The sequence below is a fragment of the Pteronotus mesoamericanus genome, unplaced genomic scaffold, assembly GCF_021234165.1.
Source record: "Pteronotus mesoamericanus isolate MK-2021 breed Mesoamerican mustached bat unplaced genomic scaffold, CSHL_Meso_final scaffold_651, whole genome shotgun sequence".
In the NCBI taxonomy this organism is placed as follows: Eukaryota; Metazoa; Chordata; class Mammalia; order Chiroptera; family Mormoopidae; genus Pteronotus; species Pteronotus mesoamericanus.
Genome location: NW_026555325.1, coordinates 26,893,427 through 27,029,433, shown reverse-complemented (window position 1 = coordinate 27,029,433; position 136,007 = coordinate 26,893,427). Strand labels below are relative to the sequence as shown.

The window sequence follows — 136,007 nt, the reverse complement described above, 5'->3', positions numbered from 1 at the left end:
GATGACAGGTTACCTGAAGGAGAAAAAAAATGACCATTTTTCAATTAGAGTAAAACAGCATAAAGAGGCATAGGTACATGCAACAGACTGCAGATCTCAGAAAGGAAAGGGGGTGGGAAGGGCTGGATAAAAGAAGATGAAGAGTTAGCCAAAGAACATATATGCGTAGTCCATGGACACAGACAATAGTGTGGTGAAGGCCAGGGGAGGCAGGAGGGGGCTAGGTGGAGGGGAGGAAGGGTTGCGGGAGTGGAGGACATCTGTAATAGTGTCAACAGTGAAAAAAAAACCAGCACAAAATTGGGAATCTATTTCCTGTACTTTAAAATCTCTTTTTGTGGTTCTTGTACTTACAAAAATTCCTTTCAGATTTTGGCAATAGCTTAAGCTTCAGTTTCATACTGTGATTGAATTGTTAGCATTCCTCTTTCTCTGTGTCGCATAGGTACTGAGAAGTTGTGAGAGGCATCAGTGAGGAGTAGCTAGAGAAATTTCAAATGAGAACCCACTAGAATATCTTTAGTTCACCCAAGACATTATGCCTTATATTTTTCAAGAGTTTCTTAAATATAAAATACTTTTGATTTAACTCTCTTCATGATTTCCTATTTGTCTTTGTTGTTCAACAGGATAACAATGCATATTGCTTTTAATCTTGGCGTCGCTGCATGCATAGTGAGTCTTTGAATATGGTGAGCGAGATAATTTACATATCAACCTAAACAGCATCAAAGATTCATGAAAAACTTTGAGTGTTGCACAGGCAGTTATCAGACATAGCAGGGCTGCTTCAGACTTTGACACCTCTGCTGAGTCACCTGTGTCCTAATTGGGTTATCTGAAAATCATAATGGTGGTATTTGACTCTCCTGCTGTTTTTAATAGGACAGTCACACCGAAATAACTACTTTCTACATGAACATATATTTTTCTCCAAACAGTTAAGCTTGACCCAACAGTGTCAAGGCAATACGAACAAGGCCATCATAAGCAGACGGCAGGAGTCTATTTTGCATGGGCAGGAGGTGATCTAACAGCACATTTCCATCTCTGACATTACAAATAAAACATTTGCATTAGTAACATTATACCTGCAGATTCTAAAACAAATTCAATTTAAAATTTCATCATAATTGCAGGTACTGTTCTATGAACTACTACAATTTCCTTTATCTACAATTCAGCCTAAATGCTTCTTGTAAAATATTGTAATTTTTTCTAATTCAGCAGCACCCATAGCACTGCCATCCTAATGATCCTCTGATTGAAATCGCCTCTTCTTAGGAATTAGTTTCCATTACCTAACTGTGAGTATCAAAATGTATTATTTAAAGATTTTTACTTCCTCACAACATTCTCATGTGCAAACCCCTAGTGAAACTGAACAGCATTTTAACCAGCTTTTCGTTTCAGGAACATGAAGTTTTCATCAGTTGAGTTCCAGGTACTTCAACCAGAAATATGACACAAATCACAAAAATAAGTCCATAATAAAACCTTTAACTCTCTTTTCTCTTAATTAAATTGACTAGTGTGTAAGTAAATATTTTTTAATATCACCACCCAAGGATATGTTTATTGATTTTAGAGACAGGAAGACAGAGAGAGAGTGAAAGAGAGAGAGAGAAACATTGATGTGAGAGAAACATCCATCTGTTGCCTCCCATACACACCCCAGCCAGGGCTTAAACCCACAACCTTTTAGTATATAAGACAATGCTCCAACCAACCGAGCCGCGAGGCCAGGGCTGTAAGTAATTTTTTTTAAATTAAGGAACAGCACAGAGAAAAGCTTGTAAGTTAATTGTGGTCAGTAGAGTTATATTCTTCCTAATAAGTACATGGAAGAAAAAATTCAAAAATTTTTTAATATAATTACTGGTACATACCTATTGCCAGTAAAAGTATTATCGACATCATAAATTCAGAAATTTTGTAGTGACACTTTAGAAAACTGACAAATTTCATAAGCTTACCACTACACTGAACAGCCTAGGAGAATGAATAAATGCATTTTTTAGCAGTATAGTCAATGCAAATAACTGAGGTTAATTCAAAGACTTGTTTGTAACATTTCTTTGACTGTTTGTTTGATGTGTAAGGTGAGTGTACTGTCTACAAAATCTGAAAAGTAACGGAAAAATGAAAACTAAGATCATTGCAGGGAATCATTAACATACTTAAACTAAGAATGATAAAGAGTAAGAGTACATAAAAAGTTCTAATTATAATAATGAATTTATATTAATCATATATTTTACTTCATTTTTTTGTACCTATAGGCCTCTGGCTCCCCTAGCACCCCAACACAAAGCTGGGTCCCCCAATTCAATGTCTACAACTGGCCAGGGGTAACTATGCACAGTGTAGACTGTGGCGCTGGCCGAGGGCCTTCAACCACTGAGCACCAAGCTTGAGCTCCCTCCACTAGGGCAGCCACAGTAGTGGGGCTGGGCAAGTGGGGCAGGAGTGGGATCCCACGGTGGGAAGGAAGGTGGCCTGTGCTGTCACGTGACTCCGCAGTCAGAGCCCGGCCCAACCCCTCCCCATGACCTTCTGTATCCTCAGTCTAGTTCCTGTCAACTTTCTGCTTGAGAAGAAAACACCAGTGAATACTCATTAACACGAGGTGGGAAGAGAGAATAATCATTTTTTCTTTATGAAAACACCATTTCTTAAAAATACCTAATGTGAAATCTTCAAAGATTTTAAGAGGTCTACATTTACCATCTTAATTCACTGCCATCAACAACTCTAAAATTATTTTACACTTCCTGTCAAAACAAATGATTGCTGCACTGTAGATCCCCATGTCCCGGTGTTACTTTGACTCTCTGCGCGGGAGTTCCTCAGCTAGGGTGCAGCAAATGGGCAATGTTCCGAGGCGGTAGGATCTGGATGTGCTCCCTCATGGCCTACAGATGGGGCCCAACAGCCAGGACTGCCATCCTGGTGACCTCTGGCTGCAAACACCCTCCTCAGGCTAAATTTGCTGTATAAATCTTATTTTCTACGTGTACAACATTTTGAAAAGATTAGAAGCACTACTTTAATAATTATTAAGATGTTTGGACTACAGGGTCCACTTCCAAGTGATCCCCAAGCAGGTTTAAAATGCATATGCCAATGTATTTTCCATTTCCTTTTTAAATATTGATCCACAGTAATGTACCTGCCAACACAAATGCCCAACCAGATCTTTTTATATTCAACCTAAAATCTCCCAGGATTTCTTTTCACATACAAGATAAATTGAAACTCCTTATCATAGCCCAAAAGGCCCTTTGTGACACTTTTCCTACAACTCTGTGCAGGTGTCTCCCAGCAAGTCCCAGCATTTACTCATAGCTTGACTCATATTGAACCTCTAACATTTTCTAAACATACCAAGTTCCTTTTGTCTTTGCCGCTTCATTTGCCCAAATTTCCTGCTTCCTCTGCTGACTTGGCATATTCCTATATATTATTTAAGATTCAATGCAAAGGTTTTCTTGGCAACAACCATCCAAGAAGCCCACCACACAGAGTTCCTTTTACTTCTTATCTTTATTTTCCTGAGAAAATAAAGCCCAGGTTCACCCTCTATAAGGTCCAGAAAATCATGTGAAGACTTTTACTGTTCCATGAACAACACCCTTTAAAGGTATCAATTTATAACTCTGCTTTTGCATTAGATGGTAAGCTCTTTATTGCCCTGGACGATGTCTAACTCATCTTTATTCTCAAAGTACATGGCAAATAATGAAGTAGTGGTGTGGGGTTTTTTGTTTGTTTGGTTTGGTTTTTTAATGTGCAAGCAGGGTTTATTAGTGATATGTTCTCATGGAAGAGAACAGATCTTGTTGAGGTTGGGGGATGGGGAGAAGACATGGGTTCAGGACAAAGCCGGGTAAGGGGAGCCAAAGGCCAGGGTGGCAAGCCCGAGCGTGGCCAGAGCCCAGGTTGCCTGAGGCCGCGTGGCCAGAGAGCCAAGAGCACCAAGCGAGGGAGTCTTTTGTTCTAAAGACCTATATAGTTGGCAGGATAGCAGTGAAGAAGTTATGTAATGACAGGTAAAGGTGGTGTTTTGTGGGGGCGTGAATACCCAGAGGTGTTAATGGGCTTCTTCCTTTGGGCTCTGCAAGTCCTTTCCTCCCTTTCAGGCCTTGGGATGAAAACACTTCCCAAGTGTTTTCTTGGGAAAGTGTAAAATGCTTTCTTTCCCAGGTAGTGGAGACAACACAAAGAATTTCAAGGGCTTCCCGCCTTCCTTCCTTTATTTCCACTCTGGCCAAGCATTCTACTGTAACATTTCCCCTTCAAGTAATAGGAACCCAAGTTTTCGGGAACTTTGGGCTCAGGACAGCTGGGTTAGTGTGTGAGACATGTCTTTCTCCTCCTTCCTGCCCTGGTTTGCTATCTCTCCTACCTAACATTCCCCTTCAAGCATTCAGAACCCAAATTTTTAGGGTTTGGGGCCACAACCATTCTGGCTGCTTCCTGCTATAAAAGGGATGTTGAGAGTTCTTTGGGTTCCACCTGTTTGCTAACTATGGTTCGGAGGCAGTGGAGGGAAGTGTCAGTCCATCAGCCCATGATAGATTTCAGAGCCTGAGGTCTCAGGCACTGATAGTGATTGCCATATCCTAAAGCCAACAACTTTGACAAGAACATTAGTGGAATGGAGGACTTGGGATCTTGTCTGATAAGGGTTAAATCCAATGGGAACAAAAAATTTCCTTTCTGGGGAGAAGGCTCAGCATACTGACAGGCTGGTAGAAAAGACTGTTAGAGATAAGGGAAAGACAATTATATTAAGACTCAGTTGTTATGTTACTTCTCTGTAACAGGTTTTTGTTTCTTGAAGAGGAATTTGAGGTCCTTGATGGGTTCACAAGCGTAGGTCTCAGGTTGTGGTTCCAGTCAGTCCAGCTGATGGCCCATCATGAGCCTTTCAGTGTCGAGACATGGGGCACTGATGAAGCACCAATTCAGTTAGTTATTCCTTAGAGTCCTATAAATCCATGTCATGTTTTAAAGCTATGATTTGAAAATTTACTTTTAGAATAGGTCAGAGGATATAATGTTTTGCAAATGCATTTATAAAACAATATCCTTAAATGAAGAAATACTTAAATGGTAGAGTTATAGATTAGAATGTAATGCAATTAACAAAGGAATTTGCTTTTTGAAACATTTTGAATCGCTTAATTTGTTGGCCACAGACCCTCTGCAATGTACACAATCCTTCAAAATTGCATTTCCACGCCTTATGCCTTCTATTATCAAAACCATATATTTCTTCCAAATTAATTTGAACTGTTAATTCTTAGACACCTTCTTTTCCAATGATAGACAAATCCTAAGAATCCGGCATTCTTTAGGTCGACTTTTATGAATGCCTTTGATGGCCTTTAGAAACACAGGTTCCTCTACTGGCAAACATGACATAATTTCACTTCAGTTGAAGGAAACCTCTTCTGAGTGGAGGGGGCAGGCTCCCTGAGACTTTGGAGGAAAGAGTGAGTGAAATAATGCCTGTCCCAGAGACAACTCAAAGGAAGAGTGACGTTTCTGTTGGTGCGCTTTCCTACTACTTCCATTTTAGTGCAAGTTAGGGAGGAAAGGGATCCGGAGAAGGAAGTAAGGACAGAGTAGGTGGCCCTTTTCTCTAATAAAGAGGTTACTGTCCTACATGCCACATCCATGTTCACCCTGAGCTCCAGTCCAGTGATGGTGACCTCTTGAGGTGGGCAGACTGAGGTAGGCAGCTTCAGCCCTGAGTTTACATTTGCAATGCAGCGGCACCCTCAGGCCCAGGGTCCCCTTGCAGGGACAGGCAGCTGTCCAATGGCCCAAAGCCTTACATTTGAAGCAGGTGTTTGAGGTGGGTTATTTCGATTAGGACACTCCTTTGCCTAATGCCCTTTTTACTTGGCACACATAACACTTAGCTTTTGGAGCAGGATGTGCAGGGCCTGTTGGGTGTGACTATGAATGTCCTACAAGCACAGCTTAAACTTGGACATGCCTAGTTTCCTTCCATTCTTCCTTCTCCTGAGCCCTGGCCTCCCGCTCCCAGTGGTGGGGAACTTAGAAGGTAGCTGAGGACTTGGGGCTCTGAGGCCTGCTAGATTCCTCCTGAGAGATGGGTGGGGAACTTACAAGGGGGTCATCTAGAATGTCATTGGTAGACCCTGTAATAGATGTTTCCTTTGATCTAGAACAAAAATATGGAGCATGAGATAACATAAAAAAGCTTACACATAGGGAAGCTCTGACCACCTGCCTAGCTTCCAACAGAATAGATGTCATTGGAGGATGGTGTTATAACTGTTACTCCAAATTTTGGGTCATATTTCCCTATCTCTTAACTTGTACTGAGGCCAGGTTGTATTACACAAGAAAATTAGCTTCTTTTTCTTGAGATTTTCACTGTCAAACTTATCCCAGTTCCTAAGAATGCATCCCAGCGGGGATCCTGGGGGGATAGAAGGCATATTTCTCATTTGGCCCATGACATACTGCATAACAGCTGGAGACAAAGGGTGAGATCTGAGTCAGGATCCCAGGTTTCGACAGCAATTCTGTTACCAGGAGAGACCTGCTTCTTCTTGCCTATGTCTTAAAAAATTACAGATCAGCAAATCTGTTAGTGTGCAAGCAGGGCTTATTAACGATATGTTCTCATAGAGGAGAAGGGGCCTTGTTGAGGTTGGTGAGAGAGGCATAGGTTCAGGGCAAAGCAGGGTAAGAGCAGCCAAAGGCCAGAGTGGCAAGCGTGAGTGTGGCCAGGTGGCCTGAGGCTGAGTGGTCAGAGAGCCAAGAGCGCTACGCCAATTTTTACTTGAATTTGTTTAGTACTCCTCTCCTGGCAATGAACAGTTCCACCACTGCCCACTGCTTCCTCTTTTTGAACATTTGGATCTACTGTTTTCTTTCATTTCTCTTATTTCATGGTCACAGGATTTGGCTTTTGTGTATGTGACTCACAAGGTCTTTCCTAAGATATAAATATTACCTTCTTGAGGCCTTTCCTAAGATTTAAATACTGGGAAATTAGAGGTCTTCCCTTTCTGTTTAAACTAGAAAGCTATGGCCCAGGAAGCTACTGGAAATCACTGAAAAGACTGGAAACACTATTTTAATCATCATTAAGGTGTTTTGACTGCAGGGTCCACTTCCAGGTGATGTCGCATCATAAGAGAAGCAGAACTGAGAGAGAGAGAGAGGAAAGACAGCCTGGTGTCATCGAACACCTGCTCTGGGTTTGTTCAGCTCTATCCTGAACAAGACCTTTTTTGTTTAAGCTGGTTCTATCTGGAGTTCTATCATGACCAAAAAAATGTTAACCTATGAGAAGAAAATCAACAATCATAAGTTGGATGACAGATAAATGAAGAGGGCCAGGAGAGAAAGGAAAGAAAAACCAAAAGTTAAATGGAAATCAGAAAGTCCTCTCAAGCTCACTAATCTTAAGCATTCAAAATTTTTGAACTTCTAATTATAATTATTAATGTTGGGTGGCAATCATGTGTCAAACCTCCAGGGTGAAAACTAAAAATAATAGTAGTAATAATTATAAATTTCTGGAATAAACAAAGATCTATGTAAATCATATAATAACAATTAGAAAAGAATTGAAAAACTCCTGGTTTTATGCTAAAATTTCTCTATTGTGAACTCAGAAGTCTTCCAGAATGTTTTTTAAAAGATTGATGTTATGTGGTTATGTTAATTTGGCCACTGGCTTTCAAAATTCTGTAACATTATTATGAAAAGAGAATAAAAGCAAAGTGCAAATTTTGCTCTCTAAATTGACCAACAATTTAAAATATTGAAAGGTTAATACAAAGGTTCTTAGAGTTTAATGGATATTTTGCAGTTCTGAGGAAGATAATTATTTTATATTGATTTTTGAAATTTTAGAGTCTAGCAAAACCATGTGCAAGTTTTTCAGATACACACAAATAGCACTGACCTGTCTACATTTCCTTTGAAAAATTATATTATTTAAATATTTGCCCTTTCAATTGACAACTCATTATATTTTATCATTATGTAATATACACTAAGAGCAATGCGCTAGGTGCTGGCTAGAAGCTGCAGATCCAAAGTAATTTTTCAAATGGAAATTAGTTCTGCAGTCTAGCAGACAGGGAAATACTATCACAAAACGGTGCCTGGCTGAATCTCATTAAATCAATTTGGAAAGGCATATGGATGGAAAGGTAAACATAAATCAATAAGATTTTTAAAAAGTATTATTGCTTTGCAACAATAACAAAAAGAGAAGCTGTAGTATCTAGTTGCTCAGTAACAGGATTTTAAATAGGAGTTATTTGTCTTCCTTATAGGATAAGGCAATTTTGAGGATTAGAACATAATACTGTTTGCATATGGTCCAATTTATGCAAACGGCATTTTTCTCAACAAGCCCTACTCCATCTTTAAAGAGGGAGATGAGCTTTCATCAGAGGTGCTATTGCCTAGCAACAAGATGCTAAGAAGGAGAGTCAGTCCTTTCCAGAAAGAGCTCCCTCTCTCTCTCCCCACCACACTGCAGTGACCTCCAGCACAGGCGGATGCCCTTGAAAGAAACACCTTAACAACCTGAAAGCTACAGGAAAAAGAGTTCTGCTAAGATCACTGCAAGATCTAAGCTTTTTCTTTTTCTTTCTTTCTTTCTTTTTTTAAAAAATAAGACAACACAGTGCACACCCCTTTGTGCTCAGCACCACACAAAGCATATTCACTAACACGTTTTTAGTTCTTTTAAGCCCGCGGCTTTCATCAGTGTTGAGTCATTATGATTAACTACCCGACCAGCTACAGGCCTCTGTCTATCCAGTCTTACCTGAATGTTAAACATTGGTTGAAAAAAAATTGATCACAATCATATTTTCTATGTTTTCAAATGTATACTCCCCACCCTGCAGTAGGCAGGGTAGCAAACCCTCTTTTAACCTTTTCACAGTCTGAATAGTTCTTCACTCCTTTCTTACCAGTCACTCTAATGTCCTTGATAAAAAACTGTACTTATTTATTATTTACTTTTTTTAATTGGACCCCTACTAAGTGCATGGTGTTAGATCCTGGAGATAAAATTAGGGACAAGGCATAGCTCCCCTAGGAGCTTACAGGCCTCCATGGGAGTAAATAGGAAAGGCACTTAATGGCCAAGAAAATCAAGAAGCAATGGGTCAGGCTGCCTAGAGGTGATGCCTCCCCCATGAGACCCTCAGAGCTGGCAGAAATTCGTGTGTCAGAAGGATAAGAGTCACTATAAAGTGAGGTGGAATGGAGATGAGGAAAAAGACATCTATATGCCAGAGAGAACAAAGGCATCCTCAAGGGACAGGAAGCCTGGCACCTGGGGAATATGTCACCCTCCATCCCTTTAGTACAGTATTTATCACAAGTTTTCAGTTATGAGTCAAACTGACTCAAAAACTCTTTACTGCAACCTGGAATACAGCCAAAGGCACATCACAAATATAATTCAAAAGCTGTTGCATTGCTTTCAAACAACATTTAGTAAAAGATGCTTCCATCTACATCCAAACAGGTGACAGGCCTTGGGCTGTGCTCAAAATAATTATTCTTAAGTGTATAGGAAAATATTTAGAAAGTAAATCTTTTGTCAAATTGTAACTGCCCCCCAAAATTAGGCAATGCATTCTGAGCAAACCAGATAGAACCTTTGAGAATGTCTGTATTCACACGTACAGTACTTACCTATTCTTAATGCAGATCTCATTTTTCTTTTAAAGAAGTAGAGTAAGTACATCAGTTGACTAGGATTGTTTAAAAAGATAAAAACGTGTGATCTAATTTTCCAAGGGGTGTTTCTGAAAACACTCCGCCCAAAATTAGAGCTTCAGGCTTCTGTGCGTCTCGGGGCCGGGCAGTGCAGTCTGCCTCTCCGCTGCCCTCCTGTGAGTTAACGGAGCGTAGCAGCGCAGAAAATCCTGTCTAAGAACAAACCTGCCGCGTCCTTGGCGTGGAACTGTGAGAAGGGAGGGCTGATGTAACCAGCACAAGGCTTTCTCACAGATTCCAGGAATGCGGATTTGTTGTGACTCAATCACTGTGCAGATGGGTTTCTATTGAATAATATTTTCAGGGCTTATTTCAAAGAGAGGAGAGTTTTTCCAACATCCACAGAGAGCTCAAAATATACATTTATATAATTGGAAGGATGAAGAAACAAGATGCAATTGGCTAATTAAAAGCTCCAACTTGTACAATTACAGAACAATTAATGCCAAGAACTAAGCCTTACTGAGTTTTTTTCCCCCGCACCTTACATTTTTTTGGCCAATGGAATGATACACATCAGGGACTTTATCTAACCTTATTTTACTAAAGTTAAATATATTTATTTCTTTACAATTAAGCTATTTTGATGTTATATTACATACAGAATGTGAAAGGAAATTTCTATTTTAAGCTAACTGTTCCTGTGTGCTCTTCAAATATGCCAATCTTTTCTTCTTTATTCTGTGCCTTAGAGATTGTATTCTCATAGCTTCACATATCATACTTTTGCAGAGGTTCTCAAATGGTTCTCTAGCTTCTCTTGTACATGAGACATTAATCTTTGACTGTCTTCCATAGTCTCAAAATAAAAGGATAATTGCTACTGTCCCCAAGCCTGCTTCCATCTTGATTTTTCTATATTCTTGGGGAGTTTCATCACTTTTCCAGGCTTCATATTAAATTTTATTTTTAAATCCTCATTCTCTTTTCCTTTGAATTTATTCTCCAAGCAGGTGATGCTGGGAACCCTGCCACGGGCTTGCTTAAAATAAGTTGGCGATGTCTCGTGAAAAGTAGATGCTTAATAAAGTAGATGTTTTAGAGAATGAATAATTCAATGGATGGATGGATGGATGAATGGACAGATGGATGGGAAAAGATAAATATAGATCATAATTTTGAAAAAAAAGCTAAGAGGGTAAGTATATTATAAGAAGGACACAGAATTCAATTCAAGACAGGGATAAAAAAGGGATAGGCTTCCGTAACGAAATGGTTTTTAAGGTTACGTTTATAAGAAATCAGGTAAAAAAAAAAAAAAAAAAAGAAGAGGAAAGCATTTCAGGCAGAGAAAACCCTGAGGCAAGGAGGAGCTTGACGTCTTCATGAAACTGCAACACAGGCAGGGGGAGAGAGGAGGGCCAGAGGATGAAGAAGCAGAGTGAAGTGCTCCTCAAACTTTTTGTCCCTCCCCTTTGCCATATGTATAATTTTTTTTTGTTTTATTTCTAATTGAACTTGAATGCCTATAAATAGGAAATATAGGTACAGATGCATGCCTTTTTTTTTTTAGAGATTTTTATTTATTTTTAGAGAGAGGGAAAGAGAAGGCAAAAGAGAGGGAAACATCAACATAAGAGAGAAATATCAATCAACTGCCTCTCAAATGCAACCGGCCATGGACCGAACCCACACCCCAGGCTTATGTCCTGACAGAGAATCAATCTGGTAACATTTCACTTTGCAGGACACCCATCCCACTGAGCCACATGGGTCAGGGCATGCCCTGAAATCTTAGAGGCAGGCGGACCATAACATACATTCACGTCCACTGCCTGTTCCCCATTGGTATTTAAGATTGAAATTGTGTCTTAGAGTCCATATGATGAGAGATTTTATCCTTTGATCAAAAAGAAAAAACTAGGAAGATTTTTTTTAATTTTTAAAATTAAATTTATTGGGGTGACATTGGTTAATAAGATTATATAGACTACACGTGCACATTTCTATGATACATGATCTGTATATTGCTTTGTGTGCCCACCACCCAAAGTCAATGAGGGAAGTAACACATTCTGATTTGAGTTTATAAAATACTCTAAAACCTTTTCATAACACAGTAAACATGGTCCAGAGATTTTCACTGTTATTAATGTGGGCTGTGAGGTGGGGGGGGGTGGTGGCGTTTTTTTGTTGTTTGTCTTTTTGTGTTTAGGTTAGTGTAGTGACTTGGATGAGCCTCCTAAGACCACAGGCTGTCATAGGGAGACTGAAAGAGCTGTCTGATTTCCTTCAAGCCAGGGTCTGGGTCCCAGCCTCACTTCTGCACCATCTCAGGGCACTTGTCCACTTCCGATTCAATATTGGGGAGGTGATTCTGAGTGTTATTGCTAAGACAATAGTGGCAAAATCAGAACTCTCTTGTTTTGCTGATGCTATCTAGGGAAATTGAGAGTAAAATTGGCCTGGGGGGGGGACTATGGAGGGATGGAATTTCCTCATCTACTGCCTAAGATAGGAGTTCCTGAATTTCTTCATGGGTCTTGCCTTCTCCCCTTTGCATCCCTCCAACAAAAGAGAACTTTACCCCACCTCTGTTTGAGAATGGGAGCAGGATGGAGAATAGCAACCAATCACAAATCATATTATACTCAAATTCTCTTAATTACTGGTGGTTATCAAGGTTTCACAGTAACAGTCCAGCTGCTATTTAGAAAATGGATTGTGGGTGAAAGAGAGGTTGCTTAGTTAGCAGATTATTAGTGAGCACGTGCAATAGCTTAAATGAGAGGTGAAGGTTTCTTAACTAAAATGGCAGCAACAGAAATGGAGGCAAGGGGGCAGATTTAAGGCATTCAGGAAGCAGAATCGGCTTGATCCAGATTGCTTGGGTGCAGGCAGTAGAGAAAAATGTCAAGAAAAATCTGTGACCACTCAGGTATGGAGTATGATGGCTTAGTTCACTAAATATTTGGGAGAAAGAAATTTTTCAAGAAAAAGATCATGGGCCAGGAGTTAATAAAATCAAATGCTATAGATTGAGGTCATTTAAGAGTGACTGGAAAGAGAACTTATGTTAAATAAAGCCTCATTTCGCCTCCAAATACAGTGGAGAATGTTTATTTTACCTTTTCACTGAAACCACAAAATGAAGCATTGTTAAATGTTAGCCGCTGAAACATTCCATGTAACAAAATCACCTGAAGCTCAGAGGCCTCTCATATCCATGGAGCCAAGTGTCTTAATCTGGAATCAATGAAATCAGCATCCAAACAGCTTGAAGGAATTGTTTAACCCCTTGAAATTTCAATAAATGTGTGTGCATGTGTTCTTTCAGGTACAGGTTCAATAAATGTCATCAGTGTTTAAAGGGGTCTGTAAAGATAAATTTACAGGGGTCCATAGGATAAATTTCAACAAAGCAAAATGTTAGACATTTAGCTAAAGTGAATTTCCATTCTTATTCCAGTGAAAACATCCCAGTTACACTATGATCAAATCACTGCATCTTCTAATGCTTCACATTTTTACTTCCTAAAACGGGGCTAATGGTGGTTCCCTTATGCCCCACATTGTTCAGGGCTGCACTTGGAGGCACATTGTGAGAGTAAATACCGCGCCCCCCCCAACTCTTCCCTCTCTGAGCTGAACCTAACTGTAAGCCAAACTGCAAAGCTGCTCCACACAGCCTGTCCTCAGATGGGGATAGGAGAGGGGAGGACGGAGCATGGACCTGGGCGGGGAGGGGCGCAAGGTTCTGTGGGTAAAGGGAAGCTTCTGGCACCTGTCCTCGGATGTGAAGCTCTCTAAGTTAAACGTACTAAAACACGGTCTTTACATTTGCTCTTTCACCTCCTTCAAGTTCTTGCTAAAAGGTCACCTTTTTGGTAAGTCCTTTCCTTATCACCCTAGTTGAAGTAGAATTTACCGCACACCGGCCCCTGACTCCTCGCGCCTCTTCTGGGCCTGGAGTTGGGGGTGGCACTGTCACCGTGAGACGGGCTGTACGCTTGACTTGCTATTTTTTCTATTGTCAGCTTCTCCCCCACTAGACCATAAACTGCAAGAGAACCGAAAATATTTTGTTTCCTGAAACTTTGCCATATCCACGATATTGCATCAGCAATGTCTGGTACCCAACTGGTGCTCTACATGTACTTATTACATAAATAAGGAAAGTGTAAATAAACCTTGGAAAAAATATTCCTATACTGTGTTTTTAAAATGAAAACTGGCTTATTAATTAAAACTAGTGACTTTTTTTTCACTGCATGTTTCCCTTGGTAGTTTTCATTACGTGAATTTTATTTCCGAAACCTCTCTTCTTCCAGATTTCACTTTCTTTCTCCAGTCAGCTCAAATATCCTTTTCTGTTTAGTCTTTCCTGTTTGTCATAGTAACTGCTCTCTGATGATTTTCACAGCACATTATCTGTATCCCTAGTAGCAGAACACTCGGCCCATATGTATCAGTTATTCGTGTGCCTCTCTTAGCTGCTGCGCTGCATCCCAAGCACTCTGATGCAGGGTTTAGGAGTTCTGCAACGTGCACATTCGACAGCACTGAGCACCTGTAATGTGCTGTTGAAGAGCATCAGCCCTGGGGTCACGGGGCCCGTGTTCAACTCTTGCCCTCTCACTGGCTCTGAAACACTGACATTTAAGGTCTCTAAGCTACATCATGGGGATGCTGCAAGGGTTAAAAGAGATGGAACATTTAACCCATTAGCCAAGAAATGTTCAGTAAAGTATGTCTATTATTAGCCTAGTGAGTGTTCAGTGTTTGTTAAATAAATAAATGGCTACACTAAGATATGGAAGAGTGGAACCGGCACAAAGTGTAATCTTTCCATGCCCTTCATCTGAACTAGGAGAGCAATCAGTGCTAAGAATATAAGCTCTCTAGACAGGGTGTTGAGGGTCAAATCCATCCTTACTACCTGTGTGACCTTGGCCAGATATTTAACTTGTTTACCTTTGAGTGTTCTCATCTAACCCATAGTGAACTGGGCCTGGATGTAGTAAATGATCAATATCACTAATTATTATAGACACTAAAAGCCAAAGTTTTTAAAAATGTTTTCTTTTCATCTGACAGACTGTTAGACATTCACAAATTTTAGAAATTTAGTTTGCATGCTAATAAATAAAGAGCTATAATTCATCTTTTTAGAGTTTCTCATTGCCAAGGTCTTTTTAAGATAGGGCTAAACCATAGTAGACATTTAGGGGAAAAAATATTTCAAAACAAGCAATATTCCAAAGAGGTAAAATATAACTTCAAAAGTCCTTTCATGTGTTTGTAAAAAGTAATCTTCAAAGCAGCTGTTATTAAAACTTTCTACTTTCTGTCATCCAGCAGTGTTGTTTCACAATCGTTAATAATTAATCATAGGTCTCTGATTCATTCTTGTACACTCTAAAAATAGGATACATGAATAGGATTAGATCCTTAGCAACAGAATATCGAGTATTCTATCAGCCTAACCTGAGTCCTATTTGCATTCTGCAAACAGATCTGTCTCAGGATTGCTAAATTGGAAGGCATTTCATGGCAAACCCAGACAACATGCTTTTCCTACTGGCAATTTCAAACTCATCTCACTGAAAGACTCAACATGTGTTCTGCTCTCCATTTGTCTGGGGTGAGAGAAGAACAGAGCTTGTGTTCCATTTTGAGCCCCTGAACACCAAGACTATCAGATATGGAGCCAACCCAATCAGCACCCGCCTGGCCAGCTGCCTGATGGGGGTTTCTGAAACCCACCACACGACAGATATTTGAATGAGCTCTGATAAGAAAAGAAGATACTTGTAGCATCTAATCTTTTTTAATTTAATTTGTTCAATAAGCAGTGCAAGGCATTATTCTGTACACTTTACAAATATAAATTAACTTAAGCTTTGCAAGAACCCCATGGGAAAACTAATGCAAAGGTTAAGTATGCCTCCGAGAGGATCAGGGATTGAAACCCAGGCAGCTTGGGTTCTGAATCTGAGAGCCTAACCCTTAGGCAATCCCACAAACCGGTAAACCACAAATCAGGTTAACAGATTTCTATATGGCTCTTAACTTAACAGGACAAATGTGGGGGTGGGTTTTGGGTGTTGTTTATTGTGAGTGTTTAGTGTTCCTTAGCTCAGTATTCAAGATACTTTACTCATCAAGTGAGATCCTATGTATGGAGTTCACTGATATGAAATAACAATTTCCTCAGGAAAAAAAATTAGAGAAATTATCCCCAAACTACCCTATTAAAAAGGCAACTGGCTCTTATGATAGTTTCACAAGAGAATTCTACCAAACCCTCAAAGACCAGAAAACTCTAATTATGCTTAATTATTCTAGAACATGGAAAAAGAAATAACACTTCCAGACTTTTTAAAAATAAAGCCAGTAGAACATTATTAATGAAACCTCATAAAGCTGATACTAGAAAACCACAGGTAATTAGTCCTCACTCTACAAACATTAAGAGATGGTGCATCCCCAAGGCTTGGAGAGGGACAGGCATGGAAAGCCCTGAGGTCAGCGGCCCACAGGCACTAGGCCGCAAGACAGCCCAGCCGGATTTTCTAGAAATGCCTGAGCCCAAGTTTGAGCTGCTGCAGGCACAGGGCCTGGCACTGCATCCTCCATGGGAAAAGGAGGGAGAAGCTTTTATTTCAGTCTCCTACGGCCAGGCTGAGCTGCTTCCTGCCCCTGGCCCAAGCTGCCTTTTCGCATGAGTTCAAACATCCCCTTTCGTCAGGCCCTCAACTCAGGGGTTCTCACAAGTTCCTCGTTTTACTCTCTGTGTCCTTTTTGAGTGGACTTGGGAGGTAGGAGGTAAGGAAGAAGTCAGCAGTCCTGCTAGATCTACCTCTTGGGCAGAAATAGAAGCTCTGAAGGAAAAGGAAATTTGAATGGTTTGACGAAAACTCAACATTCTTAAAAGGGAGTGGTGGAGAATAAAATTAGAAAGTTATTTCAGAGTTAGAAAGGGTGACAAATGACTTAACTTTGGCCAATATGACTGCAACCTACCCAATTCAGAATTGATAGTTCCCTGGATTTTTTTCTAGCAAAGGAAGATTTTTATGAAAAGAGTACTATAGACAGGTCAGTCTAGTGATAATCATTTAGGAGGCTATTGCAATATCCTAGAGACCACTTCTACTCATGATGTGGGCCTCGGGCCAACATCACCTGGGAACATGGTGAAATGCAAACTCCCGGGTCTCACCCCAGACCTATGGAGTCAGAATTTGCATTTTAATAAAATCTCAAGGGGGATTTATTGTACATAAAAGTATGAGAGGCAATGCCCCCAAGGCATCGTAAAATAGCACATGGGGGGGACGGAGAGGATGGCCGCAAGACAAATTGTACTTCAAAGAAATGGTAAGGATCAGAGAAGTCAATGAGGTTTCAAGACCGGGTGACTGAGAGTTTGTGAAAACTGGCCCTAGAGCAAATCCGTAATGAGTTTGACTCTAGTTAATGGCTTACAGCTGGATTACTGCTTATTTTCAAAAGAATTTAAATTGTAAAATCATAGTAATATTTCAATTTGGAAAAAAATCAATAGAAATCCTGCTATTATTACTTTAACACTTGAAGATTTACATGGGTTATGTTTTAAATGAAGTTATTCATCAGATTTTTCATTTTCTTTCTTACAACGTGGTAAATTTAGAGTCTTCCCCCAAAGTTCCCGTTGTCACTAACCTGGGCATTTCTCCAAGCCCAAAGATAGTAGTGAAAATTATAGGCTCTTCCTACATACTTTCCTTTTTTAAGCAACTAGATCTGTGTTCCATATTAGCAAGCCTCAATCTTTCCTTATTTGCAGAGGTTTTATTTTCAACACGAGCATCCCCTTGGTCCTTATTAAAACAGAAAGCCTTCAAAAAAGGTTAAACTCATTAGTGTGCAATTAAGGGTGTTGGTTTATGTAGTTTATGTAATTTATTACTGAATATAGTTGAAGCTTTATAAATATAATGATAGAATTATAAAAATGTGAAAGCATCTTAAACAGTCATGTGTTGAAAAAGCTAATTGTTAATATAGAGTATTGTCAATTTGATTAATATGATATAAATAATAATACAGAAACAGAAAGTATAATCATTATGAAAGGTCAGTCCCTCTCTGTAACATAAATTGTACCAACACTACTCGCAGGTTTTACACTGATGCTGAAGTTAAAATTAAGAAAATTCAGTTATCTTGGTAATATTGTGGCTCACTCACAAAAACAAAAAACTTATCTACAGACATGTTGATTAATTAAAAATATGATTACAAACTGCACAGTAATAGAAAAAAATTGGTTTTTAGAAGTATCTCAGCATATTTTAAAAATACCTTCAGAAGACAGAGATTTTTCTTACAACCTAATAGTTATTAAATTAATATTTCAGTAATTACATATTTTTCCCTCTGGTTTTTTAATCTCATTTTAAATTTTTTATTCTTCCTTGTTGAAATTCCCCTATTATTTCCACACTCAACTTAAGCCTCCGGTGTCTGTATCTGTTTTTTCTCATTCTGTATTCATGACCTACAATACTCTCTGATTAAAAACTATTTGCAACATTTCCAGTTCCAAAAACTCAGAAATAGGTGCATTCAAGAACTCTCCTGATCTCTGTGATTTTTCTACATAATTAATTTTCATAGCTAAACAATACAAGATACAGAATCTTTCCCTCCTGAGGAGCTGATGTGCACAAATACTTCATCCCTTGCTCATAAATTGTTCTCAAAACTGTTTATGTGAACATTCCTTCAGGATATATTGCTGCGGGGAATTATGAAGACTCTATATAGAATAATCTCACTTTCCCTTATGCTGATTGTTCAAACTTTAAATTGCTTTTCTGACTCTGTTAATGTCTTTACCTCAAAAATTATTTGCTTTATGATATTAAGGAGATGACAATATCAATTCAACCATATGTTATCATAACTGCATTAGTGACACAGAATGACAGAAACTATTTAGGAAATGGTTATGAAATCTCTGCTAAACAATTGTTACTGGAATAGCCCTTGATCCCAGATTGTGCAAAATATTTAATATCACCTTATCAAAATCTCAGAGATTTCAGAAGTTTTCATTGGTCAAAACAAAAAAATAAATAAATGAGACAGCATTTCCTGTGCAGGGGTCCTGGGACCAGCCTATAGAATAATTAATTTTCAATTAAACAAAATGTTCTTAAAATCAAACTGGGTGAAGAGGAAAAGAGATGCAAAGTGTACATTTATGCTGACATATATTATGGTCTTGGAAAATGGGTCAATATAAGAGGGTCATTTTTGTATGGTTAATGATGTAGATTTTTCATAAATAAATAACTTTTAATGTCTCAGTGGAATGGGTCTAGAAGAAATTCATTTTCACTCTCTACTGTTACCACAGATGAAGTATTAATCTCTGCAACTCTGTGCATGTAATGATATAGGCATGGATTTACCCCCATATTTGAACAACCTAAAACTTTCCCTGTAGGTTTAATTTTCTTGGTTCTTCATTTTAAAGATTTTATTTCAGTAAAGAAAATTATGGCAGTATGAATTGTCTTTATTTGGGTGGTTCTTATTCATTTTTTTCCTACAAAATTGCTTTGTGAAAATTGCCTGGTGCTTAGAGCTTCCTGAGGGGAAATGAACATGCCCCTTTCTAATTCAGCTCCACATGCTTCTTTGGGGCAGAAATAAAATTTGAAAAAACTGTAGTCTAGCAAATGAGATATTCCTACCCATATTTTTAAGTACACTAAAATAATTAAATTCAAATAAATCAAATTTTAAAATCTTAATGATGAAATAGTCTATTACTTAAACTATTCCGTATAACAGAAGAGGAAAGTTTCACCAATTAATTTTATGATGATACAGTAACCCAAATTTTAAAATCCATATAAAATAGTTTTAAATGGGTATATCAATGTCATCTATGCATATGGGCAAAAAATTATAAATTAAATAATAATTTTACTTCACTTTGTTTACTTCATTTTGTTCACCCTGTTTAAAAATAAATAAAATCTTTGAAAAAATTAAAATTAAAAAACTGGCTTTTAATTCAGTACTACTCAATTAAAAACCCATGTGAAAAAACACAAATTTAGGGTCTTGATTAACACAATATAATTTTTAAATTGCCGGTGAATCAAATATTTCAATATAATGCAATAAAAATACCAGAAGAAAGCCCTTGGTAAACATCTTCATAAGCAAGAGAGAAAATCAACCATCTCTCTCTCCCTCTCTCTCTCTCTCTCTCTCTCTCTCTCTCTCACACACACACACACAACACACACACACACACATATGTATTTGGTTATATGTACTGTCAACAGTACTTTAGTTTATGTAGATAAATTAAAGGTTGGAAAAAATTATTTACAGTATATATAATAGCCAAAAGTTTCAAAAGTTGATGAGAATTAAACAATGGACAAAGAGAAAAGTTATAAAATCGTAGCAGAGGACACCAATCACTTGAGAAGATGTCAATAGTGATATATTTTTTAAGATTTTATTTATTTATTTTTAGAGAGGGAAAGGGAAGGAGAAAGAGAGGGAGAGAAACATCCATGTGTGGTTGCCTCTCGAGTGCCCCTTACTGGGGACCTGGCCTGTAACCCAGGCATGTGCCCTGACTGGCTTGCAGTCCAGTGCTCAATCCACTGAGCCACATCAGCCAGGGCTGGAATATTTTTTATTGTGGTAAAAAAACATATAACATGAAATCTATTTTATTAACATTTTAAGTGTACAGTAATACAATATTGTTAACTTTATGCAAATTCTTGTATAGAAGATCTGTAGAACTTTTTCATCTCACATGAGTGAAACTATGCCTATTGAACTGCAACTTCCAGTTATCCCTCAATAGAATTATGTTTTTGTCCTTTAATGTTAACAAAATTTAAAAATTCAAACTTAATTAAAATGGCATACTTTTTCAGCTTTCATATTGGTGAAAAAACAACAAACAAACAAAAAACCAGTAACCCCAAAGGTGGCAAGGGTGCAGGGAAACACACTCTTTCACATCCACACTAGGAGTCTCAGTTACTGCAAACATTTTAGGAAGATATCAAAAATTATCTATTAAAATTAAAGTTTCACATACCTTTGACCCAATAACCTCATTTTCTAAAATGTTTCTGACATGCCAGATAAAATCAAAAGCATCAATATGCAGTATTATTTCTATAATGATGTTTACTGAATTTTACTGATGTTTATTATTTATAGTGATAAAGATAAAAACCAAAGTTATCTAGCTGACTATAAGCAAGGGAACATCTCTGAATATTGTGTTTTTTATCTTTTTTTCAGTAAAGTAACTTACATACATTTATATGTTTATATATGTTTGTGTGTGCCAAGAAAGATGGTGAAGGATATATAGCACACAATAGGTTGATTACCTCAAGGGAGGGGAGACTGGAGTCACTGGAGTAGAAAGAGAATATAAGTTTTTCCTGCATTTATCTTGGTAATTTATCTTTTACTTGTTAAAAGGAACATGCAGCACAGACCCATGTAAATATACGACCAGAAGAGACTTTAAATATTTCTTGTCCATTCATTTTATTTTACAAACATGTAAGTTAAACCCAATGTCGAGATGTTCAAGGTGATGAAGCCATGGCTCAAAATTAGTTTTTTTGATGCTAGATCAGCACTCTTCCAATTCAAAATTTAAAATCAAATTCTGAAAATGTGTTGCAGCTAATAACTGTATAGTAAACCCTTTCATGGGCCCATTAATTAGTACAAATGATTGTCTTTTGATCTTGGTGATTTACACACACACACACACACACACACATTTTCCCTAGAAGTTCTGGCTAGCATGTAATGTGTTTAAATTCCACAAAGTTAATTTTTAAATCAATACCTCTTTAAACAAATGAAACTATCTTTGTTATCAAAAGGGAAAAGACATGACATTCAAAGTATTTGACAATAGATATAACACAGCCCTGAACAATCAGCCTTCACACACCACAGGTCAAAACAGATACTAGCCATCCAGGTGTAAACACAGTTGGAAATAGAGAATACATATCTATCAACAACTGAATCTAGAAACGAACTATTCAAACAAGAAGAACAGAGACAGAATCATGAATACAGAGAGCATTTTGATGTTTGCCAGATGGGAGAGGGGAGGTGGAGAATGGGTGAAGAGGTGAGGGGATTAAGAAGTACAAATAGGTAGTTACAGAATAGCCATGGGGATGCAAAGTACAGTATAGGAAATGGAGCAGCCAAAGAACTTATACCCATGACCCATGGACATGAACAATGGTGGGAGATTGCATGAGGGAGTCAGGGTTAACTGTACTAACATAATCAATGAAATACAGTTTAAAAAAAGAAACAGAAATATAAGCTCTTTCTAAAGCTTAACTGTGATGACATATTATAATCTTTGGAAGGATTTAAATGTTTTACATGAAAGTTTTATAGTCGACTAAATAAATCCAATTTCCTACTACTGTACTATTTTTGATAACATTTGGGTTGTTACTGAGAACGCAGCTGCTAATGGAAATGACTTTACAATATTTATTTGACATAAACAATATTAACAGTTGAATTTAACCAATTTACATAATTAACTCACATACAGAACAAGAAGTATATATGTTCACTCCACAAATATTGAGTGAAAGGCTCCTTCTTCCCAGGTACTCCCCTAGTTGCTGGGCAGGCTACAAAACAGCCTTGATTCTCGCTGCCATGGAGTTCATGATCTCTGAGCAAGACAGACATCCATCAAGTAAACAAACAGGTAAGTGTACAGTTACACACTCTGGACAGTATGCTATGAAATAGAATAATGAGGGGAGGGTTTCCCTCTGCAGATTAGGTAGTCAGGAATGGCCTCTCTCAGAAAATGATATTGTTCCTATTAAGGTTTATAAGTCAGCCTTATGAAAGTAGGGGACAGGTTATTTAGCCAAGGCAAGTAGTCTGTTTTTTATTTAGGAGGCTGGATTGTTGTTTTGTTTTTTTTAAATAAATAGCAATGCCTAAATAGTACTTCATTTGTGCTCAGTAGAGTTCATTTATTGAATCTAACCAGTGGATTCTGCATGTATTCCATCTGTCACAGCAAAGGGCTGTGTGTTGAATTATGGTACAATGAGGCACTTTAAGAAACAAAATATTTTGAAATTAAGCTCCACATATTTATTGGCTACTAACACACCAATTATAAAAGACTTAAAGCATGCCTAATTACATGGAATGATCGCCACCTGGGAAGAGCTGTGAGGGGCCAGAGGGGTCTGAATCAGAATGAATGAAGATCCTGTACCATTTGAAAAGAATTGCCCAGATATTCTCTCCTCCAGGGTGCATATACTTCCTCCTCTCCACTATTAAGAATAGCTGTGGTGTTTTATGATCAACTCAGTTCAACAAAGAGAAAATTTACTGTACACCTATTGTATGCTGAGCACTGTGCTTGGCCCTATGGGATCCCGAAGCACGTTCATTCTCAGCTCACTACATGCCACATTCTTCCCCTATGGGTCTTCTGAATCTGGCATTCTAGTTGCGCAGTTCAAGTCTTACTATCTTCTCAGACCTACTAGTCACTGAGCTCTCTTGGCCACATCCTCTTCTTAAATCTATCTTCTCCCTTGGCATCCATGACAAGAATTTAGGAAATTTTGCTTCTGTGGCTCACCATCCTTTCCTTGCCCCATCAATGGTTTTCTTTGAAGGTTTGTAATTGGTCACTTAATGTGAGCTATCTCATACCCAGCTGGAGCCCACCCCATTAAGCACAGAGGGGTCCCAAACTCTGTATCTCTGGCTCAGATGTCCCTCCATGCTCCACATTCTGACCTTCTATTCCTTCCTCACATCTTCACTTGAATGTCTCACAGATAGTTCATGATAAACCCAGACTCTTTCACCTTGCCTTGGATCTATTCTTCTTCCTGTATTTTCTTTAGTCATAATGGCTCCTCTAACCATTCAAGAAGCTGGGAGAAATCCTAGTCTCTTTCCTCCTTCTCACTTTCTATATCCAATTGATCACTAGATCCTGACAGTTTTGCTTTCTTATTATTTCTACATGCTTCTTTTCCTTTCCTTGGTTAGGTTCTTAAGTATTGCATCAAAAAATTCTATAGTAATTTTTTTAACTAGTCCCTGCCTCCTTTTTTACTCTCTCTAATCACAAGCAATTCAATGTATCTTCCATAATTCCACCAAATGGATTTTTTTAGAATATCAAATTACAGTGTCAAATTAAATGTATATAGTGTTTAATGACAATATTAATAGGTTTTAAAAGTCAGGAAAAAGAAAAATATATCTATTTTCTTCACCAAAGACTCCCTCAGAAAGGATTAGGTTTCTAAAAAATGTCACCAAAATGTCCCTTGTGAACTCTGCAGAAATTTTCACCAAGAAATTCCCATCATTAGGATTGGCTTTTTCCAAGGGCAAAGGAAGTAGAGAAGAGAAGAGTAACTTACAGGAAATTATACAGATATGTTTCAGGGACTGCTCTCTGCATTTGTGCCTCACTTAGGGTCCTGATGAAGTGAACTGGAACACTGATACAGAGAGTCAAGAATAGGCTCTAGGAATGGAAATCAAGGGTCTACGTACACAATTATAGGACCCCAAAGACTCCCTTCAGGTAATTTACCATCTGACTTTGTAGCTGGTATCACATCTCACTTCACTTGATTTGGGACGCTTTTGTTGAGCATCTCCTCTGTGCAACGTCTTGAATACTATGATGTAAAAGAGAAATAAAAAATATAGTCTATGTCCTTGAGCTCACAATTTAATTGAGGAGGTAACACATACAAGGCAAACACACATGAAAATATAGTAAGAGACAAATGGTAACAAAAAGTAGACAAATGTTGTAAGAATAACAGAAGAAGAAGCTGGAATAGGTGGGGGCCACAGGCAATTCATGGCGAAAGGAAAATGGAGCCACTTCAGTGTCATTGCCCAGATGTGCACACATTTCTGTGTGCAGAATGCTTGAAGGTGAGTGGAGGTATAAATTTGAAAAAAAAGGGTGAAAATAAACCAGAAATATAGTGCATCCAAAACATAATTAAAAAGCAAATCATCACTAGGAACTCTGTAATTAAGAATTTAAATTTTAAATGTCCTAGTAACTTCTCAAACATGGTATCTAACAGCTTGGTCAAATTATTTGGTTCTCTACCTAAGGATTGTTAGTAAGACTCATGTAGAACCATTTCTTCTTCTCTTGGAAGATCAATGAGAAGATGGCGGGTTTCACTGCAAATATCTGAAGATTTCTACACAACAAAGCCCTCCAGGTACAACTCAGCGTTTTGTAGGCATCTGACATCAAATCTTAAAAAGCAGTAAACTGCTGCCCTCTCGTGGCCAATGTACAATATTGATGAAAATTTAGCATTGTCCCTGCATGTTAGCCAACAGTTTTCATGGCCTCAGCAGAGAGCTCGCTGTATTCAGGTTTCACTTAAACAGGTTTGCAATTTAAAGGACAAGAGCACCTTGACATAATGCAAGTGGACGCCTCAAGAAATAAAATTCTGAATCAGCCAGATTAAAGTGTTTCAAAATGAGACTTAGTGCTCTAATTACCACTGACTGTATAAATGCAGATTTTTCCTCCAAGAAATGTACAGTTTGAGTTAAAATCTAGTAATCTTGATTCCTGCCCAATCCTTACCAGCTGGAGAAAGTACAATCATTTAGACTAACTTTTCAATTGAAAATTTATCAGACCCTACCTTTTCTTACCCCTAGCCCAGCGATTTTCAACCTCTTTCATCTCATGGCACACATAAACGAATAACTAAAATTCTGCAGCACACCAAAAAAAATATATTACATTTTTTACCTATCTGACCAAAAAACAAAATAGATATAATTTTGATTCATTCACACCAGACAGCTATTGTGTTGGCTGTTATCATTTTTTATTTGGCAATTTAAGGGGGAAAAAAAGTCAGTGTCCCTGACGAAATAGTCAGGTGTTGCACTTTTTAAAAATACTTGTGGCACTCTGATTGAAACTACTGCTAGCCACATGTGTCCTTTTCTTGCTCTGAATTCCAATAACAGTTGATTCTATATTTGTTCAGGTCTTGTTTCCTGTGTTGCCCCTAAGATGGAGATGGTACGTGGGGCGTGCCTACTAAATGTCTGAATGAATGGGAATTGAATGATGAATGGGCAGATGTATATGTGACAGGTGGTAAAACAATCAGTCTTATTTAAGCAGAGAAAAAAATACTACTCATTGCACAAATAAAAATACAGTTGGCCCTGCACAATACAGGGGTTCAGAGCACTGACCCCCAGCACACAGTTGAAAATCTGCATATAACTTTTGACTTACCAAAAACTTAACTACAAATAGCCGATTGTTGACCAGAAGCCTTACTGATGGCATAAACAGTTGATTAACACATATTTTGTATGCTGCATGTATTATACAGGGTGGGGCAAAAGTAGGCTTCCAGTTGTTCACATGGAAAATAATACAATAATTAGTAAATAGTAATACAAGAATAAACTCTGTGTTACACAAGGACGCAGAACTATAAACCTACTTTTACCCCACCCTATACATTATTCTTACAATAAAGTTAGCTAGAGAAAAGAAAATGTTATTAAGGAAATCATAAGGAAAAGTACATTTACAATACTGTACATATTTATTGAAGAACACTTCCACATAAGTGGACCCCACAATTCAAAGCTGTATTTTTCAAGGGTGAGCTGTATCCCCAGGGCTCATGGCACTGGCTCAGGACGCATGGAGCACAAGTATTAAAGAATATGAGTAGGGCAGGAAGCGCTCCAACTCAAGCCTGGGAGCCCTACTGTGCTCTGTTGATCCTAGGAATGAACACGCTGGTTCTGCCTGCTCCTTGCGGGCCCTATAAGGCTAATAGTGGTGTTTGGGCACAAAAGAAGGGAGAAGTAAACTTGAGAAGTTTGAAGCTGGTTTCTCACCCACTACCCTCAGGAAATGCTCTGCAGTAGAAATGCTCCTCAGAACTAAATGTGCAGGTCAAGCGCTTCCTTGGAGCTTGGTAGAAATGTCACACACAATGGCTCCTGGAGGCACCACAGAATCAGATCGACTCCTGAGTTTCCAGTTCAGGTGCTCTGTGAATGCTGGCTGGGAACGGTTAGTGACGTAGAGGGTGAGGCATAATGACATGTAACAATATTAGACTATAACCTGATTCAGACTCTTTAAATGACCCCATCTTGCCCTTTAAAGAACAATGGTTCTGCTTGGGCACTGCAACAACTAGATGACAGGTCTCCCTTTCGGCCAGAATTCCATTTCCCTGGAAAACAGGACATGTTGTGAGAAGTAGATATAAGAGGCAAAAATAAACAAACTAAAGAAAAGTGGCCTACACACACACAACATATTCCAAACAAGCAGCACACAGACACACACAGACACACACAGACACACATGTGCAGTTCTAATTGCCAAACTCTCCTCTGAAGGATGTTTGAGGCCAGTGTCATTGTCTTACCATATACTAATTCTTTGACCTCCCTTTGCCATAATACTCAAAGCTCTTTCTTTAAACTACTCCAGTGGTCTCCTTTGTAAACAACAAGTTTTTTCCTGTTCTTATTCTCTTTGGCCTCCCTTCAACAAATGACATTTGTGATATTCTTGCTTACCCATTCCTAAGACAATCTGTTTCTGATTTTCCTCCCTAGGCAATTATTAGTTAGTAGGAATACAAGGCACTTTCATTTTTTTTAAATACAGCATTTTGCTATGTTTTAAATTTATACTGTTACTAAATTAAAAGTCCACTGCACTCTCACAAAATATAGTGCATGATGTCACTTGGAGATCATGTCAAAAATCCTAACTTGAACCTATGCGTGTCTGTGGAAGCCCACTGTGGCAGGTCAGTGACGGGCTTCTCCGTCCTCTCTAACTGGTCTCCATATTTCCTTCATTAACTCCTCTCCCTCTTCTTGCTGCAAATCTGTCCTCAATCCCAATAGCTTTCCACTTACTTTCCCTTGGCCTACTGATCCTGCCTTCTGGCGCAAATTACCATGTTATACTAATGACTACCCAGCTGATTCCCAAAACTAAGCTCTTGCTCAAGCCTGGATTTCAATTCTTCATCTGCCTCCAGGACATCAAAACCTTGCCATCTGCCAGCTGAACACATCATCCTTCCTCTGAGTAACAAACTAGCTTTCCTATTTCTTCTGCATCCAATCTAATTTCAGCAGAAGCCAAGGGTTCCATACAGGGTGACCTGTAGAGAAAAGGGTACCAATCCTATCTGAGGATGTCATGATATTGTGTTTTGTAGAAGATAAGAAGAAACAAATGCCTTGTAAAGTCCATATCTCTTAGTGTATTATTAATGTAGATTAAATACACAGTTCCCTACAAAGACACAGAATTGCTGAAGAAACTTGGCCTACAGAGTTCCTAAGATCTAAGGAATGTTTAATAACACAAGTATCAATGCATCTCTTTGCTCCTTTAGTACATTGACAGCAACTTTTACTTGGGATCAGAGTAGATGCCTAAAACATTGTAGCAAAATAATCCTTTCAGCCTTGACTGATGTGGCTCAGTGGGTTGGGCATTGTCCCACAAATTGAAAGGTTACTGGTTCAATTCCTGGTCAAGGTGCTTGAGTTGTGGGCCAGGTCCCAATTGGGGGTGTGTGAGAGACAACCAATGGATGTTTCTCTTGCATGTTGATATATCCCTTCCTCTCTCCCTCCCTTCCCCTCTTTCTCCCTCCTTTCCCCTCTCTCTAAAATTAAATAAATAAAAAACTTAAAAATGTTTTTTAAAAGATTATCCTTTTATCATCTAGAGCAGATGTAGACTTTGCTCACTTCTTCCCCACATTCATCCATATAATACTGAACTACTGCTATGTTTAAGCAGAAACACATGAGAGTGTATACCCCATAACTAAGGCCCCTGCTTAATCTCAGTGGTGTAACTTGAAGGGAAACCCAGTCACTGGGCATCATTAAATGGGGACAAAAAAGCTGCTCTAATAAGGTCAACCATGAATCTATTCTGATTTCAGTTCTGTGTCACCAACAGTTCTGAAACCCAAAAGCAAAGGTTACATGGCCAGCCCTACTTCCGTCAGAGCAGCCCGGTCTTCATGCGTCCTCAAACACATCCAAGACTGGCGGCAGCAGTCCCCCTAAATACAACCTACTTGTCATTGTCATTTCCCCTTCAAGTCATTGCATTCCCCCAGTAGGCATTCCATTTATGAAGTCCCTGCGTCATTCCTGAATCTCTTTCCTCACTCCCAGTGGTTTTTTCCAGACTTAAAACTATTCACTGAGACTTGAGTGCCTTCCTGTTCAGGATATGTATAGTTAAACTCTGGACCAAAGAATGGTTTCAGGAATCCTGAAAATCTGCTGAAGTTCTTACCAAAGTCATAATCTCGTAGGCATGATGACCATATATTTCATAGCTAAAAACTTGATGCTCCTACACCGTAAGATCACTGTCCTGGGAGGAGACACTCCAACCAATACGTGTTTTTATTTAATTACACCTGCAACTCACAATTTCAGAAGAGACTTTTAGATTCTGGCTCACTTGTAGACAATCATGGTTTATGCTCTCTTGTGATAGTTATTTATCTTTAGCATATCTCATTCAGAAAAATGTTCCCAACCCACATTTGAAACTGGCTCTGTCATAGTAGCATTATTTGCAATACTTAAAGGTGGAAGCAACCCAAATATCCAGCAATGAATAAACAGAGGAACAGAATGTTGTACATACATACAATAGAATATTATTCAGCCTTAAAACAGTTAAGGAAATTTTGACACATTATAACATAATGAATCCTGAGAACAGTATGCTAAGTGAAATTCACCAATCGTGAAAAGACAAATATTTTATGATTACATTGATATGAATTGTCTACAGAAGTCCTTACAGAGACAGAAGTAGAGTTGTTGCTAGGGGCAGGAGGGTGGGATGACTGGGAGGTAATTCTCAAAGGGTATAGAGTTTCTGTTTTGCAAGATGAAAAGAGTTCTGCAGATGAATGATGGTGATGTTTGCAAAACAACACAAATGTACCTAATATCACTTAACTGTACACTTAAAAATGGTTAAGATGGTAAATTTTTTTGTTATGTTTATTTTATCACAACAAAACAGGGTAAAAAAAATTACTCTGATACCATGTCACTCCTCCTAGGACAAGTATGTATCCTTCCTTCCCAATGTAATGTATGCTCGTGATAATACAAAATACGCATCCTCTCAAGCATGCTGTCTACCTGCATACCTCCTGGATCTTATTTTAAATACAATCATTCCAGTGGTAGGTGATGCTTAAGTTAATTCCAAGTGGCACAGATTGAAATCTGGTTTACTAAACCTTCTGATAACAAAAGGCAAGTAACAGAGTCCTACATAAAATAGCCGGTGATCACTTGCCCACCTGGTGTTTATATTTACTCACCTCATTGACTAGCCATCTGTCTTTTGTCTAGTGAACCTCAGTTTCATTAAGCCACCTAGCAGCAAATATGACCACAGCCAACTCTGATCATAAGGTGTTCCAGTTTCAACAAGGCAGTTTAAAATTGTGTGGAGCAGTCTGAGTCCAGCCCTGTGATTTTTTATGCCACTACACTATATTGATTTGATGAAACATAAAAACACTTTTAAAAATATAATTTATATTATCAGCAATATATTAATATAAATTAAATTATTTTACAAAGATTTGAGAGTTACTAAATTTATGTGAGGAGAAAACTCCAAAATCATTAAGATTAGCTTCGTAAGTGCAAAAATGTGTGTATCAAATTTAGAAAGTGAATAGTGTTCTTTAGAAACAAAGAACACTAAAATGAATCCTTTAAAAAGCGGGGGAAGGTGGAGTAACTTACAAAGTAAACTTGAGAAATTCCTACAGAACTAAGGGACAAGAAACTGTAGTTGAAGATAACAAAGAAGTTAAGAGACTTGCTAATATATAAACTGTGGTACCTCCAAACTTTGGAATTCTACTTAGCAATAAAAACAAATGAACTATTGATACCTGCACCAACTTACATGGATCTCAAGGGCCTTATGATAAATAAAATAAGCCAATCTCAAAAGACAAAATTACAGCAGTTGAGAGCAGATTGTTAGTTGCCAGGGTCTAGGGAAGGTAAGAAATAAAAGGTGTGGCAATAATGGAGGAAGATCTTTGTGAAGATGGAATAGTTTTAGATCCTGATAATGGTGGTGATTACGCAAATCTATGCATGTAATAAAATGGCATAGAACTACACACACACTGTCAAATTCCTGGTTTAATATTATATTGCAATTATATAAGGTACAGTCACTTAGATGAAGCATACAGAAGATTTCTCTGTACTATTTTAGCAATATACAATGAATCTGTATTATTTTAAAGTAAAAAGTTTTTTTAAAGTCATGCTCATTAAATTGAAAAAATCTAATATACATACAGAGAAGGAAGAAGGAGAAGAAAGTAATAATCAAGAAGAATGGAAATCAAAGAAACACTTGAGTTTCTATTTTAAAAGGGCCAGTCAAAATCAATGTAATACAATCCACAGTTACAAATATTTTTGAAATTTATGGTTTTCAAGGATAAGAAAAAGTCTTACAAGCAGAAACTACAAACAATAGGCAAAGGAAAAAAATCAAGTTAACATTACAGGTTCTTTTTATAATACTAAATTTTAGTAGTGACTAGAGCAATTTCTATGCAAATACTTTTTGAAATTTGAAATTACTTCAAAACATTATTTAAAATGCACATTCCTGGACCTCTTTTCCATAGATTCTCAGGAAGGTGGCCCAAGAATCCTTATTTGAGTAAGACAGTTCTATTGCATTTTGCAGAAAAATTATTTATAATAATAAAATCTGAAGCTAGTCAAAGTTTTAAGTGAGAAGAAATTAGAAAGTTCCAGAATCCATTAATTCTTCTTGGAAAAAAATACGTTTGATACTTGAAAAACTACTACAGCTAACTAAAAGAATAAATAAAAATTATAAAATCTCAGGCATGATATAGTATTTAAAAATTGGTAATGTGTACCATACTCATTAATATATAATCAGTTTTTAGCAGTTGTTACATAATTAATCTATATCAAAAATATTTCCTGGAAAGGAAAATACAATATAATAATTATTAATAATATAATAATTATTAATGTCAAATAATTTGATTCAAAGAAATTATTTCATACATGTTGGGAAGGAGGAAAAAGGGGGAGAGTAGAAGTGTTATGAGTCTCATGTAAAACATATACGGCATAAATTATAATAATATTATCTTCATGTCATTGGTTTAAAATTAAATATATGTATATTAATTTGTGTATATATAAAGTTATACATGTATATAATATGTATAAAATAAATGTATATAATATATGTATATATAACTATATATTAAACACTGTGAAACAAAAATGGGACAAATGTACAATCTACAAATATTTGTATGAAAAAGAAACTAATAAGAAAAAGATAATTTTCAATGACATATAATGTACAAGGGAGAAGAAAACAATAGTATAAAACATAAATTATAAAATAAAATGACAATATAAGAGGATACATTACTTGTCATAATAAATATAAATGCAGCATCAGATTGGATCCAAAAGTATAATTACAAGAAGCATACATATAAACAAATTGACAAACAAATGTTGTAAATAAAGGAGTTCAGAAAATTTCTCCAGACAAAAAGAATATTAAAAAGGGGAGCACAGAGGTATAAATACTGGAATCAAACTATCATGTTTTATGGCAAAAGTGAAATGACATAAAATGGTTATTATATATCTACAATACTAACTTTACAAAGTTACAAAGTTTATGTAACTTTATAATGCACAGTGAAAATGTAAGAGCCCTGGCTGGTGTGGTTCAGTGGATTGAGTATTCACCTGGGAACCAAAGGGTCACTGGTTCAATTCCCAGTCATGGCACATGCTGGCTTGCTGGCCAGGTCCCCAGTAGGAGGCGCACAAGAGGTAATCACACATTGATATTTCCCTCTCTCCCTCCTTTCCCCTCTCTAAAATAAATAACACCTTAAAAAATATATATATAACAATTGTAGACAATTCATATAGCATAGAAATACATAAAATATAAACTATTTGGAAAGAAAGAAAAAATGTAGTTAAAATTTAACATAGTTCTTTAATAAATATATCAAAGAGATGAAACAGAATTTCAGGAAGAATTATAAGAAGAATTATCAGATACTCGTAAGCATGATTAAATCTTATACAGAAAAAAAAACACTTTTATACAATATCCACGGAATAAATATTAAAATTGACTATAGCAGTTTTAATAAAGTAACATTTTTACTTGTCTACCTTATGGATATATTTTTCCATATCCATTGCATGGTCCCAATACTTTCCTATCCTCAGCCATGAAGACAGCACTTAGCCCTGATTTAGTCACTATCTAATAAGACTCTTAGACACCTCATACAAATAAAACCTATACCAGCCTCTCTACACATTTTACCTGACAGTCCCCAGGCTAATAAGTGCCTCAAAATAAGTCCCTATCCTAATTCTGCGAACCTGTGAGTGTTACCTTATATGGCAAAACGGACTATGCAGATGCAATAAAGTATTTTGAGATGAGGAGAGTTTCCTGAATTATCCAGTTGGGCCCTAACTGCCACCACAAGTGTTCCTATAAGGGAGACAGAAAGAAGTTTCACTGCAGAAGAGAAGACATGGTGACCGCAAAGGCAGAGGTTGAAGTGGCGTGGTCACAAGCCAATGAAAGCAAACAGCCACCAGAAGCTACAAGACCAAGGAAAAGCGTCTTCCCTGAAGGCTCCAGAGGGAGTGCGTCACTGTTGACACCTTGAGTCAGCCCAGTAACCATTGATTTCAGGTTTCCAGCTTCCAGAATTGTGAGGGAATACACTTCTGTTGTGTTAGGCCAGTAAGTGTGTGTTTTAAGCCACCCACCACAGGAGATGAATACACTGACATTGCCAGAGGGTATCTGCTTACCCCTCTCAGGGACTCTCAGAGTATCAGCAGCAATACCATTATTTTCCTAACCACCAGCCTCCAAGAATTTCTCCCCATCGTATATCAGTATCCAAAATGGGGAAGATGCAGGAGACAGACCGCATTTTTATTCCACCTCCTTCCTTAGTGAACAAATTCAAAAAAAGAATATATCCACAAGAGAAGTATACTACATATCATTTTAAAGTAAAATCACCTGTGTTTGTATTCTTGTCCTCTTCTGCTGAAACTGCTAGAAGTGAATTAAATCTCTTAGCAACCTAAAGGCAATGGAGATAAAAGAAATGTGAGAAAAGCACACCACTATACCAAATTTTTTTTTTTTTAAATTTCTCTCTTATCCTTCTTTTACCAAAACTTTGGGTTTCTAATTCATTTATCACTATACTTTTATTTTAAATTAATACTGTTGGTGGAAAAGTGACAGATCTTGCTGATGTAGAGGCTATAGTAAAGCCATTTGTTCTGAGAACCAAGATATGCACAGGTTAATGCACTGCTTCACTGAAGATTTCTCCCACCTTGATTTGCATGGACCTTAACTTTCTGAAAAATTCAACTTGGAACCTTCAATAAAAAAGTGGATCCTGTATTTCTTTCAATATTTAAAAAGAACATAAAACAAATATTTCTTTTGATGTCAATATCCATTGTAACAATTAGCTTGAATTTGCTCAATGAATGTATCCATGTTTGTATTTCTCTTCCTTAATTGTTCAAAGCACTTTAACGCCCCAGAGTAAAGAAGAAGTAAACACTGTGGATTAGTCATACCTAACCAGGCAAACAGAAACCATCCCCAGTGTTCACAGTAGAAGGAATGGGAACCATTGTGGGTCTACAGAAAGTGTAAACACTGAGAGTTAAACAGATGGCTGTAAATTAACCCTGGACATTGGCAATAGCAGGGAATCCCATCATCCTTCAGCTGGAGGGACAATGGGAAAACATGCAATGGCTGGAACCCAGAGGCCAGGATGACCCCATGGAAACTGGAAACTGCAGTGTGTCTGGATGCAATGGAGACTGGAGTCACAGAGGAGAAAGAACCACTAGAGAAGCAATCTTAAGCTGAAAGGGAAAGGGGGTGTCATGATGTGACCCTCCCCCCAAACCTCCTCACCCTGCCCTTCAGTGTCCCACCCTGGCTTGCCCCTGCCCTGCCTTGACTGAATCCTGCCAGAAGTCAACTAACACTGGAGCCTGGAACAGTCAACCTGCAGGGGACCATCTGCGCCTTCACAGGGAGGAGCAGAGCAAGGCAACTGCGAAGAATGGAGCTGAGGGTGGGCGGGCCCAGGGCTAGCACACCCTCTGATCAAATGATTTTATAGTGTTAGATCATGTAAAATATCATTTAACTCAACCCTTGCACTTTATAGAGAGGAAATGAGGTCCAGAGAGATTAAAACCATTGACCTAAATTCACATACCTAGCAAGCTTTTAGGCTCCAGCATGCAGTTTGGTTTTATTAAGATCTACTCTTTATTGTGAAACTGTTTCTGTTTAATTTAAAGCCACATTATGAAGAGCTTAGTAGCTGGGCCCATTTCATATTTGTGCCCAGTATGTGATTCAGCACCTGGAGCCTAGAAAACATTCAAGAAAATATTTATTGAACTAACTGAAAGAGAAAACATAGCCCATCAACTGAATTAACGTAACTTTAAGTAACTTCCAATGAAATATGAGTTACTAAGCAAGTTAAACAAAGAAGACTGCCAGAACCAAGTCTCTTAAATGTTTTAAAAGGAAGCACACATTTTCATTGGCCTGTGATGGTTTAAGCTCTCTACCATTCAAAACATGGGAGAAGATATAATTAAAGAAGATATAATCCTCTTTTAACTACCATACTGACCTTTCAGTTGAAATAATAGATAAACAAGGATGTCGGCAAGAAAAAACTGTTTTGGATGTACAGAACAGGGATATTCAAATTAAAAACTCATAAATATTTATGTCACCATGTGTGGGAGGCGTTGCCTAGAGTGTTTTCTCCACAGTCATGACTATAGAGCAGAAAAGGAAACTTGGGAAAAAATATACCCAAAGAAGGATATTTAAATAGCATTGTGGGCAGCTGGGGGAGTGATGACTAATACTGCTGCTGGTAGTGGTTTAGAAACAAAAGAGATCTGCTAGAGATCATCTGTTTTCTTCTGCTTCCATCCTTTAAAGCGAGTGCTGGAGCCCTGACTGATGTGGCTCAGTTTGTTGGGCATCACTCTGCAAAAAACAGGTCTCTGGTTCAATTCCTGGTCAGGGCACATACCGGGGTTCCAGGTTCGGTCCCAGATCAGGGTGCCTATCAGCGGCAACTGATCAGTGTTTCTTTCTTTCTCTCTCCCTCCCCTCTGTAGTGGGAGAAAGGGAGAGAAGGAGGGGAGGAACCAAGGCGGGTAAACATTAGAGAGAACGCAAGCTGAAAACCCATTTCTTGCCTCTCACCAAACAGTAATATACATATTTAAAAGTTTCTTTCTGACAAACCACCTTAAGTGGAATCAATGAAACTCCTATACCACTTAACATTTGAACATATCCATATTGATAAAGAAAGTGAATTAATTCATTGTGCATTAAATGAATGTAATAACACGCAATAAACCTCAAAACGCTATAGCTCAAAATTTAGAAGAAAAGAAAGTATCATTTAAATTAAAGTGAAGAGAAAGTGAAAGATAAACAGAAAATGGCTAAATAAATAGAAAGGATTTGCTTTGAAATTCCAATTATTGAGGGATTTTTTTTTTTCAGGAAGCTTCCTAAGGATCAGGAGAGAAGCTCTGACCCTCTAATCATTCATTAGTTTCCCAGCCTCTGGCTGCTACCACTGTTTAGGGGTGAGTGGAAAAAGTATCCAACAAAGAAATAGGAAGGAGAAAAAGAGGGAGGGTGGTGGGAAGAAGGAATGGAGGGGTAGAAATTGTTCTGTTTTAACAAAAACATTCAAGGTAAGATCCCATTAGAATGTTCTGAGAGAAGGCACACTAGGCACAGGTGTGAGAATGTAATGGTAGGTTTGAACCCTCTATGAAGAATCTAAGAAAAATACTAAATTCTTTCAAAACTTAGACTTAATCTTCTAGGTGGCTGAAATAAAATTTTAAGAAGCTTATATGTTAAGTAAGTTTGTTTTTAATAATTTATGGTAGGGGGTTTATGTCAAGAAAATATGTATAATGGGGTTAATATTAGACCTCAGAGTGAAGTATAGGAGATGAGTAACTTAGGCAATTTCAGCTACATCGGGGTTTTCCATTTCTTCTCCTACAAAGAATATAATTTTATTACTCTGTATACAGGTAAATAAGCTAGGGGAAAAAATCAGGAGAAGAAATTCAAAATTTGCATTATATAGGATAAATTCAATTGAAAAAGGCATTTCATATTTCATTTGGGTGCCAGCTAAAAGATAATTCCATTTCTTAGAAGAAAGGTAGCATCAAAATTTTAAAAATTTAAAGTCTGCATTAGAAAGACATATCACCTATGCAGTATTTTTGCCAAAAATATTTTGTCTAAATATAACAAGAAGAGATTATCAGAAAAAGCCAAATTAAGACAATCTGTAAAAGGAATAACCTGGACTCTTTATTAATATAAAAAACATAAAATAAAATAAATTAAAAAGGCGGTGAAACTGTTGCACCCAAATGGTAGAACTGCACTTCCTGGCCCTGGCATGCTAGGTGGGGTAAGGTGACTAGCCCTAGACAATAAGTGATGAGTAGAAATGACAAGACCCTTCTGCACAAAAATATTTCATTGAAAAATCCACCACAGTTCTCCCCTTTGTCTCCAGCAGAAGAGAACAGCAATTTTGTAGGGTAGCTGCCCTATTGGACAAGTTCCTGATAATCACCAGGGACAGAATCTCCTACCTACCCATGAGGGTTGGTTTGAGCAAGGGTGTGCCATTTAATATGAGAAAAGAAAGGACATTTGTTGTTTGAGCACTGAGATTTAGGAATTTTTGCTACCAGAAAATAACCTAGCCTATCTTGACTAATTAAATTTAGGAGTATACATGTGAAGAGTGTGTGGTTCAATAGCTTGGCTCCTCATACAGGATGGGAATGGCTGCACTAGAGCAGTACTTATGGTGCTTAAAGATTTAACACAAAATCCCTGGTTTAAATCAACTCCTGAGTTCATTGTTTACTAAAGACATTTTCAGATACCTAATAATTGTATTTTTGGCTTTCTGTAAACAAGATATTCCCATTGTTCATTGCAGAGTTACACTAACATTGGATAGAGCATTCTTCACTTATCTTTTTGGTTTCTGAACAACTGGAAGAAGAAAGGTTTACTAGAACACATGAATATAGTATCTTGAAAGAAAAAGAAAAGGTCCTATTTAAAGGCATTAGTCCATTTGTCAATCAGATGAAGATTAACTGTTCATTAGACCTTAATCTTAGGGAGTCCAAGAACTAGAAGTTAATAGACAACATGTGACTAAAGAATAAATTAGTTTAGCTTTATTTCAACAGTTGTCACTATGAACTGTGTAATTTTAACCAGGTCTTTCAAATGCTTTGAATTTTTTTCATATGTGGATAAAATTACTTCAGGCTAAGCAGACCTAAAAGATGGATCAAACTCTTATCAATTCTTTAAAGTGCAGAATGCCATGCTACTTGGATTTTTTATACCCTCACCTTGTTTCAACAAGGATTTAAAATAGATTTCATATTATTATTTTATTAACACATTAAAAATCCTCTAGCTAACCCATGAGGATTATAGAGTTTTCCTCTTTCATACATCTCAGAGTATTAAAGCCTATTGTAGAATTTATTCACCCATGAATTTTGTACAAACTGAAGTGAAAATCTCTTCTAGAACCTCATAATACTTAGCATACAAAAAAAGAAAGAAGGTCATATTTAAAGTGTCCTAATGCCCTGCTCCAGACACTAAAATTATTATATTTACTCAAATATAAAGTAATCAATCTCTGTAAATTAAGGATGATGACTTGATTACATATATTTTAGATTTATAGAGTATGCATAAATTAATACTATCTCCTTCACCAAGTAGTAGAAAACATTCAATATAACATTATTGTTTCAGTCTTCCAATGTGTATGTATATAATCTAAAATACCAAAACAACACTGACCTTATAGTACAATTAAATATAAAAGGTGATTAATTTAAGCAAAATATATTTTAACAGACTAATTTTAACTATTTAAAACTATTTGAAAATCATTCTTTTTAACACAATTTTATAGGGTATTACTAACTAAAAACCACCTATACTATATGGGTTTTCAGAGGTCTTAATAAATACTAAATTTATTATAAAATACTAATAAATTAAATATAAAATTAAATTTTTAATAAAATTAAATATAAATATAGATTAAATACTAAATTAATAAAGTCTTGTGGATTTCCCAATTGTTAAAAGTCTCCTTTCCTAAGATATTTTGTAAATGTTTGCAGTTGTGTATTGGACAGAGCATGAGTTTTGTAATTAGCCAAGCCTGAGTTTATGAATGATGGTGTTTAGGACATGCTACCCCCAAATATGGTACCTTGGCATACTAAATATCTTAAACTGAAGGAGTCTGAGAAAACTACAGAAGCAGAAAGGTCACTCAGACCTCTCCTACCCTCTCGCCTTCCTCTCATAAAACTCCCATGTGAAAAGAACCCTGCCTATACCAGGTGGAAGGAAGACATTTTTATCACCAGAGTTGGGCAATTCAGGGCAGAGACATCTGTACAAACAAATATTGTAAAATTAACCCTTATCTTCCTAGTTGCTTCTTCACCATTTTCTACCTCTAACTCAAACCCTTGTGTCTTGTCAGTTCTTTACAAATTTATTGTTTCTTTTTCTAAAAGTAATAAAAAGTCTTCCAGCTGCGGTCACTTTGTCGGGTCTTCATTCTTTTGTGAAGGTTCCCACGTCCATGTAAAAATTCAATAAAATCTCTATGTGTTTCTCCTGTTAATCTGTCTTTGTTGGTTTTATTTTCAGACCCAGCCAGAAACCCTAAGACTGTTGAAAAAAACTTTTTCCTCCCCTATACCACCTTAACTAAGTACATGCTATATAATCTCGGATAGTTTATCTACTTAAACCGAAGAGCTTCATCACCAACCTTTCTAAGTTGGAGGTATTAGTAACTACCTTCTGGAAATATTATAAACCATGAATGAGGCTATTCAACTACATTCAATATCTTAACAGCCCACATTGTGAAAACTATTCATAATGACATAGTAAAGTTATATAAGTAAAGTGCCTACCAGAAATCAGTATCTGTCAATTATCTGTAATTCCCCCTTTTCTCAACCCAAATTTGTAATAAATGTAAAGAGAAACAAGAATATTTCAAGAAATTTTCTTTAACTAATATAAAATGAGTTAATTGAGGACTCATCCATTTATTTCAGTCTACACTTTGTATCACAACTATTTTTGTGACTAAGGATACCAAAATTAGACATTATTTTTATCTTTAAATTTCATGTCAGTTGTTAAGAGCTATGATTAAACTACTAAAGTATCTTGGATGAATAATGAACATTGGCTAGAAATTAAACAGATTATCACATAGTCTCTCTGGTGTTTTGCGAGGCCACATCTTGTTGTACACTATAATTCAATGAAAAATAGTATACACAAAACAAGTACCTAAGAATAAGAAAAATTTGGACTTAAAAAAGCTGTCAATGTAATGTGCCATGGTAGAGATGAATAGTAATTAATATGTGCCTTAAGGGCTAAATAAGGCTTTTTGCCCCCTCCTTTTTTTTCTGTTAAAGAATATTACAAAGGAAGTGGGGTTTTTTTTTTTTTGCAAACAATTCAATCAAAATGGCCAAATCAATGATGCTTACAAAAGTTTCCCGTTCTTGATATATGAGCGTTATTATAATGTTCTCTTTCCTGTATTTCTTTGCCTAAATAGAATTTTGCTTCAGGCAACTTTTTATCTGAACTTCTCTGTGTGTAGAAACCAGGGACTATTATTGAATTGTTTCTCTCTGGCAACTTGATCTTAACAAAGCACTGAAATAGTCCTGATGCCTGGGGTGTGCGAGGAGCGCCCGCTTATCAGCCAGCTGCACACAGGACCCGGGCAGTTCATCCCAGCCACAGCACTTCCTTTTCAATCGATTCACATCTGAATCGTTTATAAAATAGTTGATTAAAAATAATGTTAGAAAAAAACATAACACCTTATAAGTCTCCCAAAATAAACACTGGCTAAAGGATTAATTTTTTTTAAGCAAGTTATCTGAAATTTGGCATACATTTTCACAAAGGGAAATACATCCTGAGTGATGACTAGGTTTTTGTCATAGAGCTAAAGTAGAAATAACTGGAAAAACAGTACTTGAATAAAAACATAAATTCAATAGAATGGTATAGGAAAATCAATATTTTAAATTTATCTTGATTTAAATGTAAAGATAATTGACAAGAATAAAAAATGTGGTTTCTCAAAATAAATGAACAAACAAAAAGACTCATAGCTACAGAGAACAAACTGATCATTGCTATAGGGACGGGAAGTTGGAGGCTGGGTGAAAAGGGTGAAGGGATTAAGAAGTACAAACTGGTAGTTACAAAATTAGTCATGGGGATGTAAAGCATAGCATAGGGAATATTGGAAATATCAGGGGCTCACTTTTAAAAAGTATATGATTGTCTAACCACTATGATGTACAACTGAAACTAATATAAAATGATATGAAATGTCAACTGTAATTGAAAATTGAAATTAAAACAAGAAAATATGGTTTCTAATCTCTATTCTGCCACTACTTACCTATGTGACTTTGTACAATTTACCTAGAGACCATATTTGGAATATGGAAGAGAATGTACAATCTCTTTTAAATTCTTGAGAATTAGCTTCAGCATTCTCCTTTGGTAACTTGCCCAGTAATCATAAACACCATGAAATGATTTAAACTTAAATCCTTTGATGAGCTGCATTTTCTATATTCAATTTGTATTAAGTTCAACATTTATTGGGGGTCTTTTGTATTTTGGGTACTATATTTAGACAAAATATTTTAAAAGATACTTCTTTTAAAATAAAATGTTTTAAAAGATAAAAGAAGCTGTATGAAGCTCAAATCATGTCATCTGTAAAATGCAAATTAAAATAAAAATATCACTATATATCCATTAGATTGTCCAATATTTTTAACATTTCAATGATGTATTAGGGAGGATGTGAAACAACTGGAACACTCATATATTAATGATGGAAGAGTAAAATGGTGCAGTGCTTTATGAAACGAAACATATATTTACCATACTACCCAAAAATACTACTGAGTGTTCACTAAGAAAACAATTGTTCACACAAAAACTTGTACATGAATACTCATAGTAGCTTTATGCATAATAGCTGAAAACTGAAAACAAATATACAAGTGATAAATTGTTCTGTATCAATTTTTTTTAATCTTCACCTGAGGATATATTTATTGATTTTTTTTAGAGAGAGCGAGAAATAGTGATGTGGGAGAGAAACATGGATCAGTTGCTTCTTGCTCATGCCCTGATCAGAAATCAAACTGGCTACCTAAGTATGTGACCTGACCAGGAATGGAACTCACAATGATTTGGTATATGGGGCGACATTCCAGCCAACTTAGCCAACTGGTCAGGGTGGTATCAATTAAAATGAAATATTATTCAGTAGCAAAACTGAATGAAATAACATAGATAAATATCAAAATCATTATCCTAAGTTAATGAACACATTAGACACAAATGAAAACATACTGTTTGATTTCAATCCCAAGGCATTTCATAGCAAGGATAGCTAATCTATAATGATAGAAAGCAGATTAGTGGTTGCCTGGGCTCAGGGCTAGAGGAGGATTGACCGAGAAAGGAACTTGTTGGGATGATGGGAATATTCTATATCCTGTTTGGCAAGATGATTACAAGGATGTATATCTTCTTTGAAGGTTATAGAGCATACACTTCAAATGTGGACTGCCAGGAACTTTTGAGGGAGTAAACAACTTTAGGGGTAAAATGACTGGAATTTGAAATGATAGACTACCCGTGATGTCAGAGTATTCTAAACCCATGAAATCAACTCACAAGAGGAAAACAAAGCTTTATTTTTTAAGTCCAGAGAAGAGAAACTTGTTAACAATGACCATGGTCATGTATGGTGAAAAATAAGCCTTCATAGGAGCCTTTCCCAGACTGTCAAATGCCAGAGCTACCAATTTCTGAGTCTGGCAAAATGAGGAGGCAAATAGGTCAAGGAAGAGAGAAGCAGCCGACGAGTGAATTTCCACTGCCTCCCAGACCATAGCTGCCCACCTGCTTCCCTGGAAAACTGTAATTACTAACTCGAGATCCTCAAAATCCCTTACCTGTTATGGGTGCTGTGGAAATACCATTCAGTAACAAGAGAACGTTTTCCCACTGAATAAATTTTAAGAAGAGAAGTGAGAAACAAAAATAAAGTTGGGTTTTAATTACAGTGTGTTTGATATGCCCATACAACTTTCAGACAAACAAGGTAACACTACCGACCAGTCCTAGTTCCACAGTCTCCTCGTTGCTGGTTCCAGTCAGATTGCCTACAAAATCTTGAAGGTCCCACCCACCTCATGACTCAATTTGTTAAAATGTGGATGCTGGTGTTCCTTTATTTGAAGAATGGAAAGGGATAGAGGTAGATATTAGACATTAGAATAGCGAGGAGTGGTAAAAAGAGCACATAGAAACTATGCAAGTTAGAAGATAGGTAGCAGTTAATCTGTTGTGTGAAGAAGAGTTAGCCTTTTCTTGTTCCACTGTGCACAGTGTAAAGGGTCCAAGTTCTGCTCAGAAACAGTAAAGACTTAACACCGCTATATCCAGAATGGAATCTAGTCTCTGGGAAGAAAGGGAAAGGAAGAATAGATTGAGAAAACTAGTGGAGGCAAAAAAGTAAAAAAATAAATAAATAAAAATAAATTTTAAAAAGCAGGGGTGGGGGAAGAAAGGAAATAAAAAATAGGGATTACCAGATCTGAGAGGGATTCTATTTGGGCTGCCTGTTGACACAATGAGAAAAGTTTTTAAGTGTTCCACCATTCTCTGGACCTCAAATGCAACTTTTCAGAGGTACCCGTGTAGCAAAATCGACTACACAGAAATCTAGATCTGAGCTCCCCACAACATGGATCCCAGGACCTGAGCTTTTTATTTCTTTAAGGACTATATCACTAGATCTTGCAAAATAAACTATGAGTCATTTTGCTACTAAAGACCATGTTTCTATGACTGTGAATATTTTTATCATCACAGAAGGAGGTAAGTTGCCTCTCTTGAATCTTACTGGCAGACACTTCACACAAATAAAGACATCAGTACCCTACCAGAAAAGTGACTGGAGATCATTTGAACCAACCCAGAAAACTTTACAAATGGGTTTTGGAATAATAATGTCAGATTTTCCTGTCTTTTCTATTTTATTGTACTTATTTTTTATTTTTAAATATATATTCTGTTGATTATGCTATTACAGTTGTCCCTTTTTTCTCTCCCCTTTATTCCCCTCCACCCTGCATCCCCCTCCCACCAGCATCCCCTCTCCCTTAGTTCATGTCCATGGGTCATACATACAAGTTCTTTGGCTTCTCCATTTCCTGAACTATTCTTAACCCCCCTCTGTTTATTTTGTGCCTACTGATTATGCTTCTTATTCCTTGTAACTTTTCCCCCTATTCTCCCTTTCCCCCTCCCCCTTGATAACCCTCCATGTGATCTCCATCTCTGTGATTCTGTTCCTGTTCTAGTTGTTTGCTTGGTTTTTTGTTTTTGTTGTTTTAGGTTCAGTTGTTGACACTTGTGAGCTTGTTGTCCTTTTATTGTTCATAGTTTTGGATCTTCTTTTTCTTAGATCTAAGTCTCTTTCACATTTCATATAATAAGGGCTTGGTGATGATGAACTCCTTTAACTTTACCTTATCTGGGAAGCACTTTATCTGCCCTTCCATTCTAAATGAGAGCTTTGCTGGATAGAGTAATCTTAGATGTAGGTCCTTGCCTTTGTTGACTTTGAATCCTTCTTTCCAGCCCCTTCTTGCCTGCAAGGTTTCTTTGGAGAAATCAGTTGATGGTCTCAATGGAACTGCATTGCAGACAACTGTCTCTTTTTCTCTTGCTTCTTTTAAGATTCTCTCCTTGTCTTTAGTCTTGGGTAACCTAATTATGATGTGTTTTGTTGTGTGCTTCTTTGGGTCCAAATTCTTTGGGCCTCTCTGAGCTTCCTGGATCTCTTGGAAGTCTATTTCCTTCACCAGATTGGGGAACTTCTCCTTCATTATTTTTCCTAATAAGTTTTCAATTTCTTGCTCTTCCTCTTCTCCATCTGGCACCCCTATGATTCAGATGTTGGAATGTTTAAAATTGTTCCAGAGGTTCCTAAGCCTTTTCTCATTTTTTTGAATTCTTGTTTCTTCATTCTGTTCTGGTTGACTGTTTACCTCTTCCTTCAGCTCCAAATCATTTATTTGAGTCCAGTTTCCTTCCCTTCACTGTTGGTTCCCTATATATTTTTCTCTATTTCACTTTGCTTAACCTTCACTTTTTTCTCCATTTTGCAACCATACTCAACCATTTCTGTGAGCATGCTGATTACCAGTGTTTTGAACTGTGCATCTGATAGGCTGGCTATCTGTTCATCACTTAGTTCTTTTTTTGCAGCTTTGATCTGTTCTTTTATTTGGGCCATATTTCTTTGTCCCAGTGCACCTGTTATGTTGAAAGGGGAAGAGCCTTAGGTATTCGCCAGGGCAGGACAACCCATGTTGCTGTGTTGTGACACTGTGTGGGGGAGGGGTCTGAGAGGGAACAACGATGCTTGCTCGGCTCTCAGCTGTCTTTCAGTCACTTTTCCAGCCACCCACAAGCAAATTGGGCCCTTCTGGTGCTGATTCCTGGGTGGGCGGGCTTGTGTACATTCTAGGACCCTGTGAGTTTCTCCAATGTACTCTCTTGTGAGGCTGGGAGTTTCTTCTGCTGCCACATCCCCCACAGGTTTTTACCTCCAGAGATTTTGAGACTTTCTTTCCCCACACTGGAACCCTGGATTCCAAGGTCTGTCTTGCTTCCCAGATGTTCCTCCTGGTTTATCTGCACACAAATGTGGGGCCACTTGGTCCACCAGGTGCTACCTTGCGAAGAGTCCTCTCAGCCCTGGTTGCCCTTCTCCACCCCTCCTACCGGTCTGGATAATGTTTCTTCTTTAGCTCCTTGGTTGTTGGACTTCCATACAGTTTGATTTTCTGTTTTGTTTTCAAATTTGTAGTTGTCCTTCTTTTTGTTGTTCAGGGAGGCAAAATATATCTACCTATGCCTCCATATTGGCCAGAAGTCCTCCATTTTATTTTTTAACATTATTTTTAGTCCTACCTTTACCAAGGGGAAATATTTTGAGAATAGATAATAAAAGAGACTTACATAATACAAGTATATATAGTCATATGACACATTGAAAATTATTTTGAAAGAAATTTCTAAAAGGAAGCTATTTCTTCTAACTAGGGTAAACAAAAATGTATTTTAAAATGTTTTCTTTTTTTTCCTTCTAGTTGAATGAGTGAAGAGTTGTAGTGCTCTAATAGCAACTAGCTATTTAAGTTAAAAGGGAAGACTTTATACATAATTTTTTTTACCACACTCTGCCTTTTTAGTTTGGGGGGGGTGTGTGTGTGCATGTGCGCGTGCGTGTGACTGTGTGCATGCGTGTGTGTGTGTGTGTGTGTGTGTGTCTGTGTGTGTGTGTGTTTGGGATAAGATATGCATTAAACTTATGAGATTACTCTTAGGTTTCTCCCAAGGGAAAATTTTACAGGCTTTTTAGTAGGACATACTACATACCAAAATGTTCTCTGATTTTTACAATTCAACTTGAAAACGCACACACACAGTCTTCTTACGGCTTACTTTGGTTGTTGCTACTATTCCACATTCTATGGTTCCTTCTCTTCAGATAATTTTCATTTTACTTGTAGTATGTTTCACATTATTTAGTTACCATTTCTTTTTCTGCCTTTGTAGTGGGAACACATAAGGCCAGGCCAACATAAGGGCTTTACTGTCCTGTGCTTCCCACCACAGCAGGTCAGGTCCCTGTGAAGCAAGGTCATGGGAATGCAGCTGCGTGCCTGCCTTGCTCTTTCTCTAGCCCTTAGGGAGCTCCTTTTGGACATTACATTGAAGAAGGTAGTAATATTTAGAACTAATATACATGGATTCTGATTATTCTTGCCCATACTATTTTAAAACTTCTTTTTATACTCAGACTGAGTTCTTGACTGTCAATGTGGCAAGAGGCCAAAACTGTATACACTAACTTTTTCTAGAACACATCTTAGATATAGAATCTCATGTTGAGCAAATAGGTTGAAAGAGCTGTAAGAAAGCAACATGGCTGAGAAAGAGAAAATTAAAACAAAATTAACAAACTAAAAACAAATGTCTTTTAAAAAAAGAAAAAGATCAAGTAAAAAAATGCTTTACTGAATTCTTGTTTTTACTTCATTTTCCCACAAGTCTTTCTACATGGAGGAATCGGACACTAATAAGAATAAAGCCACTAATTACAACATGTTATTTTTAGCTTTGTGAAATACTAATAGTGAGATTATATATATATAATTTATCGGTACCGAGGGTTTTTTTATTTGTTTGTTTTATGGTTCTCCTGCCATGAATTCATAGGGAATGGGCTCCAACAGCTCAGGCTCCTATTCATTGGTCCTCAGACAGTGAGCCTCTTTGGGTGGAGCAGGCTTGTGCTTCAGGTGAACCCAGGTACCTTTCTCTTTGGCTTCCTTCTTTTTTTGAGCATTTTCCTTCACACATTTCAGGAAGTTCTCTTGGCTCTTAAAGTGCTTAATATGCTCAATATGTACATTCTCTTGATGAGAATCTTGCCCTTAACTTGCTTGTTCACAACAATGCCCACTGCATGCTGGGTGATACTGTAGTCTCTTCCAGTTTTGCCGTGGTAACATTTGTGGAGCATTTCATTTTGAACAGTGCCCATTCTCTTGATGTCTACAATATCACCTTTCTTTTATTTTTTACCTTTTTTTAAAATTGTTGCCTCCATTTTCCCTCCACCACTCTTCCCTGCCCCACCCACCCCCTCCTCCGACCCTCAATCCTACCCACCTTTGGCTTTGTCCATGGGTCCTTTATACATGATCCTTGATGACGCTTTCTCTTCTCCCCCCATTATCCCTCTCTCACCTCCCCTCTGGTTACTGTTAATTTGTTCTTTATTTCATTGTCTCTGGTTATATTTTGCTTGTTTGCTTGATTGTTGATTAGGTTACACTTATAGGTGAAATAATATGGTATTTATCTTACCACCTGGCTTATTTTACTTAAGCATAATGCTCTCTATGTCCATCCATGCTGTCTCGAAGGGAAGGAGTTCCTTCTTTCATTCTGTTGCGTAGTATTCCATTGTGTAAATATAACAGTTTTTTGATCCACTCATTTACTGATGGGCACTGAGGTTGCTTCCAGCACTTGGCTATTGTAAATTGTGCTGCTATGAACATTGGGGTCTGTAGGTTCTTTTGAACTAGTGTTTCAGGATTCTGGGGATAAAATACCAGCAGTGATTTTGATCCAGAATTGCCATATCAAAAGGCAGTTCCATTTTTAGATTTTTGAGGAAATTCCATATGGTTTTCCACAGTGGCTACACCAGTCGGCATTCCCACCAAAAGTGAACTAGGGTTCCCTTTCCTCCACAATCTCGCCAGCACTTTTCTGTTGATTTGGTTATGATAGCCATTCTGACTGGTGTGAAGTGGTATCTCATTGTAGTTTTTAATCTACATATCTCTGATGGCCAGGGATAGTGAGCATCCTTTCATATGCTTCTGGGCCTTCTGTATGTCTTCCTTGGAGAAGTTTCTGTTCAAGTCCCTTGTCCATTTTTTAATTAGATTGTTTGTCTTCCTGGTGTGTAGTCATGTAAGTTCTTTATATATTTTGGAGGTCAAACCCTTGTCCGAGGTATCATTTGTAAATGTATTTTCCCATACAGTTGGTTCTCTTTTCATTTTGCTGATATTTTCTTTAGCCATGCAGAAGCTTTTTATTTGATGAGGTCCCATTTGTTATTCTTTCCTTTATATCCCTTGCTCTAGGGGATATATTGGTGAAAATATTGTTGCATGGAATATCTGAGATTTGCCTGCCTATGTTCTCCTCTAGGACTTTTATGGTGTTACAACTTATGTTTTAAGTCTTTTAACCATTCTGAGTTTATTTTTGTGTATTGTATAAGTTGGTGGTCATGTTTCATTTTTTGGCACGTAGCTGTCCAGATCTCCCAACACTATTTGCTGAAGAGGCTATTTTTACTCCATTTTATGCTTCTGCCCTGTTTTTTGAATATTAATTGGCCATAGAGATATGGATTTATTTCTGGGCTCTCTATTCTGTTCCATTGATCTACATGTCTGTTCTTAGGCCAGTGTTAGACTGTTTTAATTACAGTGGCCTTGTAATACAATTTCATTCCAGGAATTGTGACCTCTTCTACTTTGTTCTTCTTTCTCAAAATTGCTGAGGCTATTTGGGGTCATTTATAGTTCCATATAAGTGTCTGAAATGTTTGTTCTATATCTGTGAAATATGTCATTGGTATTTTAATAAGGATTGCATTGAATCTATAAATTGCTTTGGATAGTATGTACATTTTGATGATGTTAATTCTTCCAATCCATGAACACAGTATATGCTTCCATTTATTTGTGTCTTCCTTAATCTCTTTCTTCAGTGTTGCGTAGTATTCTGAGTACAGGTCTTTTACCTCCTTAGTTAGGTTATTCCTAGGCACTTTATATTTCTTACTGATATAGCAAATGGGGTTTTTTCCCTGATTCCTGATTCCAATATTTTGTTGTTGGTGTACAAAAATGCCTTCGATTTCTGAACATTGAGTTTGTATCTATTGTTTTGCTAAATTCACTTATTAGGTTGAGTAGTTTTTTGACGAAGTCTGTAGGGTTTCCCATAGGGTTGCACACTATCATGTTATCTGCAAACAATGACAGTTTTACTTCCTCCTTTCCAATTTGAATATCTTTTATTTCTTTTTCTTGTCTGATTGCTATAGCTAGGACTTCCCATACTATGTTAAATAGAAGTGGTGAAAGCGGACATCCTTGTCTTGCTCCTGATCATAGTGGGAAAGCTCTTAGTTTTTGCCCATTAAGTATGATGTTGGCTGTAAGTTTCTCATATATGTCCGTTATTGTGTTGAGGTATGCTTCCTCTACTCCCACTTTTCTGAGTGTTTTTATCATAAAAAAGTGCTACACCCTATCAAATGCTTTTTCTGCATCTATTGATATGATCTCATTTTTGTCTTTCCTTTTATGTGATGTATTATGTTTATTGATTTGCAAATATTGTACCATCCTTGCATCCCTGGGATGAATCCCACTTGAACATGGTGAATAATCTTTTTAATGTATTATTGAATCAGATTTGCCAATATTTTGTTGAGGATTTTAACATCTATGTTCATCAGCAATATTGGCCTGTAGTTTCCTTTCTTTGTTGAGTCTTTATCTGGTTTTGGGATTAGGATGATGCTGGCCTCATAAAAAGAGTTTGGGAGTCCTCCTTCTTCTTTGATTTTTTTGGAATAGTCTGAGAAGGACAGGGGTTAGTTCTTCCTTAAATGTTTTGTAAAATTCTCCTGTGAAACCATCTGGTTGCTTTTGTATGTCGGGGTTTTTTGACTACTGCTTCAATATCACCTTTCTTACAGATTTGCATATGTGTGGCCAAAGGAACAACTTCATGTTTTCTAAAAGGCCTAAAGGACAAAGCAGGTGCTTCTCTTTTTTCCCTTTGTTAGTCATTTTGGTGAATTACTGGAAGATGGTAGTTCCAACTAAGGAATGTGCTTCATATTTTTAAAAAACATTTTACATTTTTGCAAATCAAGTATCTTTTCTATTTTTTTAGCTGATATACCCATGATACCTCTCCAGTTAACAGGAAGAGTGTATGTAGTAAAAAGCAGTATTAAAACTTTAAAATAATTAGAAATGATAAAATTAACTGGAATCTACTTTTATCAATTTCCAATACCCCTTTCTCTTTCTTATTTTATTTACTCCAATAATACATGTGTCTGCCTTATTACCCATATTAGAAATTTCTATAATCTCTCCTTATCTTACTTTCAATGACTAAGGTCCAACTTTGATCCTACCTAGCATCATGGGATTCAGAAATTCCAAATTCTAGAGGAAACTTAAAACTACTTATTGTTTCTATTTATACTGGTCATGATTGAGGTCACTACCCAAGCCCACCTTTACTTCAAACTGTTTTCCTCCATCTTATTACCCAGGGCTTGTCAGGTAAACCATAGTAGCTCATCCAATGGCTTAGCCATTGACTGGATGAGAGGTGGGAGCCTAACCTAAGGAGAGCTCATTCCTAGGTTGACAGCCACCCAAGAGGATGTGTGGTTCAAAAGACTGTGCTCAATGGCAGTGATGATATTTCGCTGAGCATGTCAAACTCACTTCCTCTAGAATTTTCTTAGGAGAATTGAGTGACTATCTGGTCAGTTGAAAGAACAGATTGATCTACAGAGAGAAGGCAAAATTCCACAAAGGAAAGATAAGCTAGTCATAAGAGACAAAGAGCAAATATCCAGGGCTATCTGGAACCCTTCCAAGTTTTCTAGTCCTAGATCCAGTGTAGAAATATTTCTAACAACTACCTCTCCTTATTTCTAAGGAGCTCAAGGGAGTTTCTCTCACTAGCAAGCAATGAACACCCGACTCCCTTCCTATCCTTCATCATCCCCAATAACACTATAAAACAACATCCCTGACCAGTGGTCATGCCTATGTTAAAATATCTCCAGTAGGAATTTACCACTGAAAGTATCCCAGTATATCTCTAGGTAATTAGATTACAAAGTCATTTCTTATATTGAGTAAACCCATAATCCTCTGAGCCTTATATTCTTCAGCTAAAGATTCATGACACTTTCATCATTCTGATTCATCTCTTCTGAAAATGTCCTAGTTTATCTGTAAATTTTCCAAATTGTGGTTTCTGAAGCTGAAAATAATAGTCTATGCATGTGTGGTGTGACCAATTCAGATGGCCTGGACTCATGTTCCTTGTTCTGTATAAAATCTTGCAAGTACCGTTGTCTAAGACTGCAGTATGCTTTTTTCAATGACATTATTGGATCATTTTAAATGTATTATTAACTAAAAGCATTAATTTGTTTTGAAATGAGTTTTAGATAAACCACATGTTCCCACTTTGTACTAATATAGCTGTTTTTTAGATCCTAGATTGGGATGTTAAGTTTACAAATTAAATTTTGTCTTTAATGGACTAAATTTTATCAGTTTCCAGTCTTCTATCAAATGTCCCTGACCACTCATCCCAGGCTTTTATGATCAGTTGATCCTATGAACTACTCTAGTAGATAACTATTTCACACATTTGGTACATTACTTATAATACCCAATCAAGTTATTCATCTTTTAATGAAGGTTGACTCCAAAGCTAATATATTTTCAGAAACAATAAGAGTTCTATACACAAAATCTTTACTTGTAACTAGTAATGTTCAAAACATTTTTTTTTAAATGTGAGCATACCCAGTGGATCATACAGCTTTTCTGGTCAGTATTTATAAGCGTCCAGATATGTGACTGGTGTGGGGCCACGCAATGGAGCTTAGTGTGTTTTCCCTTTTCTTATAGATGATGAATACATAATACTCTGAAACAGGAGTGGATAATTGTTACCTTCAATTGCTCATACTTTGGGTATTTTTGGAACCTACTAAACATTTGTAAATCAGACAGAGCCTGTCACAAATGATTCAAAGTGTCATTTGGCTTGAGTCTCGGTGTTTGATGAGTCTCACATTTAGACCTTAACTCTAAATGAAGTTATACATACAGCTACATATATACATTAAAGAGATTAAATTTTGTACCTCATAATCAACTTTAAACACTAAAACATCATCTCACTTTTATATATTAGGAATAAATATATTTTGATATAACATATAATTATCATATGAATAACAGGCTGATATTATGCTGTGTTTTGGAATTAAAAGCAGAGCATTAATTTGTTAAATAAAAACATTTAAAACTGTGTCACAACTCTGGGTTATCCTTTCCTATAATTTCCTTATTTTTTTCCAATGTTCTGGTTGCATTAATAAGTGGAGATGGGCCAGGCCATTCTCAGTTTCTCAGACGCCCTAGCGTCAAATGAGCATCATGATCTCATTATTGAAATGTTCTCCTGATGCTCCTTATTTCTGGCCACATTAAATTCATTCTCTCTTAACAACCAGACTTTTACTAATTGATTTCTCTTGAGATTGTTTCTTCTGTTTGGTACACTTTTAATGAGCAGCAGTAATTATATGAGTCACTATACTAGGTTCAGTGAAGAAATAAAATCATCATCAACAACAAAAACAATATAAATGTGATCCTTTCCATTCTCACACAGTCCACAATTACATTAGCACAAAGGAAAGGACTGGGTGTTATATTTTAGAAGTAAACAAAACTACCTGAGACCAGAAACAGAGACAGAGTCAGATTAAGAGATTTAAGAGAAGTTTGCCAGCCCCATATTTCTACATTTTGGCAATCCAGGCTCTAGTCACAATGTTTCTTTTGGTCCCTCTTCCTGATTTTAACCCTACTTGCCATTCTTTGTGACAGAGTATTTCTGTCACACATTATGCATGAGAAGGCAATGTTCTGGCTGGGAGAGGACACTCACTCATAGATGTCAGTTGCTGCAAGTTCTTGAGGTGACATAGCCTACAATACTAACAGGCTGAGCCTCTGATCCTCCTAACCAGCCTGATGGGGTGTTGGGGATCCCTGTGTCCTGAGCAGATTCCCCCCAGGGGTGGCCACAAATAGAGGAAAATAAAATAAGTTGTTCCAGACGCTTCTCAGGCTGCCAAGAAAAGAGGACGGTAATTCCTTCCAGTGGAGAATGCCCCAAGCCCTTCTCTTAAAGTGGCTTTTATTGAGAACGATATGGGCAGGGGTATATAGCATGCGTGCAAAGCTCATCAATCAATGTCAAAAGGCTATGATTGAAGGAACACAGAGATTTGCCTCAGGTGAGGGTCTGGTAGACAGAGTGGTGCTCATATGGCCCTGAAATGTGGGAAAACGATCACATTCTATGCTCGACCCCAAACATCAGTACTCATTAATTTGAGGGCATTCTTAGCAACATAAGTTTCATAGGATTTAATGCATTCTTTTTCCAGGCCTAATTGTCCCTGGGAACCACCTGATCCGGTTTAGGGCTATACCTGCCTTTAGTATTGTTTCACTGACCCAGACAGGCGGTGGTCAGAGCAGCCAAGAGATAAGGAGACTTCTTTCAGATAGAATGAGGACTTCGGCCATGACAAAGCTAAGGGGTGAGGGTCTTTTGACCCTTCTTCATGTCCCCCAAGTCCTTCCCTGATGACCCCCATTCAACTGTGCCTGTCTTGGGTTGCTCCTGCCATCTAGGGGGCCTTACCCATTATTCACTAACCAGCCATCCTCTGGGGCCAAGCAGGGTGATGAGGGAGGCAGGGGCTCTGCCCCTGCCAGGGGGACAGGTTTTTGTCTCCTCAGTGGCTCATTTTCCCAAGGCCTCCTTGCTTAGCCCCAGGCTTGCAGCCCTCTCACCTGTTGGTGAGGCTGCAGAGGCTGAAACCAGGTGGGACAGTTCCCAACACCAGCCTGACTGAGAGGTACCAAATTTCCTTTGCCCCAGTTCAACTGATACAGGATTGAAATATTGCAAATGAGGCTTTATTAAAATAACAAAAAGAGAAAGATCAAAGTAGGTAAATCAGCCCTTATTTATCCTAGTGTAACCTTCATAGATTCCCTTGACTAAAAGGTATGAGAGGACATATAGCATCCAATTTCATTTCTTCCACTCTCACTGTACACATGCTTAGGTATATTTACTGAGTGATGAAAACTGGTGCCATCTGAGGACAAATCTCAGCTTGCTTGCCCAATATCTTTCATTATGCTTTTCCATATGTAGTGGGTATGAAGTGGCTAATATATAAAGCCACTCACCCCCAGCTACTGGAGCTTGGGAGATGGTTCTGCTCTTACAAAGTGAGCAGCAAACACGTAGATCAAATTGGGGTTTTGATTCCTAGTAGAAACACTTCTTTACATAGAGACTTAAAATTGCTTTCTCTATGACATGTGCAGAAAGTAGTCAGTAGAGCAAAAGATGCTGAGCATATACTCAGGGCAGGGTCAGAGTGTCAGTTTGGCTGAGTTGGTACTCAGGTTAATGATCAAAGACTAACAGTAATTCTCTGGGATAAGTGATGCAGACCCTGAAACAAGACATGGACATCAGTGCCAACTGGACACCTAAGGATCTAAGAAAAAAACCAACATGGGACCCAGAGAAGGAGGCCCATATTATGTCAACAGAGAGACTATTTCCCTGGCCATATTTGCTAAGATTTGTTTTTGGTTTTGTTTTTACCAGTTCACTAATGGGGAAAAACTAAAAATAGCAGAATCTAATCACATATAGTTTATTATATATGCATTTAATAAGAAACTGTGTATATTTATTAATACAAAGTTTAATTAAGTACAATGAATCTTATTATTTCCATAAGGAGCTCAGTTAAAGAACCTATTTAGGGTCTGTTATTTAAAAATATCTGGATTGGATGAATCTTTTTAATTATTAGAATCATAGTATTGGAACCCATAAGATGTATTAATAAAGGTTAGATTTGATGACAGAAAACCCCAAATAATAGTAGTTTAAACAAGAGGAAAGTTTATTTCCTTTTCATTGACCGAACAATTCAGATCTAGCATATCCACCAGAAATTCAGGTGCCTTCTATCCTGTTACTCAGATATCTTCAATATGAAGTTCCCAACAGGTGGTTGGTCGAGGATATAGCCCAGCTTCAGCCATCATATTTCTACACTCTGCTAGCAGGAAGGAGAAAAAGAGAGGTAAAGATATTAACTTCTTCTTTAAGGATATACATTCCACCTACATCCTCTTGGTCAGAACTTAACCATAACCAATAAACAAGAAATATACGCATGTTATTCCCCTTTTTTAGGTGGCCATGGTCCAGACAAAAATCAGAGGCTTTATCATGATGGAAGAAAGGAAAATAGCTGTTTAGAGCCAAATAGCATACAGTAGCTAAAAATTCCTCTACTTTATACAATTTTGGCCTAATGACATATTTTTCTATTTGGATATAGCAGCAAATATTTACTGAGAACTTATTATGTCCTAAGCAATTAACCAGATTCTTTTAAAGTAGTATTATGGATTGAATTGTAGGCCTCAAATAAAATATGTTGAAGCTCTAACCTCTGTATCTTAGAATGTGACTTTATTTAGAAATTGGGTCTTTGCAGGTATTCTCAAGTTAAGATGAAATCATTAGAGTCGGCCTGATCCCAATATGATTAGTGTCCTTAAAAAACGGGGAAGTTGTACACAGACACAGACATGCATAGCAGGAAGAGTATGTGAAAAGACAAAGAAAATGGCATGTGAAGTTGGAATATTGGAGTAATGCATCTACAAGCCAAGAAACATCAAGATTGTTAGCAAACCACCAGAAGCTAGAAAAGGCAAGAAAATATTTTCACCTATACATTTCATGAAGAGTATGGCCCTGATGATACCTTATTTCAGACTTCTGGCTTCCAAAACTGTAAAAATAAATTTCTGCTCTTTTAAATCAACCAGTTTATAGCAGTTTGTTACAGCAGCTATAGGAAACTAATACAAATAGATCATTTCATTTACTTTACACAACTACTGCTGTGAAATAGGCACTATTATTCTTCCCTTTTAATAAATAAAGAAATTAGGGCTCAAAAAGTTTAGCTATTTGCCAAGATCTTTTAGCCTGAATCAAACCCAAGTTGCTTTTTTTTGGTATTTTTGTTGTTGTTGTTGTCTTTAATTCCAGAGCTTTTAAAATGGTGGCAGTGTAGGTGGATCTTGTGCTCGCTTCCTCCCAGAACCAAACTGAAAATTAAACTAAATTGGAAAAAAACACCCTGAATGACTGACTGAAGACTGGCTGAAGAGATTTATAACCAAGAGGCTGCAAAAGAAGCCACGCTGAGACTGCACCTGCACAGCAGCATGCATGTGTGATCTCACAGTGAGCCAGCCTGAGGGTCGATCCCACACCTAACTGGGCAACAGCAGTCGAGACTCGGTTACAATTGGAGGGCTCACAAAACCCAAACAAGGGATATTCCTAGAGCATCCAGCTCAGGAGAACAAGGAGACTGCACCACTGAGTCCCACAGGACAACCACTGCATAAAGCCACCCACGAATACTGGGAGTCATGATAAATCTATCTAGTAAATAAAAACAAACACAAAGAGATAGCCAATATGAGGAGACAAAGAAATGCGTCCCAAATGAAAGAACAGGAAAAACCTCTAGAAAAAGAGCTAAGTGAAAGAGAGGCAAGCAGTTTGTTAGATGCAGAGTTCAAAGAAATGGTTATAAGGATGCTCAAGAAACATAGTGAGAACTACAACAGCATGAAAAAGGACATCAAGTACATGAAAAAGGACTATTTGGAAATGAAGAATAGCATATCTTATATTAAGAATACACTGGGAAAAATAAAAAGTAGGTTAGATGAAGCAGCAATTTGGAAGACAGGTAGGAGGAAACACCCAATCAGAGCAACAAAAAGAAAAAAGACTTTAAAAGAATAAGGATAGTTAAGGAAACTTTGGGACAATATGAAATGTAACAATGTCTGCATCATATGGTGCCAGAAAGAGAAGTGAGCAAGGGATAGAGAACATGTTTGAAGAAATAATGGCATAAAATTTTCTTAACTTGGTGAAGGAAAAAGTCACAGAAGTTCAGGAAGCATAGAGAGTCCCAATCAAGATGAACCCAAAGACCCAAAGAGAGCCACACCAAGACACATCATAAGTAAAATGTCAAAAGTTAAAGAAAAAGAGACAATCTTATAGGCAGTAAGAGAGAGGCAGTTGATTACCTACAAGGGAGTTCTCATAAGGCTGTCAGCTGATTTCTCAACAGAAACACTTCAGGACAGAAGAGATTGGCATGAAGTATTCAAACTAATAAAAAGCAAGGACATGAAACCAAGACTACTCTATCCAGGAAGGCTATCATTTAAAATTGAACATAAAGTGAAGAGTTTCCCAGACCAAAAAAAAAAAGAAAAAAGCTAAAGATGCTCATTACCACCAAACTAGTATTGAAAGAAATGTTAAAGGAACTGCTTAAAATACAGAGAGAGAAGAACATAAGCATACCAAAAAAATGCCAATAAATAAGTACCTATCAATAATCACCTTAAATGTAAATGAGTTAAATGATCCAATCAAAAGACATAACTGAATGGATAAGAAAACATGACAAATACATAAGCAGTCTACAGGAGATCCACCTCAGAACAAAAGATTCACACAGGCTGAAAGTGAAGGGATGGAAAAAAATATTCTATGCAAAAGGAAACAACAACAACAAAAAAGCTGAGGTAGCAATATTATATCTGACAAAATAGACGTCAAAACAAAGGCCATAATGAGGGAAAAAGAAGATCACTACGTGATACTAAAGGGCTCTACTTAACAAGATATAGCCCCAGTGAACATATATGCACCCAATATAGGATCACCAAAACAGAAAAAATCTTGGTGGACTTAAGGGAGAGACTGGCAGCAGTGCAATCATAGCAGAGTATTTTAACACCCCACGGTCATCAATGGATAGAGCATCCAGACAAAAATCCACATGAAACAGTGAATTTAAATGAAACACTAGATAGGATGCATTTAGTCAATATTTACAGAACATTTCATCCCAAAGCAACACAGTATACATTCTTCTCAAGTGTACATGGAAAATTCTCAAAGACAAACACATATTAGGACACAAAATAAGTCTTAACAAATTCAAGAAGATTGAAACAATATCAAATATCTTCTCTAGAATCACAATGACATAATACTGGAAATCAACTACAACAAAAAACTCAAACACATGAAGGCTAAATGCATGCTATTAAAAAATGAATGGGTTACCAATGAGATCAAGGAAGAAATTAAAAATTACATGGAAATAAATGAGAATGAAACAACCCAAAATCTATGGGACACAGAGAAAGCAGTCCTGAGAGGGACTTCATATCATTACAGGTCCATCTCAAGAGGCAAGAAAAATCTCAAACAAACAATCTAACCCTACACCTAAATGAATTAGAAAGGGAACAAAAAACAAAGCCATGAGTAAGTAAGAGGAAGGAAATAACAAAGATCAGAGTGGAAATAAATAACATAGAGACTAAAAAATATATTATATGAAGTCTATAAAACCAAAAGCTGGTTCTTTGAAAAGATAAACAAAAATGATGAACCTTTAACCAGAATCATCAAGAAAAAAAGACAGAGGAGACAAATAAATAAAATCAGAAATGAAAGAGAAGTAACAATTGATATCACAAGAATACAAAAGATTGAAAGGAAACATTATGAATGACCATATGCCAGCAAATTGTACAACCTGGATAAAATGGTCAAATTCCTTGAAAAATACAATCTTCTAAGACTCAGTAGAAAGAATCAGAAAACCTGAAAAAACCAAAAACAGCTAATGAAATTGAGCAGTAATCAATAAACTCCAAGAAAAAAAAAAAAAAAAAATCCTGGAACAGATGGCTTCATAGGTGAATTTTACCAATTATTCAAAGAACTAATACCTCTCCTCCTTAAACTAATTCAAAAAATTCAAGAGGAGGGAAAACTCCCAAGCTCTTTTTATGAGGCCAGCAGTATTCTGATTCCAAAAGCAGATGAAAACCGTATAATGAAAAAAAATTATAGGCCAATATCCCCAATAAATATAGATGCTAAAATCCTGAACAAAATATTAGCAAATCAGGTCCAGCAATACATTAAAAAGATCATACACTAAGATCAATCTGTATTTATTCTAAGGATGTGAGGTTGCTGCAATTTTCATAAATCAGTAAATGTGATGTATCACATAAACAAAATAAAAGATAAAAATTACATGATTATATCAATCGATGCAGAAAAAGCATTTGACAAAATCCAGCATTCATTTATGACAAAAACTCTCAGCAGAGTAGGAATAGAGGGGCCATACCTCAACATAATAAAGTCTATATATGAAAAACCTACAGCCAACATCATCTTCAATGGGCAAAAACTAAAAGCATTTACCTTAAAAATCAGGAAAAAGAGAGGGATGTCTGCTTTCACCACTCTTATTCAACATGGTACTGGAAGTCTTAGCTGTAATGATCAGACAAGAAGAAATAAAAGACATCCAGACTGGAAAGGAGAAAGTAAAACTCATTATTTGCAGATGATGACATGATAGTGTACACAGAAAACTTTATAGATTCTACTAGAAAACTATTAGATATAATAAATGAATTCAGCAAAGTAGCAGGATACAAACAGAAATCAATGAAGTTTTAATACACCAATAATGAACTATCAGAAAGGTAAGCTAAGAAAACATTCTCAATTACTATTACAACCACATCAAAATAAATAAATAAATAAGATTCCTAGAAATAAATTTAAACAAGTAGGCAAAAGACAAGTACTCAGAAAATTATAAGACACTGAAGAAAGAAATGGAAGAAGATACAAACAAATGGAATCATATACCACATTCATGGATTGGAAGAATTAACATAACTAAAATGTCCATATTATCCAAGCAATCTATAGACCCAAGGCAATTTTTATTAAAATACCAATAACATATTTCATAGATCTAGAATAAATATTATAAAACTTTATATGAAACCAAAAATATCCTGAATAGCCTCAGCAATTCGGAGAAAGAACAAAATTGGAGAAAACATGCTACCTGATCAATGGAACAGAACAGAGAGCCTAGAAATCAACTCATGTCTTATGATAAATTTATATTTGACGAAGCAGGTAAGAGCATACAACTTAATAAAGATAGTCTCTTCAGTGAATGGTATTGGAAAAATTGAACAGGCACACGCAAAAAAATGAAACTAGACCACCAACTTACACCATATTCAAGAAAGAATAAATCCATAATGAATAAAAGACTGAAATTTAAGTCACAAAACCGTAACAATCTTAAGAAGACAACATAGGCAGAAAAATCTCAGACATCTCTTTTTTTTTAAAGTGTATGTAAATATGTGAAGGTATCAGAAAGATTTATTAGACTTCTATACACATATTAAAGCAGCAAAGTTGATTACTGGATTTTCTCCCTTTTTCATAAAAACAATACAAATCTAATAGCTGCATACTAAAAAACTCAAATAATGTATTTTTCTTAATGTATTTAATAAAATTCTTTTTTTTCTTATAGCAATATTTTTGCAGATACATCTCTTGGGGCAAAGGAAATGAAAAGCTAAACAAGTAAGACTACATCACACTAAAAAGCTTCTGAACAAAAGGAACTGTCAACAAACTGAAAAGGGAGCCCACAGTATCGGAGGACATATTTGCTAATGATACATGTGATAAGGGGTTAATTTCTAAAATATAAATAATTTATACAACTCAACACTAAGAAGACAAACAATCCAATTAAAAAATGGGCAAAGGATCTAAATAGATACTTCCCCAAAGAGGACATGCAGAGGGCCCATAGACATATGAAAAAAAGCTCAAGATCACTAATCATCAGAGAGACGCAAATTAAAACCACAACGAGATATTATCTCACACCTGCCAGAATGGCTACTGTCAATATATCAAGAAACAAGTGCTGGTGAGGATATGGAGAAAGGGGACCCTCATGCACTGTAGGTGGGAATGCAGACTGGTGCATCCACTGTAAAAAAACAGTATGGAATTTCCTCAAAAAATTAAAAATGGAACTAGCCTTTGACCCAGCATCCTATTTCTGGGAATATATCCTAAGAATCCTGAAACACCTATTCGAAAGAATATATGCACCCCTATGTTCACAGTCGTGTTATTGACAATAGCCAAGGTCTGGAAATAGCCCAAGTGCCCATTAGTAGATAAGTAGATAAAAAAGTTATGGTACATTTACACAATGGAATACTATATGGCCCTAAAAAAGAAGGAAATCTGGACTTCCAGTCAAGATGGAAGCATAGGTAAACACAGATGGCCTCCACGAACAACCACATCAAAATTACAACTTAACTATACAACAACCATAGCTAAGAACCTACAGATACAGAGTTGAATGGAAGTCTAACAACTCCAGAATTACAGAAACATCCATCCAGACTGGTAGGAAAGGCAGAGATGCAGAATGGGCTGGTCCCACATCCATGTGTGGTAAATAAAAATTGGGGAGGAATCTCTCAGGAGCGAGAAGTCTCAGCCCCACACTGTGACCCCAGCCCAGGGTTCCAGTGCCAGGAAGATAAGCCCCCATAACCTCTGGCTGCAAAAACAATCAGAGATTAAGTCAGTAAAAGACATTTCTGGAGTCTTAAGCAGTTCCTCTTAAAGAAACCACATGAGGGCTTACCCAGATCCACTCTGTCTGAACCAGCACCAGGGTAGCAGCTTGAAAGCACCAGTGACATACAGGGAGGATGAAATGTGTGGCATCAAGGTGGGAGTTAGGGGACAGCTTTCTCTCAGACAGAAAGGCAGGCAGGGCCATTGTACCTTTTCTGAACCCTCCCTAAACAGAGCCACAGAGATGGCAGGCAGATGCCATGTCTGAGACTCCATCAACTTGGCTAATACTGTTTTCCCTGCTCTGGAGAGTTCCTGGGGCTCTGTCCCTTCCAAAGTACACCCACCCAAGCTGTTAACAGTGGCTTTTCCACATGAATAGCTGGTCTTGGCTCTTGGTTTGGAACCTCCTAAATCCTCTCAAACAAACAACAGCTGGCTTCAGAGAGCCCTCAGCCCCCATACCTCTTTTTAAGTGGCCCCAGGACCAGCACTAGGAGCAGCTAGCTTTGAATCACAGTTTGGCTTCACCTGGGAATCTCCAAGCCCAGCACAAGTAGCACCCACCTGCAGATTGCTTTATAGTTCATGCAGAGTAGTCCCAAGCAGACCAGATGAGGGGCTGACCTTGGCCTGCACCACCTGGGATACCACAGAGCCTGCATACCCAGTGGACAGCTCCAGACCATGTCAGAGCACCACCACCCTGCCCCTATATAGCTGATCCTCTGCGGATGGCAGAGGTTGGTGGTTAGTGGATACAACCAGTTTTTGCAGCTGACTGGCCCTCCCATTGATCTGCCAACAGCAATCAAGTCTCAACTACAAGAAGAAGGTGTATGCAGCCCATATGAAGGGCTCACCTTGGGTACCCAACTTGGGTTATAGGGGAGGCTGTGCTGCTGGACTCTGCAGGACACCTACCCATTAGGTTATCCTACCAAGACAGGGGGTCATAGCTGTTCTACCTAATATGTAGAAACAAACACAGAGAGGCTGCCAAAATGAAGAGACAAAGAAATGTCGCCCCAATGAAAGAACGGATCAAAACTCTAGAAAAAGGTAAACAAAATGGAGATAAGGAATCTGCCAGATGCAGAGTTCAAAACACTGGCTATAAGGATGCTCAAAGAATTTAGTGAGGACCTCAACAGCATTAAAAAGATCTAATCAGAAATGAAGGATACTCTAATTGAAATAAAGAACAATTTATAGGGAAACAACAGTAGAGTGGATGAAGCCTAGAATCAAATCAATGATTTGGAACATAAGGAAGCAAAAGATAAACAATCAGAACACCAAGAAGAAAAAAGAATCCAAAAAAGCAAATCAACCTCAAAGAGAAACTTCAAAAACTTGCAAACTCATGGAGACTGAACAGTACACTATTAAACAATGAATCGGTCAATAATGAGATAAGAGAAGAAATCAAAAAATTTCTGGAAACAAATGAAAATTAACAGACAACTGTCCAAAACCTATGGGACACAGCAAAGGCGGTCCTGAGGGGGAAGTTCATAGCAATACAGGCTTACCTAAAAAAGATAGAAACATTTCAAATAAAAGACCTAACACTACAACTTCAAGAACTGGAGAAACAACAACAAATAAATCCCAGAGCAAGTAGAAGGAAGGAAATAGTCAAGATTAGAGCAGAACTGAATGACATAGAGACAAAAAGAACAATTCAGAGGATCACCCAATCCAGAAGCTGGTTCTTTGAAAAGATTCATAAAGTTGACAAGCCTTTAAGCAGACTCATCAAGAATAAAAGGGAGAGGACCCAAATTAATCATATCAGAAACGAAAGAGGAGAAATAACAACTGATACCACAGAAATACAAAGGATCATCAGAAACTATTTTGAACAATTATATGCCAAGAAATGTGAAAATCTTGATGAAATGGACAAATTTTTAGAAAAGTATAATCTTCCAACACTGAAGGAGGAAGAAACAGAAAGCTTGAACAGACCGATAACAGTTGGGGAAATTGAAGCAGTAATCAAGAAACTCCCGGCACACAAAAGCCCAGGGCCGGACGGTTTCCCAGGAGAATTTTACAAAACATTTAAGGAAGAGCTAACCCCTGTCCTTCTCAGACTATTCCAAAAAATCCAAGAGGAGGGAAGACTCCCAGACTCCTTCTATGAGGCCAGCATCACCCTGATCCCAAAACCAGATAAAGACCCTACAAAGAAAGAAAACTACAGGCCAATTTCGCTGATGAACATAGATGCTAAAATCCTCAACAAAATATTGGCAAACCGCATCCAGCAATACATTCAAAAGATTATCCACCACGATCAAGTGGGATTCATCCCAGGGATGCAGGGATGGTTCAATATATGCAAATCAGTAAACGTGATACACCACATAAATAAAAGAAAAGACAAAAACCACATGATCATCTCGATAGACGCAGAAAAAGCATTTGATAAGGTACAGCACCCATTTATGATCAAAACACTCAGCAAAATGGGAATCAATGGGGCATTCCTCAACGTAATAAAGGCCATATATGAAAAACCTACAGCCAATATCATACTCAATGGGCAAAAACTGAGAGCTTTCCCACTAAGATCGGGAACACGACAAGGATGTCCGCTCTCACCGCTTCTTTTCAACATCGTATTGGAAGTCCTAGCCACAGCGGTCAGACAAGAGAAAGAGATAAAAGGCATCCAAATAGGAAAGGAGGAAGTAAAACTATCATTGTTTGCAGATGACATGATAGTGTACATAGAGAACCCTGTAGACTCTACCAAAAAACTCCTCAACCTAATAAGTGAATTTGGCAAAACAGCAGGATACAAAGTCAACATTCAGAAATCAAAGGCGTTTTTGTACACCAGCAATGCAATAGAAGAAGAAGAAATCAGAAAAAATATACCATTCGATATAGCACGAAAAAAGATAAAGTACCTAGGGATAAATTTAACCAAAGACACAAAAGATCTGTATGCAGAAAACTATAGAACATTGAAAAAAGAAATTAAGGAAGACACAAATAAATGGAAGCATATACCGTGCTCATGGATTGGAAGAATTAATATCCTCAAAATGTCCATACTACCCAAAGCAATTTATAGATTCAACGCAATCCCTATTAAGATACCAATGACGTATTTCACAGAAATAGAACAGACATTTCAAAAACTTATATGGAACCATAAACGACCTCGAATAGCCGCAGCAATTTTGAGAAAGAAACACAAAGTAGGAGGGATCACAATACCGGACATCAAACTCTACTACAAAGCCACCATACTCAAAACAATCTGGTACTGGCACAAGAACAGACCCATAGACCAGTGGAGCAGAATAGAAAGCCCAGAAATAAGCCCAGGTCTCTATGGACATCTAATATTCGACAAAGGGGGCAGAAGCATAAAATGGAGCAATAACAGCCTCTTCAACAAATGGTGTTGGGAGAGCTGGACGGCTACATGCAAAAAATTGAAATTGGATCATCAGCTGACACCATACACAAAAATAAACTCAAGATGGATAAAAGACTTAAATATAAGTCGCAACACCATCAAAGTCCTAGAGGAGAACATTGGCAGGAAACTCTCAGATATCCCACGCAGCAATTTTTTCACTGATATGTCTCCTAAAGTAAGGGACATAAAGGAAGGAATAAACAAATGGGACCTCATAAAAATAAGAAGCTTCTGCACGGCGAAAGAAAACATCAGCAAAATGAAAAGGGAGCCAACCCTATGGGAAAATATATTTGCTAATGATACATCAGATAGAGGTTTGATCTCCAAGATATATAAAGAACTCACTCAACTCTACTCCAAGAAGACAAATGATCCAATCAAAAAATGGGCAAAGGACCTGGGCAGATGCTTTTCTAAGCAGGAGATACAGAGGGCCCAGAGGCATTTGAAAGGATGCTCAGCATCACTAGCCATCAGAGAAATGCAGATCAAAACCACCATGAGGTACCACCTCACACCGGTCAGAATGGCCATCATAAACAGATCAACAAACAACAGGTGCTGGCGAGGCTGTGGAGAAAAGGGAACCCTAGTCCACTGTTGGTGGGAATGCAGACTGGTGCAGCCACTATGGAAAGCAGTGTGGAATTTCCTCAGAAAGCTGAAAATGGAACTGCCTTTTGATCCAGCGATTCCCCTGCTGGGACTATACCCTGAGAACACCAAAACGCCAATTCAAAAGAACCTATGCACCCCAATGTTCATAGCAGCACAATTTACAATAGCCAAGTGTTGGAAGCAACCTAAATGCCCATTAGTAGATGATTGGATCAAAAAGTTATGGTACATATACACAATGGAATACTACGCAGCAGAAAGAAAGAAAGAAGTACTAAACTTTGCGACAGCATGGATGGAACTGGAGAGCATCATGCTAAGCGAAATAAGCCAGGGGGCGAAAGACAAATACCATATGATCTCACCTATAAGCGGAACCTAACCAACAATGCAAAGGTGCAGGGAAAATATGACCAGCAACACTGAAAGGAAAAGAAATCAACAGAGACAAGAGGGAAGGGGGGGGCAGGGAAAGGGAAGGGAAGGGGAAAGTCAAGGAACATATAGCAAGGACTCATGGACAAAACCAAAGGGGAAGAGCTGAGGGAGGGAAGGTGGGAGGGGGCAAGGGAAAGAGGTGGGGGGGAGGCAGAGACAAATGTATTTAAAAAGTAAATAAATTTTAAAAAATAATAATAAAAAAAAAAGAATCCAAAAAAGCAATGATAAAAGGACCCATGGACAAAGCCAAAGTGGGTAGGGACAGAGGGTGGGAGGTGGAGGTGGATGGGCAGGGAAAAGTGGTGGTGGGAAAATGGAGACAACTGTACTTGGAAAAAAGTTTTTTTTAAAAAAAGGATAGTGTAAGGAGCTGCTAGGACAACTTCAGGTGTCCCAGCACTTGCATCATAAGGATGCCAAAAGAAGAAGAGAAATAGGAAGAAATTGAAAATCTATTTGAGAAAATAATGAGAGAAAACTTCTTTAATTAGGTGAAGGAAATAGGCATGCAAATTCAGGAAACATCGAGAGTCCCAAAGAAGATGGATGCAAAGAGGCCCACTTCAAGACACATCATAATGAAAATGCCAAAGGTTAAAAATAAAGAGAATCTTAAAAGCAGCAAGAGAAAAGCCGTTAGTTACCTATAGGGGAGTTCCCATAAGACTGTCAGCTGATTTCTCAAAAGAAACTTCACAGGTTAGAAGGGATTGGCAAGAAATATTCAAAGCCATGAAAAGCAAGGACCTATAGCCAAGATTGCTCTACACAGCAAAGCTATCATTTAGAATTGCAGGGCAGAAAAAGAGCTTCCCAGACAAGAAAAAACTAAGGGGGTTCATCATCACCAAACCATTATTATATGAAATGTTAAAGGGACATACTTAAGAAAAAGGTCAATACTGTGAATAATAACATGGCAATAAATACATATCTATAAACAATTGAATCTAAAAAACAAACTAAACAAACAAAAACAGAGGCAGAATCATAGATATGGGGAGAGTTTTGATGGTTGCCAGACAGGAGGGTTGTGTGGAGAAACGGGTGAAAAGTTGAGAGGATTAAGAAGTACACATAGGTAGTTACAGAATAGCCATGGCAATGTAAAGTACAGTATAGAAAATGGAGTATCCAAGGAGTTTATACCCATGACCCACTGACATGAACAATGATGAGGGTATTGCCTGAGGGAGTGAGGGGGTGCTGGGTTGAGGGGAGTGAAGGGGGAAGAATCAGGACAACTATAATAGCGTAATCAATAAAATATAATTTAAAAAAAGAAGGAAATCTTGCCTTTTGTGACAGTGTGCATGGACCTGGACATTATTATGCTAAGTTAAATAAAGCCAGTTAGAGAAAGACAATTACCATATGCTCTCACATGTGGAATCTAATTAACTGAATAATCTAAACAAACTGATGAACAAAATAGAAATAAAGGCATGGATACCTGGTACAAACTGACAGCTGTCAGAGGAGAGGGGGAAGGGGACAGGATAAAAGAAGGTGAAGGTATTAGCCAAAGAATATATATATTTATTTATAAAAAATATATATATATGTGCATGTGTGTGTGTGTGTGTGTGTGTATGTGTGTGTATGAGACCCATGGACACAGACAACAGTGTGGTGATGGCTGGAAGGGGGAGGGGTGGTGGGCGAAGGAAGTAAATGCGGACATCTGTAATAGTATCAATAATAAAAATAAAGAAAAAAAATTAAATAAAAACTAATTTTTTTAGAGAAACAACCAAAAATCCATATTTTTAGTTCTCTATTCCTTGAACACTACTAGAGAAAGCTGTGAAGTACTATGCAGGTATTAGGCAGGACTATTATCCCCTATGAGCCTTTGTGCTTAATATTGTAACCTACCATCCAAGCTGAAACACTTTTGAGAATGAAAAAGATGTTATTCATAATTACATTGGGACAAGAAGCCTAACCAGGACTGTCTGGGACAAACCAGGGCTCACTGTGACATCACTTTGAATTCACTCTTCAGTGGTGCACTCCCTCTGACTTCCATCCAGAAATGGCATTATAATGGCTTTAGATAATTCTAATAGTTACAGTTAGAAAATGACAAAAATACCTTAACTATGAAATAATGATAACATAGTACCACAAGAATAAGATATTCTTTGATAATGAGTAACATATTGATCAAAGAAGATAGTTATAAGAATGACTTTGTAAGATAATTAATGCAAAAAAAAGAGGAAAGAATACATTTTGATTATTTAGCCAAAATTATCTGAGTAGTCCTTCCAGACCTCTAAAGACTGAGGACGCCTACATCTGGAAAGTTGAGGCATGCTACTAAGGCTCTACTTGTTGCAGCAGCCAAGCCAATAACCTAATACTACAGAGAATATCAATCTTCCATTTTTACAAAAACAAAGGTATACCCTCTTCAGACTCCTTTCTAAGGTTGATGAAAACCCTTTCCCAGGGATGTGGATTGAAAATTTTTACTTCTATTTTCATCCAAACTTGAACCTTAATAATGTCTAAATGGAGTCAGGTTAGCCATTAGGAAGAGCTTTATAAATTCAGACTTCTGCCAAGAGAGAGCCTTCTCAGGTTATTTATAAGAGAGCTGGATGCTATTAGAGGTCAGGTAGCTTAGACAGTAACCAGATAATGAAGAAAAGTAATAATCCTACATGAGCATAATGTATTATATTACACAGATTGTATAATCTGTAAAAAGTTCAGATTAAGGCTCCCCACATTCCTGAAAGTCTGGCTCCCGTGGCCTTTATCTGGGGCTAAGACAGACTCAATAAAACTGCTTATGTGCATGTAATATGCATTTATCCTCTACCTTAATCACTGTATAATCTGAGTAAACTTTAAAGTCCTAAAATGTTAACTGTGTTTATCTCAGCGTGGGTGAGCTGCCAGTGATTCTATGTGTCCTATTCTTTCTTCCTTATGTTTTCTCATTGAGACTTATTGTACTTTTGAAATTACATTAAACAAATAATACTTTTGAAACTATAAAGAAGGTTGTTAAAGTAGATCATTAAAATATGTATTAAAAACTTCTAGTTTCTGGGCCAGCATACAAGAAGCTGGGACCAGAAGATGGAATACTGCATTCCAACCAAAAAACAAGTAAAAAGCTAAACATTTATGGCTACAAATGATGAATTAAAATATAAAGCACAGATGGAAAAGATACATACCAGTTTCATGAATTGGATGACTCAGGATGAAGGGGAAAGAATGGGGACAAGCAAAGGGTTTTTTATTGTGACATTAAATGTTTATTTTTGCAATTTAAAGAAAATATGATAAAATGTGAACATTTGTTAATTTGATGGTTGAGAGTATACGGTGTTCTATAATTCTCTTTAGTTTTTTCGTGTTCTTAAAATGTTTCATAATTTGAAATAAATGTCTATGAACGAGAGCCTCTTTAATTATTTTGCAGTGTATCATGCACACCCATGGCTTTGTGAGCATTATACATGGGATTTATTATACCTATGGTATGTAATCATTAATCCCGTGTATAATGCTCATCCTTATTTTTCCCTCAAAAATTTGGGCAAAAGATGCGCACTATACATGGCAAAATATGTATTTGATAAGTACCAATATTACATTACCACTCTTACTGTCCCTGAAACTGTTCTCTACGTATTCTTTCTGTGACTGACTATCCTTTGGGTCTTTTTCCTCCTCCATAATATAAAAGGGTGAATAAAAGGTCATTTACTATTCTTTCTAGCTCAGATATTCTAGGTGCCTTCCCTTTCTCACCACCCTACACCTCGACGACCCTCCTTTAAGGTCACTCGTTGAATCTGTTATCAATCCGTCTTCCTTTCCCCTCTTTAAGTCTCCTTTTCTGAAAAGTCACAGGTAACATTTGACCAAAGCATGCTGAGTGATCTAGTTTGCTACAACTCTAGAAAAGTTGTTTGTTTTCCATTTAATATAGAACCCCTGCGTTTTCCTGTGCCCTTTTTGCCATAGAAAAGGTGTAGGGAGGAGGTGATAGAAAAGGTACTCCATGGCGCGCGGGGGGAGGGGAGCGGGGCGGGGGGCGGGGGACGAGGGGGCGGAGAGGGCCGCTACTGCTTTCTTATCTGGGCATCTGTCTCCAGCCGTGGAGCAGCTAACTTGGGGATGGACTAAATTAAGGCCATCGTAACTGTGCAACCTGGAAAGGCACCGTGGGCAGAACAAACTATACTTTGAAGCTGGAGCTGGGGTGGGAGTGGGGAGAGAGGGCTGCCCAGATCAAGAACATCTTGCATTTTCGCAGGAGGAGGAAGGTCCATTTGGCTGGGCAAGTCCTGGGGAAAACGTCCCGGGCTGAAGAAGCCAAGTGAGCTCCGAACTGCAACCCGCACGGCCCCCGGAGGTGAGGGGGTGGGGCCAGGGGCGCCGGAGGAACCGCTCGGGCCAGCTTTCCTGCTGCTCCGACCCGGCTGTGCGAGGTTTTGGAGGAGGAAGGGCTGTTTAGAGTGAGGTATCCAACACCGTGAACCTTCCACCGGCTGAGGACCCGGGTGCAGCCATGGGCTACCAGGGGCAGCAGCCCGTCATCCCTACACAGGTAAAACTGGAGACTGGGGCAGGTTCCGAAGCCAAGGTACCTCAAAGCTCCATTCACCCTAAAGCAGAGGTAGGCTTATCTTCACTTGTGGTCCTGGTTAGCTCCATCGAAAGTTTTCTGGAAGAAGTTTTGCCTTGATCTGACTTCTTTTTTTTTTTCTTTTTCCTTGCCAGGCACTTTTCAGTGTAACCCCTTTCATTTCACAAAATCACATCGTTGACTCCCTAACATATCCTGTACTCTGGGATTCCACATGGCATCCGCGAACTTGGTGCAACTTTAATTTGGACGTTTTAGGATGAAGCTTGTTTGCAAAGCTCTGTTGAGCTACTAGCTATTATTGTTACTCTTTATTATTATCATCATTTCTTATTATTGTGATTGACCTTATCATTACTGATACCATGTTAGTCTACTATATTGCATATTTAAAATTTTTTTTGAACTAGTAAAAATTTGTTTGTTTATTATTGGCCATTTTGTATATTTAACTAGAGCGATCTAGATGACAAAGAGATCCTCGTTTCCGAACATAAGCACAAAGGGAAAACTTGTCGTCAGTCTGCTGCTGTTTTTAATGTTGTCAACTCTATTATAGGATCTGGTATAATAGGTAAGTGTTGCTTTGTTGTTGTCTTAAAATTTTAAGTGAAAAGGCCAAATTTAAGACTCTTATTTTTAGTGTCCATTGATTTTTTTTTTAGAGTAAGGATCTTAAATGATAAAATTGGTAACTGCCTTCCATAGCGTTTCATCCTTCCTCTGTAACAATGGGCATCACATCAGTCCTTTTTTTGCTGAAGATGGAGTTGTGATCCACACTCTTTGCACAGTTGAGAGCATCTCCCTCTTGTGTTAGGTTAGGCAGAACTTCATATGGGCGATGCTGAATTTTTTTTTATAGGCTGCATGGACAATTGATAATGTTATCTAATTTACTTTTCCCTCTTCCAGAAGTGTCCATCTTACCTGAGTCACCTTTCTATAACCTTCTAGATGGGTAAAACCTCCAGATATTTGGAAATATTGGAGGTACAAAAGTTTAATGTGAAAACATAACAGTCCTGTGAAAAATTAAATCCATACAATAGTACCTTACCAGTCGATACAGTGTTAACTTTAAAGTACAAACATTAATTTATATTAATTTTAAATATCATTTAATCAACAAATAGAAATTGGTTAAATAAAAACACATATAATTTTTTAAAGAAAGGAGCCAAATCATAATCAAAAGATATGAGCAGCTCATATTTTCCCAATTTGAAACAAGGGGAAAATTATGACAAAATTAAGTGCATTGCATTATAGTTATAAAGGTATCAACAGAGACAAGAAGGAAGGAGGGAGGGGGGTGGGGAAAAGGAAGGGAAGGGGAAAGTCAAGGAACATATAGCAAGGACTCATGGACAAAACCAAAGGGGAAGAGCTGAGGGAGGGAAGGAGGGAGGGGGCAAGGGAAAGTGGTGGGGGGGAGGCAGAGACAAATGTATTTGAAAAAATAAATTAAAATAAAATTTAAAAAAAAGAAAAATGAAAAACAAACAAATAAAAAAGGAAATATTGAAAAATAAATAAATAAATAAAGGTAGTTATTTTTTCCATACTTTTTTTGTTATTTGAAAACATACAATTTAAGAAAAAGTAGGGACAAAACAGAATTGTGCACTAGTCATTGAGAATATTATTTTTGCCCGTGGCATTTTGACATTTTAGTCACAGTTATCATTGAATATTTATCTGAACCGAGCTGATGATTTTTTTGTTTGTTTTACTTGTTTCCATATATATATATTATTTTTTCAAATGGTATATCAAGTGGCGGTCCCTGAAGCAAAGCAGTAAAAAGTAAGGTCAAAGACTTGTTTGAAATTTTGCCTCCACGTACCACAGAGATGTGGGCAGCTCTACTTGGCAGAATTTCAGACATAATTCCTGATTTAAACTCCTTAAACTGATCCATGTCAGCAACATTTAAAGTACCTCTTTATTATGCTCAGATGATTTTTTCTTTATTTTTGGAGAAAGAGGAGGGGGGAGAGAGAGAGAGAGAGAAACAAACAAACATTGATTTGTTTATCCACTTGTTTATGCATTCATTGGTTGCTTCTCGTAGGTGCCCCGACCAGGGATCGAACCCACAACCTTGGCATGTCAGGACAATGCTCTAACCAACTGAGCTACCTGGCCAGGGCCAATTTTTCAGAGAGTAAAATTCTGGGTGGAAATATTTTCAAGTATTTTATTTTACATAATCTAAAATTTTCATTTCCAAAAAAAATCCATAAGAAAATATTCCATATTATCCCCTTCAGCTTTATAAAAAATTTTGCCTTCTAATTTTTCTCTCCTTTTCCTACATGGTTGCCCATTTTGACTCCTCATATTTCATTATCCTTCTGAGCTCTTTTATCCTCTCTGCTTTCCCAGAGAGCAAGGGAAGAAAGCTTTGGGTCATTACTCTCCATATTCTAGGTCATATGATCCCCTCACCCTGACGTGAACATTATTTGTATGAACTAGCATCTATTTTTTATATTCTGCTTTCTTATTCATATTCCATCACCTCATAAACTTACTCTCCATATATGTCCTTAGAACATTTTATTCTGAAATACGTATTAATATGCTAACATTTAATTTTATAGTCATAAGCATTGTTTATAATTATGTCATATAAATATCTCAGTGTACTTAGCCTATCATATACAGGAATTGGGAAAATAAACTTCTGTATTTCTATATGTTTTATTAATGTGATGGGTGGGGCATTTTATGTTTTTCCAGGATTACCTTATTCAATGAAGCAAGCTGGCTTCCCTCTTGGAATATTGCTTTTATTCTGGGTTTCTTATGTTACAGGTAAAATACTATATAATTGCTAATTCCTGCAATTTAAATTACACAAGGACTATTTTACACACACACATAGAGTAATTGAATTTACTAATTATACTGGATCAAGGAATCCTAAAGAATTTAGACATTTATGTCTGAGAAAATTTACTTTTCTTTCTAATCTTCTGAACAGATTAGAAAAGCATTATACACTGTATTACCAAGCCTAAATCCTTTTCATGTGCCCTTTCATTTTATGCAGAAAGTAGTAGGCGGGGAAGTCATTTTAAATGCTGATTAAAGCTAAGACAGCTGTGGTCTGAAAGTGTAGTAGTTAGGACTTCCTTCCCCACAGGGACCACGGGCAGGTGCACATGAATGACAAACCTTCTCCAGCTCTTTGGGCAGGTGTTCCCACCTTGCCTTTGCCTGCTCAGGTTTCCTGCCTGCCCCTGTCTTTAAGTGCAGCAATAAGGTGCTTCTAGACTACTTCTCTTCTGCTTCCCCCTTTTCCTGTAATGTGTTCATTCACACTCACGTTTTGCCATTCGCCGTTCTAAGTGCAGACTATACAACTCATAATCATGTCCTCTTCCTTTTGTCCTTATCTCTGCCTTGTCATCCCTCCCACTCACCTCATGACAAACGCAGGGTCTTTCCTCTACCTTGGGGTGACTGGAATAGGCAGCAAGACACTGCCTGCTGTGGTTGATGCTGTGGTGGCCGCCACGTGTAGTCACCTAGGTGCCTTTCTACCAGGTAATGCAAAACAACTTAGCTGTCCCCTTCTCCAGAGTGTTGACCTGGACCTCAGTGGTACTGCCTTCCTGTGAGGTTATAACCCCCCTGCTGCCATTTTCCCAGAGCCTTCAGCCAATGACTGCTTGATATAGAAACTTGCCTCCAACAGAGACCAACCTGTGGTGCAGTTGCAGCTCTGGAGTGCCGCCGCTGCAGGGCTGAGCGGCAACTGGTCTCCACATGGGACCCATCCCTGCTGAGGGGTTCCCCTGCCCCATCCTCTCACACCCCTTCTCCTGGGAGCACTCCCTCAAATCCCTTGCCTAAGAATCTGTGTCTAAGCTCTGCTTCTGGGGACCCTACCAACATGCTAGTTCTCATAAACTCTCAGGCTTCCAAGTCCAGCCAGTAACTGTTCTTTTTCTCAGGCTGAAGAAAAGCGAGAGCAAAGCATGTAGAAGATAAATCAGAACTGCAAAAGTACTGGGCTCCCTTCCCCTGCTTTCTTCTCTCCACCCAAAACCTAAGCTGCTTTTAGTTTCTACAGCTCTTAAGTAAATTTGTAATTTAGTAATGTGGGATCTATAATTTTGTGCTTATTTAGGGTCATTGGTGTTTGAAAATTGAATTCTGTTCATAAAAGCATTTATCACACTAAAAAATCCTATTCAAGGATTGACCCTTGTCCTTTCTAATTTCCTGCTTCCCAGTCAATCAGCACTGACAAATAATTAATTTCCACCCAAACATAATAACCATGGCTTATTAAAGTGCATTGTAAATATGTGTGCACATTAAAATAATTAAAATGTGTATCTCTTAAGACTTCAGTACCTGAGGAGAATGAACAATTTGCTAAAGCCAAATCATATTAAACACAAATAAATCATACCATGAATAACTTTCTCAACTGATACTATATAAAAACCTATAGCAATTAATGTGAGCAGCCATTTGCAAAGTCATATATTGTAAAACTATTAAACAGTGGAAATTACTTAGTCTTATGAATTTAGTTATATGATCAAAATCCTTGAATTACTGGTAAATAAAAGAAAACCACACAAAAGGAAAAAATTGTATAGATTATGATTAATTTTGTTTTTAAATAGGTCTTTAAGAGCAAAATGTACAAGCAGGCTATGATACTTTTTCTTTAAATTGACACTGTAATTACACAGTGATCTGTCTCTAGTGTTAATTCTTTTGTCTTTTTAAGGCCTCTAATGAGGCATGACCAGTTCATTGGGTGGTTTTTCCAAGTTCTGTTTCCATGTTCATGAAATGTTGAGAAACAAAAAAAGAATTATAAATACTTATAACAAATAGTTTTATTTTAAATTGCTTTAAGATTTTTTAATTTGTTGATTAGAGTAAAATAATTTTTATTGTCTAAACATACAGAATGATTTAAAAGAAAATTTTCATGTTGAATTACATAAGCTCATTCATAGATTACCTAAAGTTTGCATATAATATATTTAAAGTGAGATCAAAATGTTATAGTGATTGATATTTGATATTCCTAAATCTTTTAAGGTAACATATTTATAGCCTCTCTTTTACAAGCAGATGAAATCATTTACATTCATCATTGACTAAATTTTTAGCAAATTGTTAACTTCAACCCATACATTTTGAACTTTTATGAAACAGCATTCTCATTCCAAGCATACAGTTCTTTACCAAAAATTTACAACAGCTGTGAAATTGATTACCTCCTCTCTGTTACTCAGGTTTTCATTGATTCTTTCTTTGGCTAATAAGTGTTTTACTACATTTATCATCTGTCCACTTTTAGAGCAGTCCTCCATATTGCTGCAAGAGTTATCATTATAAAACCTTGGCCCAATCACTGCCGCTCCCCCAATCAAAGCATTCCAAGACCCCATAATGACAACAGGAAAAAATTATTGTTCTCAGGAGGCCATGGGCTCTCCGCGGTCGCGGCGCTGCTGCTGGCGCATCTGTTGGTGCTAGTCGAACTTGAGATGCAGGGCTCCCACCCTTACCCAACCAGTCCTGAAGACAGAATGAGAGGGGCTTCCTATCTCCAGGTCCTGCTGCTGCTGCTGCTGGTGCTGCCGGGTTACTACACCTGGTTCCGCCTTGCTCCACACTCTCTCAGCGCTTGTGCAGGGAATGCTGCTCCCCTCTACCCCGGACTACTGAGGGCGAGGCCAGCGACCTGCTGCTGCTGCAGCTGCCCTGCCGGTTTCCTCCACCGCCATCGGGTACACCGTGCTGGGTCACTGGCTGGGGCATCCTCTTCCCAGAGTGATTTTGGGGGACCCCTGACCTGCTTGAAGTCTGATGGTGAGCTGGGGCAAGGTCCGTGCCCTGCCCTACAGGCCAGGTGTACATACCAAAGAAGCCATTTACAGCCGCTGGAGTCAGGCTTGCCTTGGCCTCTGATGTGATGACAATGATCTGCAGTCAGATGCTGGGGTCCCTCAGCTACTTGGTCCCTCTGGAAACCTGCACATCCCCCACCCTGGCCACTTCTGACTAGAGGCTCAGAGGCCTGATAAAGCTAAGGGGCCATCCGTCCATCCATCTGTCCAACCCCTGCCTTCTTTGGGCTTTTCAAAACGAGCTGTCAGCACTGCTCCAGGAGCCTCCCATGTGCGGGGGGTCTCACACCCCTGCCATTCTTTCTGCTCATTTATCCTCCTTGGCTCCAGCCAGGTCTGGGCCTGGGCATTCACAGGCAAGTGACATTCCCAGTCTGGGCTGTATGCCCCTCTTTTCCTGGCGGAAGCCAGGGAGATTTGAAGTGTAGAGGCATTCAGCTCCAAGGAGATGGTTCTCCATTTCTAGCTTTGAAGATAGTGGAGGAGGGAGGAGTGGGAGAGTGTCGTGTGGAAAAGAACTGCAAACAGCCTCCGGGAGCTGAGGGCAGCCTTGGTTGACAGCCTTCAGGAAAAAGGAAACCTCAGTACTATGACCACATGGAACTGAATCCGGACAACGCCTGACCTAGCATGGAGGCGAATTCTTCCCCCAGCCTCCAATGAGAGCCCACCAGGCCAAGTCCTTGATTTTAGCCTGGTGAGACCCTAGGAGGAAAACCCACCTGAGCCCACCCAGATTTCTGGGCCACAGAGCTGTGATTTAATAAATTTGTGTTGTTTACAGCTGCAAAAAAAAAAAATTATCGTGCTCAAATCCCTTCATAATGTAGTCACAGTTTGAATCTTCAGTCTCATCTCCAACTACACAAACCTCTCTTTCACCCTGTCACCAACACTGCTATGTGTGAATCTTATGTTTTAGCTATTCTGGACTATTTCATCCCTCACACATAGCATATGCTTCCGCACTACCTTCCCTTGCACAGCCCCCTGCTTGACATTCTTCTTTTTTTGTTTCCTTTTTCTCTACCTGGTGAAATCCTGCTCATCCTTCAAGGCACTACTCAACTTTTCTGTGAAGCTTTCCTAGTTTTAAAGAAGTAGATTTAATTGCTATGCCCCGTGTGCTTGCAGAATATTTTAAAATATGTTTATTGGGTCATTTATCATATTAAATTTGAATCCTGCTGTATATTGATCACTGATTGATTTCAGCAATATTTATTGACACTGCTGCCATTGTAGCAATGAAGAGCATTATTCCTGCCTGTGTGAAGCTCACTGCTTAGTGTCAGGCAGACAAAAATACAGCGTTACAATACTTCACTAAAAATACCGTAATAAAAATATATGCATGATGATAGGGACATTGGCATTTAACACAGCCTCAAAGGAGCAGACATGTTTTGAAGAGGAGATACCTCCACTAAGTGTTTATAAAAATATGCAAGTGAGTAAAGAAAATGGAAGGTTACTTTAAGGAGATGGAAATGTAGAAATACAAAAGGGAACTGTATAATTACTCAGCCTGGTTAAAGTGTAGGGTTGATGTTTGTACTTAAGTAGAGGGAGAGGCTGGTCGAGAGGTTTGCAGGGGGAGTTATGAAGGTTCCCATGAATGGCTCTATCGTCACCATAATTTTCTGAGGACTGCCTGGATGCTGAGCACAAAGCCACCACTATACTTAATCCTTCTGACTCCAGGAAGTAGGTATTCATGTTCTCCTTTAATGAGGGAGGAAACTGAACCTTCAGTGGATTGAAATGACTTCTCCAAGGTCTACAGTTACTTGCAACAGAGTTGAGGTTTTGGTTAAGTACATGGATTCTGGGACCAGACTAATCAGGGTCCAAATCCTGACTGCTCCATTGCTAGCCCTGTGAAGTTTGGCAATCTACTTAGCCTTCTGTGCCTCACTTTTCTCATTTATTAAGTGAGGGCTACCTAGGATAGTTGTAAAGACTAAACAAGTTAATATATGTAAAGCATTTTTTAAAAGGCCTGGCACTCAGTAGGTTATTGTAAAAGTATTTGGTAGTATTTTTGTGGTTGTAATATAATAAAACTTCAGCTAAGTCAAGTCCTTCACTCAAGGTCACACAGATAATAAATAATGTTTTCTGCCTCATGAAAAGGAGTTGATTTTTACTAGATGGCATTAGAGGATCCCCTGGAGTATTTTAAGCAAAAGACATGATCAGATTTATGATATGGTCAGACACATCTGAGGGGAAATGTTGAGAAAGTCTTAGCAGATGCCAAAAATGTTCTGGTAGAGAGTGAGATTGGTGGATGAGGAAAGTATTTGGAGGTTACTGCAGTAACCCAGATGGTATATGATAAAGGCCTAAACATTAAAATAAAGCAGACTAGAGATTAGAAATGAAGGGATACAGTTGAATAATTTGTGATGCAGTAATGGACTTGGTGGCCAAAGGAACACAAAAGAAAATGAATAATGAGAAGTCTAGGCAATTCTCAAATTTCTGTTGATACTGTTTACTGATTGGAGAAATATGGATGAAGAAGCAAGTTCCAAAACAAATATGTAAATTAAAATGTGGATATTTTAAAACTGAGATGTCTCTGAGATCTCCAAGGTGAAATATTTATTAAGCAGCTAGATACAGAAATCTGGGGTTTTTGAGTCTGGGCTAGAGATACAAATTTGGGGGTTACTAACATCTACAGGAAAGTTGAAACCATGGACATGAGTGAGATCACAGTAGGCCATCTTGAACAGTGAGAAAAAGTCTAAGAATCCAAAATAAAAGAAAACTGATATAAAACTGAGTATAAATGGCCAAACAAGGTAAGAAGAAATCTAAGAAAAAGTGATGTAAGAAAGGCCAGGGGAGAATTGTTGAAAAAGAGGGGAATGGCGAACAGAAAAAAAATTGTCACTGAAAGAGCAAATAAAATTAAGACTTAGGCCATGTCAATTGGACTTACCAACTTGGAGTTTATTGAAGAACCTTAAAGAAGTTTCAATGTGTGGGAAGGAATCGGGATGGAAATCATACTGGAATTATTTGTATTTTCATCTTTGTCTTTTAACACATTTCCAAATTACTTAAAGGACAAAAAATAACAAAATCACCTGTGGTGAAACCATGAGCAAGAGAAGAGTGAAAGAATCACACCCTGTACATAGCTGTGCACCTAATACAACTGCATTGTTTTTCACTAGGTTAAATGTTACTCACTAGGTTCACTGAGGTAAATGAAGAAAAACAAAGAAAGATATTAACTTTTAATTATATAACACCTATCTGTGTATATCTTCAATTTCAACTTAAAATTGAAACTTAAATCTCTAAAGTGTAAATTAAAAATTCTTACAGCAAGCTCTTAGCCATAACTATAAAATAGAGGTACTAGTTGTACTTTGTTAGAAAGCAAATGATCTGAGTCTCCTAAGTCTATTTTTTATGCATACTTACAGCATTTTTCATTTTCAGTCTTCACATGCTGAATGCCTATGAAATACTTGATTACCTACATTCTGTTGCTTGGCCATTGAGCCACATCCTATTAATGGTTGTTGCATTGGTTAGGTTAGGAAGTAAAATGAAATACTGATGCTCGACTATCGTCTGCGTATCTTCTTCTGTCCAGTTCATCACATGGATGTGTTAAGTATACTTGCATCTTGATTGAAAAATATATAATTGAAAACAGTACCATTTCATGAAAAGTAATGTTTTATGGGAAGGAAGTAAGCCTTGCCATGCTAATTTTCTGTAGCATTAAATTAAACTCTTTAAAAACGTTTTCCTTTTTATGTAAGTCAAAACATGAAAAATGTTTATATTAAGTGTAATCTAACATTTGTTTAATTGTTATTTCTGCCACAGACTTTTCCCTTGTTTTATTGATAAAAGGAGGGGCTCTCTCTGGAACAGACACGTACCAGTCTTTAGTCAATAAGACCTTTGGCTTTCCAGGGTACCTTCTCCTCTCTGTTCTACAATTTTTGTATCCATTTATAGGTAAGATGAATGTGAAGATGCAAAATGTACTTATTTGCAAAAACATACTGCTATTTCTGAATACAATAATTTTAATAGTTATTGCATAGTTATTAAAGAGTACCAGTAGTTGAAATATATTCCAAGTTAAGTGTTTGCTTCTTTACTTATTTTTCTTTTATTCCCTGGTCTTTTTAGTTGGTTTTCTGAATATTTCACTGGAATGAAATGAGTGATTTTCATTAGTCTGATGTTTGTTCTTCCTTAGTTTGATGAAAAATAGAAATATCTGGGAATAAAAGTGAATGAGAGAAACAATAGATCTCTTCAAAGCTGAAATACATTTTTTGAATACAGTTTGAAATACATTTGTAGAAGCCATATACAAAGCTGACATGCTGTTTAAAGTTTGTACCATAATGATGAAAATGTCACGTAGCAGTTCTTAAATAAATAAAGTGTTAAGATTCAACAGTGGACCAATTGTCTTCAGTTTTTAAACCAGTAATACAGAAGTTATTGCTTAAACCACTAGTTTCTTATGTCTCTACCAAAGGCTAAGAATGTATTTCCCCAAAATCTTATTTTTCAAATGAGGCAATATTTTAGGGCCTTCACAATATTCTGTTGTTATTCCTCACATTGAGCAATATATACATTCCTTAAAAAGTATTTAGAAACTGAATTTTAATGACAAATACATCACATTTTAAGTGACTACCAAACCTCATATTATTTAAAGATGCTTGGAAAGAATCAATTTGTAGTGAAAATCTTTTTAAATATGAATTGATATTATCCCATAAATCTGTTGTATAGTTATTTTTAAAGTTGTACATATTGGTAATTAAAATATATTTAAAAGTAGAAAGATTATGCCAATATTTGGGAGGTAGTAATTGATTATTTTCAAAATATTTGAGATAAAAATTGTTGGTGACTGTATTATTTTAATTATGTATTTAGCTATGATAAGTTACAACATAATAACTGGAGATACTTTGAGCAAAGTTTTCCAAAGAATCCCAGGGGGTAAGTAAATATATTTCTTACATATAGTTTTTCATATTTAACATGGTTTATAATAACTTATAAGTAAAATATTTGCAAGTTCAAGAGTAGGATGACTTCAAATATTTGGCTATATCTATGATTTGTTCTGATCCTAAAGTATTAGTCTACTTTTATATATAGTTTAAATATTATTTATAAAAATATGATTACTATTATTGCTGTACTTAGTAATATTATACTATATTTAGTAAAATAGTAAGAATTAATATTATGATAAATATTAGTACTATACTTAGAATATATTTGAAATATCTTATGCTATGTATCACCAACTCTGTTAGTAACTCATGTACTATTTTTACTATACTCTTTCTTAGATAATAAGCAATTCTATTAATATGTAACTTAACATAGTAAAATTAACCCATATTCGATAGTCTTGTGAATTTTGACAAATGCATATAGTCATATAACCACAGCCACAATAAAAGTGCAGAATAATTCCATAACATGCAGATTTTCCCTATTCTCCATACACAAACCCTCCCTTATCTCTAGCCTCTGGCAACCACGGGTCTAATTTCTCTGACTAGTTTTGCTTTTCCCAGAATGCCAAATCAGTGGCATTATATAGCACGTAGCCTTTCCAGTGTGGCTTCTTTCACCTAGCATAGTGCATTTTAATTTCATCTATGACTTTGGGTATATAGTAGTGTGTTCTTTAAATAAATAAATAAATAATTTCTGGGGAATGTTCCGTTGCGTGGATGAACTGGACAACAGTTTATCTGTCACACTGTTGAGGGACCTTTGGGCTGTTTCCCGTTTGGGGTGATTATGAAAAAGCAGCTATGAACATTCTCGAGCAGACCTTTTTATTACCATGTGCCACAACCCCCTTCCCATTTCACCATATTATGGCTACTTGAATAATTCAGTCTTTGTGCTTTGAAGAGCTTCTCTAACAACCCACAAAAACCCCATTTTATTGGCACCTAACTCTATGGTTGTTATTGTAGTTGAAATTGATACAAAAATGCCTTTCCTCTTGGTGCTTGAATCACTCATTCTAAAAGACATACACAGTAAAGGAAAGCAAAACCTAGAACTAAAAATTGCACTTCTTCCTCTCAAGGGGTTAGAAAATCAGGGCTATTAGACCATTGAGCCACAAAACCAATGCTTGCTTGCTCTGTGTCTTTGAAAAAGTTAATGCCCTCTCTGTGTTCTAGTCTATTCATTTCTAAATTATGAATTAGAGTGTCAGCTGCTTTATATAATTTTATGCAAAGCCAAAGAGATAATACAGACAGTGCCTAGCATATGGTAGGTTTACCTAACATTGTTAGCTATTATTATTGTTACCCTGAACTGTTTGCAGCTTCTGTCCTAGTCCTCAGCCTTCAAATCTTGATTTCATAAACTTAGATCATGTGAGTGGTTAGAATGCTATCTAAAAATGGGAGGAATATAATACCATATAAACAATGTCATCTAAATTATGTAAATTTTCTCTGTACAAATAAATAAGGAAAACATTTGAAAATACATTCACTATAAACTATGGTTATCTTTTAATTGAGAGACCCATGGAATTTTGTTTCCTCTGTTATTTTCCAAAGGAACATATATTTTAAATTTTTATCAACTTTATTTTCATATTTAAGAAGTAATACATATTTATTAGGAAAATATTAGAAAACAGATAAGCAAAATGGAGAAAGTAAAACATACGCATGATCTTTTCCTCTTGGGAAAACCAAGTAGGAACAATCCTTCCAATATTCCCTTCATTTTTTCCTTCCTTCCTTTTCAATGTATACTATCAGAGTCTTAAGAATACATGTAACTTCAAATAGTTATATGAATAACATAACACTACACATGGAATAGAGATCTATTCTATTTGCTTAAATGGCATTTTAGTATTCTCCTGTAGATTATCTATTGTACAGTTATTTTAATTTTAATTTTATTTAATTACTTAAATTCTCCCTGATAGAAACATTTTGATCATTAATTTTTATTGATTTTTAATTTTACAAATAATTTATAAATATATGCACTTCATGAAAATAATTTATCATAGATAAAGCTTAAGATCCTTTTGAAACCCCCTTCCTGGTTACTGATTTTATAATCATCAGAAATGACTTTTAAAATATAGGTCGTATAGCAAAGAACACTTTTATTCTTATCACAGTTTCTTTCTATTGTCGAATGTCATATTTGTAATGTGTGATTGTTTGTATGTCTTGTAAAGATTGATATGATGCCAAAGTATTTTTAGAAGTAGGTAAAATCCTTAGTAAACTTGCTTTTTTTTGTCCTGAAATATATCACCAATGTCTTAGATTGACAACTGAGCAATTGCTTATACTTTTCCCAGATAACTGAAGTCTAAGTTCATGATACCAGTCAAAGTAATGAAAAATGTTGGTATTAGAAATAGTATGTTTAGATGACTTTGATATATTTGAAATATTGCAATGCTCAATTTTCCCTACTATTGTTTAAACATTTAAATGCTTACATGGGTACATTTTTGTTAGACTATCAATAGAGGTAATAGATCTTATCATTGGATCATTAATGAAAAACATCCTTTTCACAAGTGCAGATCCTCTGTTATTAGGCTCCTACATGCTCTTCATAGCAATCTATTTTAGTGTTTTTCTAGGCCTTAGAAATTGCCCAGTGAAGAACATATATTTTCTACCAAACACATAATAAGGGAAGAGATTTGAAAGGGTAGATAGAGACAGATATACAGATAATTTAATTCAAATTATGTTTACCAGGAATATGTAAGTAGTTGCATTCAGGGTTTGGGGAACTCTAAATTTCCCATTTTATTTTAATTCTCAAATTTATGGTGATTGTTTAGTTATGGCTGAGTTAAATACTCATGATTAATTATTCCATTCCTGTGTATACATGTGTATGTGTGTAAAATTCATGCCATTTTGAAATTCCTATCTTAGAATTTTCTTTTCAGTTAGTTTATTAACCATATAAGAAATTAATTTCACTTTTCAGAGTAACAGCTTCTTTTTTATTTTTTTAAATCATAGTCAGTTATTTAACAGGTTTGGTTTCTACAGACTTTAAACTTCACAGAATTAAATGCACAAAGACTAGATACCACTAAGAATATTTCAAAAATATAACCACATGATCTCTGTAGGAATTCAGTGTGGGCTAAAAACTTTAAACAATAGTGTCTTCATTGGATAGATAGAGATCTATTAAAGCAAATACTGTGATAAGCAAAGCTTTAAAATATATATAAATCTTTGTAACTATGTTTTAATTTTACTTTTTTTAAAAATTTGATGATAGTCTCTCTCTGCCTCTCCCCCGCCCCCATCTCTGTCTGTCTCTCTATTATTTAGTGGTTGTGACAGCCAACAGTCTAGAACATTGTATACCAGGTTTCAGCAGCTTCCTTATGACTTTTCCTCCATCCAATGAATTGCTTCTCTCTACTTCAGAAAAAATACTTCTTTCTCAACAAAAGGATAGAAATATAGCGAATATTTTTACTTAAATCTTTATTTTTGAAATTTTGTTAAAGTTTTACTGTTTAAGTTTCTCTGAAATACAGAAAAAATTTTTAAAACCTCAGAAAATGCCCAGTCCTCATGTAGCTTACATTCTAAATGAACAATTTTGCCATTTGAGGGTTTTCGACAAGGAGTAACAATGTTTTTGTTATTGTTGGCTTGTTTTTGTTTTGTTTTTGTTTTTTTGCCTTTGGAAGGGATCTCTGTAGTTTTTAAGTTAAAAGTATATTGTACTGTAAGGGAACAAAGGAAGGTAGAAACAAGGAAATTGATTAGGAGGCCATTAAAATCATTTAAATGTAAAATATTTTAACATTATTTGAACTATAGGTTTATCCATTAGTTATTTTGTATTTATATTTTTGTGCACTATTTCTAGTTTTACACAGTTTTATGGAGCATATTTATTCTTAAAAGTTTGTCTTTTATATATTATTTTATATTATTTGTCATTTTGATAATTCAACATTTACTGTCTCACTGGTGTGCTACTCATACCTATAAACACTTTATAATGTCTATTGTGTTTTAGTTGACCCTGAAAACTTGTTTATTGGTCGTCAATTCATTATTGTGCTTTCCACGGTGGTCTTTACTCTGCCTTTGTCCTTGTACCGAGACATAGCGAAGCTTGGAAAGGTAATTTTTACATTTTAAGTAGGTGCAGAAATGTACTTGCTTACCTCCATTAATTTTGTCCAACTACTGTCTCTATGACCAAGTTCTTAATTACAGCATTTATCTTTAGTTTCTTTTAGTTTAATTATAATTATGCTAGAGTAAGCTATGGTTGAAATTTTAGCTTATTTTTGGGAATGGATGTTTAAATGATGAACATGAACTAAATATGACCCTTTTTATTTTCTTTTTAAGTTAGATACTCTAATGCCAGGCAGCCACTTTCCATTTAGAAAATATAAAGAATTATACTTAAACCTAGTTTAATTTACTAGAAAAAGTTCTATTGCTTTTATAAAGAGTAAGTTAAACAATTTAAAAGCAAACTAACTTTAGAAATAAGGATGAATCATTTTATTGGCTTAAAATTTTCTTTGTAAATTAAATGTCTGTTGTGCCTATTTTTCATGCATCGCATTCAAATGTCAATGTTTTGATTAATTGTTGAGAATTGGGCCAATGTTTATGATTTGTATTGCTAAGGACAAATGCTGATTTCTTTCTCATGAAACTAACCAAATAATTATTTAACTCACTGCATATGCTCATCACCATAGAGTGGCCTTTATCTGGTTGTATTTTATTTTCTCACTATCAAGGAATGTTTGTATTTTACCCAAAATATTATTGGTCTTGTGTCTACATGATGCCAAGCATTCTGATGAAACTTTTTTTTTTAAAGTATACATATAATATTTTCATGTCCCATTTTGGAAAATCCAACAGTTGATTGAATTTTACTTTCTGCCATGATGTTTGATGCGTGACCACAGTTAAGAAGTCCTTCTTTTCAGGTACAGCTGAGAATAGAGATGATACTCCAGAGTGTTATGACTATTCTGCCTTCTTTCTTTAACAGTCATCCAGAAATAACCAAAGAGTGCATCAAATGGGGTTTTCTTTTTTATGGTGAAATATCGAAAATCACTGAACTGTTTTCCACTCACATGTTCAATGTAGACATAAATGTTACCTTCACAGAGCAGAAGGCAAGAAATTCATGAAAAGAAAGCTGCTGATATTCTATCATAATTATCTAAACACTTTTTTCTCTAAATGCCCCTTTAACATGTCATATTGAAAAACCTAAATAAATCTCCTACTTAGCAAAGCAGGGTAGTTAGGAGCCCTGATCTGAAGTCAGGATACTTGCATTTGAGTTCTGCCTTTGCCACTTTCTTGCTATGTGACCTTGAGAATATTACTTAACATTTCTGATCCTCAGTAGATCAGAGGACTCATAATAGGACTTTCTTTCTAGGTAAAAACTAACAACAGAAAACAAGGTTAACAACCATTAAATGAAATAAAATTAATTTTGTATTATATTATTCTTACCAGAGAAAAAAGTGTAAAGTGTGTTTATCCATTAAAAATTAAGGAAAAACATAGATCTAATGTAATGAGTGAATAGAACACATACACACACTGACTAGTTTATATTTTAACCAGTTGAAATATTGATGGGAGAGAGAAGAAGAAACAGGCTTAGAAACACAGACCAAACAGCAAGATCACAAAGGAAGAAAGACTAACAGAGCTAGAGAGCAAAGGGAAAATAGCAGAGACACCTCAAAAAGCTGGGAGGGGTTGTTGTGTTGAAAGGGCAAAGGTAAAATAAAGACAGAAGCAGAAGGAGCAGCTATAGATAGGATAAAAGCACAAATCAGCACTAAACTAGGGCCTGAAGAAACATAAACATACTTTCATTTAAAAATCACCAGTTCTGTATTCCTCAAAGGAAGCCACTAAAAATATGTAAAGCCATGATGCAAGATTGCAATAGTCATATACGATACTTGCTCTCCTATTTACAGAGGAAAAAAACTATGATCTGATAAAAAGTTACATACTTGAGATTATCAACCCGATCTATAAGAATAAACTACTAAATAATTGTATTTGAAACTGTGCATATGTTTACCCAAGTAAGAAGAGAAACACCTAATATTCTCAATAAAATAATCTCTGTACCAGCAATTTTCCACCTTTTTCATCTCATGACACATAGAAACTACTGAAATTCTGTGGTACACCAATAAATGTATCTGACAAAAAATAGGTATAATTTTGATTCATTCATACTGGATGGCTATTGTTGTGTTGGCTGTTGTCATATTTTTATTTAACAATCTAAGGGAAAACAGATCAGTACTCCTGACTAAATAGTAAGGTATTGCATGTTTTAAAAATTCTTGCAGCACAACAGTGTGCTTACCACAGAACACTAGTTGAAAATCACTGCTCTACATTAAACTGACACTATCTTTACGTTTTCTTTTACAGATCTCTCTTATTTCTACAGTTTTAACAACTCTGATTCTTGGGATTGTAACAGCAAGGGTAATTTCATTGGGTCCACACATGTAAGTTTTGTTGTTATATTGTTTGGTCTTTGATTTATAACCTTCACATAGGTATTTTTTGACATAGCTTCTGAAATGTAAAGTAATCGTAGTATTAGAAGCATCATTTTTCTTTAGTATTTGGTGAAATGAAAGAAATACTTACATTTCAGTAGACTTGCATGTTTACCTTGGACTCTGCATGGCCGATGAGAATAGTGAGAAATAAGATCTAAAGAGAACACTCAGAAAGGAAAGTAGTAGATGGCAAAAATTTCTATTTCTACCTCAGAGAGAGATTTGTTCTTAACAAAATTTCACCAATCTAAGATAAAATGAGATGAATAAAGAATATTTTGGATGTTTTTCCCATTAAGTAAAATGTAGTCACATTGAAGGCCACCCTTTATTCTCTACTAAGATTATAGTCTTTAACACAAAGCATTTTGTGTTAAAATGCTTTGTCATTTGTAAACTGGCGGTGATAGATGATAGTAGTATTTATTTGCTTTTAATGTTATTTGTTGGCCAAATTCAAATGTTGATAATTTGGTATTGGTTTCCTAAATTTTATTTACTCATCCATGAAATTCAAAGTGTGAATATTGCTAATCTAAAACTGCACAGTTTTTATTATTTGATTAGAGAATAGATTCACCTGATAAAGACTAGGTAGTTTATATCTATAGTTGCAAGATAATGCTGGGATGAAACTAAGTAAATTGGCTTTAAATATAAAATTAAATTCCTATAACACACAATAAATATTTATTGAATAAATAAATAAATAATACATTATGGAATTTCCATGAGACTTTAAATATTTTCTCTATCCCAAATAAGGGAAAATAAAATTAAGACATAATTAGGACAGTGCAAGGGATAGGCTGGTTCTTTAATGGATATTATCTGTGAGAAAAATAAATGAAAAGGAAGCCTGGCAAATAGCTATAATTAATAATGTGGTCCCTAAGGTAACTTACTTTTTTCTATTGATTAACTGCTGTTCTGCAAAATCACGTCATTTTTAATTATATGCTATGCCAGTCCTCTTAGTTTACTAGGAAAATACCAAAAGTTATGCCTCAAATTATTTTGGAAGAAAATATGAAATATCTAGTCTAACCGCATTTTATATGGTCTCTTCTTTGTAAAAACAAACACAGTTTTTTTAAATGTAAATAAAAGGGGAAGGTATAAGTATCTATGGTGTTTTGTTTATATTAATGTTCTCTTCAAACAACTTAACCTCAGTTCTTAGTTGTATTAATCATCTTGGGTTCCTGGAACAAACTACTATAGGTGAGTGGCTTAAACAACAGAAATTTATTTTCTCATAGTTGTGGAAGCTGCCGACATGGTCGGATTCTGGTGAGAAATCTCTTTCTGGTCTTCAAGTTCTGTCTTCATGTGACAGAAAGTGAGAGAGAACGGCAAGCTCTCGGGTGTCTCATAAGGGCACTAATCCCATCAAGAGTGCCCAACCCCCATGACCCCATTTAAACCTAATTATCTCCCCAAGCCCCCATCTCCACATACCATCTCATTGCGGGGATAGCACTTCGACATACGGATTTTGCTGGGGGACACAGTTCAGTCCATTACACTAGCGTTTCTGAAACACACCTGGTTCACTTCATTGTGACCACTTAGTCTTTCATTTAGTAAACTCAGAATGCCTATTGTTTCTAGCTATTTTGATGTGCCCTGGGAGAAAAAGAGCAGAAAACTTATATAAGCAGCACCTGCTACAAGTTGTTCACAAGCAGGTATGGAGAAGGGACTTATTTAAAAAAAAAAAAAGAAGAAGAAGGGAGAAAGGGAGGGAGGGAAGGAAAAAGAAATGACAGTATAGTATGAGGAGTGCAAAATTATAGCGTAAACCGGGGGCAGTGGCAGTGGCAAAGAAGAGTGTGCAGAGCAGTCTGTGTGAATCAGAGAGAGCTTCCTGGAGGAAGAGAAGCGTGATCTGCATGTTTTGAAGGATGACTCTGAACTTTTTCAGATAGATAAGGGTGTAAAAGACATTATAGGGCCAGGAATGGTAAGCATTAAAATCCAAAAGCATACACTAAATTCTACTGACATTTACTGAGAATCTATTATGTTGATAACTGTACTGAGTTATAATTTTCAGAAGTGGAGTTCACAGCAACAAAAATCTCATAACTGTATTGAACAAAATTCAATAAATAATTTTTGGGTAAAAATTTTAATTGTTAATGCCGACCATTTTAATTGAAGCTTTTATTATGAAAAGGGATTTAAACAATAAATCATTAGGTTATAATAAAAGGCCTAATAGATTTAGTATAGCACTATGAGGCAATATTGAGGAAAAAACAAGTACTTAAAAGATGGAGGTAAATAAATTATTCATTAATTGAGCTCCAGGAGAACAGTTTAAAGCAATGATTTTTCAAATCCGACTTCGCATACGAATTACCTGAGAAGCTTTAAAAAAAACTGATGCCAGGTCCTCACCTGCAGAGATTCTGAAGGACTGTCTAGGGATCAGGCAATTGGATTCATTATTTATCAGTTATGAGTCTATGAACAAGGTTTCACAGCTCCTTGGTTTAAAGAGACTGAAATTGGGGAACACGAATAGAGGACTCATGGGCATAGACAACAGGAGAATTGACTGGGGTTGGGGCAACGGGGCAGGGGAGGGTATGGGGGAAAAGGCAAGACAACTGTCACTGAACAACAATGAAAAAAATGAGTACACATTTAACTGATGAATCATTTCTAAAAATAGAGATTTTGTGTTATTTTAGTTAATATTCTGTCATTATTTTTCATGATTCATTCTCCACTTACTTTTTAAAGTATCCTTTATATACTGTTATGTGAGATACTATTGTGAATACAAAGAAAAATAAAGTATCTCATAAATGATCATCATATTGGCTGTGTATCTCCACAAAAAGGAAAGAGAAAGGAGAGGCCACTTCCTGGTTCAGCTAAATAAATTGATTTTTATGGCCAAAGAGCTTTTTATTTCTGTTGTAAACAAAATGAGGCCTGTATCTTTCTAACCTCTCTCTAGTGGTGATATCTTGTTTTAGCTGAGCTTTTGACATTTTTCTAATAGGGATTATTTACTTAACTCCTTCAATATTTAGTTGTTAAAGAAGTGTGCTTTTTTTAATACTGTGCTGCCTTTTATTTCTGTTTGAATACTACTGCAAACAACTTCTGTTTGTCCAGATTTACAATCAGGCTAATCAAATCCCATGTTCAAGGGTTGGCATAGTAGCTAGTCAGGCTGGCTTTTTTTCTGAAAATGTGACAGCCACAAATGCTCGTGATCCATAAAACATGAGAAATTCAATACTCCACGTGCGTTTTTCCTCATTCGTGGTTCAGATGAATGATCAGAAAAGATACACTTTTTCAGAAGGTTTTTAAAGTGGTATTTGAAAAAGATCTTCAAACCCACTATCAGAAAGAAGAAAGGTCTGTAATGGTTACTGGTATTGACCTTGTTACTATGGAAACACCTTTTTAGTCATTGTGTTTTAAAAATAAAACACACAATTCAATTTCCTTTTCCATAACTCATAGGGCCATAAATTCTGGTTTTTGATATGATTTCAAATATCTCACAGTCCAATGACTTTCAGTTCTTTTTGGAAATAATGGTTCATTTTATTGTATTTTCTAACCTTTTGCTTTCTAAAAACTGAGGTGGTAAAGCAATTTAATTGCTTTCCAGGAAGTGTGCTAGTACGAAAATGCAATAGCACAGTTCTCCCATTCTTGTTTAAACTAGAATCGGGACATTACTGCTATGAAAAACTTCACTTTGTGCCTCATTAATACTCAATTCTTTACATTCAGGGTAGAAATGGTAGCATGCAGTCCAAATTCACAACTATTTTCCCTTCATATAGTATCTCTTTTACAACATTTAAAACAATAGTATGTATGGTTGGTGTTTCAAGCATAATTCCAAAAGTGCAGCTAGACTTTTCACAGGTAAATATATATGACTTCCCCAAGTATTTCAATATATATTAGTTTTTTTACCCCCTATAATTCTAATCCTGAAATTCTACAGTACAATGCATAAAGAGGAACTAAAGGAAATTAAAGAATGGATCAGAAAAAAATGGGTAAAGACAGAGGAATAGTACATATCTGGAAAAAAAATAATAATTCATTTTGTCAAATACTAGAATTTTTTGATAATGTATAAATTATTGTTCTTTTTGTTGCCAATGACAACAACCCCAGGACCCTAAGCAAATTAAGCAAACAGAATTTATTAACTCACATTATTGTAAAGTTCAAGGGTAGTTGTGTTATTAGATTTTGCTGGATTTATGAGCTCAGTCAATAAAATCAGATATAATTTTTCCTTTTCTATCTCTTGGCTTCTAGTTCCTGAATGGTTTTCCCTTTATGTGACAAGATGGCAGCAGCAGTCTCAGCCTACATCTATTCAAGTCCAAGTTCATAGGAAAAGAAAGGGCTTTGTCTTATAAATCACCTCCAACTTTACTTCCAATATTAGTTCTCATTGGCTCCAATGAAGACACATAACAATCCCAAACCCTATCATTATGGCATGTGTTGAGTTATATGTTTTTAGATTACATGCCTATGCTCCATGCTAAGGATAAAGTCAACCAAACTAAATCACATGAACTGAGCACAGGAGATGGGATGATCCCAAAGGAAATCAAGGTAGTGATTCCAGGAGCAGATACTGCGTGATGTAAACTACAGATTTCCACTTAAGGTGATGGAAAGTTACTGGTAACTTTCCAGAGATTCAATCAAATAATATGGGTAGAGTCAAGATTATAGAGAATTAAGATGAAAGCAAACGATAGGAAAGTGAATTTTGCAAATCCTCTCCCTCCCTCTCCATTCTTGTCTGTGTGTGAAGAGCATCAATACATGCAAATACCATGACACAACAGTGATTTGAAGGAATAAGAACTATAAGTAATACATTTTTTACTATTGAAGATATTGAACGTTTTATAGACCAAGAGTCCCTCAGGAGATCTTGCAAAGTTGGAATTTATGATAATAGAGTAATCCTTGGAGAAGAGTTGGGATACCTCTTCCTCTTAATAAGAGTATGGAAAGCAAAATATGGATTCATTCTAAAGACCAGTGAAAAGAATTTGAGTGTTCATGCTCAGTGCCCTCTATTTTTTCAGAGACGAGATTATCTGATAGTGTGGTAGACAGAAGAGATTCAGAACTTGAATACTTTCATTGGTTAAATTTTGAACTTTCACCATAAGAAGTAAGAAGGGACTTACAAATGGAAATGAAACAATAATGCTATTTTTTTAATTACTTTCATCCATTTTATATGTTTTGTTATATGTGTTATATCTTTCTCACCATATTTTAAACTCCACGAGGCCAGAGATCATATTTAGGGTTTTTTTCCACACAGAATCTTCATTATTCATCACAGTGCGTAACACAGAGTTAGAATTCAGCAAAGGATTATTGAATGACCAGTTGAATGAATCCATGTGTTTTCTGATTATAATTGATTCAACTTGATTAACTGACCAAAATTTTGAAGTAACGATACAGTAAAAATTATCTCGGGACAATAAAAATGCCAAGCAAAAACACTCCTTATCAAAGAAAATTTTCCTTAGGCTACTTCCACTTTAGAAAAATTTGCTAACTCATAGTTAAAATACTATTTGACTTCCAAGTTGTGCGGGACTGTTAGACCTACTGGTAAGTTTAACGGGACAGATTGCCTACATGCAGCAACAAATAGAACCATTGTTTGACTTGAGTCTACATGAAAATAGGAAAAACAGCTGCAGCACAACATACTCTGAGAGATTAGTTCAGTCACTATAATGTTAGTGGAGCTGGAGGAACAGCCTAGGCTGCTCGGTGTTAAGAATTCATTCTACCTATCATCAATATTTTTATAAATGGCTATCTTAGTGAGGTTTCCCACCTGTTTGTTATTTCCAGTTTGAAGACAGAGTGGTCTCTGGCATAGATTCATAACCTAAGGGCAAAAATAGAGTAGCCTGTTCTTTCAGACAGCAAATGTCTACTAAATGTCCAGCCGATGGCAGTCATTCTTCTAGGCATGGGAGCTGTGAAGATGAAGAATGAGCCTCTTACCTCAGATACCTATAGTGTGTGGATGGGGAAAATAGACATTGGAGAGATAATCTCAATATAATACTTAATAGAATTAGGGGAAAGTGCAATGGAAACAGAAGAAGGCCTCTTTGCACAACTATGGCAGTGGTTTTATTTCAGGATTAGACAATATGTGATCTGCTGCTTGAAAAAATGTACTGGCATTAGTTGGCTGAAAAAGGAAAGGGGGAAAAGATTAGAAGTTATTGTTGACAAAAGTGTGTGAGGCATACAAGCATGATGTCTCTAACATTAGGAGGGACTTGGAGAAGAGGGACACTTTGCCATTGATTAGGGGAAGCATCAAATAAAAATAAAGGTGCTTTTATATTGCTCCTCAAATATATTTTTATTAGAATTTTAACAATGGTCTTGTCTTCACTCTCTCTTGAAAAACTGCTGGCCCTGATTGGGTAGCTTAGTTGGTTAGAGTGTCAACCTGATACACCAAGGTTGCAGGTTCGATCCCAAGTCAGGACACATATGAATCAACCAATGAATGCATGAATAAGTGGAACAATAGCTCAATGTTCTCTCTTTCTTTCCCTCTCTCTCCCTTCCTCTCTTCCCCTAAAAAAATCAATAAATAAAGAAAACTGCTGAAGACAGTGCTTTACTAATCCACTGATTACATAGCTTCCGTATTCAGGAAGAGACAAGAGTTTTGGTGACTCTGAGGTGAAAGTTTGGCTAGAATGTACAAAGAAATGATCATAAAGAAGTTGGAAGAGACCAACATGAAAGAAAAGCTTTATGTGTAGTGCATTGAAAGTTCTCAAGCAGGGGAGTGACCAGAGCTTCTTTCCATTTCAATTGGGCTTCTCTTGCAGCAGAGGTGAGCAGAGATTGCGGGTAGAAAGACCTAGAAGGAAGCTATCTCTAGCAAGCACACCAGGCAACTGGAACAATATAGGAACAAGGTTGGTACAAGAGAAGAGGAGGATAAAGAAGAGGTGATGCCAACGTTTCCAGTTTGCATAACCAGGCTGGTAGATGATCCAGAACTCACCACAAAAATGAGAAAATGGAACTCTGCCCAGTCAATTAACATTTAAAAATGCTTACTATTTTAATCACTTTTCTAGGTCCTGGGGCTGGGAAAATGAGTAAAGCACAATTCCTTTCTTCAGGTCTCTTAAAAGTGGGGGCGAGGTGGAGTGGACAAACACATAGAAGATAACCTCAATAGACTATTTAATAGAATTATGAGCAGGTGCTATGGAAACAGGAAAGGAGGCAGGTCTGGGGAAAAATGTTTTTAATATTTTAATATCTTGATTTTGAGTAACACTTGGGGAGTAGAGAGAGGAAGAAGAGAAGCCTCCTAGAATTTTAGAAAAGTGTGGAGTTTAGGGAGCATCTGCTATGGACAAGATTGTACTGAGACAGCATATGAGGTGAAGAGAAGCAAAACCAGAGTCGAACCCTAAGGGAAAGTAATTATCTGGAGCTCACATCTGAAATTACCGTTATTTTAATGTAAATTCTTATAGTATTTTAATGTAATTCTGGTTTTTGGAAAACAGTAGAGAACAAAAACAACACACATAATTTTAACAAATTTTATTATATTAAAAAGTGAGATCCTGTCTCCTTTGACTCACTCTGCTTCCTCAATCCTAACTGACAAAAACAGTTAACACCAGTTTTTAAAGAGTTGACAGAGGAATTTGAGTTAATACTGGAAAAAAGAAAAAAATGTAGGTGAAAATAAAAATCAAAAGTGGTTGGTGTCCCAAATGAGAAGAAGGAAGCATTTGTGATGTTTGCGGTTCCAAACTGTGCAAGCTTTTTACACGATTCATATAAAAAGTTTTATTTTGGCAAAAAAAAAAAAATCATCACAATATCATACGTGAATTTTTACTGAAGATTAGCTTTATGTAAACTTTATGTTTAAAATAAAGGATCAGTTTTGATGTTTAAGAGTGATTCCAAAGAATTTTCGTGAGCACCTCTACATGTTCATGTAAATCACAATTGTCTGGAGAAGAGAATCAGAAGAGAAGTGAGCTCAGAGCCAGGAAGTGGCAGAGGGCTGTGGAGACCCAGCTGGGGAAGTGGGCAGATCTGCCTAGGTCATTAATAGCTTGTGGTGTGACAGGAAACATGGGGCCTTTGTTTGCCTGCCAGCCCAAGCCCTTAACTCTCGGATATATCTGGTTGAAGAGGTTAATGTGTAAGGCTCTCTTAACAAAAACGCAGGCTCTGCCAAGATGGTCTGATTTGGAAAAGTGCCTATATTTAGCAGAAAAGAATTTGAGCAGGTACCACAGAGAGGTGTGATGGTTGATCTTCCTGATCAAAGGTCTTATGTTCTGGGGATCAGAAGCAATCCCGTGAAGCTTGTTTTCATAAGTCTGTGAAGACTGGAGATGTATTTGCTAGGACTTGCTTCCTACTGTTTTGCCTTATTGCTACCACTCAGCTGTTGTAAAGATAAGGTGGAATTTGTCTTTCAAAATAGGATGAAATGCCTGAATCCAAGAATCCAAGCTGAGATGATGTTGCAAATGAATGACTCTCCAAAACCTCCCCACTCCCACATCTACCCCACACAAAAAGGTTTCTAAAACATGTAACTAAGCATATGGCTGAATTTTTTAGAGTAAGGGAAGCAATTATTCTTTTCAAAGTATTTGCCATCCCAAGGCTGCAAACTGCTGTATGCCAGTCTCTGTTTTTGTTAGTATTAAAATATATTAAAACACTTGAAGCATTACTCCTTAAATGATCTGACCCTTATAGTAAACCTCCACTACATTGCCATGATCTTTTTGAAACTTTGCAGGACATTTTAAAGAATCCTGCTTCTCCCCAATATTACTTTCATTTGGGATTATTTTTTTTCTCAAAAGAATATGTTCACATATTTTTTAAAAATCAAATATTACAAAAGGCATTTAATGAAACAGAACAGCCTCCTGCTAAATCTTTTCCTCTTTCATATGTATCTTTTGGCATTTACATTTTTTACTTCTACGAATGTGCTTGCAACTGCTCTTTCTGGATTCTCAACTGTTGTCTTGCCATATAGTAAATGAGGATTTAGCTCTCTCAAATTATCTTTCCTTTCTTACCATATCAAAATATGTAAAGATATAACACAATGTTCAAAATTAAATAGTAATGTTTCTCTTCTTGTATACTTGTTTTCCTAGAATTAACACTTGTGTTTGGCTTTGTTTGTAACCATGTTTAGCTAGATATTCAGTATAGTTTTTTTTTAAGACTTTTTTTTTTAGAGCAGTTTTAGATTCACAGCAAAGTTGAGAGACAGGTACAGAGATTTTCCACATACCCTCCACCTGATGGAGTCTATCACACATGCTCAGGATCCCCCATGCATAGGTACTGCGAGAGCGGTGCATTGGTTACAACTGATGAACCTAGATTAGCATGTCATAATCACCCAAGGTCTCTAAGTTTACATCAGAGTTCACTTTTGGTATTGTGCATTCTGCGGGTTTGGACAAATGTATAATTGACATGGATTCATCATTCAGTATCATGCAGAGTATTTTCCCTGCCCTAAAATTCCTCTGTGCTTTGCCTATGAATCCCATCCCGTAATCCCCAACCCCTGGCAACCACTGATCTTTTTTATTGTAGTCATAGTTTTGTCTTTTCCAAAATGGAATATAGTTGGAATTACACAGTATATAGCCTTTCACATTGGTTTTTTGCACTTAGTAATATACATTTAGTTTCCCTTCATGTATTTCCATGGCTCAGTAGTTTATTGCTTTTTAGCACTGAATATTAATATTTCATTAACTGGATGTGCCAGTTTATTGTTCCTTTACCTACTGAAGGACATCTTGGTTGCTTCCAAGTTCTGGTAATTATAAATGAAGCTACTATAAACATCGTATGCAGGTTTTTGTATAGACATAAGTTTCAGATTTGGGGGGTAAAAAATTTGAAGTAATTTTTCATACTTGTTTGCAATCCTTATCAACAATAGGCTATAATATTTAAAAGTTTATTAATTTCTCTTTCTCTAGCGGTAACTATTATTCTTAAGTTGGATTTATTTCTTTTTACCCAGAAGTAACTATTAAGTTGTTTTAAGTCATCCCTGTTAATGTTTTTATACTTATATTATACCTTAATGTATCGACAACAATATATAGTATTGATTAGTATGTCTGTAAATATACATAATCTCTGTGGTAAAGATATACATAATCACCATTCTGCCTCAATATCGTATTCCATGTATTTCTATTTTGGTGCAGTTAGTACTGGGTGACTCTTTTTTATTGCTCTATAGCACACAAATTTATGATTAGCTCATATTTTTATGGATTTATTTATCAATTTTTTGCTGGACATTGAGGTTGTTTCCAAAGTTTGGTTAAAATAAACAATGCAGCAGTGAACATCCTGATCCACATCTGCTTGTGCGCATGTACACTTCCCTAGCCTGGGGAATATACCTAAAAATGTAGTTGTTTGCTTATAAGCTTTGATTAACTTCAGCTTTTCTAGACATTGCCAAATTCTTCTCCAAAGTGTATTACAATAGAGCTCCCTCTACAATAATTGCAAGTTTTCTTTCCCAGCAATTTATCAACATTGTTCTTGGTGAATTAGGCTTAAAATACTCTTTTCCTATGGAGTTCATTTTAACTTGTCTAATCATTAAGGAGGCTGAGGAGCCTGTAGCATATTTATTGGTTATTCTCATTTCCTTATCTATCAGTTGACTGCTGTCCATTGCTCACTGGAATATCTTTTCTTATTGATTTGCAGGAATGGCTACTATATTGGATAATTACTCTTTCTTGGTTGTATGCATGACAAATTTCATCTCCCAGTTTTTAGCCTATATTTATTTTTAACTTTGCATTTTATTTTGCAGACATATTATATTTACCTTTCATCAATTTTATTGTTTATCAATCTTTAGCTTTATGGTTTTACTTTTGAGCTTTTGAAAAGTTCTTTCCATGCTCATTATCATATTTTATTATTTGAATTTAAACATGAATTTGGGAAGAATTAACACCTACAGGATATTGAGTTTTCCCATTCATGTATATGGGTAGGTATATTTCTCTAGTTATTTGTATTTTTCAATAAAATTATATCATGCCATTAAGACTATGTATATCTTTTAAAATATTTAGTATTTTTGTTGTCACTGGCATTTAAAAAACATTTCATTGGTTGTTATTTGTATACATCAGTGTTATCAATTTTTCTGTATTGAGCTTGTATCCAGTGACCTTGCTGAATACTCCAGTAGCTTATCAGTAGAGACTTTTGAATTTTCTGGGTACACAATTATATTGTGTACAATCAATTTATTCCTTTCCAACTATTACATATATTACCACTTATTTTATTGCATTAACTAGGAATTCTAGTCATGTTTTGTGGAAGCAGTGATGGTGAACATTCTAATGAGGTTTCCACCTTAAAATATTTCACATTTTCATTTCTAAATATGTCATATATCTGTCAGGTTAAGGAGGTTCTATTTTATTAATATTTTGCTTATCAAAAATAAATATCTGATTGTAGACTATTCAACATATTTTGCAATGTTGTTAGCTTTTTTTCTCCATTATCTGTTAATGTGATGAATTACATTAATAGATTCTTCTGTCGTTGAACTACCCTAGAAAGACTCTTCTTAGTCATGATCTTTTCTTACATATTTTCTTGATTGCATTTAATATTTTATTTTCTAGTTCAGAATCTAAGCCAAAAGTCAGAACAACCTATGTGTTCATTTTCTCACCCACCTTGGTGTCAAGGTTTCAGCAACCTTATAAAATATACCAAGAAACTTTTTTTTTCCTCTTGAAATGGTTGTTTCTGGAACTCAATCACAGACTATTCCATAAAAGATCTCAAAGCCACATTCAGTATTTTTTCTTCTCTTTACCTAGATATGAACACACATTTTTTTAATTTATTTTTTTTGTTCAAATACATTTGTCTCTGCCTTCCCCCCGCCACTTTCCCTGCCCCCCGCCCCTCACTCCTTCCCCACTTTGGCTTTGTCCATGAGTCCTTGCTATATGTTCCTTGACTTGACCCTTCCCTTCCTTTTCCCCGCCCACCCCTCCCTCCTTCCCTCTTGACTCTGTTGGTTTCTTTTTTTCTTTCAGTGTTGCTGGTCTTATTTTCCTTGCATCTTTGTTTTGTTGGTTAGGCTCCACTTATAAGTGAGATCATATGGTATTTGTCTTTCACCCCCTGGCTTATTTCGCTTAGCATAATACTCTCTAGTTCCATCCATGCTGTCGCAAAGTGTAGTAGTTCTTTTTTTCTTTCTGCTGCGTAGTATTCCATTATGTAAATGTCACATAATATTTTGATCGAACCATCTACTGATGGGCATTTAGGCTGCTTCCAACACTTGGCTATTGAAAATTGTGCTGCTATGAACATTGGGGTACATAGGTTCTTTTGAATTGGCGTTTTGAAATTCTTAGGGTATAGTCCCAGCAGGGGAATCACTGGATCAAAAGGCAGTTCCATTTTCAGCTTTTTGAGGAAATCCCACACTGCTTTCCACAGTGGCGGCACCAGTCTGCATTCCCACCAGCAGTGGACTAGTGTTCCCTTTTCTCCACAGCCTCGCCAGCACCTGTTGTTTGTTGATCTGTTTATGGTGGCCATTCTGACCAATGTGAAGTCATATCTCATGGTGGTTTTAATTTGCATTTCTCTGATGGCTAGTGATGCTGAGATTCCTTTCAAATGTCTCTGGGCCCTCTGTATCTCTTCCTTGGAGAAGTGTCTGCCCAGTTCCTTTGCCCATTTTTTGATTGGGCCGTTTATCTTCTTGGAGTGGAGTTGTGTGAGTTCTTTATATATTTTGGAAATCAAACGTCTATCTGATGTATCATTGGCAAATATATTTCCCATACAGTTGGCTTCCTTTTCATTTTGCTGATATTTTCTTTAGCCATGCAGAAGCTTCTTATTTTGATGAGGTCCCACTTGTTTATTCTTTCCTTTATGTCCCTTGCTTTAGGAGACATATCGGTGAAAAAATTGCTGCATGGGATATCTGAGAGTTTCCTGCCAATGTTCTCTTCTAGGGCTTTTATGGTGTTGCGACTTGTATTTAAGTCTTTTATCCATCTTGAGTTTATTTTTGTGTATGGTGTCAGCTGATGATCCAATTTCAATTTTTTTCATGTAGCTGTCCAGCTCTCCCAACACCATTTGTTGAAGAGGCTATTTTTACTCCACTTTATGCTTCTTCCCCCTTTGTCAAATATTAGTTGACCATACAGACAGAGTGAACACACATTTTTTACTGATTTGTAACATTTTTTTATACTGTACACCTTATAAAATCCATTTCATTAAGCTGAACACGGAAAATCCAAAATTATCTCTATTTACTATTTCATACTCCATCTTAACTAGGGGATATCTGAAGAGACTGTATGGACCAAGAAAATTTTTAAAGGCTTAAATAAAGAATTAAATTGAAAATCAAACTTCTATCTTTTCATTACTAATATGAGAATTAAAAAGTAATGCACCACTACAATCTGTAAAGAAAGGAAAAATGAGTTTAACTCACATGCAAATATTTTAACAGGGAAAGTAGATCAATTAAAATATATTAAAAAGTTAAAAATACTGAAGTTTCTGCAATGGTTAACACTGCCTTTAAAAAGAAAGTTTTAAGGACCATGGACAAAATATGTATTTTTCCACATTATCATTGGAATTTGACTGGTGTGCAGCTAGAGGTTAATGTTCACTGCAATAGCAGTAGAGGCAGCAGGTGGCAGCAGCTCCCACTCAAAAAACTAAAGGAAGTGCGGCGCCTCAGGAGGGCTGGAGGCCTCCCTTGGAGGCTGGCTAGTTTCTTTGTGTCTTTATCTGATCATTCAAAAGTGGAAAGAAATGGTGTAATGCATAGATCCTATTAACTTTAACAAAACAAATGGGACTTTTTGTGTCTACTTCTAGGATTAATAACTAAACATAAAATAGATGGGTTTAGGCTTTCTTTGTTCCCCATCCCTCCCTTCTAATTTCATATATTCTTTGGGTCTTGCTGAAGACTTTTCTTTTCAGTGAAGCTCACCATACTTTGAGACTTTGCTACCTTTTATTAAACGACAATGGATAATAGTAATATAACACATAATCTGATAGTACAAGTGATCATTTATTGAATACTTAATATGTGCTAGGTTTTCTGTTAGGAGTTTTAAGTTATTTAATTTACGTAATAACTCAATGAATTAGGTACTATTATTATTAGTCCCATTTTACAGATATAATTCTGAGACACAGAAAGGTTAAGTAACTTGCTTAAGATCACACAGCTAAGAAGTGAAAGGAGCCAGAAGACCAATACGGGCTGCCCTATCTGGAGCCTGTGCTCTTCACTATTACTCCGGGATGTGGTAGTCAGGGAAATCAATCCCTGCCAGTAAATAAGCTAGCAAATATTTTAATTCCACTAAAACAGCCTCCTTCAAGCTATTTAAAGTATATATGTTTCCAAAACCTTTTTGAGAAGTATGTCCACAGGTAGGCATTTAAGGTCACTGAGAGTTCAATGTAGAAGAGATACCGGGATGGACAGACCAAGGAAAAGTCTCAACTTCTTCACTTACTATGTGTGGAAGCTTGACAAGTTATGTGACCACCCAGAGCTTAACTTTCCTAATATATTAAATAGTAATAGTAATACTTAAGTTACTGAGAAGATTGAGATAACATAGGATAGTTTCCGGAACATAGCTAAGGACACCATTGATTAATATTAGTTCACCTGGTCAGGGCACATACTAAAGAATCAACCAACGAATGCACAAATAAGTGGAACAATAAATCAATGTTTCTGTTGCTCTCTTTCTCTCTCACTCACTCTCCCCCACTTCCTTCCTTTCTCTCTAAAAAAATAAAAAATCAATAAAAAATACAGGTCTTTTTCAAATATATTAGTTCATGTCCACCTTCCTCAATATAGTAGTGCCAACTAAGACTTTCCTTTGGGTAGGATGAATTTGGAAGAATTAGGAGGGGGGAGTAAAAAAGAGTATTGATTAATTGAGGAAGAACACTGCATTATTAATTTTTGTATCTTTCTCAATGAGTATCTCAAATGATAACAAATGTTTGTTGTTAAATTGATGAGTAAAGTCACAAAATTAAGTAGTCAGTGAATATTTTAAATATATAAAAATAAAGTCTTTCCAAGTATTTGACGTTCATTTTTAGAGGACTGGGCTTAACAGATTACATTGATATTTCTGGGAAATTTTTTTATAATTAAACAAGATTAATGGGGGCCCCTTATTATGATTTAAAGATACTCAGTTTATATTGTGACAGCATTCATTGTTCTCAGATATGCTTATGCTTATATTTGTTTAATCATTCATTAACTCTCTTTTAGACCAAAATCAGAAGATGCCTGGGTATTTGCAAAACCCAATGCCATTCAGGCCGTTGGTGTCATGTCCTTCGGTGAGTATATGGTTTCAAAGGCCCTTCCTCAATATGGAGTCTTCTGTACAGTGAAAAAGTGTTATGTTTCATATTTATGTCTGAAGAGCGGGTGTCCTACGTTTTAGACATCATATTAGCAGCATATGACCTAGTTTGAGCCACCATAAAATCGGGCTCAAACTTTCTTCACTCATCAGTAAAATTTGCTTCCATTTGGACAAGTCTCTTTCTCATGCAGAATACTCATTAAAGTCATCTTATTTCTTAACTTGAAAATCTAGCAAACGTTATAGACTTCTTGGAAACCTTGCACACAAATTATTAAGAATTGGACAGTTGTCTAAAGCTGCTCTGTTACATCCCAGATTGGAAAAGAAATTGTGAGCTGAAAATGTAGCGTTGTATATATTCCCCTTAATATTGGAAAGGCCACTGGGAAATGGAAAATGAATAGAAAATTGAATAGTCCTGGCTTATATCAAGAGTGACATAAAGAGACTATGCAAACCTAATGTGAATGAAATTTCTCATTCCCAAAGCTGTTAGAAAGATTATTTTTGACATATCTCAAAAATTGGTATATTTGAAGTTCAGTTCATTAGCATTCCAAAATAGCAGACATCTCTGAATTTTTCAGAAGTAAAAAAAGAACATTGGTGCTTGCTTCAATAATGCTTTGTATGTATGTATGTATGTATTTATGTATTTATTTATTTATTTTTTGCAGCATTTATTTGCCACCATAACTGCTTCTTAGTTTACAGTTCTTTGGAAGAACCCACAGTGGCTAAGTGGTCCCGCATCATCCATTTGTCCACCTTGGTTTCTGTATTTATATGTATTCTCTTTGCTACATGTGGATACTTGACATTTACTGGCTTCACCCAAGGTAAAATGAGAGGTGCAGTGCTACTGCAATTTGCTATTCGCATGGAGTGGTGTTATCCCTTCTCATTTTGGGTACAATTATAACCAACATTCTACTTCAAACTATCACACCTCTTCTATCCATTTTCTCCTCTACCTTCTTGCCTCTCTGCTGTTTCTGCTTCCTTATTTTCTCCTTTTTAAACTGCTAAACTTCAACCCTGATTGGAGTGGCTCAGTGGGTTGGGCATTGCCCCACAAATATAAAAGTTGCAGGTTTGACCACCATCGGGGCACATGCCTGGGTTGTAGGCCAGGTCTTGGGTTGGGGGCATGCAAGTCGTTTCTCTTACACATGGATGTTTCCCTCTCTTTCTCCTTCCCTTTCCCTCTCCCTGAAAAATAAATAAATAAAAATCTTTAAACTGCTAAACTTCTGTAGCCCAATTCTCTCTCCTTCCATTCTTTCCCTTCAGAACACATGAATTTTGGCTTCCTTCTCTACTACTCCATTGCAACTTTATTTTCAAAAATGGCAGTATCCTCCCAATCTTCAAAGCTAATAATCTTCTTGGTTCTGCTTCTCACAGACCTATTTTGATCACTTAACAGTCCTGAACGTGCTTGCTTCCTTCCTGTGGAGAAAAGAGCAGTACCATGCCATCATTCACTCTGTTAATACATTTATTTCTCTCTGAGTAATTCACCCTTGTTCTCTCCTACCTCCCTTCTCCCCCATACTGCCCACCCTCATTAACTGGCTCAGCAAGTTCCCCCCCTTAACAAATTTCTCTGGAGATTTTTATTATTTTAACTAGTCCAAACTTTTTATTTTTCCCTCTCCAGCCTCTTGCTTACATTTCTACTTAGTTGTCCCATTCTTGCCTTAAACACAAAACATTATTATTCCCACAAAACTAGCCCCTTCCCTCTCCAAAATCTCACTCCACTGCCCCCATACCAGACTTCCTTCCATTTTCTTCTATTCACCCAAGCCCAACAACTGAGTGGTCATCTCTTCCCTTCCTTTGACCCTCACATTATCCTCATCTATGTAGTATAATATTTAGCATATTCTGACAGCCTGCTAACTGCTACGATTCATGCCTCTCAACAGCTTTTGCAGATCTATTATCTTATTTGACCTTTAAACAGCCCTGGGAGGATAAGTGGAATAACTAGCTTTACCCCCTGCTTAAAACACAGAGAAAAGTAACTTGCCCAAACTGGCTGGGGATAGTGTAGAAAACAAGCCTCCTGACTGCGAGTCTAATTTTATTTTTATTTTTTCTTGTTGCTGACCCCATTTTGGTTAAGTATGACCCATTAAAAACTGTCTCTTAGACTCCCGCTCCCCTTAGTTTAGTTTTCTGATGATGCTGAAGACTGGGTGGATGGTGCATTGTCTCAAATAGAGGTTAGAGGTGTCTATGATTATAGGCAGATATTTCTCAAATGAAGATGGCTTCAAAACAGTGATTAACATAATTTCAATGCAGTAAAAATATAATACAATACATGTGTGCGGTAGACAACCATTAGAGTGCAGTAATGAAGTACCTTGAAGGCCCTGATAAGAATTGTGTTTCAAAATATTGCCACATATCACTATTTTTGCCAAGATAAATGGCCTGTAGGCTCTAGTCTGTACAAAACCGTGGCTTGTAAATGCCTTCTCTGTAAAGCATAAACCCTTTTTTCAGTCACACCTTCCTGGTGGTTTTATCAGTGGTAATTGCTCAGATATAATTAAATCTTTATATAACAAAGCTGGCAGGTTGTCTGGGTTTGGGTGTCCCCCCCGCCCCGCCCCCCACAGCTATAATTCCCTAAAATACACTTAGACTCAAGCTAGAATAAGCTGACATTGTTTCTTCAGGCCATTTCACCTTAGGCAAATCTGGTCTTGTTTGTGCAAGCTGTGTGCTCCTTTTCTTTTCCTTTCAGTAGATTAATTTCAGTTTGTGAAGAGGCAGTAAGAATTCTAGATTGTTCTTGACATTCCCAGTGACTTTTGAATAGGTGTCAGGCTCACTTTTTAGTGAAGGTTAGTGAAGGGGAGCTTCTGTCCTTTTTTCTTAGAGTGCCGGAACCTTTTCAATCAATCTTGAAACAAGTTTCTGCCACTACTGCTTTGTGGTTTAATCCCCTGCTGCCCCAAAGGGACACAGAAAGGAATATACATTTGTCCTAGTTGATGGTAGGAGAGAAGAGTCTCTTAAGTCTTAGGAAGAGGCAGATCTTTTAGCTTTTTAATGAATGAAAGTACAAAAGGATCCTTTCTTGTTAAACAATGTAGTAGTGTGTGACTTTGATCTAATTTTCTATTCAGTCTAATGAAAACTGTGACCAAAATTTTAAAGTGTACACATTTTACATTTAGGAAATAAACAGACTTAACTATTTTTTGTTTCAGCATTTGGAAACTTTTTTTGCTGACATGCCTTCTGTGGCCTAATTAGACCCTGTATTTCTTCATAGGTATCTGAGAAAATACAGGCTCTAAATAGCCTGTATTTAGAACTGGTTCAAGGTATATATGTTCCATCATTTAGTTTGGAACTAATGAAATATAATGCTCTTCCATATTTTCACAGTTTTGAATCAGTGCATTTACACTTGGGTTCATGGGATACCATGAAAGACAATGTAAGTTTGTAATTCTTTGCTGTGGCCCTGAATTTGTGATTAAGCCCTGTAGAGTGATACACAGGAAATTCAGCTCCCCAGATGCAATGGCCCATTCTTCCTTTCAAGATTGTCCTTGATCTATGAATAGTGTTTCAAAAGGAAATTTGTTTATTTTAACAGACCCTTGTTTAAAAAAAAATAATGAAGTCATTTACTTCCCAGAAACAAAGACCAGAAGCAAGTTTATAAAACCAATGCACAAGAATTTAGGGAGTTGATTCTGGTATAAGACGACAATGGATAAAAGTGCTTTTCAGAAGTCGATATAAATTTAAGCAAATCTACCAAAACAAACAGTGAGAATAAGAGAAAAACTATTAGTGATGAATTCATCTTCAAATAGAGCATGTACTAGTTTTAGTATCAGTCAATAATTATATAGTTATTGAATTCAAAAATATATTTAGATTTGGCAATCTATTCTGTTAGTTAAATAAAATGAGGTTTATGTAGCATCATTGGTATAATATTCACTATCTTCTTTATTTGTTTATTTATATCAATATATAGTGTCTGTTAAATAAATCTGTTTTATATCATTCTCTAGGGGACTTATTTGAGAACTATTGCAGAAATGATGACCTGGTAACATTTGGAAGGTTTTGTTATGGAGTCACTGTCATTTTGACATACCCAATTGAATGCTTTGTGACTAGAGAGGTAAGCACAATTCCTTCCCAATACTTTATCTAGGGAGCTCTCTATTACATTTAATTTAAAAAGACTTGAAAATAATTTAAATCTGCAAGTTCTCAAGTGCATGACAAGTAATATAATTTATAAATTTTCTTTTCAACCAGTTTAAAGATAAATTTATGTTCAAAGTATACAAGATATTTTTTCTAAAGTTAAGTTTCTTTTAGTTTATATTAGCATAAGTATAAATATTTATACACTGCATTCCAAAATGAATGCCAGGCTTTAATAGAGTCAAACTAAGGGTTGTTTGTTTTTTTTCAAACATTCTTACAAAGATATTAAGTACTCAGGTTTAAAACATGTTTTACAAAATTATCTTTTTGCTAAGATATTTTATAATACAACATGTATAGTATTAAAGGCACCATAGAAGAGATTCTGATCAGTCTTGTTATGTTTTTAAAACTAAAATATCTTATTTTCCATGGAAAATCAAAATTCCATTTAAACCATTTGTTCTACAGATATATTTCATTTATATGTTCATATAAATGTATTTATTTGTGTATATATACCATATAAAACAATACATATAGATAGTTTTATATTTATATATATTTATTAATTTACTTCACTTTTAAGTCAACTCCAAGTTGTGTTTATTAGTTCATCTATATTTGTGAAGGAAGATTAGGTGAAACAGAACTAATCCTTTTTGTGTAAAATTAGATAACATGGCTTGTCCAGAGTCCCTTATGCAAGGGAGCTAAAAACCCACTGTACCAGTTAGCAAAAAAAATATGATCTTGTTTCACAGTGGTTCTTTCAGGAATCATCCCAAAAAGGGACTATTAGTCTTAGGATCTGCTCCTAGAGCCTGTTTACACAGTGCACCATGTGAATGGCTCTAATGTGTGAAGTGAAATACCTACAGAGCCTTAAATACACTAACTAACTAATGGACAAGCTTTGAAAGGCAGATCAGTGCTTACCTTATGCCAGTTCTGGGGAAAAGGAACTGCACCAGGAAATGGAATAAGGAAATGTTCAGCACTATGTATGTCCTTTACAGTTAGCATTCGTCCTTACTTGCAAATGTATAACTCACTGGTCAGTTCTTCACCTTGAACATAAGGGGACCTGGACTGAACTTCATGTATATTTTTAAAATCTAAAAACCTTTAAAAAATTTTTCTAGCTAATATTGGATGCAGGAAATGGTTTTATGTTAGCTTCCGCCCGGTACTTTAGGTTCAAATCTGATCTGCAGATGAGCAATAACAGATGGCACATTCTCATGGTTTCTGGTGAACTGTTTGTGGACAGTCTGAGTCACTCCACCTGCACGGTTGATGTCTTCAGTACTTGGAACTTGTATTTCCTTTCTAGCTGCCATGACAGGAAGACAGAACTAAATCAAGATCTCTGCCATCATAGCAATTACTAGGCAGAGGAACCTTGTATATACCTAACCCATTCACTTCCTTTCTCTTTTCCTTCTCTCTACACGCACACACTCACACATACAAATATACAGTTGGCATAAACATAATCAAAGCCATTTCTATTTATAGGTAAAATAGCCAGCCATATGCAAGGCTATCTCACTAGCCTGACTCACTACTGATCTTTCACTATTAAAATTCTATCCTAGATGCCTCTAAAAGGATGAATTTTTAAAAAGCTGGTATTTGAAAAGATATTACCAATTGTAAAACCATAAATGAGTAAAAGTTATTAATATCCCCACTAAACTATTAGCAGAGTTACAGTTGCATTCATCTGTGGGGAATGTTACTTATTTAGGATGGTTACTGTCACAGCTTAGAGAGAGAGTTTTGTTAAGGGCCCCCTGCCTCTGGCCCTTTCCTACCATTTCCAACTCTTGCCTCATGATTTTTTCCCATAGCCCTTTGAGACTGTCTCCTCCTTGCCCTTCATAGGTATCAGTCCTGTTCTTACCTCTTTGCTGTTTTTCACACTGTTGCCCCATTTTATAATTCTGCTCTCAATCCTATTCATGTTTCATGCCTCAACTCAAGCCAAGGTGGGACAAGTACACTTCGGGAATGCTGAGAGTCTATTACTTTAAGGGAGGCAGAACTAGATAAATAAAGCTTCTTCTAGTTCTGGATTCTATTTGCTCATTTGTATCCTGTCATAAATTGACTACTATTTGTTTCATTAGATTGGTTGGATCTCTCCGATTAGAATGTTAATTTCTAAGAATAGGAATCATCTAGACATTTTCTCTTTGCCAATCATATCACAGTGTAGGACATATTAAATAGGTAACTGTTGATTGATTTCCTAATCTGTGTATCAGTGAAAAATGGCAGTGAACTTTTCTCCATTTTTGTTTAGGAAAGGTAAGATAAAATAGATTTACCTTGTATCAAATAGGATGTAGATTACATAACACTAATTTCCTGTTAGTAAAGGATATTGCATATCCACTAATACTAAAGAAAATTATGGAAACTCCTTTCTTAAAGGTCATTCAAATAATCTAAATAGCATCTGTGGTTTGTCTTACTGATAAGCTTGTTGGACTCATGGAAGAGGGATGGGCAACTTCCAAATGTCTCTCTTACACTTTAGAAATATAATTCACAATTAATATACTATGTACTGCCTGTCTAATAGTTCAGCAAAGAATACTTGTTATTGATGTGTGTATATCTATGTGTAAGTACTTTGGACAAGGTACAACATTCATATGACTTAAAATTTAATTGGTAGTATTTTATACGGTCGTAAGTGCTGTAATATAAAATACTCTTAATAAATCCTGCACATGCCTGAGAATCCCTTTCTAAATAATCTATTTCTTTACTGTTTTAAGTTGTACTTCCTATAATAGTAATTTTTTCTTTTAAATAATGTACTGTTTATATTTTATAGTTGTCTCAGTTTTGCCCCCCTCAACCCAGCCCACTCCCTACTCCCACAGTCAGTTCCCACTCTGTTGTCCATGTCCGTGGGTCATGCATACATGTTCTTTGACTATTCCCTTCACCTTCTTTCAGCCAGACTCCACCTCCTCCCTCCCCTCTTATAGCTGTCAGTCTGTTCCATGCTGCTACACCTCGGATTCTATTTTGGTCATTTGTTTTGTTGATTATATTTCACTTATAAGAGAGAGCATATGGTATTTGTTTTTCATTGACTGGCTTATTTCACTTAGCATAATAGACTCCATTAAGTAATCTATTTATTTGACAGGTAATTGCCAATGTGTTTTTCGGTGGGACTCTTTCATCAGTTTTCCACATAATCGTAACAGTGGTTATCATCACCACAGCCACGCTCGTGTCATTGCTCATCGATTGCCTTGGAATAGTTTTAGAACTCAGTGTAAGTACATGTGAAGGTTTACTCCTCCCATTCTAAACATCACTTTAAAATGATGTTTGCATTTAACATAAGATGTTTTTCTTTCAAAAGGTGTCACTTTCTGAAGTGGATTTAAAATATGTTTGTTACGTTATAGTAACTATAATGATGATATTATGCACTTTATGGGACTATATATTTTTAGAGCAGTGGTTCTCCAGTAGGGGAACTTTTTTTCCTCCTTTTCCATGGGATACTTAGCACTGTCTAGAGATATGATTGTCACAGCCGGGTAGGCAGTTGCTACTGGCATCTAGTGGGTAGAGGCAAGGGATACTGCTAAACATCCCGCAATGCACAAGGCAGCCCCCGCAACAAAGAATTATCCAATTCAAAAGGTCAAAAGTGCTGAGGTCGAAACACCCTAATTTAGAGCACTTTTTCATTTTTATTTTCTATAATACATAGATATTACTAAAAGTAACAATAGATTAAAGCATCTGTAATTTCCTTGCCAAGTAAAAAATACCATATTTTGCCATGTATAATGTGCACATTTTTGCCCAAATTGTTCAGGGTAAGTATGGATGCACATTATACATGAGCGGTACTAATTCCATATCTATATAAATGTGTTTAATTTTTTAATTTATGCTTATGCATTAAAAGTGTAACTCTAGAAAGCAATAACTGTATCATATGCAAAATAATACCCTGGAATATGATCATCGGTTTTGTTTCTAAATGTAAATTTAAAAAATTGAATTAAAGAGTTAAAATGAAAATTTTTTTTTTCCTGAGTGGGCTAAAAACGTCAGTGCACATTATACACAGGAGTGCAGTATACGTGGAAAAATACGCAAGTCCAAAGAGGTTCATTAAAATATGTGAACGAAGAGAGTGATATCCATAGCCCCCATTCACTTACAATGGCCCATGTTCTTTTTCTTTAAAACATTTTTTTCCTCTCTAGAACTTTCCTTTGTAATCTCTACTGGTACCTTCCAAACTAAGTTCTCCTTATGTCACAGCTGAATTACTACTGGCTTTTTGCTTCCAGTAACACATACTTACGTTTTCCTTTCAGTTTATTACCATCCTGCTTAAAAACTTCCACTTTCCCACCAGAGCAAGCGTAACTTCTGTTACCGCTACAGTCTGACCCCATGCCATCTATAATAAGTTATTTACCCTTTACTCAAAATTTACCTTCATTTCTAGTCAATCTTATTTTTGGCCTATGAGTAAATCATATTAGTTATTGTATTCTTTGGCTTATGTTTATTCTTTCCTATAATTATTATTTTCTTTTCATTTCTGTCCAAATATTACAAAGATTTAAGGTCCAGTGCAACTTCTAACTCATTTATTCATTGAACGGATATATGCTGAATTATCACTATATGCCACACAATAGAGATACAATAACAGGAGGAAATCAAAAAGGATTCATGCTTTCATGAAGCACACAGTCTCACAAAAAGGCATGAAAGTTCAGCTGCTGTATTGGCAATAAAGAAGACAGAGGGATGTAGATGAACTCCCAAAAGACATGTTGGAAAAGATTGACAGGATTTCATGACAGATTCACAAAATCTCCTTGGTTCTACTTTGTATAACTAGGATAATGATGCCATTTGGTTAGGCATGAATGAGGCATGAATAATGTCTCAGAGTCTCAGCCCTTTGCATTTATTAGTCATGAACCACAGAGAGCTGGCTTTTACAGGTGAAATCCCAAGTCATTATTTACTCCATTGAGAGCTGAGGGATAGGTGAAAGTATTGTCAGGTGAAAGACACTTTCAGATGTCATTTGGATTTGACTTTACAGACAAAAGCAATAGAAGATTCAGTCGGGAACACGCTATTAGGGATTTTCTTGCAGCAGAGAAAGTAGGGAGTAGACATCTTCCCAAACCACGTAGGGCCGGGGAACTATCTTTTCCACCAGCAATGGACAGTAAGCTCACAGGAGTTGGACAAAATCAAAGGTAACTTGTACCTACTTCCCAATTTTGCACAGGCCAAAGCTTAGTAGCTTCACTCAAAGTCATTTCATGTTCCAACCTTAATCTATGTAAATGGATGACGGCTCCCTTAACGCACTAACTTGATCTATGTATTGTCTTGTATCATGTACTGGTTAGACTGTCCATAAGCTTTTCTTCCCTTCCACATTATAAGCTGTTTGAATACAAGAATGAATTTAGCTGCCATCTCCATCCTCCATGGTACCTGCAGTGTTGAGAACACAGTGCTCAAATTACTGCATGGGTGATTGCCCCTTGGGACTATGTTCAGGAAGTATTTCTACAAATGCTCCTGGACGTAAGATATGTCCTATAGTGTGGCGCCAGGATAGGGTGTTACAAAAAATTGTTGGTGTTGACAGTAATAGTAATCCTTGAAGTTTGCTGAGAAGATGATCAACATAATAATTGACAGCTCTGTTATTTCTTATTTAGTGAAATGTCTCACTTGAGTTCACAGTTTTTTAACATTGTAGGAATTTGGTACAAAAGAAAATATGTTTATCAATGGCCTGACCACTCACCTAACAATTTTTGATAACCTAACAATTTTTTATGCCCTTTAAATTCACCAAGCCATACACATATTGTTTATTCTTCAGGAATGCTTTATTTTTGTAAATTTGATGATTACTTTCTGTTAATTGCTAACCTCCCTGACACCTGGACAAGAAAATTGTAAGCATATAATCTATTAAATATTCTCTATTGCACTTATGTTCACTTTTACAAGTAAAATCCCAAGTCATTATTTACTTCATTAAGAGTTGAAAATTTTTTGTGGTTAAGACAGAGTTCTGGTATTGTAATCAGAGGATAATATCTGATCTGAGCTGACTATCAAGGACTATTTTTAAAAATTTAAAATGACTATAGCTCCTTATATTTTATAAAACTTGCATATATAGACATTCATGAAAAAACAATTAAATTAAAAAAGAGTGTTACATTGTCTGTTATGATCTAATAACCCAAGATGATTACACTAGTTTTAAAGTACTTTATAGGTTAATAAAATTTAGGATCTTCTTTCTCTTTCAGACCACCTGAGCACATGTTCTCCCAATCAAATTCTTTTGGTATGCACAATAATATATTCAGGCCTTTATTCAACTCCCTTTTGTGTGGGCATTTCTCATGTCTCATGGAGCCACATGAAGTATTATTTGCCAGTAACTAATGCAGGCTGGATCATGCAACACTTTTAAACTAAAGCATGCTGGGTTCCAGTTCAGGACAACAATGTGAGCTAACATGTATTGAGTATTTATTCTGTGCTAAGTGTTTCATATGCATTATCTCCCTTAATCTGCATTAATTTTTCAGATGAAGAAACTGAGGCACAAAGTGGTTAAATAGGGTCACACTAGTTGTAGGTGGCAGAATCAAGATTTGACCACCGGCTTTCAAACCCTATAGCCCACACTTTTAATCATTATGCTAGCCTAAGTTTTCCTAACTATAGGCTTTATATTATGTAAGATAAGTATGTTCATTTCTCTATTCATTTTTAAGTTAAAAATCATGCATTGTGCTTACCTGTCAAAGTAATCTGTAATATATATGGATAGAATTTAATAATAGGTTAAAATAAATACTGTGAGATGAAATAAAATGAAGCTAAAAGTTTTTTATCTAAACAAATAATTTTTAACTAACAGTTTTTATCTTAGTTAATAATTGTAGCACTTTAGAAATTCTTTTCTGTTGTGGCTCCTGAATCTTCACTAAGTAGAATAATGATCTTCACAGAGGATATGTATAATAGAATCAGACCTTTAGTTTGCAAAGTTAGGGAAATGCTGTTACTTAGTGTAATAAAAAATGTAGGGTAAATTACTCAGGGTTATGTTAGTTATATAATAAAAAGCAAAACCCCATTTAGAACTTAGCTTCTCTTTTATTTCATTGTTTTCATGGCAGTAGACAACAATGGCATAGTTTTCCAAAGCAAATGCCCCCTCGATTTTAAAGGATTCATTTTAGAAACAAATAAAATATGTCCCATTCTTGGTAACATGTCACACTGATGTTGCTATTAGAGAAAAGAGGCATCTGCATTAATTGGGCCCTATGGGTTTTGACTTACAGCAATACAAAGAGAAAAGATGAAGCAGCTGGTGCCTGAGGCGGGATTAACCAGCCCAACAAGCATTGTGTGCAGCTTACAATGGAAGGGAAAAAGCAAGCCTGTTACCTAGTGAAAGCCCAGATAAAGACCTAGAGTCATCAGGCTGAGCAAGCCAGGGTCCAAGCTGCCAAAGCCCTCCCGAGCTTGAGTTTCTTTTTAAGGTACAGGAATAAGGTTTCATGAGTCCACGTTTACTACAAAGTAGAAATTTAAAGGAAATGTAAGCATTCTTTTATTTAGTTTTCAGCATCTTGCATTCTTTGGGAGGCATCTACTCAGATAGGAGAATTCAGATATTTTTCCAATCTGTATTGCCAATAAAAATCTTTAACACTGCCTGCTATTTCCCTGGAAAATGCTCTGGCATCAATATTGTTATCAAAAGAGAGTACTGTCCTGGCTTTATAAATAAGGCAATATTTCATCTGTTTAATAATGGTTATGGTATTTATGTCCCGTCATGCCATTTCAAAAATTATTCCAAGGCCAGGGGTATATTCTCAAGCATGGCTATATTAAATAGATCAAATAGGCTGACTTCTTTATATGAAATACAGCAGATGGAACGGTTTTATCATAATATACTTGATCTTGGGTCTTAACAACAACCGCTAAGAAGACTAAGCTTTCAAATATTAAGAAATAACTGCTATCTAGACAAGATACCCAACTGAACTTCTTTCAATACAAACATCAGCTATATAATTTTCTTACTAACTGCTACTTTCTCAGTTCTTAAGAATTCCCATTGCTTTGCACTGTCCAGCAAGTTAAGTTTGAAACAGTCCCAAAATGCTAACAGATGACAGCTTCCTAGCAGCAGCTGGTGGCAGTTTTCATCCTGAGAGCACTTTTACACTCCATAATTCCAAAAGAATCATAGTGTCTACCTACAAAGAGAAAAGACTTCCTCCATACATACATATTATACATACTCATATATATTTGTATTTTAATTACCTTTTTATTGTTTTCAGAAATTATTTCCAAGACATTAAAGAATAATAATTATTATAAACACTGACTGAGTCATCCAGGATTTCTCATAATTTAAAAAACAATACCAGTTTCAAGTGTCATGATAGAGGTCAAGGAATCCATAATTCATTTAATTCTGGTCATATGAAAACTAACCCTTTATACTTTTGTACCTTTGTAGACATTCATTTGTACTCAGGTGCTATAAATGACAAAATTATATTGTCCGTATATTTTAAATTAGAATACAATTTGGTACCTCTTAGTAGTTTCTCATTCTTATATTTCTGACTGTAGAAATATTTTCCATGAAATGTGGTCAGTCCTATTCTTCCCTGGATTTTTAGACGCTGCCTGGCTAGTCTGATTTTATCACGTGTCTCCCTTAATAACCATTTTCTGTACATTAGCTGTTTCTATCAAAAAATTTTAAAATATATTTTTGGAATCATAGTTGTTGTTCTGGTATGAGGGTGGTATTTATTATAAAAGTCAGTGATGTTAGTAAATGGTGATACTGAGAATATATTTTCTTTAACACTGTTTTTAAGGTATAAAGTGTTCTTTTACATCATTCAACTTTAAAATCAGTTTTCTGTTATTTTACCAATGTACCAAAGTGTGTGAAAAAGCTTTCAAATCTTTTTGAAAAAAAAAAAGAAAAGAGAGGGGGGAGGGGGGGGGGGGGGGGGGGGGGGGGGGGGGGAGGGGGGGGGGGGGTTTTGGGTTACCAAAATAATGTCAAAAGGCTTTCTAACCATAAGTGATTGATTTGTAAGATTTTATTATATTCTTCTTTCTATGGTTCTATATTTCACAAATTTCATAACTTTTCAAATATAACAAAACATATTTTATGGAAAGCTCGCTTTTAATTTTAAACAAATAATACATTTGCTATTAAGTGTGTGTTATTTTTTAAAAAACCTTGTGTTTTATGGCTTAAGAAAATATTGTCATACAATTATATTTCATTAATGTCTGTTATGTTTGTTTAATATAATATATAATTAACATTAATGTAATTAGAAAGGTCTATTACATAAAATATTCTAAACTTTAATATTATTTTGTTTGCAAATATTCTAGTGCAAATTTGGCCTCCTGAGGGATGTTTCTTTTCCTCTGAAGTAAAAAATTCTTGGTATTTTTATAATAGATAAGCCTACTCATAATTTTCAATCTGACATTTCCCCTCAGGTTGGATTTATCCATAAACTACTGTGGGAAAGTGTGAATGAGTCATAGTCATTTAATTCTGCTGTCAATTTTCTAGAATAATTAATGTGTTTAGTTTTATTTGAAAGATGATATAGAAATGTGATTTCATGTTGTGTGCCCTTGGGTGAGAGTTTTCCTGTCTCGTATAGACAGGCACCTACTCTATACACACTCAGGTGAAAATGAAAGACAATATGTCCTGCATACCTCCAAATTGTTCTCTCTGTGCACAGTGACAAATAGACCTCTTAGATTTGAACAGCATAGTAGATAACATGGAAATTTGAGATAAAGACTATAAGGTAATATGATATAACTGAAAATATGGAAAATTTCAAGAGTTTGCCAGAGGTCAGCCTTACCATCTTTTTTATTTTCTATATTGTATTCTGATTATTTTTTTCTAGTCTATTATATTATTTTACTGTATTATATATTTACTCTTATTTCACTCTTCTCATTTGTAAATATGCCATCAGTAAAGAAAAAAACTATTTTTAAGTTTTTCTTAGAAGTTTTTTCTTTCCTTTGTGTTAACCAATCCTATACAATTTTTAATGTGTGCAATGACAAGTACATTTTGTAAATGTTTTTAAAAATTGTCCAAGGAATGTTCCATCCGATAACATTATCTCGTTTCTCCTTTTCAATACGCAGGGTGTGCTCTGTGCAGCTCCCCTAATTTTTATCATTCCATCAGCATGTTATCTGAAACTGTCTGAAGAGCCGAGGATGCACTCCGATAAGATTCTGTCCTGTGTCATGCTTCCCATCGGGGCTGTGGTGATGGTGGTCGGGTTCATCATGGCCGTGACAAATCCTCAAGACTGCACACATGGGCAGGAAATGTTCTACTGCTTTCCTGACAATTTGTCTCTCACAAACATCTCGGTTTCTCATTTTCAACTGACGACTCAGCTTTCTGTTTTAAACATTAGTATCTTTTAATGAGTTGACTGCTTTTAAAAATATGTACATTTTCATAGACTTCTAAACCACATAATAACATTCACACACATGGTTTAGTGTCCATATTATAAAATTATTACTTTGACATTTATTAAGACTTGGCTTTCTTTGGTCTTTAGTTCAATATAAAAAATAAAGAGAAATAGAAAATTGTATTTATTTTATCTTAAGCTGGGACAAAATGAAGATTTCATTTCACTGACTACTGCACAAATCTTAATTGCAGAAAGAAAGTGAAGCCTTGGACATCTGCTCTCATCCTCTCAAAGCATCATTCTTTTGTTTAATATGTGAGCCAACATATTCTGCTTTCAAATAGCAGATGTTTAGGGTTTAGAATTTTGTATATGTGTTCTTTATGAGAAAAAAGAAAAACACAGTGTTTGTCTTTTAAAGTCTATGGAATTGAAGGGAAGGGAAGGGAAACTATTAATGAGTATAAGTATTCTGAAAGCAAACTGAAGCTGTCCATTATAATGTCAGCAGCATCGCTTGTATAGAAGGAAGTGAATCCCTGGAGAAATGAGTCAAGTCTTTGCTATATTAAGAGCATGAATAATAGTCTGGGTTTACAGAGCAAGATATGTGAGGAATCTAAATCACCTCCCAACTTTTGATCCTGTGAGAATATAATGGTAGTACCATTAAAATAATTATGAAACAGGAGGGAAAAAAACTCACAAGTTATTTTGAGGTAGGAGCCCAACAGATCCTTTTCCATCAGTTTTGGACCTATTGAATTAAAATGCTGGCAGCAACATCCAACTGGAAACTGAACTTTCAGATGAGAAGCTTGCAAGAACAATTAGGGTTGCAGAAGAGTCATTCTCACCCTTTCAAGGAGTCCTCAGAGAAATTCATGGGAGCTTTTTTTCACTGGATTCTCCAGAAGCAAACATTAAGATGAGGTGTGGCATGCAAGTATTTACTGGGAATCACAGCTCATAGGAGAGAGGAGGAAAGCAGGATTAGGAAAGCATAGTGGAACTGAAGTACAGGTCAAAAAAGCCTCAGCCTAGTCCACAGGGCATCTGGAGCATACACAGCTCATCAGAATTGTGCCTGTTCAGAAGATACAGTAACATTTTAATATCACTGTGTGCATCAGTCCATGAAGGTGGGCTCCAGTGAAAGGAAGTGCGCTTGGGTTAGGCGGCTCTTTGCAGCTGAGCAAACCATAAAGGAACTGAGAGCTGGAGGTTGGCTGCTGGTCACTGGGGAACCACATGCTTCCTTGTAGGGGACCTGGTAGGCACAGCTGTGCCCACCACAGCTGACCTCAGTTTTTAATTAGGACTTCTTATATGAGGTCTGTCTAGAAAAAATCCAGCCATGGTTCATGTGACATTGATGTAACCTGGCAGCCAAGGAGAATGTACTGGAAGGTACATGCATGAGCAATGATGACTTCATTGTACTAGTCAGTGGTAGCAGTAGATGTCTTTGAGTGAGCATGAGTACTGTGTGGCCATTGCATTCAAAATGATAGAGTGCGTAGAGCAACAAATATGTATCCAATTTTGCGTTAAGCTTCAACATTCCTCCACAAAAACTATTCAGGTGATTCAGAAGGCTGCAGCTATAGGCCACTGGTGATTGGCAGCTTCACCATGACAATGCACTCGTTCATACATCATGTCTCATGCAGTTTTTTGATGAAACATTAAATCACCCAGGTGACTCAGCCGCTCTACAATGCAGATTTGGTGCCCTGTGACTTCTGGCTTATCCCAAAACTAAAATCACCTTAGAAAGGGAAGAGATTTCAGGCCATTGATGAGATTCAGGAAAATAAGATGGGGCAGCTGATGTCGATTGGGAGAACTGTGTGAGGTCCCAAGGTTCCTAGTTTGAAGGGGACTGAGGCATCATTGTCCTTTGTACAATGTTTCTTGTATCTTCTATAAGTGTCTCTATTTTTCATAGTATATGGCTGGTACTTTCTGGACAGATCGCATATCTCTTAATGAGTACTTCATGTCTTCATAGCTATGACAATCTTTTATTTTTTTAATTTGTTTTTAAATTTACTTTTTATCCTCACCTGAGGATATTTTTTCATTGCGGAAAGGAAGAAAGACAGAGAGAGAAACATTGATTAGTTGCTTTCTCATATGTGCTCCAACCGGGATCGAACCTGCAACTTGGATGCGTGCCCTGATGGGGAATCAAACCTGTGATCTTTTGGATTATAGGAACATGCTCCAACCAACTGAGCCACACTGGCCAGAGCTCTTTTGTTTTTTAATATTTTAAATTTTTTCAATTATAATTTACATTTAGTATTATTTTATATTACTTTTCAGGTGCAGAGAATAGTGTTTAGACAATCGTATACTTAACTAAGATCCCTCAATATTTCCAGTACCTATCTGGCACCATTTTATGACAATCTTTTAAAAGTAACAAGAGAATTTGGGACCATCTGGGTAGCTACCTTATATGAATTATTGCCCAAGATTTTATTTCTCACCTTTTCTTTGTATTTCAATCAAGTTGACAATCCACAATATATTAATTATTGCCAAATACTGAGACAGTATCACAAACATAGCTTCTGCACACATGATGTGCTTGTACAAATCACAGGCAAAAAATCCCACAGGAAGTAGATAAATGATAGTTTCACAATAATTTGAATACAGAAGTAGTGAGAGCTGAGTCATCCTGTGTCTCACATAGAAAGAAAGGCCTATTAAAAGCAAAGGAAGCAGCACCTTCGCAGGAAGGATCATGCTCAGGCTTCAGGTGGTGATTTCGTTTTAACAAAACATCACCCTGCCACTAAATTAAGTTCGATTGCTTATGTAGATTTTCTGTATTTAATTTGTAGATTTACTTTTATAGTTGTTCAAGAATCATAAGGTTATGTGATTTGTGGCTATTTTTAAATTGATACACACTTTGGTAAAATAATGATAAAAATTCTTTCATTCCATACTGAGGAAACATAAGAAAATTTTCTCAACCTCCTACTTGTACATTACTTGAGATTGAAAAACACTGACCTACTTAGTTATTAGATAAAATCATGAGAGAGGAGATTTCCAAGAATGTACAAAGAGAAGCACGTCAAGGATAACGTAATTTAGCACTTAACCATCTATTATCTGGTACTTTCGGTATTGCTTCAGATACATTAACCTTGACTCTGCAAGTAAGTCAAAAGCTCCTGGTAGGAAGTGAGTACTACATTAATGCCTAATCAATATTAGTTCTGTTTTCATGTTTTGTTTTTGTTTTGGGTTTTTTCCCCCCAAATCAACTGTAGAACAAGACTACCTTGGATGCAGTTAATAGCTGCATGAATTGCCAAAATCTTTTAAATTATAATAGAATAAATCTTAGAAACTCACATCTATTTTGCAAGAATATTTGTCTTTTTTAAAATTTTATCACCACCCAGAATGTCAAGAAACTCTCTTCAACCTATTTGCTGCTTCAGTTTAATGAGATTTTAGTGAAACTCATTACCTGTCTAGTAATTTTTGCCCTTAAAAAAGCAACTTAAGGTTTTTAAACCAGGTCTTGAAGTTGTCACTACATTTGAATTTATGAAGTGCTTCTTAATTTTAAAAAGAGAAGGAGAAATAATGCCTTTACACACTAATGCAAACATCTAATAATACATTTCCTTTAAGGATATAGATTGAATGGCACCTTTAGAATATAAATTGCCTCCCTGTCCACGTCACTTATAGTAGGATCTTTAATCTCAACCCTAGCTTGAACCATCTTCAAATATCAGAACAGGTAGACCACCTTGCTTCTTACTTTTTCCAACACTGTCAAGCATTAATTGTTGCCTCTTGTCTTACTTAAAAGTCTCTCAAATCCAGGTTATCCAACTAAGAAAATTCTGATTACTCCTCTCCTGGAGTCATTACTGCACACAGCTAGTCAATTAAAGATTAATTTATGAGGGAGGACCTACAAAAAAACCCCAGAATTATCTTTTGGAGGGCAGGCCCCTTGTAGTACAGGCTTCCCCCACTAGGTGAGTGTTCTAAGAACCCATGTGTATCAGTGTACCGACTGGAATTGTTGTGTGAGAGGCTGCATTCGGCTTTCATGATTTTTTTTGAAGACTCTTTCAACATGTTTGCCCATTTCACAATGGGTGATTTACAAGTGCACCTGCCCACACCACACTGAGTGTTCAGCAGTTTTTTACCAAAAATGGAATAACCCCCATGCCCCACCTTCATTATTCAACCAATTTCACTCCAAGAAACTTTTTTGTCTCCCAGGGTGAAAAATGTCCTCAAAGGGAAGCATTTTGCTGATGTGGAAGGGGTGAAGCAAAAAACAGCAGAAGCACTAAGAGTTATCAAAATCAACAAGAGCAAAAACTGTTGAGCAGCAGAGAAAATGTCTCAACAGGGGAGTACTTTGAAGGTGACTTAAGTTTAAACAGGTAAGAATAAATACACAAATTTTTATAAATAAATTTTGCTTTTTGGTTCCCCCCTCCACTGGACAGGAACAGGCCTCCTTTCGGTTGGCCTGCTGCACTCTTCCCAGGAAAGCATTGCTAGTCTGTTTTTCGGTAGACCTGGCCCCTGGCAGAACCTGGGTTGTCTGGTATGCCAAGAATGGCTCAAGCATGAACCAGCTAGTGCCCATGAGTTAGAGTGCTCATAAAAGCTTCACTGACTGTGGTGGGATAATCATCACACCAATCATACAGGCTCCTTTAAGGATTTGTCATTACCCTCACCCTAGCCACCTAGCTTAGTTGTTTAGAGCATTGTCTTGTTACACCAAGGTTGTGGGTTTTATCCCAGTCAAGGCATGTATAAGAAACAACCAATAAATACATAAGAGGGACAACAAATTGATGTTTTTCTCTCTCTCTTTCTCTCAAACCACTTTTAAAAAAGAATTTATAATTATTCTAAAAAGTATATAAAGTATTTGCCTAGGTAACAGAGCAAACACGCTTAGTGGATGAGATACACCATGAGCTAGGGAACAGAGACTTAGGAAAGAAGACAAGAACACAGTCGTTCTCTAAAGCAGCAGTTCTCAAACTTCCACCTGTGTCTGGGTCACCTGGAGGGCTTGTGAAAACACATTGCTGGGTCCCATCTCCAGAGTTTATGGAGGAGTTCCCTGGGGTGAGACCCGAGAACTAGCATTTCTGAAAAGTTCCCACATGATGGTGCTGCTGTTGGTTCAAAGATCACATTTGACTAAGGTAGGAGGTTGGCCATAAGAGCAATGCTAGCTGGGACCATCTGTTTGGAAGCTGGGCAAAATACAAGCAAATGTAAAAATGCCCCACTGGAGCTCAGGGAGTGCAGAGGTAAGAGACAGGAGGGAGCGCATTGGCACACATTAAATGTATTTATCCTTTTTATCTTTGAAAAATTATTTGTGAAGAGCAAGAGGGGAAAGGAGTTAACAAAGGAGAAAACAGAGATTATGGTCTAAAGTCAACACAGCTGCAGTGGTTAAACCAAAAGCCTGGTTTAGAACCTACATGGATTCAGGGAAGATTGCCTGTATTTCTTAGTTCTTAATTATGAGCAGAAAAGAATACACCCAGTCCTCCAAAGTCCAACAAGTTTTCCTAGGACTAATTGATCTAGGACTAAGTGTCCTAATTGGAAAATTACCCAGGGAACATAAGTAAAACTGGGTTATACTCAAAGTAACATCATGCAGAATTTATGTAGCTATCTTTTATAAGACATTTTAATAGTCATTCTGTAACAGGGTGGTAAGGTCAGATTACTGGGAAGCAGGGGAGGGAACCCGGAATTAATGCAAGAACCTGTGCTTCCCCAGAGGGACCTCCGAGGCAGAGGGAAGCTGGGGAGTGCCAAGGTCTGGGGATTAAAGCAGCAGCCTTTCAGAGACCGTGCCTTACTGGAGAGGGGAGGAGCTGTGGCGGCAACAGGAAGCAGTCAGTGTGCACAGCCCTAGCAGCTGAGCAGCTCATGACACAGCCGGGAAGGAGCTTGTACTGAGGCTGCGCAGAGCCAAATATGTTGAAACACATGTGTATGGAGGTCAGCAAGCTGCAGCAGGACACAGGACACCCTGTCCTGGGTGGAGACCTGGTGCTCCTATGCGAGACTGGAGACCTTGCCCCTTGCAGAACATGGCGCTGGAAGAAGAGCAAAAATAAACGTGACCGACATTGGCCAACATTGGATGAGAGGCCAGACACTTCTGCCATGCAGGGAGTTTTGGGCTCTGGCTTCAAAAGCAAAATGCACACAGAAGTTCGCTTTCTTGGTCTTTTGCCTTTCCCCTCGCCCCAGCTGGAGTAGGGCGTGGGAACACTTGTGGGACTGGCACATGCTTGGCCTGCTCAGGGCTTAGGCCTCCCATCGGCAGGAACAAGTTGGCAGAGGTGGAGTCCCATGCTGGGATGTGTGCCTCGCCTGGCACCAGCCACTGGGACACTGCAACCCTGTGCGGCAATGGCTCACGGGCGCTAGATGGTACGATTCTCTTGCCCTGAGAGTAACACACAAAGGCATGGGCTGGACACAAGCACCAGCCTCTGGGGCACAGGCAGCTGTGCCAGGGTACCATGGATGGAGATTCTCCTGCATGACTGTCTGGAGGGATCTGGTAGCATACCCTGATCCCCAGAGAGAGAGAGAGAAAGCTGCTGCGAGGCAACGACACTGGACTCTGATACCAACAAGTGTGCACCAGAGAGAGAATGAGAAAAAGCCTGCGAATGGAGACCTGTTCATGTAGAAATCTCCAGCTCTAAAGGGATAGATAAGGAACGCTCTATTAAAACACACACACACATGCACGCACGCATGCGCGCGCACACACACATATTTGATTTGTCCTGCATTCCTAAATCCCACCTGATTCTGGTCCTTCCTAACTCACACCTAGACTAATGCCTTGGTATATTATCTGAACATTCTGCCTCAGGCTGTCCTCTCTTCAAGATGATTTGTGCATCACTCCCAAAATTATCTTATTGAACTTATGCTTTGATAATACCGCTTGCTTGATCCAAAGCTTTCCAAGAAACTCTCGTGCTTACAGGATAAAGTACAAATTCCATAGCCTTTGTCCAAAACTTTCACAATATGGCCTCAACATGTCACTCTGGCCTTATCTCCCATGGCTGCAGGAAGGCATCCCTTATTCTAACATAACTAAAGCATTACTTCATACTAAAATGGCTCTGTACCTCTTTGGCCTTTGCTCCTGTATTCTTGTCATTCTCTTACCTGAAATGTCCAATCCCCTGTGCCCCATCAAACTTCTGTCCATCCTTTTATCTTCTCCCTATACTATGACTGACAACTCTAGCTGCTAGTTAGTTTTTTTGTCCTCTGGAATTCTGTAATTCTTGTTGTTGTGTTTCCTGGCCAATCAGATTAAAAGTTCCTTGAGTCTAGACAGTGTGTTTTAAAGCCTGTTTTTATTCTTCATAGCTTATGCCATGATGCCTTGAATGTATTAAACTCTTTAAGCATTTAAGGTAAGATGGATGGTATAAAAGAGAAAATGGTTAATTTTTACCAATAGTCATACATATTATTTTATTGGATTTTTCTCAGCTATAATGATTGTCATTCAGTAAAGTAGCAATTTAATGTGTTGCATTCAATCCAACAAGCTGGGTTATATGATTAAGTTGGGTTTCTTGTTTTATTATCCATAGAACCTTCAGAGAAATGTTTTGAAGATCCTTAAAAAGACTCTTCAAGGATATACCAACCAGTACGTATCTTTTCACTTGTTTAGACAGCTAAATAAGCATTTTATCTTTCTTTATTATAAGCTCCTTGAACCTACGCATATGTCAAATTTTATTTTATTTTTTACCAGGGTATGCTCATCTTATTCATTCAAGATGATTGATAAACATTAAATGACTTGATCTTATCTAACTTAGATGTATTTAACCTAAATTTATAACTCACTGAAAAAACTTGCATCAACCCCTCCATTTAATATTATTTGTAAAGAAAAAAGAGTCAAAACTTTAGACTGAATGTTTTCATGGTTCAGGTGTAACTATCACTTTGTTTAATCTCAGCATACAGCCCAGTATGGGATAGAACACTGAAAACAAGAGGTGATTTAGGAATGTGCAGATCACAATATAAGAAAACACCTCAGGCAACATACGTTTGTAGTTTAATATTTGAAAGGCTTTGGAAATTTTTATTTCCCAGGCACAGTGTTAGCTATGTATTTGTTATTTTTAGATCTTGTCTTCCTGGAGGATAACAGGCCAGTTCTGGAATAATGAATCTGGTCCAAACTTCTTACACCCAGGTTCTTATTGTCCCATCATGTAACAACATTGGTCTTTAATTCTTTACGTTCTGAGAAAAAAATAGTAAAGCATCTTCTAAGAAATAAAGAAAAATTATTTTATCCCAGAATGGCAGCCTCTGGGTGCTTCTGATTTTTCTTCAGCAGCTTTGCATTTGGGTATAATTGTTTTTCTAAAAATTATTTTTCTAAGTTGCACTTTTTAACTCTACCTGAAAGACATAGACAGATAGGAAATCAAGTAGTAGGTTTTATGGTCCTATGTTTCAAAATACTTCAAAGTGAATTTCAATTTATTTAAAAAGCAGTAAGAATAGACCAGGGAAGGTAATTAAACATTTAGAAAAATAGGTCTTAGAAAATTCTCAGATTTTGTAGAAGGAGCAGTTCTATTGCACAAACACAGTGAGAGGTGCTTCCTAGTCCAGAAGACAACCTAATCTTTCAAAGTAATCATTTTAAAAAAGAAAACAAAAAATTAAAACTATGAGCTTCATATTTTGATGCAGCTCTATGTTCATTGCAGTATTGTTCATGGTGGACAAGACATGGACACAACAAAAGCGCCCTCTAATAAAGATCTGAATAAAGAAGATGTGGTATGTATATACTATGTAATACTACTCAGCCGTAAGAAAAGATGCAATACTGCCATTTATGAATACTATGTATGCTAAGTGAAATAAGTCAGACAGCAAATGTCCAAGAACATTTCACTCGCATGTGGGATATAGAACTGAAACTCATAGTCACAAAGAGTATGGTGGTTACCAGAGAGAAGGGAGTGGGGAGTAGTAAAGGGGGCCAAATATATGGTGACAGAAGATGATTTGACTTTGGGTGGCAGGCATGTTGTGGGAAAACTTGGTTCTTCTTGCCAACACAGTAAAGAATTAAAGATCAGTAAGCCTATTAATTTGCAGGCAGAGTTTGTTGGCAGTTTGTTCTCAGGGAAGGCAACAGGCCTTGCTGAGGTGGGTGTGAAAGGCATAGGTATAGGTAAAGGCAAGGCGTCGGGCCCTTTGTCCTGAGGACTTACATACTTTACGGGGTGGGGTGAGGGTGATTTACATATTGGTTGGCAGGTATAGGCAGTACTCGCTTTTCCCCAGGAAGATGTGACCACCTCAATGTAGGCATGTGTGCGGCTCTGTTTTCCAGAGTTCTTATCTTTTGCCAGACCAAATTTGGTCATCTGTTGTAAAACAGATACACGACCAGACCGCAGTTAATCAAAGTTAGGACAGTTAACCAAAGTTATTTATGGGCTTTTTCTATAAGCACTGTGGACACTATGGACCCCCTTGTAAAACAGATAGTGACCAGAGGCAAGCAGTTAGCCAAAGTTATTAATGGGCTTTTTCTGTAAGCACCATGGACCACCTCCTTCTAAATTTTTCAACGTCTATCTTACAAACACACAATGCAATAAAGAGATCATGTATCATATAAATGTACACTTGAACCCTATATGATACTATTAACCAATGTCACACCAGTAAATTTAATTGTATTAAAATATATATATGAGCTTCAGGTGGAAAATTTCCTTGGAACAAATTATTCTATATGTGTAAGCTAAATGCCAGCTGAGGACATTTTGTCCCTTTGTGATCTGGTTAAACTTGGTCATAAACCCCATTCCAGTCAGGAGTCCACTCCATAATTTTGGCAAATTTCCTGACTTACTTCCTCATCCTTCTCTAGGCCATCATGAACTAGTGTTCTTTTGCTCTGTAGGTTAAAACTCCATGATACTCCTGATGTAAACCCAATCCCTTCATGAGTTTCCATAAAAATCCACTCACATCATGCACTGTGTAAATTTTTTGTTGCATCTTTTGAGGATTTAGAGTGGTTACAAGGAAGGGTCAAATCCTAGAATACAGCCTTCAACCAATCTTCAGATTTCACCATCTAAGCTTCTCCTTTACTTCTCTCATTTTCCATCTTCTCCAGATTAATAAGCAAATATTTCCCTTTGACTTCCTCAGTGACATTCTACCATCTCTTGGCCTTTGGAAGACCCCTCTCCCACTTTACCCCACACCTTTTTATTTTTCCAAAACAAATATGATTCTCTTCCAAAGAGGAATTCAGATGAAAGCTGTCAACACATTCATTTCTTTTTCATTTTATTACATATATGTACCTATCCTCTTATTTATATTCCGCACTGCATTTCTAGCAATAAAGAGAAGCCCAGAAGACTTTTGCCATGCATAAAATTAAAACTTGGATTCACTCGTTTAAATAGAAGCTGTTCTACCCAAGTGGGTAACAGAAGGTTGAGCAGCTTCTACTGTGGTTTCTCAACATAGCGAACCCAAATGACTTAGATCTGAGCTCCCACAAGTCCTTATTACATATCATCAATCATTGTCATGTTTCACCTCAACACCTGTCCTGTTCTTCAAACAACAGCTGTGTAACTGCCTACTTTCTTTGCACTCTGGATAAATCTGGCCTTTCAGAATTAGATTAGATCAGGCCCAGCTGTAGTGGGCTGATAATTATCTACTTTATAAGTGAAAGTCTATTTATTTTTTCAGATGTCCTCCATGGAATGATACCATGCCATCCGACATTGTTGACTGCTCTTTAGTAGTTAAAATAGAGATATCCTTAACACTGGGGCAGAAATTAGAGGATCCAGATTAAGAAGTATATCACTTAAGAGGATGATAATGTTACCTTCCCCACTTTTCTCGGCTTCCCTAAATCCCAGCAGAATTTAAGATTTTGCTCAAATGCCTCTTCCCCTGAAAGATCTCCTCGGCCTTCTCCAGGTGACCATAGCTTTTCTTTTTCTGCAAGACTGTGGGTCTGACGATAGAAGGAAAAATCCAAATGTGAACAACAGCTTTCTAACAATTAGAGCTGACCAGTGTTGGGATGGGTTATGCTGGGACTCAGTAAGACTTCTGTGCCTAAAACAACTTAGAGGTTGGGCAGACAAATACTCACAATGTGGTAGGAGGGGTTCATATGCTGCATAAAAATTTCACTTGGTGATCCTTAAGGTCTCCCCTAATCCTGAGCTTCTAGATATTGCTTTGGGTGCTCTAATGAAATAAAATACAGAATTGTTATGGAATACCCTAATTATTTATTTTTGCATGTTTTTAAATTTTTTTCTAAATAAATATTAAACAGTATAAGAGCAGTGATCCTTTGTTTTGTTTTGTTTTTTTTTTTTTTTTCAATGCTTAGGCCACTTTGCACAAAATAAGTGTTCAAAAACTTTTATGGATAGAACCATGACAGCATGTTTTGAAGGGAGGTAAAGGAAGGTAAGAAAGGACAACCTGGAGACAACAAAGCAGATATGGAGCAGTATCACAAAGCATCAGATTTCTAGGGATTAGGTCACACAAAAGGATGGGAGCTCACAGGGAGTCAGGGATCCTGTAATAACTGCACTTATTCTCTCATGAAAAATAATATAAACAGAGCTACTTCAAAATGGAGTCAGAGCTGTTATTCCAGAAAAACAGCCTATGTGTCTTACTCTTCAAACCTTTGGAATGTTTAAACTGGGAAAAATAACCTTTGGACTGGGTCAACATTGTATTCCAAACTGCTGTTTGCAAAGCTAATAGGAAAGCAGACATTCTTACTACCAGACTAAAAATTAAAGACATCCTTTAGGGTTAGCACCACCATGTACAGCTAAAGAATAACTTAGCTTATTTGCATCTATAGAAATTCCTTCCTTGACTTAACACCAAAAGAAATTCCCTCCTTCTATTCATATAATTTTCCTCCTTCCCTTTCTCATAAAAACCCCTTACCTTCACACCCCTAAGCTGAACACTATTTGGATTTCTGCCTGAATCAGTGCTTTTCAAACAGCTCTTCTTTTGTTATCTCAAACAAATGCTTTTGCCTCTACTTTGGCATTTTATTTTTAGGTTAACACTAAAATAAAAATAATTGGGTGTGTGCAGGAATTATTGCTGGCACTGCTGACAAGATGCAAGACCAGTTCTCATTCTCTTCCTTCTTGTCACCTTTGATTGGAGAAAATTCCCTAAAAGCAGAACAGAATCCAATCACCGACAAGATGAAGACAAATGCATCAAACTCATATTTGAATTCACAGATGGGCAGCATCTACTGGTGATAACGAGCTGGGAGCTGGTTATTTTGCCTTGACCCAAAAGGTATGATTAGTGGACCATCAGCCCTGGCATCAGCTGGGAGCTCTTTAGAAATACAGAATCTCAGGCCCCACCCCAAACCTACTGAACCAGAATCTGCGTTATACCAGGAGCCCCAGGTTGTTTTGTTCAAGTTTGAGAAGCACTAATGTACAGGCACCCTTGTCCTTTGGGAGGAAAGTTTATCAGAATCGGCTAGGAAACATTTAAGAAACAACTTCCTGGAGAGTCTATTTGCCTGCACCAGGCCTCTGTTACTGATGAGAATGTGTGATAACATATTTCTGGGGGATTTGGGGAGGGAAAACTATTGTCAATCATTAATTAATGGCTGTAGCACTTAAGCCCATTTCCATTTGTTGTGGGTTTTTTCCCAGAATGATCATGCATTAAAAAAAATGATTTTTTCCAACATTATCTAAAACTGAAACACACTAGCCATGCCTTTTCTTTAGATCATAATGGTTATTTCTTTTTAACTATGGTAGAAATAGTGCTACAAATGAAGAAAACTTTTAAGACATGCTGTTGATTCCTTGTTTGTATGTAAAAAGTCCTAATGAGTATGTCAGAAAGTTTTTAGCATGGGAATGTGCTCTGAATTTTTGATCATATCTGTCATCGAACAAATGGGAGTGGAGGGTGGAGGGTGGAGAGGAGTATCGATGCAATAAATGTTTAAAGTCTGAACATAGTATTTATATTTGAATGTATCAAGAGGACAACTTAATAGGTAAATGTATGAAAGTTACTAAAAGTATTCTTTATGTTGCTTCTATATTAAGTGGTTGATTGAACAAAATATCCACTATCATAAGACATGCTCTTCAATTAGACTGAAGAACAGCTTAAAATACATTTTCGTGTAATAAAGAACATGTAATTATGTTGTTAATATTAAAAGGTTAATGAAAGAAGTATGCTCTATTGAGAACCAAACAATGTTAGTTACAGAGTTTAATTTAAATTTTGTGAGTGTCTGTTATTCACAGAAGGAAGAATATTGCTCATTTGAACTTCCTGAACTCTAAACCATGAGGGTGAGCCAAAAGAAGTCATATCTAGGAGAAAGCCACTTGGGTCTCCTTGGTCATTACTGTGACTGGGCATGAGTCCAAAGCTAGAAGGACGAATCTCAACTTCATCCTTATTCATGTAAGCAAGTGATTTAACCCTTCTGATCTCATTTCCTTCAACTGTAAAATGAAGAAATCATTATATACTAGGTTACTGTGACTATTTTTCCTATGTTTATTGATAATTTGAATTATTATGCATTGTATTACATTTCCTTATTTTTCCCATTCGGTGTTTTGCTTCTTTCTCAATGAATTAATAATAAATATCATCCTTTTTAAAATAGTGCATGAACTAACTTAAAAAATAAATCTGGTATTTACCATTTAATTTTGTTAATGATTATTTTATGTAATGAAGTTTTCCATTTTACACACCCAAATATATTGTTTTTAAGATTTTTTTAATAATGTTTTTTAAGGTTACATTGTTTCTCATTTAATTAATGTGGAATTGAAAATCTTATTACATGCAAGATGGCTTGCCAACTCAAGAGTAATAATAGTTTATATAATTATCTTCTACTTTTGAATTAACTACCACTCACTCATGTCTTTTAAAGTATTTTTATTATAAAATTATGAATTATACATTGTAAACTGTACATTGGAATGACATAACATAAAGGGAAAATTAAAATCACCACACTGATAACATTTTGGTATATTACTTTCCAGTCATTTTTATTTGGGAAAAAAAATGCTATTGTATGACATAATAAGAAATATATATTTGGTCTCCGCCTCCAGTTCCTAACACAGAATTCCTAAAACTCCTCGAATTTTCTAAGTGATAAGAATCCTAGGAGCACTGCCTGTGCTAATATTTGGTCTTTGACTGAAATTCTTGATGTGAGAGCCCCTATCTTACGGACTCTCCGGACTCTCCGGGTGATTAAGAATGCCTTTTTGTATGCTAATCAGATGACTGGTGGCTAGAGGCACTTAGATAGTTTTAAGTTGGGAGTTAGTTACCAGAAAGACCAAGGCAGAATATGAAGGTTGAACTTTTATCCTCATCTTCAACCTGAGGGAGAGAGCTGGAGATTGAGTTAATCATGAATGGCCAGTGATTTAATCAATTATTTCTAAGTAACAGAAAACTCCATAAAAACTTTAAATAACCGGGTTTGGAGAGCTTCTTGGTTGGTGAACACAGTAGGTGTAGGAGGGTAGCATGCAAGGAGGAGGCATGGAGTTCTGTGCCACCCACCATGCCTAGTACATTGCTCTATGCAACTTCCATTCGACTGTTTCTGCGTTGTATCCTCCATAATAAACCAGCAATAGTGTATGAACTGTTTTCCGGAATTCTGTAAGCTGACCTGAAGAGAGGATTGTGAGAATCCCTGCTGTTAGCTGGTCAGTCATAAATTCAGGAGGTTTGGACTTACAAGTGGCTTTGAAAGGGGTCATGTGGGACTGAGCCCTTGATTTGTAGGATCTAATGCTAACTCCGGGTAGATTAGTGTCAGAATTGAATTTTAGGACACCAGAGAATTAGTCAGTATGGGAAAAAACACACACACATTTGGAGATTAAGAAGTGTCATGATGTCAGAGAAATAGGTTTCTTTTAGCTCTGTATGAAGCCATGGTTGTTTATATTGATGCTTGCCTGTTGTGCAGTCCTCAGGAGCACAGCACCTTTTCATGCAGTAACATACGCAACTCCTTTAGGACTTTAGAATCATAGACTAACACATTTGAAAAGGCTCAGAATCTCTAATACCATGTGAGAAAATTTCAGAATACAAATGATATAGCGTTGAGGTAATTTGCAAGTACACAGTCACATTTCTCAATAAACTTGGCACAGTTTTAAAGCCTAAACAGTCTGCTCTTGGATGGCTTCACTTTCATTACCCTTGGAAGCAGCTGGCCACTCCTTTGGTCTTGACCCAGGGTCACTGTCCTTTCTTACTAGGCCTACCATATCTCAGGCCTCCTCTGAATTTTACTCCTACACATTTCCTAACCCCTAGAGAGCCAGGCTCATTTCCAGCCTGGGGCCTGAGTCACACTCCCATGAAAACTATTCCAAGTGTGAGCTGAGAATTTTCTGACCAACCTTTCTCAGGAGTCTGGGCAATGGCGTAATTTACCTAAGCTAAACATTTTCCTAGTACACATTTCTTTTAGATTTCTCTTAATTATTTTACATTTCTTATCTCTTCTTTCTGTGCTTCAAAATTACAAAGATCTCTTATTATCCTCTTCGGTTCACTCCTGATCACAGACACCAAAGGATTTCCCCACCACTACCTGCGACTCCGAATCCCATCACCGTTTCTATCCATATGCCAAAGCCCAAAAGGCATCCTTGGACTCAGATATTTGAAACCTTATTCAAGATGCAAAACATGGAGAATTACATTTCCGAACTTCAATGCGGATTTGTGGCAGATTGGCGACAACCAAATGTAACAAACATGCCTAAGGATCACCCAGATTCCTTTGGATCCTGTCTTCAGAGGACTGACCTTGAGCTTTGGGAGCCCCTTTTGTCCTTATTCTTTATACATAGAAACAGAAATGCCTGAGAGGCATTACATTCCTGGGAAAACCCATAGTCCAAGTATTGACTTGTGTGGGAGTTTGACAACCCATTCTTTGCCTCACAGTGAAACAAACCTGAGATGTAATTTATGTTCCGAAGTACCTCATGGAATCGGTCTGAGGCTGAGAAGTCACTTGAAATTTCTCTACTTGCTTGTTTTCTCCCTTTTTTCAGTTCTACTTCCTCCATTCTCTCACGTGTTTCTCCCAGGAGCACATTCTTAATAAACCTCAAATGTTTACATGTGAATCCTCATCTCGGAGTCATCTTCTGAAGAATTTAACCAATAAGTTCATACCATAAAAATGCCAACATTAAATTACAGCCAATCCCCTGAATTCTGCAAATCTGATCATTCCAGATTTACCAAAATTTAGAAGGAGAAAGTTAATACCTTCATTCTAGCCCCAGAAAAATCTAGAGAGAAAATTCTCCCTTGCTAATTATTTAGATTGTATTATCTCCTT

The 136,007-nt window shown here is 36.8% G+C and overlaps 1 protein-coding gene and 1 pseudogene across 1 annotated transcript; one reads left to right on the top strand and one right to left on the bottom strand.

The window, feature by feature from the left end:
* Window positions 1-47,553: 47,553 nt before the first annotated feature.
* LOC129061820 (60S ribosomal protein L21-like) lies at window positions 47,554-57,096 on the bottom strand (annotated as a pseudogene).
* Window positions 57,097-71,463: 14,367 nt separating this feature from the next.
* SLC38A11 (solute carrier family 38 member 11) lies at window positions 71,464-119,450 on the top strand. The gene is made up of 12 exons (XM_054562335.1): window positions 71,464-71,502; window positions 71,998-72,115; window positions 74,290-74,364; window positions 81,294-81,428; window positions 82,374-82,439; window positions 86,520-86,626; window positions 88,952-89,031; window positions 104,555-104,625; window positions 105,335-105,496; window positions 108,713-108,825; window positions 112,030-112,161; window positions 119,160-119,450. Exons 1-12 carry the CDS (start codon window positions 71,464-71,466, stop codon window positions 119,448-119,450), a joined length of 1,389 nt encoding a protein of 462 aa, XP_054418310.1.
* The last annotated feature ends 16,557 nt before the right edge of the window (window positions 119,451-136,007 follow it).

Bases quoted from the DNA above. Each gene is read 5' to 3' on its own strand.
- SLC38A11 (XM_054562335.1), top strand. From the start codon at position 71,464: ATGGGCTACCAGGGGCAGCAGCCCGTCATCCCTACACAG. The intron at 82,440-86,519 runs GTAAGTAAATAT...ATTGTGTTTTAG, and splicing joins TTTCCAAAGAATCCCAGGGG to TTGACCCTGAAAACTTGTTT. The intron at 105,497-108,712 runs GTAAAATGAGAG...ATCATTCTCTAG, and splicing joins ATTTACTGGCTTCACCCAAG to GGGACTTATTTGAGAACTAT.